The sequence below is a fragment of the Bombus vosnesenskii genome, unplaced genomic scaffold (genome assembly GCF_011952255.1).
Source record: "Bombus vosnesenskii isolate JDL3184/JDL3185 unplaced genomic scaffold, Bvos_JDL3184-5_v1.1 scf7180000013264, whole genome shotgun sequence".
NCBI classification, from domain to species: domain Eukaryota; kingdom Metazoa; phylum Arthropoda; class Insecta; order Hymenoptera; family Apidae; genus Bombus; species Bombus vosnesenskii.
This window is the reverse complement of record NW_022882924.1, coordinates 5,366,232-5,481,575: the sequence shown is the minus strand read 5'-3', so window position 1 is coordinate 5,481,575 and position 115,344 is coordinate 5,366,232. Positions and strand designations below refer to the sequence as shown.

Below are 115,344 nucleotides of genomic sequence, written 5' to 3'. Positions count from 1 at the left end.
GCGCCAATGAGCCGAAGAGAGGAGCGCGAGATAAGAAAGAAGCGATCTAAATTGAAGATTCGACGTAGACCGTGGTTTTGTCACCGAGAAGGAGATTCGAATTGTGCGATACGCTTTTTCTCTCGTTCGATTCCGATGATTATTCCGACGCCTGGATGAGTCATTTTCCTCCACTATTAAGTTGCTTCAGGTATAACTCCGAAATCTTGACTTCTCACGATCTAGCTAATACGCTGTTCGAGCATGGAATCAGGCTCATTAGTAAGCAGTTGCGCGGTGTAATAAATACCGACCGATGAAGAAGTTCGATCGAACCATCATCGACGCGTCTGAAACGCATTCGGCAGATTGGTTAGGCAAATCGGTAGCGGTGCCACGGTAATTTGTCCGATAAAGCGTATGTGAATCTGCGTTTCGGAAGAATCAGATCTTCGTACAGCGGTCCAGACTTTCGATCAAAATTTCGTCGAAACGAACGGCGCGCCCGAGCTTTGGAATGTCGAAGACCGTGGAATCGAAGTCGCGCGATATCGATGACGCGGCGAAACGAGTTGCTTCGGAAAGATCATTGACCGTTCTTGTCTCGATAATTACGGGTACCCCATGCGGCGAGCTTATCTTCAGTTTCACGGAGCACCTCCTCCATCGAAGAAGGTCCGCTATCCTCCAGACTCATGTATCTGATCTCGATGATCGATTGCTGCTACCGACTCTCGAAATTACATACGGTTAACCGCGGCTACAAATAATTATCCCCGAGCTACTTTCGTTCCTTCTGGCGATTCACGTGATCCATCCAAGCCCGGAGATTATTGAACGTATTATCACTTAATCTCCCGTTACAAACAATAAATTATCGCGGTTATTTGGCGAAAGAAAACAGGAAATTGAGATTCGGATCTGCCGATTCGACCAGATATCGCGCTTCTCGCTCAGGTTTAACGATATTTTAATTAAAACGAGTGCGATCGTTTTGCAATTTTGACAACTATGCTCGATCGTCGTTGCTTTTTTCAAGATGTAACCGAGTCGTTGTAAATTACACCATCGCGAGAACCGGCATTGATCGATGCCATTGACATGCGGCACAACTACGCGCACCACCGTGTCTTTCTCTCGATTGAACTGACACTCGGTTCGTAACTTCAACTACCAAAACTTTCAAGTTTCGCTGATCGATTGCTTACCGTATTTAATTTATCGTTAGAAGGAAGATAAAATGAATAATATTCGGGACGATCGACGAGCAACTTCCAATATGTCGTCGTCGGACGAACGTCCAACTAATTGTAAATCTTCGAAGTGAAAACTTAAAATCGAATCTTGGAACGTGGCTCGGCTCGTCGTACGAACGAACTACGTAACGTGATTTATAGTCGAAAGGAAGGTATTTGGGATTATATTTGTTGGACAGTCGTCTCACGGGTATCGTGCCGGCGTCGACGGACGATCATCGCCCATTGTGATCATGTTTTCACGGTGTTGTTCTTGCCGTGTCTGTATACACAATGACTGAAAGGAAACGATTACGTCACGATGATGTCATTAGCAGGGGCCACGCCCCCTACGGCGCTACCCCATTACGCCGAATCATCGACCGGATGAGTTCTCCAGGTTGCCACAGCCTCTCCGTTCCCCCGTCGTCGTCCCCTTTCCACGACTCGTCTGCCCAGGAATCGTTTCGAGGTGTAAGAAACTCCGAAGTTAATTCGAACTCGTGGACCTCCGAGCGCGTACGCGTGGAACACCCGCCATTAACAGTGCTTAATTAAATAAGACTTTTTGTGTTAGACGGCCGACCAATAACTGACTATTTCTTTCTCCTACCTTTGTGTAAAAACTTGATAACCTTCGAGTTACTTTGGAATTTTACATATAATTTATGGATGTATACTGGTCGCAGGTGTTTTTCTACTTCTTCGTATCAAAGCAACGTGCTTCGTATCGGGATTTTACCGAAAGAGAGCAGCTCGTTGTCGACGAGAAAGCAACGGAATCGTTTCGGTATATGCCTCGACAGGATCGAAAGCTGATATAGATATCGAGCTACCAAAAGAGAAACCTCGGTACCTCGATACGACGAAAAAGAAACAAAGTTAGTAGCAAAAGAAGAAGCCGAGGATGACGTAGAAAATGAAAGAAAGGGGATCATTGATCAGATCGGACGATCGATAAAGGGTCCGACTAACAGTCATTAAGTCGACTATTGTGAGGTAGCAACACCCGTTTGATTGGTTAATCTACACCTTCGTCCTTTCTGAAACACCATCGATAAAGGACAAAAGCGTCTGGATCTCGATTTAGTCGTTTCGGAGCACAACTAATAATGACTCATTGTTGATGCGTTCTAACATCCAACAAACCGTTCGTTTCGAATTTAGTTCTCCGCGCCGAAATATCTTCGCTCCTCCAGCCGCTCTTCCGTCTCGATTGAACGCGTATCCTGCATCTCCATATTTTCACTGAAACTAAGGGACGAATGTTTTAACCTGTAGTAACTTCCGATCCATCGACAGATATCATCGAAAGTTGCAACGAGATTTTAATCCCGAACGCTGCCAGTTCTACATGGCTGGGTCTCGGTGGCGGATCAAATACGCAATGACGCGAAACGAAGGAGCAGCCAGAGAATTATTATACAATGTTACATCGAACGAGTAACTTTCGTAATCGCGCGTTTTCCGCCAGTTTCTCTCGATCTCGAATAATCTTCCTCTTTTCTACCTCTTCTCTCGCTTCTTCGTTGTGTATTCTCGAGTAGTTCATTGGTTTTATTTTTCTGGCAAATTGCTGGCTGATTTACTTCGAATCACCGATCGAACGAAGGACTTGCGGTCGGGATTCGGCGAAAAAATCGACGGGGAATCGGCGCGAACTTGCCCGATCGAGCACCGAGGATCTCGTTAAACAGCCGAAGGAAGTGCTCTGCGGTTTGCCAAAGAACGCGCCTCGCGTTCAAGCCTGTTTGTTTAACAGGAAGAAGCGAGCAGCTGCCTCTTCTCTTCTCTTCGTTTTTCTTTCTCGTCCTTCCTTTCCATCTGTATTCCCTGTCTTTCCGTTGGTGGTAAGGTCGTAGCGACGATTTGCTCGATGAAAAATTTGATCGTTCGCGCACAGGTCGAGGACGAACGATCGAAGAAGCTCGGCAAAGACTCGAAATCGCGACTCGAGACTGAAATGCCACTTCGATGATTTGCCACTGAAACGGTTAGAAGAATCGGCAGGCGAGATGGTACGAGGCTCGTTGCCAGCAGGGAGACGCGGTTAATAGAGATAAACGTAGCGTTGAACCGGCGGTCGATTGTCAAATTATCGATGATATTGCTAAACCAACAAGATCATGCGGCTGATGTCCGCGAGACCGATGCGAATCGACGAACGAAACCGCAGAGTGCAGATTACGCGGACCGAATCACGCGTCCGTACCAAGAAAATACAACGACGAACCTTCCACACGCGCTCCTTTGAACTTTTATTGCCCCAACAGCCTACCTGCATGATCTTTATGCACGCCACTCTCTCTCTTTCTCTCTCTCTCTCTTTCTTTCTTTCTCTCTCTCTCCCCATCTTTTTCTCTCTCTCTCTTGTTCCCGGTGCAGAACGTGCAATCCTCTATTTAACCGTATCGTTGCGCGTTCAATCCGCGATATAATACTCGGCTGGTCGATAGAACTGTCTGGTTGTGGTCAAACCGTTTCTAGAGGCGCAAGATGCGATTACGCACGATTTCCGACGATCATCGCGTCCCGGCGTCGGATATGATAACGTAGCGAGCTGTCGAATGGAAATGCAAATTGATGGGCGTGTTCCCGATCCCATGGATAATAACGATACCAGGGATGTGCGTGGCAGGCTAATATCGCCTATATCTTCTCGAAATGCGTGTTACAAAGTGTCGATAACGCCTCGCGTAATGCGGAGAAATGATACGCTGGACAAGGAATTTCTTACGTTTTTACCACTATCGTTTCTCATGCCATTATACATTGGAAAGGACGATTCGAAGGAAGATTCAATAAGACGGTGAACGTAGTACGATTTTTTCGTTTACGTTCGAACGAAAATTATCGCAACGTATGAAAAAGTGGATGGTCCACCAAGGCGATTAGATCGGAGGCATAAGCGTAGTATCTGAAAGGGCGACCCAATCCTATTCTTTCGTTCCCTTTCCGTTCTTCCTTTTGCCGTGTGCTTCGGCTGGATTACCCAACCTCGAATAACCTCGTCGATTTCCGACTTCTTCCTCGGCCGGTTCTGATTGCTCGATCAAACCAACTTCTTTCCTCTAGACCCCTTTCTACCGCGTCAAGATATCAGCTTGCAAGCCGAATTAATTTCCACGTTTCCGATTCCGCGAATCGACGTAACCGGTAACACGTGACTAGCACGCACAGACGTCGGTCAACGATCTGTTCCAACGAACAGCAACTTTTCGCTGTTTCGTCGAATTTTTCCAACCATAGAAAGTGCGACGTCCATTGACGACTAAACGAACGAAACAGTATGGAAACTCGGGCTGGATTTTTGGTAGAGACCAAGATTCGCGGTTCGTTTGTATCTCTGAGAAATGGATGTGGTCGGTGACGCGACAGGAAGACGCGTAAGGCGTACGTTTAGCTGTTCTTGTCAGTTTCTGACCAGTCAGCTTGTTTCTCGAAAAAGTAATTAAGCCGATTAAAAAGCATTGTTGCTACGTACATTGTGTCCTGGATCATTATCGCGGGCGGGTATCGTCAAATACTTATTAATCGGTGCCACACACCGAAAGGGGTTGAAAACAATTTCAGCACTTTTGTTTTTTCGACGCGCCGTGTTTGGTTGTGCCGGGATGGATTATAATTCAACCGATAAAGAACGACAGTGGCTGCTTGGAAAAAATGCCACGTCGTTTTAAGGATAATTCAGTTGAAAAGAATCTTGATTGCGATCTAATTTTGTAGATGGGAAAAAGGGAAGAGGTAGAACGGTACGGTTCTTAAACAAACACGGAGGTTCTACGTGTCGGATCCTTTGGCGTTTTAGCCTGTGTCGTATAGGTGTGCAGGTCGGAAGACGAGCCAATGGTGACTCTGCGAATTCGCTCGGCGTCAGTACGACTCCTAGCAATTTCACGGCAGGTTAACCGCCACCGCGATGGGACAGTGTTTTTTATCCACTTTATAGAAGGCTGATTGCGCGCGATGCGTGTCTCGTTCTCGATTGGTCAGCGGCCACGCTTATTTCCATTTTTAATAAGATCATATCGTTCGAATTCCCTCGCCCTCGTCCTCATCGTTCGAACTCCCTCGCCCTCGTCCTCGTCGTTCACACTGCAACTTTCGAATTTTCCTCGAAAGGAGATCGAGCGAAATTCGCCCGACAAACAATGAACAAACGAGGTGATTAGCGAACGAGTATTTTTAAATCGAGAGATAAAATTACTTCGCGATAACTATAGGCAGTAATTTGTACCTCGAGTCGATTATTTGACCTTTGGAGTAAAATATGTTCGATAAGAACCGCGGTTGAACGCGATAAGAAGGCGCTAAACTATTTCCTTGGCCGTTTCGCGCCGCCGCGAATTCGAACGTTGTCCGTTCGATGGCAACATTAGCCGTATCGCCAACCGATAACGTTAATTATATTTTACGATACGAGCATTACGAACGAGGCAGACTGCGCGTTCAAAAGCTGCCGCCCCAAAAGTCACCTCTGCATGTCTACGTATGCAGAAATATTTCCTGCTTTCTGTTAAAGGCACGCATTTAAACGCGAGGATACGACAACGAAAGCGAGCACGAGTCACGATTGGGAATCGACGGCCACGAAGACCACGGACCAGGGCAAACGAAAACGAGAGACGGAACGGAAGAAATCACGATCCCGGGGTTGATTTTGTTCCTCGAATCGGTTCCCTCTCGACGTCTAATTCCCCAATTTGAATTTGCACGCGCATGCGCTCGAAATCAGCCGGATTCCCCGGCGCACACATCCCCGGCAATCAAACGGAAATGGAGGGCCGATCGTCGGCCCGTCTTTCTCCCAAACCTCGTCTCGACTCCTTCTTCGTTCGGTCCTAACCGAGGGACGATCATTTACCAAGACGTATATAAGCTAGTGTACGACTCTGTAGACAAAAATAATCAAGTGTGATTGCTCGTAATGACGGGGCTAAGCTGTCCAGCTTAACAAATGATAGTCCTCCGAGCAGAGGGAACGAGAAAAGTAGGAATAAAGGGTGGACAGAGGAGATGAGAGTCTGGTATCCAACCCGGGGCCAGATCGGTAATCGATCCGATCCGCATGGAAAACACCGCAACGATGCGCGGCCGTTTCTTATTAATAGGCAGCCTCTTCTTTCTCTCTTCTTTTCGTTCTCCTCTCCTCTTTCGTCTCCTCCGAAATTTACCGGTTCGCTTTCGAACCTTTCCGAATAGAATTCGCGCCGTACAAGCTAGCTACGCGCGCTCGTAGCTGTCCGCGTCTCTCGAGTCTAACTTTTAACTACTCTCGTGGACTTAAACTTGCTCGTTCCGTAAGAGAACGTGTCTCGAATACGTCTAGGTGTCGCTGTCCTTGTTTGGCGAGCGACGATGTTACGGCATCGATGCTTTACCTGCTTGTTTCATAACGCGGTAAAAGTTTCCAGTAAACGGTGCGGTATTTACGCGCGACCGATCTTTAACGTCGAAATTAGAGACACTCTCGTCCGTGTTTAAACTTTCGCCAGTGGCCGATTTTTCACCTAGAGATTCGCGCTGTTCTTTCGCTAGAAATATACCGGCTACCATCGAGCACGCGAAACTTCAGCGTTTTGCACGTTTTACCGTCGTTATCCTTTCTGCACGGATTACATATTTTTCGTGGTCGCGAGTAACCCATCGAACGAATGGAATTCGTGTGATCGTCGAGCGGCACTCGAACGAACGATGTCTTTTTGTTCGAACGAATTACACGCAGCTTGATCATGGAAATTTTCTAAACGCGCGAGGAGAGACGAGTTCCTCTGACGTACGAATCGTTCGTAGCTTGTAGTAGACGAAGAAAGAGACGAAGATAAAGAAGAAGCTAAAGAGAAAGAGAGAAAGAAAGAGAGAGAGAGAGAGAGAGAGAGGTGGATGAAACTGAAGGAGTAACAGGCGGCTACCGTCCTCGGCAGCCTTAATGAAGGAGAACAGAGGGCGTGCTCGGGTGCACCGGCCAGTAAGCAATGTATCCAAACCTGTAATTATGTAGCTTGCTATACATCTCATCCATAACGGTTATTAACAGGAACCTGACGTCTCTTGCTGCTTCCTCTCTTCCCCCCTCGATCGTTCTATTTCATTCTCGCGCTCGGACCTCACGCTCCAACAAATTTTTCTCGTTCTACTTGGTTGACTCGGCGACACATTGGCATGGGCTCGCATTAAAAATAATTTATCTCTTCTAACTCGCACCCGGCACCGAATTAGAAAATTACACCGTTTGGTTTCGCCGTAACGCGTGGACGTATCGCGAAACGATCGTTCGATCGATCAACAAAATTAACTCCTCGTGATCGTAAGTATCGGTGTTGGTATCAGGCGAGAAAATAGCAAACGTATCGCGTCAGTTGGTCAGTGTTCGTGTTACATATCAAGTTCAGAGCGGAATAGAAAGAACGAAACGAGTTAGCGTTCGTGGTACCAGAGGCGACAAGGGTAGCGATAAAAGCGACTATGATTTACTATGATTGACGAAATACTCGGTAGGAGCGGGCCGTGCGCGTGAAATACGAAGCTGATAGGCCGAATAAATTCAAAGATTGCAACGACACGTTGCTGGCACCTTCGCGGTACCGAGAATCATGCCCGATGTTGCGGTATCGAGCGGCTGACGAGCAGAAGGCGCTCATCGGCCAACGTAATTTCCTCTCTTCGGTAATGATCGTTTATAGCCAATCAAGATCGCGTTAAGTTCAGTTACGAGCACCGTGTCAACCGGTGACAGCGATCCTAGAAAATTACAAGACCGGGACGTTGTATCTATCCGTGAAATACGATCCACCGGGCCCCGAGGCAATTAATTCGCGCACCTTCCACGGGAACAAACTTTGCTTTTCGATGGTAATCGACCTTTGGGGCACGGATTATTATACGCCACGTGATCGGTAGTCTCGCAGTATATACGGCATGTACGACTTTTTGTCGATATTATCATCGACGATCGTTGTTACGAGCTGGAAAAGTTACACGACCAGCTTTCAGCGTAGCTTAGAAAATACCATCGAGATCGTTTATCCGATATTAATATTTTCGATAATGAGTCTATCGAGAGGATCTCGATACTTTCCTCCACAGTCGGCGTACGAAGCGCTTTCCTATTTTTCTTCTGTCGTATGTTTCCACGCAGGAATGCCAAGGCGTCGCTGAGACTTTCGTTCCGCGAATCGATTCCACAAGTTCCGGTGTTCTCCGTAAAAGTGGCAAATCGTCCTTTAGCCGCGGAGTTAGGAACGGGGACACAGAATCAACGGGGAAGAGGAATCAGAGACCGGAAACCGCGGCCAACTAATTTTACGATATAAAAAGAGGGCCGGAGCAACTATAGTCTTCGAAGGTAGACAAAGAACTGCCAACCTGTCATCTACCGGCAATCTAACCTCGTCTTGGTGTGGGTGAGTGCTCGTAGCGAGACAGGAAAGATCAACGAAGGACGTTCCGTCCCCTTTCGCTTCTTCCACCGCGTGTTCGCCGAATGGTAGGAAAATTTCGAATCCCTCGCGATATTCCATGAACTCTCGCTCGACGTTTCAAGAACGACCGGATAGTAGGAGCGATTTATACGGATCGGTACACGAGAGAAGTGTCTTATTACGAAGCAAGGGTAGAGGGACGACAGAGGTCAGCGGGAAAGGGGATAAATTTCTTTTTTTTTTTTTTAGCCGGAGCTTCATTGCTGGTCGTAGTCACAGTCGGTGCAAAAAACGGGCAGTTACCTAATGAGCGGCAATTGAGTGGCGACCAATTACAGGAGAGGCCGGTCCAGCGCATAAAATGCAACCGTCCAATGAGCACTGTTCAGCATCTCTACCCTTTCCTACTCCTCTCGTTCTCTCTGTCCGCTTCTTCGCCTTATCCTTTTCCCTTTCTTCCACCTCTGCTGTCGTAGCGATCGTTCCTGTTCGCTAGCCGCGATCTCTCTGCCAGAACCGCCGATGGAAAAGCGATGAGAAACGAAGGAAGAGCGTACCAGCCGGAAACGAGGTGGTGGGGGGTAGCAAAAGAGGGAAGAAAAGAGACGAGAAGAAAGAAAGAGTGGCGAAGAAGGAAAGAGGACTCGTGTCGTTTTCGTTTCGTTCCTCGCGCGCGGTTAACATTTGAGCAGAGCGGTACCGGAAATTGGCGTACGTCACGGAATCGAAGGCTCGGTGGTCTCTAATATGGTGAAGCGAATGAACGAGGTGGTGGTTCGTCTCGACCACCTCGCCGGCTACGGAAATAATACACGCCTCTCTCGGTTTCGTGAATTTCCTCGTGTTCGATCACCGTGGATGATAAAGTCAGCGTTGGTTTATGGCTCGATGCTCGAATCGTTTTTTTACACGAAAAACCCCAATCAAGCGTAGTTTCGTTATTGGATTATGATCGTTATTCCGTGGTTGGTATACGATCAAGGACGATGGTTGGTATCGTTCGACGAAGGCCGGTGTCGGCAGCAACGGTTTCATTAAAACGCGTTCTTAAGCTATTCTTCGAGGCGATAAATCTCCTCCGATATTTAATCGATCTCACCGAAAAGACATCGGTGACAGGTAAAAAAAAAAAAAGGAGAAGACTATGGCACGATGATAGCGTGAATTTTCGAGCCAGTTACAGGTCCATAGATAACCGGTCGCATCAACGATAGCGTGCCCCGATCACGAAAACGATCGAAAACGATTATTATCCGAGTTGCCACGGTCTCCTACGGTTACGGGGAACAAAAGTGAAGACGTCAACGCGACCAGTGACGTCGATTCGACACGCCACCGTGTGTTCGTTACGTCGTTTCGTAAATATCTTTGTACAGAATGTGGGAAAGAAAGCGTAACGCTCAGCCACTTTTATTCCCTTCTTTTTGCCTCCTTCAAATACCACGATCTCGTGAATCAAGCGAGGTACACGCTTTACGAAGCCGTTCGGAAACTTAATCTCCAGTTCGAGCGGCTTTATTGTTGGAATTTTTGAAAACTCGAACCGTCCCTGACAATTAGTCGCATGGCGACAACGCGCTACGCTTCACGCTTCCTCGCTAGATCATCGCCGGCCGCAACTTCCACTTTTCTCTCCTCTTCCTTCTCGTCCTCGCCCATTATACGTCTCTGTCGCTGTTAAAGAAGATTGCGAAAGAAACTGTTTCCTTTCGGTGGAGACGGCGGCGAGCGCGGAAGGACGACGCGCTTGTATTAGTCGAACGGTAAACAACGACGACCTCCTTAGAAAATACCAATTGAGACCAGCGTCGTGTTTAGCGAATCCTCGTTGCCGCGCGTTAATGGATTATTAATAAGAATTTATACGCCAGCGTACGTCGATACGTTCGAGAAAATGTACGGCTTGCGCTCACGGTCGCGGTAACCATTAGAGGAAAGGTAATAATATTTAATTGCATTTTACGACATCCCCGGTTTGCTGTTAATTGTAATTACCATCAAAGATGGCCGCACGGTTAGCATACAGCGTTGCCACGATAAGCACATCTTCGGTACACTGTCACGCCAACTAACTATGCCTTATCCGTCTTTAGCTTTCCCCGCGTCGTCCTCCGTACGGGGCTACGCGTATTATTTACCCTTTCTTCTTCGTACGGAGATTAGGAAGAAATAATCCCGGACTCGAAGGCAAAAGCGACAACGTTACTGACCCCGTAAACGTCACCCGCCACGTTTTACGCTGTGCACGCAAATTTTCTACGCTGTAGCCCGCGCAATGTCGCGCTAATCAACTCGCCCTGCTATAAAATTCGTTCTACGTCTCTGTGGTTTTACAGCTCGCGCTAATTCCAGTGACAAGCGTCGTCACTTTTCAACGACATCGTCCGCTCGACGTTTAACACTCGCGCCGCGACCTTTCGCTGCACGAGTGACGCCAGGAAATTTCTTTCCACTTTCCTAACGAGTGTTTCGCTTATCCTCAAAGATTCCGTTTGGCTTCGCTCGCCGCCCTGTACGGATGGAAATAATAGCACAGGATAGAACGTTCGTTTCTCGCGCACCCCGTAAAAAGTCGTTATCGCGAGCAACGCGCATCGCAAATTGCAGTCGATAAGGAACAACGAGATAGTATCGGATAAGGGACGCGCGATGTGGCACGACACACGCGCACCTAGCGCTACTGTGTACGTAACCGACGAAGAATGGAATGGTCGAATCTAGGGGAAACGAAAGGAGACGAGCGAACGACCCTGGCTCGATGCCGTTTAAGTAAGAGGTAGCAACAAGGCTATGCATACAGGAAATGAGAAAAATTTATTATCGCGTTATTAATGTGTTTAAAAAGTACCTCGCAAACCCCCAACCGAAATTAATCATCCAGCGTTTGCACCTATGTAAATGCACATGTATGTTATCAGCGATCTCAACGATACCACTGATATTTGCTATTTATATATATCATAATTTCGTTTTATTTATCGAGTATAATAAACAAGCAAAGCCTTTTTTGGAACAATAACGTAGAATAGTAGGAAAAATATGCGATACATAATCCTGCGGTCGTTGAACAGCGTGAGCAGATAATGTCGCGTTACCTTTTTATTGCACTTATTATCCGCGAAAGATGCATAAATAAATTATTCAACGGTCGCGTAAATTAACGCGATGATACGATAATCATCTCGCCTTAGTCGCATGCAGGGGAAACGTTTCCTGCTCTACGCTGAGATCGTTCTCCTTATCTACTTAGCGTGCTGCTCGTGTTTAGAAACGAATTAATAATCGAGAGAGAAAGGATCGTATCGAAAGCTCGGGCGGAGCTCCAACGGCGTCCGTTTTACTCCACTTTTGCAACATGTGCTCGGATCTCGGCGAAGACATTTGACCAGGCTGTATCAACCGATCTAAACATCTTACTTTACGGTACACTTAACCCGTTAATGCCCGTTAATTAAGGGCCGTTCTTTCGTCTAACGATTAACCTATTCCCTTGCTACATTACATTCGTCAAGCCTCGTCGACAACGGTATTCGTTTAACCCGCGACTGTGTAGCGAGAAAACGTAACATAATTTGTGTAATGCGATACGGTATATCCGATCAAGCTATTTTTTTTTCCTTTTTTATAATTCTCTACTCCAAACAAGTTTTACCCGAGCCAGTGTCAAACATTGACCACCGCTTTTATAACATCAACTGCACGATAAAAGAGCAGCGTACAGAATGGAGATTCTAAAGATCTGCAGCGCGGAACATATATTTAATTACGAAAGAAAAGCACTAATTTAATAACTATCGGAATACGCAATACTCTTAGCGCGTCGCCGCATCGCTGAGTTAAACACGTTGGTCCCTGTGCGAAACGATGGATGGATACGCCAGTGGTGGCTCGCGTGAGTTCGCCTTCTTTGGCCAAACTACGCCAATGTGATATATGCTAATTGCAATTACACCGCGTGTACGGTATCGCTGACTGCTCGGTGCTCGGTGCACGGTGCACGGTGCACGGTGTTCCCTATTCTCGGTGCCCCGCGTGACGGACCACAGAGTTCCGCCAACTTTGCGCTAACTTACTAAACTCAAATTTAACCGGATCTCATTTACCTCCACTTGTTCGACCGTATACCTTATACTCTCTACACCCTGTGTAATTCGTCCAGACCAGTCTGTTTTGCCACGAATTGAATTATATCGCCGTCCCGAGACATTATCTTCGCCTGGTCTCCACGACTCTTCCGTGCTTTTTCACCCCGGAGCTATCGTGGCTCCTACGAAGTCACGAAGAAGGAAATCGCGAAGCTCGATAGAAGGTTGGAGGATCTTTCTTCGCGGACAGAACGCTCGTAGTTTCGAAATCGACGGCGAACGAAGACAAAGATGGCAAGGAATTTCACACGAGGGCAGGCGGTCTGGCGTTTTCTTACACGGTCCGATTAATTATCCGAAAGGTATAGCAAGTTCGTTTCACCATTAGCGTACACTATGGAAAGATTTATAATAATATCCTTAATTGCTGTTACCGGCACGATTAAATTTATTCGCTCGCTGCCAGTCATTAGGGAGCGCTTTATCGTGCAAAACGATCGGCATTTTTGCGCGAGACGTTCGTGCCCCGAGTGCATTAGAAAAACACACAATGGGATCGTACCAAGCGGCATTATATTGACGTTAAATGATACGAAACAAAGCACGCGACTCGATACAAGATACGCGGGCTAGCTTCGTTTACCTTTTGCCGATACCATTTTGTCGAATCCATCGTTCTCGTATCGAACGTTCCTGTCTGCAATTTCCGGATGTCGTTTCCGATCGTCTCATAATTCCTTACAGAGGATCAAACGACAACATATTGAAACTACAACGTACAAGCTACAGACGATAAACTTTATCGCTGATGAACGCTTGGCATAGTTTAATTCCTTCTGTCATCCTGTAGCAGCCTAACTTTCAGCTTTTTCACATAGGTAAGACGCGACGATAACGTCGCATAAATCGAGCTTAAGTAGGTAATCGAAGGCAATAACGAAGAATGACGGTAAGTAGGCGAGACACGATACAACGATCGTGTGGCGATTTTTCGCGTTATCGAAGCGGCAAATTAAGGAAAAACGTCGGATTTGACGAATCGATCGAGACAAACGACAAAAGCGAGAGATCTCGCGTCGATAACGACGGTTGGGTAGGCAGTTAGTAGAATGGTAGTAGGATTATCGGTGTTCGTGGAGGCACGCTCGCCAATGGATTATATCGGTAGGGACACGCAACCGTAATAGATTTGCCACGGTTTAGCACGGTTTATCGAGTCTACCTTGCGTTTCGTCATGTACGGTTGGTTTGACGGTCTCACGATCGGCCGCGGTCTGCATTTTCGCGGCTACTTTTTTCATTCCGAAGGAAGGGGAAACGGTAATTGAGTCGTCGAGCATTTAGTTGTGCGAGACGTGCACGGTATACGGAGTCACGATATACGATCGATTCATTTTTCATCGATTTTAGGCACCGTCGTCGCTCGTTTTATACGTTTCGCGGGCAACCTTGATATTCGAGCAGTTTAATTAACTCGTTTATTCGAGGAAAATAGATACGAAAACGTCCGGTTTATATTATCCGGTGAAGCGATGGCAGACAGGGCGCGTAATAAACTTAACTGAAAAAAAGAGGAGTACTCACGAGTCCGGATCGTAAACACATTAGTATTTACGCGACGATTCGGAAAACGCAGCTGCGGCTAATAAAAATCCAGATCCGATGGGTAGGATTCGCGTGGTTAAAAAACGAGCGAAAGAGACGACGGTTGAACGGCTCGTTTCACCGTGCAATATCTGAATTATATATGCACTCGTAAAACTTGTAATACTTCCTAATTGTGCGTCGTTCTTTCTTGGTCGCGCGTTTTGTAATTATTAGCCGGCGTGTATATCGGCGTAATTATGCGACACTTTGATTTGCCCGAGCATTCATCGATTTACACGCGTTTATATACGCGCCCCTCTCGGCCGCTCCGCCCATTCGCCGAGCTACCACATTTTATCTACGCCTTTCGTTAATCGAAACGCCGAGTATTTCATGGCCTTTTACTTTTATCTATGGCTTCGAAGAAACACGTGTAATCGAACCTGCAGTTTGCTTTTAACGATTCTACGACGACTGCGGACGACTACAACTCCTAACGCACCTCATCGATAACGAATCTCGGAGAATTCGATAGAAAATATTATTTTCCGATTATTATAATCATTTCCGCTGTCTGTAGCGATCAGATCGAAACGCCGCTGATCAGGCCGTTCGCCTTCGTACGTCGCTTACGATCGATAGCGATTTTCGTACGAAGAAGTTTCTGTTCGTCCATCCGTAACGACCTCTTATCCTATTCGTTGTCGTTCACCGTGTACGACTCATTCTCTGCTTCGCGATAAGGTCGCTCGAAGGACCCTGGATCCAGTTATTCTCTTCTCGGAGACCACTTAAACACCCAAATGGACTCGATAATTTCATATTGATTTACCGTTCTTCCCCTCGACACGCCCATCTTTCTCTCCTCTTTTTCTCTTGCTTTTTGCCCTTTTCTTTTTTAAATCGTGCACGTTTTTCGCGAAGCAACAACTAGCGACACGAAGTCTGACCCGAATACGAGAAAATTTGCCCGACGAGTCTCAACGGAGCAATGGCGACAATTATCGTGCCAATGATCGAGAAAAAGTAGAGATCCGGCCAGGTCGGATCGAGTCGAACGGTATGCGAACTCGTAACGCAGGAATTCTGGAATATCTATTCGATGGCCGATCGCTGGCCGGCGTAATTGCTCGTAATTGATCGTCCGGCCGAATTCTCGATGCTTCGGTCAGCGTATCGTTCGTTAAAGTCGAAACGAACGATCGTCACGTAGCAACGTGCCGGGCAAAAAGCCATCGTTCGCGAATAAACTTCTCATTTTTAGCTCGCCGCGTGGCCAAACTGATTTATCGATGTTAAAGGCAAGGATCTCGACTCGCGGCCAATTATCCGGACTCGATCGTCCCGCGGATATCCACGCGACGTTTTTTGCCCGGCTATCTTTCAATGGCTACGCAACGCGACCCGATTCTCACAGAAATCTCTCATCTAAACAACGCATTGCACGCGAACGAACTGTGCAAGTCGGTGCGTAGCGGCAGAACAGAATTTTAGTTATCTCGTTTACACGCGTTCCGTGATACCTTCGCGAAACACGCGAAACGCTAAAAACGAATTCAAAAATATACATCTCTTCTTTATTAAGCGGGTATATCACCTTGTAGGGATTGCACGATAATTAGGAATTTTATCGGACGAATGGATTTCTCTCTCAGGGACGAGGCTAATCAACGCGACGAATCTTTAATTCTCCCTACGTCCGACGTACCTATTGATACTTAGTTTTTAATTATCCTATACATTGCTATCCATCCCTACGTCCTGTCAGGAGTCACGAGAAAATATTCAGCAAATAGACTCGTAAAAGCATACCGGGCGCGGAACGACGCTTCGCGTATTATTTTATATTACTTTACGCGCTTCATAAAAAAAGAAATTAGAAAAAATTCCTACGATCGTTCAATATTTTACTCGGTTCGTTTTACGTGTCTAGTCGTTATCGTGGAACCGGGACCGCAAGGCATCTACGTTGTCGCAGCAGCCGAAAAGATAAACGAAAGACGAACCCTCGTCGATCGAACAGCGAAGTGAAACGGCGAAGGAAAGCGAAAGACCAGCGCTAATTACGGTCAATGAAAAGAAGCGGAGGAAGGAAAGTATCTTAACCGAAAATAAAACTATAGAGAATAGAGGGAATCTGTGATCGGCTTTTCTTTCAGACTATCCAAGCACAATGTCTACTTGTACGTACGAAACTTGCCTCTAGCTCGGTGAAGCAGGGCAAAGGTTCGCGACACCGTGTGGATTAGGCACGCGAAGAAGGGTAGCCGGTCCCTTTGAACCTGGCTCGGGACTCGCGACTGCGTAACTCACGCGGCCTCTAGCCTCGCGCACACGCTCGGTTTGCGTTCTCTCGTTCGTCGACGCTTCAGACCGAGGATTGTGATAACGATAATTAATGTTGCCCGACGTTGATTATCCCGCACGCGATACCCGTGCCTACCCTTCCGCCACGTCTGGCTCTCGTTCCGTCTTTCTCTCCTTGACTAACCACACCTTCGTTTCCACTCTTACCCTCTTTCGGTTCGCTTCGTTCGCACGTACACCCGAGCGAGATCGCTTTACCATCGTGTCGTCGTTGAGATTACGATCGCAAGGTCTCTTTTAGAAGAAATTATCGTCCCTGGTCTGCGGAGCTGCGCAGTTATCGGAAATCCCGACGGGATTTGGAACTTTATCTCGGATCGATATTAACGCACGTGACCGATATTATTTGGGGAACGACCCGGAAACACTCGTACAAGGTACGAGGAGTAAGGATTGTTTCTCGATTTCTTGGCGGTCCATCGATGCGAAATTAATCATGCGAGCTAACAAGTAAGTTCTGAGAATCCATTAAGCGGCGTGCCAGGGACCACGACCGTATTAACCGGCTTCCACGATATCGTCATTAGGAATCTTAATATACGGGCCAAACAACCAAGGTGATCCATGATTCTCGACAAGTGCGATTGTCCGCTAAAATGAATATAAATCAAACCTTCCGTGTTCGAGCGAGAGAGTGCCGTAATGGCCTCGCGACCAATTCGCAGGTAAACGACCCTTGTTTGTTTTGTAACAACCAACATGGTCGAGCGCCGATGTAAACTGTGGAATCGGGTCGCTCCGATCCTGCCGTTTCGTATCTCGTTCGCATCTTCGATCTCCTTCTTCGCGATCGTAACCGAAAAAACGAATTTCGTGAAAAGTTCCGAGCAAAGTGGGCGAAGAGACGCTGGCTCGAGTGAATTCGACGATAGGGAATCCGGTCGTTGCGAAGACGAAGCTGTTTATCTCGTCGCTGTCGGTGAAGCGTCTAGACGGGCCGACAGAAAAATTCTCCGGGCAAATGCTCGCGTTCGGGTCGATTTACGAGCAACGCCAACTTTTAGTGGACCATGGCGTAGTGGACTTTCGAGAGGTCTAATCGTAAGTGCCTCTTCATTGCTGGTGCGTGCACCCGTCCGGTAGATAGCGGAATACCTCGGTAGAAAAAAGAAGGAGAAGAAAGGAGGAACGAGTGGCTACTCTTAACCGATCAGGACCGTGGCATCTAATGGCTTTGCCACGCCACGTGACCCTCGAACGCTTAATGCGGGTCCGCAGGTGATCGCGGCCACTCGCTGCACGACTCATCGCGAGTACAAAAATTCGAAGCAAATCGCTCGTGAACGCGTGCATCCTCGTCTTGTCGTCAGCCGTGGCGCCTTTAATGCGCCCAGAATCCTCGCGTTCTTACCCCGCCAACTAATTAAGCCAGATAAAACGAAGAAGCGGAAGATGCACGCGATTTCGGAATAGACTCTCGACTTTCGTAGACGTGGCGTAATCGCAATTACCTAGCGCCTAATTGAGACGATCTACGGGGATCTCGAGTGTGGATCGATGCAAGTAGAATGTTCGCGGTGTCGCGTATATTCGAACGAGCCCGTTGGAAGGACGAGACGAGACGTTATCGGGCTGGAATAGCGGGACGACTTCATGGTGGGCCTGCTATCTTAACCGAATTTACGGAAAACACTTTGCTCGCTGGCCACCGTCACCAGGAATGCTTGTCCTGCCACCGACGAACGGCCGGTATTTCTGGCATGCTCGTCCGGTCTCGACCGGTGCGCTTCCAAATCGACAATCGTGTTAAACCCGTGTTTCCTAATGGATTCTCGGAATCGTCATTCGCTCCTCGAATCACTCAAAACGATCGCTGGTACGAGGCTCATCTCGGTTCACCGGCGATTCGATAAATCTTGCGCCGAGAAGAGGCGACCGATCAGGAAGCGAAAACGTCACGCGGTTCTACCGTCGCCGAACCATAGTTGCGGATAATTCGATTCTGGAGCGAACTGTCGGTCGACTCGTTGCCGTCTCTCTATCTAGTCGAGACGAGGCAACGCGAAGCAAAGCGAAATCCCGTAGCCTGTTCGTTCTCCGTGAAGAACGAGAACGGAGAACGAGAGCTGATCGTGGAATGACGACGGGCGACGGACGATGGTTCGTTCGTGGCGCGGAACTAATGACGAGCACGGTGACGAACGACGACAAAGAACTGTTAGTGGCAGGTACGAGAAGGGAGATTGGCAACGCGGCGAACAGGAGAACGGAGATCCGATAAAACGGCGCGTTTTGCTACGCTGGCTTTCGTCCGGGCAACACCTGCGCGCCGTGCCGTGTTACGGCCGTGCTACATCGCGCCTCTATTGTGCACGATTAAAGGACAAATCGAATTTAGCTCGTAACGCGATACAAAAAAAAAAAAAAAAAAAGAAAAGAGCCGTCGCTCTTTCGAGATCGACTCGTCTCTATTAGCTCTTCTCGAGATTGGCAAGCAGATCGACGAGACCCGTTCGTGGCGATCGCGACAGCAGGATAAACTCGGGCGTTTCGTTTCATGCGCAATCAGATACCAGACGAATTAACCGACCACTCGGACAACATATGTCAGCAACGTTGTAGCGAACTTATCGAGATCGCGGTAACGACCACTTACGTTCTTAAGACCATAAATTAGGATATTTCTTTAGTTCAATTTATCTACGCGGTAAAGCGAGTCTAATGGGTCGCCGAGTCGAAGAAGTCGTCGTTGTTGTCTTTGTTGGTATCGAGAGAGAGGGAGGGAGAGAGAGAGAGAGACAGAGAGAGAAGAGAGAGAATACGTTCCGGTGTGTCCCGTCAAGCACGACCATTAAAAAACTTTTTTCCTCGGGGCTCCAGAGAAAAATTTAGTCGTAGAGGCTGTCGAAAAAATGCAAACAGTGCCCGTCCAACCGGATGAGAGGAGATTGAATCGAAGGAAAGAAGCGATCAGACGCGCCACGAGTCCGTCCAATTCTCGACTCGCGAACGCGGAAAAAGAAGCACAATCTCTCCGGTCTGCCGAAGCGTGTCCAGCATGGCGACAAAAAACTGCCCCCAGAAAATCGATCGACACGCGCTTTCCGTGTTCTTTAATTGACTCTGGAATATTAACGAGAATTCCACCGCGAGATCTAAAATCCGCGCTCCATAGAGCCAGGCGTCGAGCAGCCAGACCGAGTAAAAAGTTGCTTCTTACAACTGTCTTAAAGTAGCGACTTCGCTTTATCCGTTTATCGAACGCGTGGCACGTAATCGACAGCCCTTAATATCGTCGCGAAGTAACGTCGCATTTCGGAAACGTCGTTTTTCGCCCTATCTTTACAAGGGATCTCGAAAGTCTTGCGCGTATTTTTAGGACGTCCGTAATTACGGGTATAATTTTACCGGTCATTAAGGCACGCACCTGCCGATAATCTAAACAATCTCGTCCTACGGCGAGATCTGATAACAGCATTGACGTACCTACTTCTCGCGGTATACCTTCGTTGCGCCAGCCTTGCGTTACTCTGACTCCACTGTGCGATACTCGCTTGCAACGGAGGTACGAGTTCGATCGTCGTGGTTAACCCCTTGTCGCCTTACCGTCGTATTTCATTAAGGCGGACATCGTAATTTATTATTCGATCGCATGGCACCGAGTCACATTACGCGCATAGGGAGCAAAAAACGTATCGAATATTCAAACGTGATTAAACTCCTATCCGTTGGTAATTGAAAGATTCAGGACACGCATAATATTCTTTCCTCTTGCTGTTTTTTCGTTCGTCGAGAGGATAGATAGGAATTTATTAAATTGGAAGAAGTCAAAGTATTTATAACCGTACGATAAGCCACTGATTTTTTTCAATCGTGCAAACTCTTTTAGTCTCGCTCGTTCGTCGTACATTTTCTTTTCTTTTTTCTTTTTTCTTTTTTCACTTTGACAAAAACATCAATCTATGATTTTCAATGACGTTGCATCAACACCGACTGCAAAGTTCTCGAAGGCTAATAAAACTTTCAAACAGACGTCGCTTGTTCCGCGAGTGTCCGCTCGCACCACGATGTCGCTCAGCTTTTCCCATCTTCGTCCAACTCGGATCTTTTTCTTCCTCGAGCGTCGACGCGTTCTCTGCGAGCGAGGAACAAGTTAACGAGGTGAACGCTTTCCGTCCGATATTTAACCGGGGGCTCGCCTTGGGTCTCGTTTTATCGGGTCATATATCAAAACTCGGCGGCCGAAAACGTCAGAAACAGAAAGGGAAAGCGGCGACGTGGTGCCTTTCTGACCGATTCACGAAATTCCACCGAAGAACGCGAGACATCGTTTCGATCGACGATCGTGGCACCGATCTGTACGGGACGTGAATCGATCGTATCGCGTTCGCAATACGCGAGCTAAAGCAGAATCGAATTACCATAGTATGCGTCCAGCTAATGGGCCAATGGGAAAGATTAAATAGAATTCAGCAGGATTCGCATGATTATTCGGATTTTAATTGGCGGTGGCCTGCGGACACGCGGTCCTCGTGGACACAAGATACCGATACCCTACCACCTCGAATAGATTGAAACGTTCGGGAAGGCAGGGTCGAAGGCAAAAGAGGAGTACGGTTGCTCGAGCACGGTGGAGCGCATAAGCGTGGGTTTCTCGCAGCCATGGCCCACATTCCAATAAATAACGAAACAAAGGAGCTGGATATTCACCCCTCCCATCTGCTGTTTCGGCCTGCCGCCATATTTACATCCGATAACGAGCCGCCGGCAGATATTTACATTTTTAATAGCATAAACCCACAGACCTGACGGCCCGTTCGAATAATATTTCCCTCCTTCCTCCGTTCCCTTCTTCCATCGTCATCAACGACCCCACCGTGGACGCCATTTATTAGCCCTAATTGATCGAAAGGGGTACGTAAACCTTTTCCCCGTCTCTCGCCTCCAACTTTTTTCTCTCGTTTCTGTCGGTCGACGAGCAAAGCCAGCGCGCATATGGGGCTGTTTACGCTTACGTTCCTTCCAGAGAGGAAGATTCGTCGAACGAAACTGGAGAAGGATAACGTTCGTTAACGGCGGCAGAGAGGCTCGGAAATCGCGCCCTCGTTTACCGCACGGCACATGACGCCGGTATTTCGGTAACGATTAGCCCCGAGTTCGACGAGTTAACAGGTGATCGCTATTAAAAACCAGGAGAACTATACTTTCGAAATCGACTCGTTCCCCACCCTTCGTTCGGAGAGAAAAGCGGGCCGAGAGGAACCGCGAGGCAGACCCGGAGAATTCCCTAATGGACTCGTCACGCTGGAAAAGTTGGTAATTTACGATCGACGGGTCTGGGTTAAAGCAGGAGGGTTGAAACGCAGGGTGAAACGCAGGGTGAAACGAAGCAGGACGGATAGAAAGAGAGAACGTTGGACGCGTAGTGAAACATCGGGGCGTCGAGAGTCGAGTCTAATCCCGTAGTAGGAGGGTTAATTGGATGGAGTGTTTGAGCTCGCAATTAGCGATTAGCAATTACTCGGTATCGAAATGGATGGAAAGGGTGGGGGAACAGGGTGGTTCGGCCGTCTCGGGCCGACGGAGCGATTAATGAGCCAATCGGCTAATAACGCGTCACGCAACAATACGCGGTAACCGTTTCGCTTCGCGACGCGTTGCCGTTCGTTCGATATTGTTGCCGTTATTAGGCCCGAACCTAGAAAACACTGCCGTTGCCACATCCTCACTCCCACGAGGATCGTGGCTCGTTACCCGATTACACCGGTCTTACCGCACGGGCGGAACGCTTTCGCGAGCTCTTGAAGCGAGCCGCGCAAAGATCGATGCTCCGCGATAGATAGGCTTGCCCGTCTCCCTCCCACTTCGATCTTTCCCTTCGTGTTCCTCTTCTTTCCGCTCGTTCTATTTTGCAATCGAGTATTAGCCGAGTAATGCGCTTTAATGGGCCGCGCTCGGAGAATGGATGGACTCCGCGTTCGTGTTCGCGCGCGGTCGAACTCGTTCGATTAACCCCTTCGTGAGCGCAGCATCCGCTCCGGTCGTCTCCGCGCCGATGGATAAATGACGTCGTTTCGCCGCTCCGGGGAAACGTACAACGGTACGGTATTTTCCAGCGTTCCTTCCACTTAAGTAGCCATCGATCGCCTCGAAAGATCGAGAAAATTTTAACACCGTTTTCGGTCAGCTTTTGCACGGTGAACGACAGCTGAAGACGAAGTTCGAAGACGATGCGACAGATGGAACGGGACGAAGATCGGGCGAAGCAGGGTGCAACGCGCGAATCGCCGAGCTCGAGGGAAGCGACGGCGGTTTGGAGAGACGCGACGAATTTCTTGGAAAACGATACGTAACTGGCCCGGGTGAAATATGCTCGAGGCTTCGAGCGGGATAAAGCTCTGCTAATTGGTGGCGAGGACGAGTGGTGCGCGCCTACACTAGCATCGGTTCGCGAGTCGCGTAATTCCGGCTAATTTATTTGATTGCACCGGCATGCCCGACTCTGCTCGCCGTAATAAGACTTGCCCTCGCCCCTTTTACGCTCCTTCTCCTCCTCATCCTCCTCCTGCTCCGTCTGTTTTTTCTTCTTCTCCTCTTTCAGAACGTCGGGCCCCCTCGCTAGTCTCTCGAACAGACGAGAACGAAATCGGTAAGCTGGTTGCCGCCTTCTCTTTCGAATTCGATGTTACCTCGTCCAAGACCATAGAGAATCATAGAAAATTATCTCTTCTCTCTCTCTCTCCCCCTCTTTCTCTCTCTCGCGCGCGCGCGCGCGATAAAAAGAAAATAGTCGAACGAGACTGGGAAAACGATCGCCAAGGTTTCGTGCGTCAAACGGTCGGGCGTGGACGACGAAAGCAGCGATTCTCGGAGGCCGTAGCTCCTTAACAGCCCCTAACGAGGCAACGGAGAAGTAGCAGCCGTGTGTCCACGCGTTTTATACGCACGCGAGCGACTGTGTGGCCCTTTGATACAGCGTAAGGACTCTTAATAACAATGTCGTTTATAGTTAGTACATGGGCGGAGGTTAGTTAGCGAGCATCGTGGATGTTCGGCGGCGAGGGGAAAGAGAACGCTAATAAAACACAATTAGCGGCTCTACCGAGCCGACCAATCACCGGGTTCCGCGCGCTCTATCGTGTACGCACGCGTAAAACTCCGGCACTGGTTATTTATGGCTTTCCTGGCGCGCATTATTGAGAGAAGGGTATCCTTATTTTTCGCAATCAGCTCGCTCGTTGTTACCGGTCGTCGTTTTCGTCGTCGTTTTCGTCGTCGTCGAAACTATTCGCTTCCTATCTGTATTATCACCACATCTAAGTTCCATGAGGCGTCATCGCGATCTTACGGCGATCGTACGATTCGATAAAAGTGTATTATCGATGGTAAGCAATACGCCTAATCGAGAAAGAAATATCTTTTCGCTATCGAAGATGCGGAAACGCAATGCCATCGCTGCGAAATCGCAACGATCTCGTGTCCCTGGTGTACGCCAGGACCCATCCTCGCGAATCGTCGCCATTTCTTTCACGAGGGTGGTCGAATTAGAACGAGGAGAACCCTCGTTGAACGACGACCCTTCTGCCTCGAAACCAATCGACCGCGAACTACCCCCTCGTTCGTCGAGTCTTATTGGCGAGAGTTAACCCACGATTCGGCCACCATTTCCGGCCAACGATGAAAGAGCGCATGGCGGTCAATTAATCGGTGCAGACGGTATTTTCGAAACGTTTGGGAAACATCGAGGCAGAAAACCGATCGCGTTACGCCATATTTGTGCCGAACCGGCTGTTAATCGTTCGACGATTAACTATAGAAGCTTGTTAGTGGAACTGTTAGCTGCTAAGTTACACCGTGTTTTACGAATATTCGAATGACTCATTCGAATGGCTAATGGCATCGAGGCTATTTTGACGCATAAGTTCTATCTTCTAAATATTAAAATTTTGATATTCATATTAGCGATCGTTGTCTGACAAGGACAGGCGATCGTTGGTCGGAGAACGCGTTCTCGCAGGGTCTGCATACGCAACATTGTCTCTTTGGAAGACTCGACGTTCGTAATTTGTTAATCGGCGCGCTATCTTGTTAATTACCCGATAACAGAGCGATACGGTATACCCGCAGAATGAGATTCCGTTATCGCGCGAGCTCGTTTCGGTTTATCGCCAACGGTTAAATGGTAATTTGCTATTTATTTTCCGAGGGAGAAAAGTCGAGTAACGCGAGTTATCGCGGTCGCCGGCTATTTTGCATATCGACCAGCTAGAAACTCGGACTGGCGGAGTCGCGCCAAACGCGTTTCCGCGCCATTTCAAAATCCAGTCGTCGACGATTTTCCATTTCGCAGATATCCATCTCGCTCGAGTAGGATTGCCGGTCCCAAGGGAGCGGATAAACAGCGGCGTAACGTCATTGAAATCTCCGACCACCGAACGCTGCCTGGGACGAAGACGCGCGACCGCTGCAATCCGTCGTTCCGACCAAAGAAAGCCACCTCGTTTCGTGTAACGTTTAATTGGAGCGGTCGGAAACGAGTATTAATTTACCTTCGATACGTGTCGGCAATAACGACATTGATACACTTTTTGCCGATGGCCACGGGGAGGGGCAAGCAACTAATTTCAACTTAATCGTCGTCTTATCGCAATTTACCGAGTATAAGTGAGCCTTAATTGACTCGAGTGCTGTACAAGGACTGGTTGTTCCCGGCGAAGCAGTAAGCACAAAAGGCGCTCGCCTGCAAAAAGTTCGCTTCAACGAGCATTTCTCGGTCGTGGAATGTCGAACGGCTCGCGGTTCCTAGAACGTTCGTCTCCTCGATCGTCCCGATCTCTTTCCGATCGTCGCGTCGCGAGGGAAAATGGTCATGGCCAGCACCGAGCCGGCTACGAAACCCTGGAATTCTGACACTCAACGTTTACGCGATTTCAATGGAATCGTCCGCGAGCGTGCAGACGACACGAGCTTACGGAATCCGCCGGTTCTTTCCAACGAGCCACGTTATCGCGAAACGCGTTTACGCGATTCCGTTCCGTAGGCGAATAAACTTTCGCTCGACCGTGCAGTACCAACCGGTCGATCGCCGGTAATAAAGCCATCTTTCTGTGTAAACAGTATAGAAAGAAGAAATTGATATCGTTACATGGCGAAACTCACTTTGCGTCTTTTCCATATCGTCGGCAAGTTCCGTTTCCCCGACGTCCACCAAACTCCGGATGCTGAATACGCTCTTGGCGACCCGGGTTTTCTGAAGCTCGGATACACCCTCGGGTATTCTTCTCGGGGTCGTGCTCAGATCCATCGTTGTTCTCGATACGGACGATTCACTTGTCGAACGTTAATCGAGGGAAAAGAGGAGGCGCGTATACACGTCCTCTCACAGTACACGCGAATATCGTATCGTCCTTTCGTCGATTCGCATGGTATACAGCACGCAACTGCTATCTCGTACGATTCGTGCCGTATAATCGATGATTCGAACCGTTATCGTTCATGAATTCAATACGAACGTCGCGGAAATTTGACGATTCGTTTCCCCTAATCAAAGACTCGTCGATCGAAACGTACGATACGTTTCGTTTGCGGATATGGCCACAATTTTCGTTCGCGATACTCGATCTCGTTGTCGAGCGATACGGATCGGGCCGCTTACTCCTCTTATCTTTTTCAATGAAATATCAGATCCTTATCCGATGGATCGGCAACGAGCCGGTAATTTGATGTTTGTCCCTCGATTGCGCGACCACCTGACGCGATGCGATTCAGCGTCTCTTTTCAAGGTGTCCAACAATTCCATCCAGATGGGTTTCGCGATCTTTCGAACGCGTAGGTCTCGATTTCAATTTTCGCAAACCTGGTGCACTCGATTCCAAAGACGATAGGATCGTTGGCGGCGATTAAATCGACTCGATGCGCTCTAACAGTACGAATAATCTGGCCGCGGAAAGCAGAATATCGGACGATGCTCGCTCGTAATCGATCCGATCGTTAAGTGTTGCGCGTATCATTGCAAACTAAAACGATCAACGAGCTATGTTGTCTCCTGCAGCTATGTTTGTATACCAACGTTCACGACGTTCGCTTTACCTGGAATCGTGAATGGTCTAAACCGAGTCTATCGAGCTGTTGCTGATGCCTCGATCTTTCTCTCGATCGTGCTTATCGTTCGCTCGGAGTCTTCGTCGGCGGCGAATTTACCGCAACCACTCTGCTTCCATCAATTGATCGAATTAACAGCTCGATCATCGATCGTTCCTTGTCTGGTACGCTCGATCACTACACACCGTCCCCTGCCCGCCCATTCGATCTCTCTACGGTTTCTCGAGTCGGCCTCGATCTCGCGATTAAACTCGCCGAGAAAGCGTACGTACGAACGATCCAACGAAACGTCACTTGTTCGCGTTCGAACGTTCGATTTCAGGATAGAATCCGCGAAAGAGTTACGATCACCAGTTGCACGAATCTCTTGCCTCAAGGACGATCGATGGTCGTTCGTCCGGTCGTTGAAGGAATCAAAGTTGACAGGTGACAGTTAATGGAGGGGAACAGGCGAGAATGTCGGGCGCGCGGTTCTACGCAGCCACGCGACGAGCGAACACGAGAAAGCAGAACCGGCCAGCACCGAGCACACGCGTATCGCGAACTCCTGTTCGGCAATGTTCGCGTTCGAGTTCCCTCCACCTCGAGGAGGTCGATCGTGTCCCAAGGTGGTACCACCTGGTAGAGGGGAAGGTGGAACACCGAGACCGCCCTTCTCGAACAAAATGGAGTTTTCTCGAGCTTTCAGCTCCGCCTATCGTGATCCACCCACGTCGTTTACCGCCTCGAACGACCTACGAGTCGCACCACGGATCGTCTTTCTCTTGTCTTAGGTTCGCTCGAATCCCTCCTCGAGCCCTGAGCGCGACACGACCGATCCAGATCGAGAGGCTGTTACTAAAAACCCTCGCAGGTTTCTGACGCTCGCCGTCAGTTTCGGTGGTTAACGGAGGCGAAAGGAGCGGATTTTCCAGGGAGGGAAGAAACGCCGACAGTTGGACATACGTAGACTTTTTTCGATTTATTTTTTATACACTGTATCCGTTAATCTTTAAATATATTACGTGCGGTGTATTTAGGTATCAATCGCAGGGCAAACGTTTGGTACGAATCGATCGACTCGGTGAACGCGATTATCACAACGGTGGGAGATTTTTCTAAAACACGTTTGGAGGAGTCTTCTATCGGTGGGATGATCGGTAATACTGTTGGCGATATGGCCTGCCCGATCGAGACGTCCCAAACGATGGCCAGTCGCGTCACGACGGCGCGTCCGTTTCTGAGAAACGCAAACGCCGTTCCAGCGAACGATACAATTCCGCAGCGATGCGTCGTTTGACGAATTCGCATATACCTATAAACGAGAGGTGCTGATCGAACGAATTAAACGTAAGGGTGAAATCGGGCTAAAGAGCGAGAAGAGGTAAGAGACAGAGGGGAAAATCGAAAGAAGATTAGTAGAAAGTCCGGTACGGTGACGCAGCTGCGGTCCACGTACGTACTTTCGTATAGACGAGAGCGAATCGCGTCTAATTCCACTTGCAAGTTGACGCAGGAGATACGGACGTTCGATCAGACAGACAGAGCGGCGCGCGATCGTCGTGTCGTTTCGACCACGCATCGTACATCCAACGTACCTCGTCGAAGGATCTTCGACGTTTCGGTAGCGTTCTTCGAAGTTATTTCAGAAACGTTGTTTCTTTCCTGCAGAGATTCGTCCTCGATGAGAAATAGAAAGAAAAATTAACGTATATAACGTAGGGTATATCTTTGGCACAATAAATACGAATACACGGTACAATCTTCTACGGTAGATGTCTCGCCGATGAGTTCGGGAACGTTAACGAGCATTGAAACACCTCGACGAGACACCGAGGCGTAATCGCTTGACTCCTTACCAATCACGACGCATGAGATCCTTCGTATTCCTCTTACGCGATCATTTCTAAATAAAACGAAATAAAAAAAAAAAAAAAAAAAAGAAAAGAAGATTCTGAACGAACCTTGCGACGATATAGGAAATTACAGCTAACGATATTACGCTTAGCACCTAATGGGGTTTTATCGTTTCGGGAATTGTTATCAAATCGTGGCAGTATCCGAAATCGTTACTCCGACGATAAAGACAGCTCGATATCGAATACGCGCCGAAGATATATAAAAAAAAGAGAAAGGGAAAGAAACGGTTAAGTGTCTCGCACTAGATAAAAGAAGGTTGCAACGCTTACGCTACACGTTGCCGTGAACACCTAGGCCTTAATTTTACATAAACGAACCAATTATATTTAATATACCAACGACCTGTTTAGTACTCGTTGCCGACAATCTATCTCGATCAGCCGACCGAGCTCGTTATCGATCGTCGATAGTATTGAGAACGCCCTAACTAACTTACCGCTCACGCAGAAACCTACTTAATCCGCAGTAGATCGCATATGTATCGTTTCGAGACTAAAGACCATGACCAAAAGCCCAGCTTTCTAGTATTCTGTTAGGTGGTGAAACGAAATCGTTAATGTGTCGCGGAACAAACGAACCGAGTATCGCTCGATAAATAAAAATATATCGAATCTCTTGGAACGAGACGATTCGCGTAAATTTCTGTCGGTTTAACTCCGTTCTAAGCTACGCGAATTCATCCTCTGTTGCAAGTATATATATATATATATATACATACTTGGATTAATTGCGGAATAATTCGAATATCGATAGAATATCGACGGGTTCGTTTCGATCGAGTAGAAAACCGCGTTATCGTTCGTCGTGCGCTTTGATTTGATTGTTCCACGTTACGATATCGAAATGCCTCGTAATTACCAGCTATTTAGAAAGCACGGATATACAAACTCTGTTAATAGATATAGGAGACATTTTATTGGGAGTGAACCTGAACTGTGGAACAACGAAAAAAGTTCGCGCAACTGCGATCCTCTTCTGATAATCGTTGAAAAACAATCGTCTCGATCTAGATAATGCTTGGGCTGATATTAACGTATGATAAGTACGAAATATGAAAGCGCATTAGTTACACGCGCCTAGGAACTTTTTTCATTGCTTCGTGGCTTCGGAAAATCGAGCCCGAAAAAAGTGTCTCCGATATTTACTAACTCTTCGTATGACTGTTGCATTCGCGCGTCGTAGCCTATTCTTCGTGTAAAACTCCACTACGATTTTATATCCTAGTTTCCTGCTACTTTTTCGCTCTCTGGTACAAAGATACTTGTCTTGTCTTTCACATATAAAAGTTTCATAGTACAACTATATAATCGAGTGTCATGATTAATCGCAGTCTACCAGTTGCGTCCAATAGCCGCGTCATTGCATTTTTCTTTTGATTTGGAAAAAGTCGCTGGGTCGCGATCAGACGCGCGATTACCTGACGCGTACAATACGAGTATAAAAGTCTGGAGATTATCGGTCCCCTATGGCATTATTGTTCGATCGAGAAGTCGGACCAAGAAGCGCGGCGTTTCCTTCGGTTTTGTACGCGCTATGAAATCGCGTGCCTCGAGTATATAGAAACGCAGCACGATGCTGCTGTTGCTGCTGCTGCTGGGTCCATCCTTCCTTGATATACGTGCGGTAGATTGGAAAACGTGGCCGCCAGTCCGTTCCCGCTGTGGTCGACGATCTTTTTTCTTTTTTTCCTCGCCATATCGACTTTATATAGTCTGGCGCTAAGCGGATACGTGGTTCGGCACGTTCGACGATGACGTGGTCTGCAACGGGGACCGTGACTGATGGAACCTGAGCAATTCCGAGACCGTGACAGCCACGCGAACCACACCTCGACCTCCTTCCAGAACGTCGCTAGCGCAGCACACGAGATTCTGAAAATGACAAGCACGCGTGCGTTCTTCGTTAATCCAAGTCTATCGAGAGCCGGCATGAAATCGTCGCGTCTGAGGATAGTAGTTCAGGTGACGACCGTTCGTCATCATGCTCAAGCGATTATACCAAAAGAATATTTTATTATCAGTGGAAATAGTATTACAATCGTTATGATAGTCGTACAATCGGTGTTACAGAGTACGTCTCTCGAAAGTAAAACCGAGTATCGTTAGTAGCACTGTTGTTCGAGTGGCGAGACAAAGAGTTTCCCAACGATTGTTCTCCGGCACGCGAACTATGCGACACTGGGAAGCATAGAGACGCCGCGACTCGTGCTCGATTGTTCCAGGCCATCCAACCGATCGAGCTCGCACGAGCGCGCGCGTTTCATTCGCTTTCGCTCTATACAAATTATTCGAACGGAGAATCGAGCCAAATCCAGAGTCGTGTAAAAATTTGAACCGATAAGCAGAAAGTGATATTTGTTCGAATCGACTCGATTTCGCTGCGGCAACGTAGCCGCCTTTTCTTAGCGCGTGTGGCATAGAAACGAAACACGAGACACGCCGCCCACGTTCACCGTTCACGCGGCGAGGAGTGATCGTCGTTATCGCCCGACTATGCCCCATTGTGCGAGTAGAGTCGGAAAAGTAAAGAAGACACGAGCAGTGGTCGTTTCGACGATTGTCCTTGTATCGCTGTGATCGTGAAATCGTTGGACGAACGTGCTGCTGGCAGTTCAATCAGATTCGATCGTACAAAAGTGGAAAAGTATAGAGAGAGAGAGAGAGAGAGAGAGACAGAGAGAGTTAGAGAAAACGAACGCGTACCGTCTATCGATCATGCTGTGTATCGTCCAACGAGCACGAAGGGATTGTTCAAGCGTTCGACTCGATGGATGGACGCGATCGTTCGAAGGAACATGAATTAAATAATAAGAGAGGCCTTTCTTCCCTTTCCGATAATCGTACAAAAAAGCTTAAGCTTAAAAAACAACAAGATAAAAAATGAAGCACCGAGTTTTAAAGAGCGATCGTGATCTAAGCTCGTAATTTGCGACGAATTAGCTTACGTAGTACAATTTGAGAAACAAAAAAACGACCAAAGAGAAAAATAGTATCAACGTACCATATATCTGTGTCCATACAATACAGTATGATATAATATAATATAATAATAATAATATATATATATAATATATAATATAATATAATATAATTTATCTCTATATGTATATATACGCTCTCTTATTCTTTCTCTCTGTTCTTTACATAAATTATACAATTATACAAGCTAATGCAACGGAATGATCTTGTGTTCGGTCTCCTCATCGCTCGTCTTTTCTACTTGCGCCCATTTGCGAGCAGATAGAAGGACGCAGCCTCTTGTGGAAGCGACAACTAATCGTAAAAGAAGAAAACCACTGCGTCAGAGCGCAGAAGACGTCGTACAGAATAAAAGGTAAATTAAAGTGAAATAAACAGTCTTACGGTTGCGATTAATTCGATGTAATTACGTCCTGTCCGATCGTTACAAAAAAAAAAAAAAAAAATAAGAAGAATATAATACTGATGAGATCGTCGCCGTTCAACTCGATATCGTCGCGACTCTTCTTTAAGCTAGCTTCGTCGAAACGATTCCTATTTTCAAGCGATAAGATCTTTGGATGCATCTGGGAATTTTTGTTTAGCGAGCCTCACGGACAATTAACGCCCAAGCAGTCTACGAACGACAACGAAATCGATCGGAAGAGTAGTAGTGGAAGAGACAGCAGGAACGAAGAAAATTAAGTAACGAATTAAACGTTAAGTCACCCAGTGAGTACGAGACTTGTTGCGTATAACTTAGATGGGAACGAAGATTAAACTAAAAAAAAAAAAGAACAAGTCGAGCTGACTAGAACCGGAGATGAACTTAACGAACGATTAGAAGTACGTAATACCAGAGACTAGAAAATTCATAAACGTTCTACCGCCGACCGATGCTAGTTGCCCGAATTGAAACGAAATGAAACTTTACGATCAAAGTAACGCGGTATTCTGGAAGATGCAGCTCGCCTTGCGTTCTCAAAACTTAGCAACTCGTGTGTTCGTTCGTCGTGTCATAGAAACATCTCGCGAACACGCGATCTACGGTCAGTTGGAAACGCAGAAATTCCATACAAGAAGAGCCAACGCGTTATATCTAAAAAGAAGAAGAATTAGACCGTATTAGACCGTAGTAGAAACGATTGATTTCTCGTAAAAATTCCTTTGTGCGTTCTCGATCAGATAATCCTCGATACGTGTTTGAGGCCACGTGTTCATTCGTACCGTTTTATTCGACGTACTAGCAGCGATATAAAAGCATCTCGGAGAAACAGAGTCGCGCGACGCGTACTACACGGTTCGAGTGTCTGACGCGTTTGGCACTAATCTACCGCAATGTATTCGATTCGACGCGTCTGCGGAGCGACAACCGGAAGCAAAGACCTCCGGCAATCCGAAGACTCGATCTAAGCGACCCGCTCCTCCTTAAGTTCCTTAACGTAGACAATATAATACTTATCGTACGAATATATGTAGAATAAGTTAGACGCGTGTATATTCTAGACGATATACGTATTGTACGTCCGCTACGATACTTTTGTTTTCTTGTTACGTTAAACGCGTTTATATGAAAATATGGAGATTATCTTAGGTCTACGACCGAATTGCTTGGTCGGTGAGGTGTAAGTGCTCTCGTTTGCACGTCCCTCCCTCAACGAAAAGCCATGTTTACTTGCCTCGGTCGAGACGAAGAGAAAGAGAAAGAAGATTTATCGTTGCCGCGATCTCGTTGGGGAGGGACGCAATACTGCCCGTAACTCGTAAACGATAAAACAATGATCGAATGAGAAATTCCTTTCGAGTTCGAATGTGCGTTAAACCTACGTACCAAAATAGGAAATCTTTGAACTTAAAGAGATTTCTAGCACCTTGTTGCGAATCCTGTAGTACTCGAAGGCTACCTATCACAGACCCATCAATCCTGAAAGAGCCGTAGGCGATTTGTATTGGTCGAACGTTAAAAAAATACTACCATCCGAGGTATACACGAAAGTTCCTTCCTTCTTTCTTCTCTTTGAACTTTGCCATTCTGGCGTGATTCTAGACACGTCACGGGTTCCAGACGATGCCGCAATACCAGTTGGGAGAATTCGATTCGCTTATTTCTCTGTTTTCCTTTGATTCGTTGATTCCGTCATCGAGAGAAATTATTTCGAACCCGAAGCTACCGACACCGATGGAAGATTTCTCGAACGAGTATTGCACACTGACACGCCGCTTCGAACACCGTCCCTTCGCGTAGCAAAATACTATTTTCTCAACAGATCCTGCTCGACGATAAATCTCATCGGTCGTTATGATCCAGCCATTCCAACGAACGATTCGTCTGTTCAAGGTACATACATACAAGGTACATACAGGCGATTCCATCTGATATGCGAGCGTCCAACAGCTTTGATTGCGCTCTTTGATTTTTTTTTTCTTTGTTTTTTTCATTTTTTACGTTCTATTCCATCGTAAAATGTTCGCGTTCAACGATCGGAACTCGAGAACAACGTTCTACGCTCGAGTCCCCGTCAAAGGCCTTATACCAAAACAGAAACGGTTAACTAACTTGCGCACTACGTAGCCGCTTCTACAACTAGGCGGACTAAATGTACGATCAAGCTGCCTTTCGATACTTAAGGGGCTACCGAATACTATTTCGTCGAAAGTTTTAAGCGTCTCTCTCGAGCCACAACGACGAAGGCAAACAAACGAACAACCTTGTCCAAGCTACAGCTGTGACGTAGTCGATGTAAATTAAATCCAATATACAAGCGAAAGCGCTCAGTTGCTTCTTAATTAGACCAACGATCGATCGCACACTGATTAAACGTCTCTACGCGGATAAAAAGTTTCGAGTGTCTCGATTCGATGGCGTTTCGTTTAAAACGAAGGCGATGAAAAACGAGAAGGAAAGTTAGAAGTAGCGAAACTACGTCGAGTTGGGGTAACGAGACATTTCTGACAACGGTAAATAGCTCTCGATACGTTTCTTTCGGGTATCGTACGTATCGTGCTTAAAATAAAATCGCAATTAAGATCGATGTCGGAAGGGGTGTGATGACTCTGCGCGACACTCGACCCCGTTCTTCGCCCGACAAAGCAAACGAAGGATAAAGAAAATAAAATTAGAAAAATATCATGCCGCTCTATGAGTACTAATTGGGGTAGAAGAAGTGGATAGAAGAGTGTCGTGCAGTAACTCGATCGAGCGACTCGACGGCTCGGCGAACGAACCGAAAAATTGCCGACAGAACGTTAACCAGAAAACTATAAGAAACCGTGTGTTTCCCGAGTCGCTGCACCGAACCAAGTCGCGTCGCGTGTCGATATATCGGAGTAATCCCAGAGTAATCTTCGATTGTGCTTTTCTCTTGCGAGCGTCGTTCGTTCCATCGTTTTGCACTCTGGCGTTCTCGTCTTGGTCGCTCTTTTTCTTTTTCTCTTTTTGTTTTGCGTTTAATCGGGAATGGGAAAGAGATAGAGCAGAACGAAGGTGGATAGGAATGTGGCAAAAAGCATCGCGGATAGAACGCGATCCTGAATCGTATGGGATGAACCTGCGGCCGATTCTTCGGTATCGTTCTCTCCTTCGTCACGGAAAAGGAGAAGAGCGGAGACGAGACGCGCCAGAGCCTCCAGCCCGTACGCGTCCATGTAACCCACGTCCATGATTGCGTCCGCGTCCATTAACACCTCCTGCAACACCAACAACGATACTACTCAGTCCCAGTCTCTACTACGTCGCTGGTCGTTCTGAACGTTCTCGTTTTGATACAGAACCCTGTCCACTTATCACTCTTACTTCTTCGAAGCGACACCTTCCTCGAAATCAACGATTCGAACCTTTTGCGAAAACTTGCCTCTTTCGGACGAACATTGCACGAAAATCGTTCGATTTAGGTGCTTCATCGAGAAAGTGAGCAATGCCAGACTTGGGTATCGTTTCATACGTATCGTTGCTACGACGAACGTACCCAATTCTGGTTCCTATCTCAAAAAGATACAAATGCGAATAGCTAGTTTGGAAGATAGTCGAAGAGCGCGGGCATAGTTCGGAATTTATACCAGTCGAAGTGGTATCGTGGTTGTCGTTAAATCGTATCGAGAAGTGAAGATACTAAGACGAGACGCGTTCAAAGCGTTTTCCGATGAAGCGACGAGCGACACAAAAGCGAATACGAGTCTAGGCACATGCAACTAAAGCTTCTTTCTTGGTTTCTCTCCACTTCCTTCTTCCAACTCTTGCATTTTTTTTTTTTGTACTTTTGTGCTTTTGCGATTTGTGGAACGAGAAAGATTTTGAAAAAAGGACGAATCGTATACCCTCGTGACTGAATGAAAATCGGGGACTGACTAGTAGTTGTTGGAAATATCATGGACAAACGTACCGGCTGTTGTCGAAGCGTTAGTTACGACCTTGCCAAGAGGCGTTCGATCGACGATAGTACGGATGCCTATATTTCTTTCGATTTTGCGCTCGAACCGTTTCTCTTGTAACACTTTGGCCGTGCTTTCACGATAATAAGACACGAACGTGTTTGCAGGGCGTGTCGAGTACAATCGTCACGGAAAAAAATCGTTAGGTAATAAAAGAGGGAAACAAAAAATGATTTTGTTCCACGTAGAAGCATACAGTGGTTTAACGTGCGTTATACATGCCGCGGGACCATTAGCGAGAGATAAAGCGCGAGAATTCTCGAGAAGTTGTTTAATAAGAGGTATCGAGTGAGTAGCTTACCTCATCGACGCCTATCTTTCGACACGCCTCAAGAAAATTGTCGACGTTACGCCTGCATCTTGCCATTGTCAACTTGGGCTGCAAATTACGATACAATCGTTATTTTTCGATAATCTGAAAATCGTCGCGTCGATTAGACAGCCCGAGAACGCTTACCACAGCTGGCGAAGGAACGTGAATACTGGCAACAGACCGTGGTCTTACGTGATTTGCCAAGTGACAGAGAACAACTCCGTCTGTTAACGCCGGAGCAAGATCTTCCGGTAGAGCCATCTTCAACCGCGTTTCAATATGCTAAAAGGAAACTCAAACATTAGCCACTTGTTTGCTACAACAAATGACAAACGCGTGAAAGTCGATCCTTTCCGATACTCACGTTTCGGAGCTGCTCGATCAAGTCAGCTTCTTCCTTGGCACGTTCAAACTCCCTTCTCATGGTGAACGAATACTTCTCTGGCACGTTGCTGTTCCACGTAACCGATCGGGGAGACTTTGGACTTCCACCGTTTCTGCTGGGACTTTTGTTACCTAACAGACATTATCCATATTCCATTTAATTGTGCATGACACCAGTCGTTTATCTACTTGTCTCATTGCCTTTGTTCAATGGTTTTTTACCTTCTACGTAACCAACAGCTGTTTTGACTAGCCTAGGAGTGTGCCCCGGGCTGGTGTTGGAAGATAAAATGCTCGAAGATGTTTTAATTGGCGAATTAGGCTTCTTATACGGCTGCTCGAGGTACTTTCCGTTCTTATTGTTGTATTCGTTATTGCTACCGTTGATAATTGGCGTGTTCTGATAGTTGATGCGTGACGGAGTTACCTTCTGTACTGGTCTCTTGGTCGCGTTTTCCTCGTTGAAGATCTGTTTACCGACCATACCAAGTGCGTCTTTACTGCTAGCCAAGTCTGTCTCGTTGCACTGCGATTCGTTGTCTGGCGGAGTGACTTGTTCCCGTGGCCTGTACACGCTAGGCCCTTCGTTTGCCCTTTGTTGTCTCAACGCCTCTTTATACTCTCTATAAATTCATCACGCGATATCATCGTGTGTCGTTGCTTCTTGACATCTGTTAGACGGTACAAACGCATACCTGTAAGTTTGAATGTGATTCAGCGGCCTTTTCTCATCTCCGTTCATTAAAGAGGTAGTAGCGTTCGAGATCGACGTTTGCAGCGGTTGCACGGATTGCGTGTTCGTTGAGACTGGCACCGCTTGATTCAGATGAGCGGATTCGAGGGGACTAAAAAAGACGCGGGAAGGCATCTGATGCTTCAGCTCGTCTATTAACCGGTAAAAATCACTACGCAACCACGTGATGCACAGTGGCAGTAACGGTGATTGGCTTATTAACAGCTGGCTTACCCGGGTGGCGTAATCGACGCGTGGTAGAGGCCAGAGGTCATCGGTCTTCTGACATCGGCTCCATTCTCCGAGGTGCTCCTCTCCAGTTTTCTCTTTTCCAACTGATCGTGCAGTATCATAGCCTGTAAATACGGTTTCGTGGAGAGAGAGAGAGAGAGAGAGAGAGAGAGAGAAAGAAAGAGAAGATAAATCTAAGTAGAGAGATTTGAGAAGGTAAGGTGAGCGCATTCCTAGCGCGCCACCTTGGATGCTACGCGCGTTAATCGCGAGCGACGCTGACGGCGAGTTCTTTCAATGGGTTAAGGTCATTCAACGAGGCTTGAACGACGGCCAAGCTCAGCTTGACAACACAGATATCATTTTCAAGGGGCGCGCGAATTCTATTCACTCGCTAAATATAGACGTTGTATCATACGCGCTCACACTTGGAGTAAGCCTAAACCCATTAGAAAAGCTTGGTCAAACAGGATACCGCACGGAAGCGACTGACGAAAGCGGTTCGAAACCTACCTTGCCGAGCTCATCCTCGAGAGACGTGTGCTCACCAGGCGAGATGGTACTAGGAGTCGAGGTTCCGCTGCAGGATCCATTCACACCCGTCTCGTGCGGCAACGTGATCGAAAGGGGCGAGCATTCTTGACGCCACAGCCCTCGAATCTCGCCATCATGCACCTGCGCGCAAAAAGGTGTCCAGCAGGAGGTACTACGAGAAATCGTCGACCGTGTATACGTGCTTGCGTGCGTTTCAAAGTTTATTGTTTGCGTTCTTTCTACATGTTTGGACCAGTCAGAGTACAGGAGTGTGTGTATGTTCAGGAAGGTTTCTACGCTGAATCCAGATTGTTATCTACAGCGGGATTTACAAAGTTTCGTAGCCGAAAAACTTGTTATAGAGCCAGGCGAAGAAGAAGAACCGTAGAAATAGGAAGAGGGTGAGAAGAAGGACGAGGAAACTAACCGCGCTGTGAATTTCTTGAGACCAACGTTTGTCGACGCCGTCGCTGGTGCTATAGCCACTGTCGACGTTGTGCCGCCTGTGAGTTCTCGTGTCTAGAGTCGCGTGACCTCTAACATCCAAGGGTGTCCTTCTCGCGCGGCCGCCTCTGGCTCTCTCGTGTTTCGCCGCCTGTCTCTCCAAATATTTGAAGATGTGCGTTCGCCCGCGAATGCATAGCTGCGAAAACAAACGAAAATAGTCGGCTGGATAATTGGCCGATCTATAATTAGACGGCTCCATCTCGTTTGATTCAGAAGCTTATGCTCACCGAGGCAGGCGGCGAGGTCAAAGGATTATCGGACAGCCGGAAGTCGACCAGGCTCTTCATCTTTCTCATCTCGTTTGGAAGCACGGATATTCGATTGCCACTGATATCCAGCTTTACGAGTCTCAGGTACGTCAGTTCTGCGCAGAACGTTCGATTTCACGATCGTCAATTGCATCGGATGCAAGGTGAGACATGGCGAGTGGGGAATCGATAGAAGGGAAGAATTTTGACGCGCGCATTAAAGGGACGTTAGCCCGGTTCCCTCGGATAACTCGACAAAGCTCCTATCTGCGACGTGACGCGGGCGGAAGCATCCGTAAACAGGCGTTACCTACCTATAGGCAGGTGCACGATCATGTTACTCCTCAAATCTAAGGACCTAAGTCGCGCTAGATCACCCATCCTAGGGGGCAGGTTCGTGATTTCGTTGCAGCCGGCGTCGAGCTCCGCCAACGCCGACATTCTGCCCAATTCGTCCGGCAGAGACGCCAGTCTGTTGTGAGCGACCAATAACGTTTGCAGCGGTAGCCTGCATATCTCCCGAGGTAGAGACGTCAATTGATTGCGACTGCGAACAAAAACATCTCCGCTCGTTAATTCTAAGCCCGCATCACGGAGAATCAGAGGCCTCGTGACTTCCTGTCCTTACTGACCTAAGATCGAGGTAGTTGAGGGACTGCAGCATCACCACAGTCTCCGGTATTATTCTTATCGCATTGTGGTAGAGATGCAGCTTTTCGAGGAACAGAAATTCCGTCACTTCTTCCGGCAATTCGGCGAAACGGTTCTTCGAGAGATCTGTAACAGGAACGAAACAACGATATATTCGTCGCGTAACGCCTTCCGAATGATGTTCGCTACAGGGAAAGCATAATACTTCTTGAAGAGGCCTGTTTAATTGAGAGACATCGTCAGGATTCCCCGTAGCAACAGCTGTGCTCCGGTTAGGGTGATGCTTGGGTTCGTGGGGGGGTTCTTATGAATGGGGTGCGACGGTCACGTGCGTGTACAGTCTCGAAACGTAGGAAAAGGATAAGGGTGGCTCAGCTGCTGTTGGCTTCGAGCCTCCTTTCTGATCAATAACCACGGCCTGTGTGTGTGCCTCCGTTTCCTCCGGGAGTTGGTTAGCCAACGGTTCGACTCGTCATTTTCCTTCGCGCCAGCTTTTCAAACCCTCTGGCTATCGATCGGACGCTTCATAGCGTCCGACGGCACTACCGGCATCTGATAATTTTCCCGAATCCTCGACACGAACCACGGTCCCTAGCCGTGGTGTCGAAAGTGGCCCGAGCGCGAGTGCTGAAACGTTAATTCGAGGAAATTTCATTCCGCTTTCTCGGAAATTCGATTTCGGCTATCCAGTTTACGCGATCGGAACGGAAATTGCCAATCGATCGTCAACAGGATACCCCAGTTCTCTTGCAAATACTCAGTTCGTTATCTTCTCATTTGCACGATTTGCAAGTCTTATTGCACGACGACTTATTACTTATCGAGGAACAGCCGCGTTTCCCTCGTGCACGCCCACGACCGTAATAGGAACGAGTCCATGGGGTGAAAAGCAAAGCCTGGAACCATTGGTGCACGGTCGATCGCATAATCGTCGAGCAAGGGCGTCGGCCCGTTGGTGTTGGTGCGATGCAGACGAAAATAGCAAACCCCTATTCTGTCTCTGTGCCATCGCCATAACTCTCTGCCAATGAAACTAAACAATTTTTAGCAGAGCGTCGTCTGCATGATTCTATTTACTTTCCACGAGGAATGACAGAAACCGTTCTCGCCTAACGTTTGATAAGAAATCGATTCCTAAACGAATCCTCTACAACCGGCTTCGTAACGAGCGCGAACGATTCGTCGAAAGTTAATTGCTATAGAAGTAGTAATAGGGAACATATAGTGGCACATATAGGGTGTTTCACGAAGGGGTCGATGCACCAGGCGATTCCAAGGGCCAAGGTCGAGGTCCGGCCAACCCAGGGATCGATACCACGCACATAGATTTGCGTGACGCTGTACAAAGTTGCTAGACTGTCATTCGCCAACGGATGGGCGTGGTCCTGTTGTCCATGTTGCTTGTTTTTACGATAAAAACAATTACGCGGATAAGCGGCGTTTAACCAGGCTGCCAAGTCTGCCTCTTCCGACCTGCTAATAATACGACACCGACGCGGCGGAATATGAAGTCCGAGCGATCGAAGTGTTTGCATTTTTATCGCACGACTCGCTTGCTTATGCATACGCACAAGACAATAACGCCGGAAAGACGGTTCACGCAATCGTAAAGGGTTGGACGTATATGCGACGTAACGTACGAGTAGAAAGCGTCCGCCAAGTAATTTCTACGATAATCCGCGTGCTAAGACGAGAGACGCTGACGACCGATGATAAAAATAATTTTCCTAGGAAAAAATGGAACGCTTATCTTCGTGCAATTAGAGCTATCGCATTTTTATAGATTAATACACTTTTTTAAACGATTAAAATACTTAATAATTAAGAACGCTATATATGGTTGATTAACTTAATAATTGCAAAGATAAAAATTCCGAAATCGCAACGAGTTTACTCGTTCCAGCCTTGATTAATCGTTCGAACATGTTATCGGAGCGAAAAACTTTCGCGTGTCACGAACGAGATAACTCCTCGCAAAACGTTCAATGTTTTAAGAATTTTTGCCTTCTTGGCTCAAAACCACCGCAATCATTGTACGTTTTACATAAATTTACGAGAGCGGAGAGCGAGTGGCGGCGTTGCTTGGGCGTGCCGCGTCACGAAACGCCGGCTCCTATCGCCGATACAAAACACAGGGTCAACGACCATAGGCAAAAATTGCCTCGTGCGTTAATTAAACTACGGAACAGCTGGAGACGCAGAGAAAATAGTAAATCGTTCGGTAATGGCAACCTTGAACGATTCCTTCGCTATTCAGCGAGAGATCGACAATATAATATGCACGAAGGCCAATATGGTCGACGTACAACAAGCTAGCGTGTTCGTGGGAAGAGACGCGGATAAAACGCAGGAGAAAATACTCTAACGACGTTAAGTTATCCTTCTCGGAGTATATGGGGTTATAAGAGCTAGCATAAGGGCTGCCGTGAAACCGTGGAAACAGAGGGTTGCCGGATCGATAACGCCCCCATAGCAGATATCGTCCAGGGGGTTGGCTGTACGAAGAGCGCAAGGTGTCCCATGAGCGGCATGCTACCCTCTTTCCGAGCTTTTCTGCTGGAAAATAAAATCATTCGAGGCGAGGCGAACTCCTCGCGAACCAATGATCGGTAACGACGTTAGAAGTTCGCTAACGAGCCACATGGTCCGAGGGCTCGAAACCGATTTAATTCCACTCCAGATACATTATTAAACGGTAACGCGCTTAACGATCAATTCTACGTAAAAGCGTGATTAACGCTCAACGCGGAACGTACCATTGCTTCTTCGCGACGATTCGAGAGATAGCGCGTTCTCGATCGATCGATTCGAGAGTTGTCGATCGCAGCATGCGCCAGGTAATTGCTTTCCAGCGTAATTCCTGAAGTGTCACGTCGAGGACACGGGAAGAGAAAAAGGCAAGAGAAGGACGAAGAGGAACACCAAGAGCGAAGGGAAAGGGAGGAAATTCTGGTGGCGAAGTCGTGCATAGACTGGGAACGCTCGCTCGGTGCTCCCTTCGCCCTTGAACCATCGTCGTTGCTGAAGAGATCGCGTCAAAAGCGAAAAGAGAAAAGCGCGGAGAAGCCACGGAGGAAGCAGGCGAGAAAGGACGTATGCCTCCGTTGCTTTTGTAAGAGACCGACACGCCACTTCCGGCGACGAGGACGCGAGTGCGAACACGACTCGCATACTCGATCAAACTCAAAGCGGACGGAACCGAACAACTTCGAGCACACTGGATGGAACACGGGTGAAACATCGATAGACGTGAAACGATCGATCGCTCGAAATTTATTGTCCGATCGGTCAGTCAGTGACAGTAACCAATGCGCTATCTCGAGAAGTCTCATAGAATTTAGATGAACTTTTGATGGTCGGTCGCCGCGACGCGACGCAAGGTCCCACGTTGCGAGGACCGGACTTTTGCATTTAAACTAGTAGGACGAGTCCGTCGAGCATCTGGTAGTTGGTGATTCGACGTTGCATGAATTATACTCGGACGTGGGGAAAGATCCGAGAGAGAGAAGGTAAAATAAAGAAGGTAGTATCGCGCAGCCGGTTTCCATACTCCTGCCGACTGACCGTGGCAGGCAATGCGTGCCGAACAGTGCGTCGCATTGTGTATGCTACGTGTTCGAGCGTGCCGGTACGCGTGCACGCCTTCGTGTACACGCGTGTACGCTAAAGCGAGCCGTATGCGACGAATCATGCTGCGCGAACGGAATACGCGCCTCTTACCATCCATTGCTACTGATATTTATTTATTCATTTATATACGCATAGGCGGAGATGCGAGAGAATGACGAGAACAAATATCAGGCGCGTTAATTTAACATTTTTCTATGCGTGTAATTCAAGGCGAGAGCGTGAACAATTGATTCGTCGTTGCGCGCTTTCACGAGGGTGTAAAAACTTCTTTCGCCCGTCGAAACGAGAGTTCGCTTCCCTTTCTTCATCGGCAACGGCGGCGCTTCAATTATTGCAGCATCGTGGAAGAGCAGCAACAGCACCAGCATCGCCCCTAAAGCACCGTTCGCTTTCTTTCTCGCTGCCTACGAAAAGCTTCGCTCTTCTCGTGGGTTTCTCTTCGTTCCTTTTCTCGTTTACCCAACCTCTTTTACCTCGTTTTCAGTGCAACGAGCGCGAACCGAGTTTTCAGGTTGCACCGACTCCGCCATCCTTGACCTAAAAACTAATACCCGAGATGAAAAGAACCGAGAGCGACCTGGAACACAGGGAAAACTAGTCGAAAGCTGCACGGGGTGTAACAAGACCACGCTCGATAACGCGTCGAAATATCGCGTTACACCGGTACGACCAACGTTTCGTTCGAACGGAGCATTTTTTTTCAATGACCTCTCGCTGCTATCGGATGGCAGTTTGCCGTCTCTCTATCGTATTGAGAGAACGCGATATCTTTACCAACGATTCGAGGCTGTTTAGCATTTGCGATCACGAGCCGTTGGTTGAAAACGCTAAACTTAGGCTGCGATCATCCGTAGACGGCAACGCGGTGGCACGGAAATCCAAAGCGTTCGAAAAATCTACGGTTGTTCGCGATGACTGGAAAGGGCCCGGTTCGATCGTACCGCAAGTCCCTTTGTTCGTAACCATGCTGCGTAACCACAAAACAAAGCCCTCCACGCAGGTACGTCGTTATCCCCCCAGAAACTAAACCGAAGGACGCACTCTCGTCGAGGTATCCTTTGTTCGATGTCATCGCTGATAAATCAACGGCACTTTCTCCGTTGGCGACGTATCAGCGACGGTAAATATCGCGGCGATCGCGATGGAACGTTCGAGCAAAGGGCCAAGGTTTAAGTCTCTCTGATGACTCGGAGCAAAACAAGCCGCGTTTGGGACTGCTCGTTAACGACGAGTCGGTTAATTTAACCTCGGATAACGAGATCGAGGAGAAACGCCAGCCTTGTAGATTTGTTTCCACGCGAATTATTCGGCCGGCTCTGAACCCGGTATCTCCTAATTGAAGCCACGGACGATGCTGCATGGATACAGATTCGGTTAGCCTTAATCGCGTGACGACCTACTAATTATCCACGCCCGCGATTCCCCAGCTCCGTGCGTCGCTTGCCCGGAACCAGAGAAAGGTACGCTCTTCTATGGCCAGAGATCTATCGCGCTTTATCGTTTCGATCTTCGATACGCATTCGCGTTTCGAGTCCACCGACAACGTTATCCCATACGATAATTCACTTGAAAAATATTTTGTAAAGCGCATACCAGCGTGCATTTTGGAGCGTTGAGTAATCGGCCAAATCTACCCACTTATCTTTGTTCGATGGCCTGATTGTACGTCGTAAACGTCACGCTGTTTACCCTTGAATACATTTTAACGACCAGCTCATCGGGAATGAAACGACTTAATGGGAACCGAAGTGTTCTTAGCTACGAGCATCGACTTTCCTCGAGGTTCTTCCAAACGGAAATGAGGAAAAGCGAACAGAGGTCGAGCGTTATTTGAAGAAGCGAATTCTACGAATAGCCGAAAGCAGCGCGTTTGTGGTCGAAACGATAGAAAAAAGTAGCTTTGATCTTTGGAACGGTAGTTTTCGGGTTACCGCGAGTTTAGAGCCGATGGTTGGCATTAGTGGAATCGGTAACGAACGCTACCCTATCTGTTCTCCACCTTTTGCCCGCCAGCGGAGCGGAAGGCTGCGAAAGCGATGAAAAAGCGATGAAAATCCGATGCATTAGCAAAATCAAAGAGATTAAAGCAGTTGGCGAGCGACAGACAAACTCTCGGGGTTCGCCGTGCCGCGAGCGAGCGAATAGACGGTAAGGAAAAATTCAGGAGAGGAGCAGGAATGGATTAGGGTTGCGTCGAGGGATTCAAGGCTGTGCGACAGGTACAAAAAGCGATCGTACAGAGCCGGTTCAAAGATTCGGGTTTAAAGAGAAAAGAGACAGTCTCTTGTCACGTTGGCGGCCAGAGAGCCGGCAAAAAACTCGTGATATGCAAACAAAGCCGTGCGCGAGATTTACTCGCTCGTTCAACGGTGGAAAATCGTTTCGCGAACAAAGCGCGGGAAGTAAAAAAATTCCAGTCGTCTGGCGCAGATATAAAGTGTCGCGAGAAGAGAACCGCGTAAACGTTGTCGCGTCTTTCATGAAAAAAATATAAAACGCTGTTCCGACGATCGTTTGCAAAGCGCGACGCGACGCAACGCGACTCCGCTGCAGAAATTCGCGCGTTTTCACGAAGGATGGTGCAATGCGAAATAAAGGAGCGAGTCGGAATGTAGGACACTCGCGAATAGAAGTGACACGGAAGAAAAATTTCAAACAGACGAACCGTGTCATTTTCATTAAATCGCTCGACTGGAGGTGGATTTCGCTACAGACCGCGTTTACACGCCTCGTTCAATAATCGTAGCGTCATTCTCGTTAAAAAATTAACGCCGAGCCACGAGACAAATTGCGTGTCGCGTCGAACGATGTCGTATCGACGCATGCTCGATTCGATCGATATCGACCCTCTACGTGGAAGAAGAGATTCGACGCCTCGACCTCGTCGGATCATCTTGTACCGAAGCTTCGGGCGGCAGCTTATCGTACGACGACCCAAGAATAACATGATTACATTCATTAGCCATCTATAACGTTAGCCCGAGCAATACAACAGAGTCCGAACCATAACCATAACAGTATTTCATACCGTTTCATTTCAACCCGTGCCACGTAAGAAGCGTGTATGGACTGACAAACGAGATTACCTAGAACGATAATTAGAGGCCGTCCCTTTCTTCTACCTGTCTTGACTATCGATACCTGCGCCGCGACGAATTGCTTTCCAAGAAGGTACGTGTTCTTCGTACCGAATCGTGGTCTGTACAAAAATTTTGCGTAAACGCAACGGTTTCGTTCGTCACGCTTCCTGGCAAAGGATCGAGGGAGAAGGGTTTCCTCTTATCCGCAATGCGGCTAGAATTTATCGACGGACAAAACGCGAGTAGACACAACCACGCCAAGTTAAGTTGGCGGCCGGTCGATCGACCCGCCTATCTTCCTTTCTCATCGAAACGGACTTAAGCGTTTTACCGCGTTTGCGGTTGTTGCACCAGGCCAGGAAACGCTTCCGTCTCTTGCCAACGTCGAGACGAGGATTTCTGGATAGTTTAAAATTCTAGAGAATCCACGAGGCAAACGAGGCCGTCTTCGTATTTTAAAGAGCGAGGAGATGAACGATTGTGACCCGGTTTTTTAAAGCAGCTTTGAGTCGGATGTGCATTCGTGTTTAGAAATCATGGATGCAGGGATCGGGCAAACACGGTACGGCAAACATCTTTCACTCGAGTTACCCGATACAGCGAGCTCTTCAGCGGTATATACTAGCAGTTCCTGGGCATTTTCTAATATCGCTTCGCCCTTGTATCGTGAAAGTTTGCAGGGCACTCGTCGGTGCTCGTCTCGACGCCGATTATCTTTTGTAACCGACGCTGGCGAGGGCTGCTACTACCGTGATATCTCGCGCGTATCAGCGAATTTCGACCCGTTTCAGGGTTGACCCAGTTCGAGAACTCGCGGAACGCGAAACGCAACGGCGGCAACCCGATCGCACAGTTGCAGAGGTCATGACCGTGAATATCTCTCTCGAATTTCAACGCTTGTAGAACGGGATGGAGAATCGTGTTGTAACGCAGAGTCGGGTAACAATTTACACGTTTTGATTGAAAACGATACCTCGTACCACTGTCATTTATAATAAAAATCTCTTCGTTGCGTAGACTAAATAGAAACATAGAAAGAGACAATAATATCCAATACTCGACTCAAAATACCAAAGTTTTAAAGTCTAAACGTCGCTTTTACGAAGATTCTTTTAAGGAACGGCGCGGATAACGACAGTCAAGTAACAAGGTACTACTGTAATTGATTAAAAATACGGAGTGGGTTCGCAAGTACGCTAGGACGGCCCTGCGATACTGCTAATTATAACTCGGCAGCGAAACCACCGCGTTGGCTTGCACGCGCGATACGCGCGAGATCGGTGCATATACCGTAGATATACCGTAAGCCGGTGCATATTAGCAACGGGTCGCAAAATGGGCAAAGCGCCGCTGAAAACGCCGGGTTTTCAAAGACACTGCTACCGCTCTTGACTAGCGGCGGTTTCACGCGCGACTACTTTCGTCCGCCCCTTTCTTCTATACCCGCGAACCACGTTCGTCGACGCTAATTAGCGAGCCGGCTTCTAACTCAAGGTGTTTAATTAATGTGTCTTTTAACGACGAGCCGTTGCTCGAAAGTTAACGCGAAAGCTATTGCCTAGCCGTGACACACATCGATTGCCCGTTTAAACGGTATTCGACGAGCGCTGAGAAATGTCGCCGCTCGTTGGCTCGCGGAAGAACGACGAACCAGGAAGCAGTAGTTTGCGGTATTTATTAAGAGCGTGCTGGCACTCGGGCGAAAGACAAACAGGGCGTATCTCGGGGGCACACGAGATACAAGACACCCGGTATCGGAAACATTCATCGCGTACTCTCGAAACGTGCGCGATATCATGGATAGGTGTGAGTACCGGCGCGGGCGTGTAATGTGCCGACACGCTCCTTCTACACAGTACTTAGAAGTTGAGCTCAAACTTCAGCAGCATGTAGTACTCGTTGAAACGCACAAGACAGCCTCGATAAACGTGGATCCAAATATCGTTAGTTTCAGAGTTTCAATAGATATGCCGCGTGCAAACACGTATTAAGTGTGTTTCGCGTTTGCCAAAAGATCGTCGGCGCTCTCGTTCGCGTCCGACATTCGTCAAGCGCCAAGTAGATGTTTGCCGCGCTTTGGATAAACGAATAAAGTCGTGTGCAACGTCGAAACGCGCGAACATTATGCGTTCGAGCACTTGAAGCGCGTGCGCTCGGAACGCGTACTCGACTTGTTTGAAAAAAAACGCTGGCAGCACTTTGTCTTTACTACTGCTCGCTGCGTGAACTGTAGATCTAAAGTTTCGAGGTCCTCTTGAGACGCGTGCCAGCCCATTCTCGGAAAGCTTCGGTTGCGAAATAGTCGTTCTCCGGTGATCGTTCGCCAGTAGTGCTACTGTTAGGTAGTGGTTCGACGAAAAGGGACGGGGAACGAAGCGACTTCTCCGCCCTTAGATGGTTGGCGAGAACTCAAGAGACTTCGTCTTCGAGGAGTGCTCCTTTGGCAAAGAGACAAGAGCGCGAGATAACCGAGCACCCCGATGCTATATGGCGATGCAAACGATGTAACGCGTTATGGAGTATCGACCTGTTGGCACCCCTGCCTCTGCAGCTGCGGTGCGTCTCTATCTTTAGCTCGGACCGGCCCATCGTATGGGACTCTTCCATAACCATGGTGGCTGCTCCTTTTCCCTTTCTCTCTCTCACTCTCTCACTCTCTCTCTCTCTCTTTCTCTTTCCTAACGTGCTTGTCTGCATACAGCGCGCGCATCATTCTTTGCTCCTGTAAAGACGCCACTCCGCACCCTGCTGTCCTTCCATCGTGAAAGACCGGGCGAGAAATACGTTTGACAAAGAGGAAGGAACTAGTGTCTCGTCCCTCTTTGAAGTGCTGGTTGCAACGAATCAATCGAAATCTCTGTCTCGAGTCATCGTGACGTCTCCGAGACTAAATTAGCCTGGAGCGATTCGAGAAGAAAACGCTTTCGATTCGCTAGACCGGTTCTCGCCGAGAGACACCTGTCGCGAACTCGACCGCGCTCGAAGAGAGACGAGCGGCTCGGCACAAAATGGGAAACAGAGAAGGGAAACGGTAAGAAGCCAGGTAAGAGAAAGACAAGAAATAATCGTGCCACCATTCGATCGGTGCAGTTATCCCGAATTCCTTCCTTTCTTTTCGTTAATCACGGTGCACCTCCATCCATTCGAGCACCTGCTCTCCCTGAAAATCATCGGCCGAGAGATACGCGTCCAGGACGATGAAAAATAATTAGATGTAATTGCATGTTACATGCGCGTTGCAGCTCCGTTCGGGCTCTTACGGTGAGGGTTAAGAAATCGACGATGCGAAACGCAGCGAATATCTCGGGGAGTATTATTTCGAAAGTACCCACACGCGAAGTAGCGCCGACTCGGAGAGTATACGGTTGAGTTAACGCATTGGAATGTCGAACAGAGAGGCAAGGGTTCGCGGGAATAAAAAAAAGGATCCCGCCCTTTTTCTTCCTTTTCTATTCCTCGAAGAAAGCGCGCAGTGCACCGTGACATAATCGATAAGAAGCTTTTTCCGCAGCGAGACTGTATCGCGATCTCTCTATTTGCCTATCCGCCTGGTCTCGTCGTTGATACGACAACCGGTTTCCGTGTTTTCGCCGTTTCGTCTCAACGAAGCTGAACACGCCGGAATCCATGATTACGCGGCAAGTAAAGTCATTAACGGAGTCGATGTTGAATCGACCGCGAGGAAACAATTTGTTCGAAGTAGTAATCACCTTGCTGGCTCTCTCTATGGCTGTCTGTTCGCGCATCCAACTCGTTTCCTTTTGCTCTTTTCTCCTAGAGCGGAGCACCGTGTGCAGCGTGTGCTGTGTTTGCTTTTACTGGTTCGCGTATGCCCCACGGACAATGGATCGGCTTTTCCTTCGATAGCCGGCGACATATCAAACCCACGGGTTTCTCCGGTGAATGGGGACCGCAGGGCCTACCGTTTGTGATACTCCGTTCTAGAAATCGTTGTAACATATAGCCGGAGGCTGTGCGTAATTTTCCTTGCCGTCGGATGCATTTATATTAGTTTTAGCAATGGCTGACATAGATTCGAACAACGTAGGACACGGTTCATCGAATCCCTCGTCGCGACACGGACTGACCTGGGGTCCTTAATGAAGTTACGTCCCCTTCTGTCATCGTACGGAATATCTCGTCGTAAGACGGCCTCGACACGAACCGTTCGGTTCGATAATACCTCGGTGAAACTGTAACGGGTATGAAAGTTCCCTTCCATTGGACGATCGTCCCTCGAGCATCAAAGAACACCGAACGAAATTGCCTCGTTCCCTTCGTTCGGTGAAAAATTACCATCGAAAACCGATAAGCCCCACTCGGTGCTACTGGCAAAGCCCGTGCAACGACGAGGCGCCACGATTATCATTTGTTCCTTCGCAACAGCAGAATAATCACGACACGGTCTTGATTAAAACACGCATCAGTGACGCCAGGCGAATTTTCCTTTTGCGAAACTCATCGTTTGCATCCCAATGGGTTTGGAAACTAATGAGAACGCTTTTCTTAGAGAAGCAATTTTTCACCCGAAGGAATTTCGTAAACGAATATTAAACTCTGTTGACTGTCGCCAAGAAATAATTTGGGTCGATGCTACATCGATGGAAATGAAATACGTTTATATCAAAGTAGTATATGCGAAAAGTATGAACGATTGAAATCCACGTCGAATTTCATTTTCTTGCAAGTTGGTAAATTTTGTAATCTGTATCGTCGTTGATTCGCGATCGTCTCGCGTGATTGTATATACATATTTCTATATATACTTTCTATTTGTTGCCATTGTCGTCGAATGTAATATACGCGTACGACGAACGATATGATGAAGCTGACTTACCCTCGAAAGGTGTAATCCTCGCTGATAAGGATATCTCTGTGTCGCATATTTTTTCCACACCGAATACCTGTATCGGTCGTGGAAACATTATCACGGTTAAACGCAAACATTCCTAGCGGCGAGTAATCGTGTTATCTTCCGATTTACGTCGCGAGTCATATTTAGAATCGAATCGGGGTCAGGGGGATCGATCGATTTCTATATTTGCAAAAGTATCCTCCAGGCGACGCGAAACTCACGATCCTTGGTCGTTAACAACAATATTGATAGTCTGAAAAGTTGGAGTATATACTCTTATGCTTCTGCGCACGTAACTCCTCGTGGTGTGCCGGTGATATCAACGAATATCGAATGCACGATTATCGCGGTAACAGGAAACATCGGGTGTGTCGCGATAACGTCTCATCGCGAACTTTTTACTTATGCACAATCTTGTACGATGCATTTGTTTAATCGGTTGTTTTCTAAAAGGAATATCAGGATTTATGGAAACTTGTCATTCACAGGAGCTGTCGGCGTCCAAAAACGACGTCTGATATAAATCATAACCTACCGCGGTGATGCATTTATATTAGATAAAGCTACATGTGTCTCTTCAGCAAGTAAGATGAAATGAATTTACCTGAATGAATGAATATGCAGATACCTCGCCCCTTTTTCGTGTTTCTAACTTGTACACAAACTTCTTTTATCAGTCGAAGATTAAAACGATGATATCAACGCTACGAAATCGTAATCACGGTGCATTGCACCGTCAATAAAGATGCATTTGTATTATGTAACACTATTTCACGTTAGTCATTAGACTAGAGAATTACGAAAAGACTACTATATCGTTCTCCAAAAGACGCTGTCTATGCGCGTTCTTCTGTTTTCTCTTTCCAAGCTAATATGTAGGATTAAATTGTTTCAAGCCTGTTTTCTGAGAAATAACGAATGAAAAATGATACATAAAGCTCTGCAGTTGAATAAAACATCCAATTGTAATGTGGAAAGTGTATGCGTTGGCAGGGTAACATTCGGCGACACATACGTGCCGGAGTGTGATATAAACACGAGAGTTCGAGGTTAACTCTGGCGGAATGTACAACTTTTATCGAATCAGACGCAAAACATTTACTAATATGTCTTCATCTTCTTTCTAGTTGTTATAAACCAGAACAACATTAGGAAACAAATTTTTTCAAGATAGTTCCTACAACATAGTAAAAACACTTCGGTTCGAAAATATTTGTAGCATCTTTTCATAGAGCGTACATTTTATTTTTGGGTTTATATTTATCTTCGTGCAAACGTCAGTTACAATAAAGAAAGGAAAATTGATGATAGAGCAAAATGCTGAAAAAAACTCACCGGCAATAACCGTATCCTGAAGATTATACTTGCTAGAACCCGTTTTCCCAACTTTTGGAAAGTCCTTAAGTTTTCGTCCGCTAAGCTTGAGTTCACCGCTCAAGTGTGCTTCCTCCAGGATTCGCTCGAGACTTCTGGTGAGCTGCTTTTGTATGTGGCCGCTCATGTTCGACGCGACCATCGCCATATTACATTTTTCGGGCACGTATACGCGAAAGCACGGTAGTGAATATCTTCTCTGGCGTACCAGCCACTCGTCTTTTAAACGGCGAGGCAAGATGGTCCAAAAACTCGACACCCACCAACTTCTCCCGATACTTGCTCCTGCACTACTGATCACAGCTTAGCAAAGCGCATGGATGCAAACGATTCAAGCGCCCTCGTTTAGACGCCATCTTAAGAGGAACATTCAAGATACACCATTCGATTTCGTTCGAGAATCGCAATTGCAATCGATTTTTTAAACTTTGATAATTTATTCAATAGTTGATAGTTTATTTTCGCATTGCGTTTAATCGTATTGTAATTATTTAATTTGTATAACGCTTTAATTTAAGATATTTGTCGTGATAAATACGAAGTGTACAAAGTGTGCAAAAAGTGAGAAAATGAAATATTTGGGACCCAACATAAGCAATGACCTGAAAATTAGTGTTCAATGTACTTACTGTTGAAAGAAACAGGCAAAATGAAACAAGTGTTCAGGTATATTTTGATATTTTCTAATAAAATCATTTTAATTCTAAAATTTTTCAAGATTGTTTAAGCATAATTCCTTACATTCCAATTAAATGTACATAACATCTGTGCAGATTTATAAATATATCTTACATTCATTCATTTTCTTGTACATACGTCAACGTATGTTACATGTCTTATATAGACAATCGAAAATGATTCCTAATATGATGAAATTAGACTATTTGTGACTAATTTTGTTTTCGCTGCGTTTCTGGAATTAAATTATTTGCTATTTGATATTCTCTTATTAGTCGTTCTTCCACTTCTTGTAGACAAGGTGTGTATCTTGCATATTCCATGGTAAACTCTCCTTTTCCTTGAGTATTAGATCGTAATTCCCCAATATATCCAAACATATCATTTAATGGAACTTCTGCTTTTAATACAGACCATCCCTCATTGTTGTCCGTATTAATCAGGATACCATGCCGTTTAATTATTTGTGCCATAACCATTCCCTTCAAACATAACAAAGTTTAAGTTAACATAAAATATAATTTATTATCCCGTAACAAAGGTGTATTTTTACCTGATATTCTATAGGAACCGTTATTTCCACCGACATAATTGGTTCTAAAACTTGCCATGATCCGTTGAAATATGAATCTTTTATTGCACCTTGTCCAGCAAGGAAAAATGCAAGTTCGGAAGAATCCACGCAATGATGCATACCATCTATTAGCCGAAATTTAACACCCGCTACTTTATGACCTGTGAGAAATCCCTTTTCACACATAGTTCTAAATCCTCTTTCTACACCCGGAATAAATTGTTTTGGAACATTTGTCCCAATCGTTTCATCACAAAATAAAAGTTCGGTATTTTTTTCTGGCGGTAGTGGCTAGGAAAATATTATTACAATGCAAATTATCGTAGGATATGATTCAGATAAATGAAATTGTTACCTCTAATACACCAATTACTCGAGCGTATTGACCAGCTCCTCCTGATTGCTTTTTATGAAGATAATCGAATTCGATGGGCGCACGTAATGTCTCACGAAACGAAACTTTTGGCTTTCCAAGTATAACAGGACAGTTAAATTCACGTTCGAGTCTTTGAGAATAGATTTCTAGATGTAACTCGCCCATTCCAGAAACCAAAGATTCCTACGACATAGTGTACATTTTAGATTCCCTGAATTCATTTGTAGCAGAATTCTTATGTCTATTTTGTAAATGTATTGCGTAATTTTTAATATTTTACCTTGTTGTCTGGATCATAGTGATACCTTAAAGTAGGATCTTCTTTTGTGAAGCGTGAGATGCCTTTTGCAAAATTTTCTCTATCTTTTGAATTTTTTACTTGAATAGACATAGATACCACAGGCTCAGGTACATAAATAGATTCCATTGACAATTGCAGATCAGGATCATTAACAAATGTATCACCTGACGCACAATCTATTCCGAATAAAGCAAAAATGTCACCTGCATAAACTGTGGTCACATCTTCCATCTGATTTGCGTGAAGTCTTACTAACCTTTGAATTCGAACCTGAAAAATAGTATTTTTATACAAAAGTTTCACAATTTAAATACTGTCATACTACAAATGAACGAACTTTTTTTTTTGTTCTTGTATTATATAAAGTATCTCCTTTTTTTACCATCCCTTGGTAACAGCGAAAATAAGTTAATTGACCAAATTTACCAGCTTCCAATTTAAATGCTAATCCAATAAAAGGACGCTCATCACTCCTTTCTGAATTCAATAGAATTCGACTAGCTTCCTTTCTATAAGTGACAAATTAATTGTTCCATATCAAAAGAAAACACTTTAAAAAGCGAAAACTAATATGTGAGAAAATTTACTCATGCTCAAATGCATAGTTTTCTACTTCTCCAGGATTCGGTAAATAGTCCACAATTGCATCTAGTAATGGTTGAACACCTCTATTTTTTAAAGCAGTCCCAACCAGTACTGGCACAAAAGTTCTTTGTATACAACTTCTTCTGATAGCATCTGTTATGTCTTTTTCAAGTATTTGCATTTCGTTTAAATACATTTCTCCAAGTTTTTCATCAACATTGCTCAAGTGTTCAATTAACTCTTGTCTTTTATCTCGTACCTCTGTAGATATGAAATATATGTTTAGTTGATTTAATTAGAATAAATAATGTTCTTATCTGCATTAAAATATCAGTAAATGGGATACCTATGTTTATATAAATATACCTGTTCTCATGTCTGATGGAATTTCATCTTCTCTTATAACTTCACCAAAGTCTCCTTCAAAGTATAAAGCTTTTTGATGAATTAAATCTACTATTCCTCTATTTTTGCTTTCTAAACCAATAGGTAATTGCAGAAATGCAGCATTGAGATTTAATTTTCCTCTTAACTGTTCCAATGTTCTTTTATGATTAGCACCTAATCTGTCCAATTTATTAATAAATGCTAGACGAGGTACATTATACCTTCTCATTTGACGATCTACAGTTATAGTTTGTGATTGGACACCACCTACAGCACATAATACTAATATAGCTCCATCTAGAACACGTAAAGCTCGTTCTACTTCCACTGTAAAATCCACATGACCAGGAGTATCGATAATATTAATATTATGATCTTTCCACAAAGTATAAGTTGCAGCAGATTGAATTGTAATTCCCCTCTGTCTCTCTAATTCCATACTGTCCATTGTCGCTCCAACATTATCTTTACCTCTCACCTATTAAAAATATTTTATGCACTTAGATAGGAAAAAGGTCAAGATTAAAATCACTTGTAATTTACCTCATGCATTTTAGCTATTCTTCCAGTATAAAATAGTATACGTTCAGTCAAGGTGGTTTTTCCAGAATCAATGTGTGCTGAAATACCAATATTTCGAATTTTTTCCAAGGGTTTATGTTCTGCATATTTTGCAAATGAGGACAAACACTGCAAACTATTCTACTTAATAGAAAATAAAAGAGATTAATTATATAAATAATTTTGAAATGTTGTCTAACCTATTTTATATAAGATTGGACTTATTACCTTTAAAATATGAGAACGAGAACGCAATGATTTTAAATTCATGTCGTACCTTAGAACTGTTATAATAGACATGATAACTAGTTACTTTTCACACTTTAATAAATAAGAATAGTTTAGGATATGCGAAAAGTAGTAATAAATGTCTGTTGGAAAGTTAAATACTTAACATCCGAATATAGTCGAACATAACCGAACAAGTTCGAGAGAACCATGTTTTTATCACTTATTAAAATCACTATAAGCATATAATGTGAAATTAAATAAGAAATGAATCTAGGGAAAATCTTTTTTATTATCTTTCGTAAAATTATATATTCCATTTTTTCTTCACATTGCCATTGGAGTACAATTTATCTTAATATAAATAGTGCACACACACTATAAACGTATGATTGTAATTTTATTAAAAGAAAACATAACAAGCTTGTTTAATTCATATATTAAAATGTTTATATGCTACAAATATTTACATTGAGCTTACGGAAAGTACGAATTTTGTGCTTAGACAATTGTAATTTCCATTTGAATGTAAAGTACATTTTTACATTGCTTTTATTTTATGTAATTATATGCTGTAATGCGCACTTTTATGTATTAACTATAATCTTCCTTTTGTGAAAAACATAAAGGTGTTTAAGGAAAAAAACACGTTGTGCATTAGAATTTATAACATTTTTTCTAATCCTCAGAAATATATGTCATTAAACTTTAAAGATTATATGGATAAGATTTAAATTTAGAAAAAAAGTTCTATATTAAGAACAATTGTCTTATATTGTATATTTTTATAAACAATTGACACCGATTTTCTTGGAATAATTGTGTATAATTCATAAAAATTATAAACATTTAAGATAGCTATGTGCTGACAATGGGGATTATAATGTACACTCACTATGTGTATCAAAATACATTTCTAATGAACTTTTTGCTGCTACTTTGAATGTATGGAACATTAATATTAACATTGATATAAGATTTATGAATAGATATTTGTTATGCAAGAAAAAGATCCTTTAAGCACAAAATATACTTATAAGGACTAAGTAATTAATGTAAATTATTCAATAGCTCCTTTAATGTCTTAATATTATTCGAGTATATTTTGTTGTCTTTTTTTTATTTGTTTTTCCTTCTTTTCTTTAATATTTGAATTTTCATAATGCATTTCCATTAAGAGTATAAAATTTGACTTATCATTACATATATTTTTCTGTACATACACATATTGAAGCTGAAGTTATAATACAGCCCTGTTTATGCTTATTTCTAAAATCTTTACAAATATGTTAGTACTATATTAGATTAAAAGCAAGTAACATTTTTGGTACTAAATTTAGTCGACGAATGTTTGTCATCGCTGTCGCCAAGATCCATGCCAAATGGTACTGAATTCCAAATAGCTTTATCACTTCGGTCGTCTTCCTCGCTTAAAATATTGCACATCATACGATCATCATAAAGAGAAAATCTAGCACTTGATTGTCCACGACCACGTATTTTTCTTACAGAAGGCGGCAAATCTCCCGGCGTTTTTATTCTCATATGAGGATCCTTTAATACGTTTACATTAGATCCCACGTTAAAAACTTCGTTGAATTTATCGATGCTTTCCTGTCTACTGATATTTTCACTTTTTTTATTTCTTAGATTTACGAGGGGCAAGGTAGATGGTCGGGTGTTTGTATTATCATTATCAAATTTCTGTTTACCAATTTGTATAGCATTCTTATCATTCTTATCTAGCGTAGGGCTAAAAGTAGGTGTTTTTGTAATAATACCATTTACATATTTCCCTGCTGGAGATATCGTTACATTAGTCTCTACAGTTTTGATCTGTACGTTCTGTTTTGACAATAAGTTAGATTTAGAATCCTCTCGATCTATTTGATACTTATTATATGGATACATCTTTTTATTAACAAGTAGTTTTTTAAAATTTGACCATCCAAACAACTTTTTTCTGGGGCTATCTTGCGGACAAATTTCATGTACGTTTGTCTGTTTTCTTTTACCATATGATGATGCACCATCATCCGAAATAACATTTTGAACATATGGTATAGGTGTAGCTGGTCTTAGCTGGGTTAGTTGCGTCGTGTGTTGACTCAAATAATCATGGGAAACAAGTCCTTGTGCTTCTGATACAATTCTGTACTGATCATTACACGCATGTTTCATCGATTTATCAACGAGTACATTACCATTGCACCCTAAATCTTCAAGTGAATCTGACTGTAACATTAAATTTCGTTCCATACAAGGGTTTCGCCCTTGATAAGGTTGAAGTGTTTGAGTATGATTATATATTGCTACTTCATTTGAATTTTTAACTAAAATATAATAAAGTTCTGTATATAATATCGGATTCAATAAATTCTTAAATCTACAGTGCAATAGTAATAAAATACTTACAGCTATGTTCATGGACAATGCTTTCAGAAGGCGATAATGTTACCAAATTTTCAACAATGCCACCTTCGTTACTCGAACTGTCTTGTACTGTGTGCGATGCAAGTTGAGTGACATGAACATTATCATGATACGAAGATTCGCTATAAAGGCTGTTTGTGGTTGAAGGCACTAGAGTACAATGAGAGTTTACCATTGGACTTCCATCGGTGAAATGCATTGTTACTGAAGATTTACCAATCATTTCTTTCTTATTTTATTTATTTTTTTGTACATATGTATATTATAATATAACAAAATTTACCTCGATGAGATTGTAATTCCGAAAGACGCTCTTCTATACATAAAGCAGTTAATCGAGCTTCTGCGTCTGCATCCCAACAATCTTCCATTGTTTCCTTAATTAAACGTACTCCGGGCCTGTCCACTAAATTACCCTCCAATAAAGGTCTTGCTTTATTACGAGAAACTAGAACTTGCATTTGTTCAAATGTTGGATGTAGACCAATTTCTTTCTCATATGGTTGTCTATAAGGAGGTATTTCTGATCCTAATACATAAATATCTGAGCATCTTGAAACTAATTCCCATAAGACTAAACCCATTGCATAAACATCTATTTGTTTTAAAGAGCTTTCACAATCTCTTAAATTTACAGCCCCTTCTAATATTTCTGGCGCCATATATCTCAAAGTACCGACCTAATTTACAAATTAGAGGTGTAATTATAAATTATTTAAATTGTTTTATATTTTTTATGCTTAAGTTATCATCTTACATCGTTGATTGATTTTATCTCAGCATGTTGTGCTTCTCCATTTGAATAGTATTTAGAACCAGAAATTTGAACTGCTAATCCTAAATCGCATATACAACAAGTACCATCGGCTTTGATCAATATATTTCTTGAATTAATGTCTCTGTGTGCAATGCACGGTTTAAATTTATCTGTAAATTTCATTATTTTTTAAAGAATATTCTTCATTATATTCTAAAACATCCTGTTTCTTTTGACTTACCACTTTTATGTATATCAGTGTGTAAGTAAGCAAGTCCTTTCACCATAGAAAGACCCATTTTGCAAAATGTGGTCCAATCAATTGTATGCGTTCTTAAAAAATCTGTTAAAGTACCACCTGGTGCAAAGCTAAGTACTAAAAGATATTCAACACTACCTTCCATACTGATTCTTTCATCAACACCTAAATAAAAATTAAGTATAGTTTTCAATGTTATGTTTAAATAAGTAATACAATATCATTTAAGAATAAAATATTATCAACCATAATAACTTAGAAGAGATGGGTGTTCCATAAAAGGAAGACAATAAGTATCTCTCTCATTTTGGAAATAATTACGATAATGGGAAGGAAATATTTTTACAGCAACATCTTGATCTCCCATGCTGCCTTGCCATACCGATCCATAGCGTCCTTGTCCTGAAATTATACATTGTATAACAGACAAAAATATTTATTTTTATCGTAAATTAATGGTTTAATTAACAAAGAACATACCTACAATTGTTGTAAGTTTCAAATGATCTACTGTATAAGTACCAGTTCTTAGTGCCGTGCTATCCATAAACTGATCTGTATAGGAAAGTGGTTTTCCCAATCTTGCTATCATATTACTATGATATACACGATATACCATTATAGCCACAATATATATTACTAATAATATGCATAGTAGAACACTTGTTATGATAACAATCCATTTCCCAGAATCTGATTGTTCCAAATATTCAGTTGCTACAAGATTTCGTAAAAGACATTATAATGAAACTATAAATTAATATAGAACATTCTTTGTATCATTGAAATTTACTTGGTTGATTATCTTCTGCAGGAATAGAACTATGTGCATTATTTTCAGAGTATAAGATATTAGTACTATTGATATTAAGATTACAATAATCTCCATGACAGCAACAAAATTTTGTATTATTCAGTGCTTTAGTAGAACGTTGAAGGGCAATGCATTCTGTTGTTTCACATTTTTGTTCACCAGATTGTTTCCAACAACCTAAATCGTTAAACATAAAAAGATATAATAATCATACATTGTACATTATTGAATGAAAAAACACTTCATCCATACCTTGAGATAAAATGATAATTTTGGTTCCATTTACAGTCTTTTCTTCTTGCCACAATGCATGGCAAAAATTAGTACATTTTTCAAAATTAATATTATCATCCTTCTATAAAAATTTTAACTCAATTTATTTACTAACCAAATTATTTATAAGAATAATAATACAATATAAAATGCAATATATTTCAGAACTTACTCCAGTATGAATTACATTACTGTCATTGAGTAAATCTTCAGGTACACTGGGTGTATTTTGTTTTAAGAGAAAATTTTCATTATTTTTTTTTCTGCTGGCACATATTCTAATGGCACTGATGGGTATTGAGTTTATCCCATATAACAGCACGATCAATGTAATTGATACAATGGCTTTCATTGTGCCTTAGCAGGCCTCTTGAACTTGAACACTTCAAAGGAAGCGTTGCTTCTCAAGAACTGACATCTTTGATTACAACATCATATATTGCTGCCATGTGCATAATGTATTCATCTGTTTGTTATATACGATGCAAATATATTTATTGTAATAGACATATTATGAGAATTTTGTACATATAAAGTAGAAAATATAAAGAGTTATTTTAATAAAAAAGAATTACTGGATTTATTAAAAAATTGCTTCAATATTTCGAATCTATATAATTTATATACATGCTAATAAGTAGGAGAAAAGAGATGCACATGTGAAATATTAATATACTACATATTTCTATTCTGTAGGAAAAAGAAGTTTATTAGTAGAGTAAATATTAGTGATTGCTACAAATTATGGTATCCATGTGTGAATTAGGTCTTTATATAAAAAATAATTACAGCAGTAAGAAAGTACAATAGGAAAAAGAAGTAATCGCGAAAATATAGTTCTATATAATAATACAAGAAACGTTAAATTTTTCGCACAATTGCATATGCTGTGCATGTAGATCTGTATAAAAAGAATCGTAATACATGCTGTAAAAAAAATGAAGAATTACAAAATGAAAAAGAAAAATTTCGCAGAATGCATTACAAGCAAATTAAAAGAAATATACTTACATTTTAAGGAATAGATTTTTTAAGTATTTTAGTTGAGAATTTTGGAAAAATATATTTGATACCAACAAAAACATTGCACATATCCGCGAAGTCGTATTAAATTTTTTTTACAATGAATCTTGAATCAACATTAATACATTTGACAGACAACCCGTATCCATTAAATTGTATTTCATTTATGTGTTCGCAAAGGCAACGTAAAACATCAGATCTGTAATGTAGACTGTAGGTAATATGCGACTGACACTTACTATTTGCACTGATGATATTATATGTCACGTAAAATCTTTGTCTAAATTGATTTATAAAACTGCATTTAAAATTTGTCCTTTATTGATGTTAGATATAAAAAATATTTCTTCGTTTAGAAATTCAGTAATCAATAAATATAGAACACTTCACAAGGAATATGGAAAAAGGTATTTTTGTAATCTTCTTATGTATAAAATCAATTATCTTTCTTCATATGCTAAATGATTTAAAAAAGCAATATAATGAATTTTTAAGGGAGAAATAATTTATTTGTGTACCATCGATACTGTCGAGGGCAACCAATGAGAGATTCAACTTTACTTTAGGAGTTTTCAATCTACATTGTCCAGCTTCGTTAGTATTCGTAACTAGAGACTCGTGAATTGGCGCGCAGCGTCTTATTCTGCGTGTTTTCTATATTATATTGTGCAAATGGTGGCTTTAGCGATGTTTTGTTCAATGTTTCTTAAAAATTAATCAGTCTTATTGTACGTCGTGTATAGTAGGAACAGAGATAATATTTGCTGTTTAACATTCAACTTGGAAAAGCTTGCGGACAACATGGTGAAGCTCCACAAGAAATTTTTCGCGGGTGACAAAGTTTTTGCTAAAGTTCGAGGTTATCCACCGTGGCCAGCAAAAGTAAGTTCAGCTATACAGTTTACAATTACTTTTTAATAATTTTGTTGAAATTCGTAATGACAAGGACTTATATCATGAATACTAGTGATAATAACATTTTTAACCTGAAACTCATTATCGTTTGGATATTGTTGCGTATTGAGACATAATATTGATATCAATACATTACTCTCAAATTATGTTGTGAAAGAAATTATTTAGTCGTATATAGTCTTCTTCGAAATACATATGTAAATATATCTTACAATTTTTTTGTTAGAAAGAACATATTATAACATGGTATTATCATTAATCTCCATTTTTTTAGGTTGAAAAAGTTGTTGATGCCAATTCAAAAAATTCAAAGTATAGTGTTTATTTTTATGGTACAGGAGAAACGTAAGTAGCAATTTTTATAATGTCTTATTGTATTTAATAATGTAAAGTATATATATATACGTATATAAAATTATACAAATATAATATATAACTATATATAAGATTTAAAAAAGCATTAAGATTTTTAAATACTTAATTTTAGAGCTGTATGCAAAGTAGAAGAGTTGTATAGCTATTTAGAGAATAAAGCAAGATTTGGTAAACCAATTAGAAGAAAGTTTTTTCATGAAGGTTTATTGCAATTAGAACAAGAACTTAAAAATGACAAAAATAAAGCATCGGACCTTGCTGATCTTAAAGGTAAATATAGTATTATATGATATGCAACTTAAATATATATAAGATATTAATTTTTATCCATAACTGAAGAAGTTGGAATTGGCGAAGGAGCAGGAAAAGAAGGTGATACAAATTTACCAACAGTTAGTGCCGCAGATAGTGATATGGAAACAGGACTTGTTATTGATGAGGAGGAGAAAAAGAAATCCATGAAAAGGAAGTCCGTTTCAGCTGCTGTAATATATTTTTGTATTTAATTATTTATATACCTAATCTTGCATATGATATTTTATTCGGAGTTTTTACTCATTATTACAATATTGTATAAGAAAACAATTATTGAATTGAGTACTCCAATAATAATTTAGGAACTGCCGACAAGTATTTATTAAGGCTGAATAGTTTGTGCGATTTTTCCTTACATTTATATACAATTTTTATTCTAAGAATAAAATTCGCAGCATTGCATTATGTTATATAGTATAAACAAATTCTGAAAAATTAGGATACACCTGAGGTTAAAAAGAGACGTGGGAAAGCGAAGTCTTTATCTGCATCTACAAGTGATTCAGTGAAACAAGAAGCATTGGATTCTCAAGGAGAGGAATCACCAAAAGAAGTTGTAAGCCGCAGCGGTAGGAAAATTAAGCCCAAACGGTTTGCTGACTTTTCAAGTTCAGAAGAGACAGATGCTATAACAGATAAAAGTGGTACATATCAATACCTTTGTTTAGACATAGCGTTTTGTTACAATTTTTGTTAATAAGTATTTTACACGTTGTAGATCATGGAAGAGGTCGTACTAAAGTTAAAACTGAAGATTCTAACGACCAAGTAACACCTAGTGCAGTGAATAAAAAAAGAGCTACTGTGGAAAGTAAGTATAGAGAAATCACATATATGGTTAATATTAAATTATTGACATTTAAACGTTATATATTTTATACACAGAAAAAAATAATTTAGGTGAAGCACCTATATTAGAAGGTACTGTGGTTTCTGGTACCGCATCGTCGGATGCCCCGGGACGACTTCTATTGGCATTAACATTTGCTGGCGAATATGTAGGAATCAAATTAGACATGGATAAGCCAAAATCTTTTGAAAGTGATAAGGCTCAAAAACAATGGGACTGGTCTACTGCTAGAAATGCCATGAAATTAAAAGCACAATTGGAAAGCGGCGAAATTTTACCAGAACAAGTGAAAGATTGTTTGGATTTCAATGTACATGTCCCAGATGAAGAAAAGCGATTATTAGCAAAAGATGGAGCACTTCATCGTAAAACAAATAAACTGAGGTAGTAAAAATAATATGAATTTGACAAAATTTGTAGACCTTTAATATGGATGTATTAATTTCAGATGGCTTCGTATAGAAGCACAACTTCTACAGTTGGATGCTCAAATTAAATCCAATCTCGGATTAGATCGAGCATATCCGGATAAGTGTTTGCAGGCAATGGATGATATGTTATCTCTTTCAATTGATCCTTTGATGTTGAAAAAACATCCACATATTGTGGGAACTGTTAAAAGGGTAAAAAAAATACCAGTTATCATTCTAGTGTTAATTAATTCACTGTAATCCTAATTGAACTACTGACAATTTTCAGTTGAGACGATATATTGGCAATTTAGCCGATTGGAAATTAAGCGACGAAGAGGAGGTATTATACTTTTTCCTTTTGGTTTTTGAAGAATAAAATACAATCTTTAGTATATGATCTTTTTATATTTTATCTAAAAATTTATTTGTAGGGTGTTTTCAAACAAAAGGCAGAACAAATTAGACAAAAGTCTGAACATATATACAACAAGTTTAAGGTAATCATATTTAGCCAGATGCGTATGTAATTTATACACGACTTGTACATGCATAAAATATCTGTCATATGATTATGTTTGAGATTTATGTTAAAATCTATTTGTTTCTTTTTTGTATATTTTCAATATGTAAATATAATTATTTCTTATCTTTCACTAAACGATATACAGGCTATGTTTACCATACCCGAAGGGCAATCGTTTTGGCAATCATTTTCCGACCAAGTGGTTCATTTTAAAGAATTAACAAAGGATATGTCTGAAGAAAAAGTATTTTCTCTAATGTCTGATCCTGCTTGTCCAGGTAAATATATAAATTCGTAATTATGTCTAACATATTGATTACTGCGTCAGTTTCGATTATTAAATAAGTTAGTTATTTGATATGTAAAAATTCTATTAATATATTTACACAACAGCGCAGTAATCAGTATGTTAAGTTAATGTAGAAAATAAAGTTGTTTGTTAAAAGAGGGCTTGCATTTTTATGAATGCAAAAATAAAATTTATAGATGCAGTCATATCAGGAGATTTACCTGCTGATGAGAGCGGTAGTCAACCAGATACAGATGCACCTGTTGAAGTTAAATCGGAAGAAGTGCCTACATGGAATGAAATTACAAAAGAGTCAGAGGCCAAGTAACATAGTGACATTTTGTATCTGACAATGTGAAAATTATAATTAATTTTTTTTTGTACTAATTTAGTGCACTACACGACATGAGTGTCTTAAAGTTGAAAAAAAATTCGCTCTTTTCCGCTAGAATAGCACTTTCGGATAAATTTTGACCATATTTTATTTAATGGGTCTTCTTTAGTAAATTTGTTATCATAACTCATGTCCCTGGCAATAACTATAATCAGAAAGCCCACTATAGTGATGAACACTCTCGAATCTGTTAAAAATGTTAAAAAGATTGTTTAATTATAAAGCATTTTAGAGTAGACATAATTATTTACTCTATCTGATGAAACATTTCTTTAATAATTACAATTCCGTTTTCGTCGTTAAGTAATACCAAAAAAGAAAAAAATATTTCTGAAGGTAATACTATCTTCATTCTTTAACGTTTCGCTAATGTTGTGCTAATGTTGTCTATTTACGTAACATCAAATACCAATGTATATATAAAAGAAGGAAAAAATGGAAATTGCAATACTCCTCTATATGCAAAAATCAGAGACGTAATATGTTGTAGAGATTTACAATTGATTGCATGATTTATTAGTTTCAAACCAAAATTTCAATAACACTTATTAAAATTAATGCTTCACATTTTTAATTGCGTTTTCATGGCACTTTAAAGGCATAATTTGAACAATCATTTGAATAAAACGAAGATGCACGTTATTTCACTTATACAAATTGTTGGTGTATATGAGTTAAACATTTCCTAAAAATTCAAATGTGTTCACAAAGCTGCTACTATTACTGAATTGTACAAATTAGAAAAATAGTAATTTTTAAATTTCTGGAGAAAAAGATTTCTAGGCAATTTGAAGCGGGTGAATATTCATTTTGAGTAAAATTTTGCAGAGTAAAAGTTCTTTGAACTAATGTAGCTTATTGTTACAATTGCTTAATGTTACAATGAAAATTATAAATTACACTTTTATACAAGCTGAAGATAGAAAAAAATAGATATATTTATTTGCATTCAGTACTTTTTATAATTCAAGACACAATAATAGTTTAATCTCGTTCATTGTTTCATTGTAATGATATTATATCTAAATTAAGCACAGTATCTATCTTAATAACATAAATGTACTTTTGTAAACATTTGTCGAAAAAGAATGCTGTAAAGGTGATATTGTTAATAAAAACAAATTGGTGTATTCTTTTTTGTCGAATGACGAAGAAACCATTCTTACTTTTGTTCATTTATTTTTTATGTACACTTTATTTATTCTTACGTTAATTCGAAGAAATGCCTTTGAAGTGTATTGAAAACGAAAAAGGTAAATGAATATTTTCTGTTCAAAGTTTTACCCTATATCTTTAGTTAGTTAATATGTTCTTTTTTAATAAGTATGTTAAGGTTTATTGCGTATCCTTTGAAAAAGTAAACGGATAAGTATGTTGCATAATTAAGGAAATATCATAGTTACTAAAGAGATAAATATTTCTTTCAAATGTCAAGAAGCAAATATTTTGAATAAAAAACTTACTGTAGATTTGTATGGCTCTTCTAGAGCTTTTATAAATTTTTTCATATGATTTCTATCATCGTAATCTTTATATTTATAAGTGCTAGAAATTTGTTCAATTAGTATCGATCGTGTACGCAGTACTAGTAATAAATAGCATATCAAGTTTATTGCATGCAAAGTAATCGCATGTACTTGCGATACAATTTAATATTTAATGTTGTTTTTCATACAGAGCTATGAAACCAGACGGTAATCGTAAAATTGTTGCACTTACGTTTTATGTCACTAGAAATGGAACAATTATTTTTTGGAAAAAATGAAAGTGTTGGAACACAGAAGTAATGAATTTAAAATAAAGCGATATTTAGTTGTTGCATACACAAAAGAAGAAGATAAAGTGTGTTGTCTACAAATTCCATGTTTGTTTACGAATAAGTGAAAATGTATATTGTTGAGAGTATTTAAAATTCATTTTTCGAGCATAAAAGGATGCCAAACAAACCCTTTTAGCCGCAAAATAGGTATCGAGTGACTCTGTTATTTTTACCTTTCTTCAAATTCGTCGGACTTGCAACGATTTCTTTGAAAAACCGAAGGGCTTTGAAGAAAAACTGCTCGGAAAACCTCGTATTTTTCACTGACTCTAAACTTGGAGTATTTTATAATTTATTTTCAGCTGTCTAATAATCGCATCGAATTTCATATTCCTACCAACCATATACAATGCAGAATATGCGTTCACGACAATTGTAACACGAATCATTGAAATTTCTCAAGCGGTGCTGGGTAGCTTTGCAATTTTTTCGATTTTACTCTATTATTGTATAAATGAATCAACTTTTCTAAAAATTGGAAATTATTTGATCCATCTTGAGGGTGCTTTATGCCGGTTAAAACAACCACTGAATTGGAAACACATCTCTTACGTCTTGTCCTTTGTGTATTTGTTTAATTTCAGTTTATTTGTTTCTGTTTTTGTTACCGATATCATATCCTTTAACAGTTCTGTTTCATCCTTCAATTCTTGTGAGTTTTTGTTTTATTCAATATTTTTCCGCGCTTAGTTTGACGAATGCAATTTCTATAAACATAAATTGCGCTATACAAGATTTTTATCGATCTAAGTTTGGTGATATTACACTTAACACTTTATTTGAGACTCGACATGTGTTTGTTAGCTATTCAAAGATTCATCTTGTTGTTCGAATTCGAGACGTTCACGGTCAGCTTTGTGACATTACCAATGAAATTTCACGATTTTATTCTTTGCCCATCCTGATTACACTCTCTCTTATATTCTACATATTATTGTACAACGTTTACTACCTTTTTGAACCAATCACGGTTCGGAATGTAGGCGTGGATTATGTGATTATAGTAAATACCTTGCTCTAGATAATTTCTATGCTGTATCCTCTTGGTTTATTAACTTCCAAAGCGGCCAAAGTTACGAACGAGGTAGGAATTTGAATTTCCTCCCTTAAAAATGAATGTTCTAGGTTCTAGATAATTTTGTAAACTCTTTTGCAGATCGAAAAAGCTGAGAATCTCGTACACGCGTTGTTGAATTGCACGATTGACCGACAAATAAAAGTCGAGGTAAATGATAATTATACAATGTGATCGTTGTCTAACATTACATTATCTTCTAGCTCGAACAATTTTCACTTCAGCTGTTGCATCGGGAAATAAAGTTTGCAGCGAACCAATATTTCACATTAAACAATACGCTTTTTCAATCAATGAGCAAAGAATACTTAATTGATTTAATTTCTGCTAGAATATAGTAAGTAGTCACCTGTTTTGATATTTGTTTCTTGTGATTAGATATCGAGTACAGTGACTACGTGTATGGTAATTCTGATTCAATTTCAAGTGGCGACTTCGGTTGCAAATGCTTACGCCTGCAATTGCACGCAATGATCATCGTAAGAATAACGTCATTTCGAACGTCGTCGTTGAAAACCTAGAAATAATAGAAAAGGGAGGATGCTTAGGAAATTGATGTAGGACGTGAATAAGAGCTCACTTCTGCATTTTATGATCGAAGCTTACAAGCATTGGGTAAACATGTAAAATGAAAATAAATCGAGAAAAAATGAGCTTTGTGGGTAATCAATATTGTATTTGTTTCTTTTTCTTTTTTCATCAGGATTTATCAGCAATTCCGTTAAGGAGGACTAATAATACATCGATTGCATGCATGGCAGCGAATTATATGATTGCAACTGATTATATACATTGTTGCTCGCAATGAGTTTCCTCGTTTGTTCGTATATATACACACATTTATGACCACCGAAGTAAGTGTCCAAAGTGTGTATATTCTTTATACGAACTACAGTTAATCATTAAGGAAGTTATTTGTTACGTACACTTTTATTCATGATGAAAATTGAATGATGTTCGATGCGATGTTATGCGAGGATAAACAACTCCGCGTATATACGCTGAACTTATTGCTTGTAACAAAATTCTATTTCAGTACCTAAAATAAATTTCTACGCTTTCAACTTCGGTATCCATCTTTATCATTAACGGTATTCCGTTGCAAATAGATACGTTGGATAGGAAACTAGGTCTTCTAAACACGGCACGGCACACTCTCGTGATATCTTTGTAAAAAGTTGCAGCAAATGTGTTCGCGATTTTTAAAAAATATGTAAATTGAAAATATAGCGGAATACCGTATCACGCGCATTCACTGCTCTGTTATTATAATTTGTTACGCGAACCTTTTAAAGCAGAATTTCGTTTACGTCGCGTAAGATTTACAAAATTATTGAAATCACTGTTCTTTCACTAGGAAGTACTTACACATCATCCATAAAATGTTCAAAATTCTAATCACAACCATTTAAAATACTATAATGACGATCGTAGCCCGTTAGCTTATGGCAAACATGTGTCTGAAACGGGATCGAGAACGCTCGCATGCGCTTCTATAATATCTTTCCCATTGCGAGCGTGTATAGATCTGCGAGCGGATTTCTTTCTTAAATTTATACAAACACACGTAACATCAAGACGAACGGCTGCTTCGTATCGTACTTTGCTGTATGTATAATACATATATCGATAGAGATGTTCCAATATATGTTGTATATACAGGTGGAGGCCTATTAATGCCTCTTACCTCTCTTTATTATTAATCTATAGTGCTACTATCTCATCTTCTCACTAAATACGAAGACCTAATCTCATTTATCGACGAACTTATCACGCAGTTCTCGAGCGGACTTGCAAATCCTCGGAGGTTTATTCCAACGTGTAATAATCTGATAACGTGTCGCTTGAAAAATATCGTATGAAATTATTCTCTTCTAATATTCTCGCACCAATCGGTTCGTTTCCGTGTCTGTGTCGGTTGAAAACCGGCGAAGAAGGAGAAATAACAGCCTATTCGTGTAACGATCCGCGCAATGTTCTGAAAGACTGCAGTACGTTAAAAATCTCATTATTCCTTTTTTCGAACGAAAAGGACATCCTTCAAGGGACGGCGTTACGCATGGAAATTCAGTCGTGCTAAAATTTCGATAAAAAACATGGAAAACTCTTCTCTAATATCCTTGCGTACGAATTTTTTCTTCCACGCAATCGAATTTTCCTATTCTCAGCGTAAAAAAGATGCTGTACATTTACCGTATAATGAATATATTGTCGCTGTTGGCCGGTATCTGACGTGTATTGGAAACTCGAACAATTTTAATAAAATCCAATCGTGCTAAAGGAATGTTGTTAATGTTGCATGAGCGTTGGTGAAGAATGAGTCTCGTCACTGGGGGTAATACCGACCTTTTCGGCGCTTTCTCTACGATCGACGACGCGTATCGGTCAAGCTCCTCTGCGAGACATCCCTCGAAGGAAACGTCGATATATCCAAAGGGGTTTTCTTGGCGTACTTTCTATGGGCACAAACTACTTAATCCATATAATCGCTAGATTACAAGTATACGTTATTGCGCACTGACAAGAATAGATTCGAGATCCAGCGATGACAATTCACGCGTCGATTTATCAACAAATCCAATCTTAAATCTAGATCGCTCTACTTTAAGTTTCAATGATGTGTGCGTTTCTTTTTTCTTCCTTTTTTTACGAATAAAAGGTTCACGACAGCTACATCTAGGTATCCGTCAATGGCGTTTGTTAATTGTACTCGTCCAAGCTACAACGCGATGAAATTAGATAATCTCGCGTGCAATTCCATTTCCTATAAAATATTGTCCTTGTAATAACTTTTCTCGACTGTTCCTGACCACTATGATCGCGTTTACCATGACTGGACGATAACGCGTACGAGGAAAATCAAAACGTGCTTTGTACCGTTTAAATTGGAACTAAAGGAAAACAGAATCTTCGGAATCGTTCAAAGATCGAGTGATCGTTCAAAGATGATCGCGAGCGTTCGTTCCCAATGTAGCGTTGTTTTTGTTAGACAGAAGTCTCGGCCGAAGTAGTGCCGTTAATCGTTAACGGGCTGATGCTTTCCTTCGATCGTATCAAGTCTACCTGAAACGATTAAATCAAACATTCCGCATAATTTCGCGAAGCGCATTAACGAGAAGCCAATCGTTTCAAACAAGCATCTACGTACATAGAAATCTTTGAATGAGCCGCGATGACAATTATTCGTTCCGACGATCGAACTCAACCACTCGTTACGGTTGTAAAAACTATATGTCACGGTAATTACGTTATCGCAACGGATAATATCGCTCCGCAATTTCTCTTATCCATGGATGGATACGAAAAATTACACTCGACTATCGATAAATGCGTGCAAATGATAGATCAAATATGAAAGTGCGAACAATAAAATTCAACACATGCAAAAATGAAATTTTGCTCGATTTCATCTTGATAATTGGACATATAGAAAGAAAATCAAGTCCACTGATATCTTTTCTGTTGCTTTCTATTTTGATACTTATTGGCGAACACTGCATGCTGCAACTTAACTATGCATCGGATACAATCGAGAATGGATGCGAAAGTAGGTCTTCTTCTCTATCAGAGTCGTCGTTGTTCCTAAGGACGGATCTATCTAAGACGACTCCGAGGGTTCCGTGCAGCCCCCTTTTATATTCTTACTCACAGTAGCGTACAGGGGGTATGTTGCATGCCGGTGTATTGGTGCTCTTGCTGTGTGACTTGCCATGTGATTTATCAGTTTGGTGATCGTGGTGGTAGTTAGAATTTAGAGTCATTTACGTTTGTCACCTTGATAGAGATTCCACTGTCATCTTCGTCCTCTTCGGTCATCGTAGTCAGCCTCGTAGTCTCGTCAGCCATCAACAGGTTTTCCTTCTTCGAGTGCTTCTTCTGCTTTCCCGCGCTAAATTCCAGCCAAGTTAACAACGTCGTTTTCACGTCGTTACTCTATCTACATCCTAATCGACTACACGTACTTGATAAGTTTCACTTGTTTCGTTTTCTCGTTGCCTTCGTTCACTTGTTGCCAAATCCCGGTTTTATTCACCTCTTCGCTGATATTGATGCTCGCCATTGGGATCTTCATAATGTTGCCGTTCGCTAACGAAATCTGTATGTTTCCCGACGGTCCGTATGCCATAGGCTCGTTCTGTTCCTAAGGGACAAATCGTAAACTCAGCTTTGCGCTTGATTCTCGTTGGTCTCGGAAAAGAAAATAAACCAAGCCATGCATTGAACTCGGCAAAACTCTCGGCACTACCGTACTCCACAGACCTCGAAGAACGGTGGATTTGGGTATAAAAGGAAAGCGATATTTCGGTTAGCATCGTCCGAGCTGGAAAAGGAAAAAAAAAAAGACAGAAAATGAAACTTGCATTCGGCTGAGAACGAGCAGGTATCGCGTGGGAAAGTAGCCTTCGTGACTCGTGCAGAGCCGAATCACCTCAATTGTTTTGTTGCTTATTAATGATACCAGAATGACAGTATCGATAGAACGAATCGCTGGAACGATGGACGGAGTCTATGCCATCGTTGCCGCGATCGCGATCGTGATCAAATTTGTTATATCGCAGTGCACGACGTCTGAAGTTCAGCGTAATAAAGGTGTGATCTTCAGCAGGAAGGTAGATACAAATGTAACAATTATTCTCGAGGCCGAGGAACTATGGACGTGCGCTTATGGTCACGTACCGATGACAGCCGCAGGATTCGACGACCACTGGTACCTTTATGTCTCTGGCATTCTTTCATTTCCACATCGACTTTCCCCTGATTGTCCGATTTTCTGAGAGAACTTTATCTTTTTACCTTTTCCTCTCCCTCTTTTTTCCCCACAAAAAAACGCGCGTGTCTCCTTAACTGCGTATTTAAGTTATGGTGTTTGGATCTTGTGCTTGGAAATAATATATATCTGATAAAAAGACGGATACTATACGCGAGAACAGCGAGGAAAGGTTTCTGTTCGATGCTGAAGGTCCATCTGATCTGATGTGTAGTCTGGTATCCTACACGTGTCGGGAACTTAGGATTGCATGCAAACGAGGCGTGTTTGACTCGTGTGCTATGTGTCAAACGTGTCGGTAAATGCTTCGTAAGGGAGAGTTAGGATTACATAGAGATTTGTGTGTGTTCTTAAACAATAATGTATTTTCATATGTTAAGGTAGGCAATCTGTGTTCGACGATACATCGAGCGGATACATGTGTGTCAAATGCTTGTCGAAACATTGGCATCGTTATAGTTTTGCGTGTGTTGTCACGAACTGGTAACGACGTTTCGTAAATTCAATTAAAAAAACAAAAAGAAGATTCGTCCGCGTTTTAATAAAATCTCGTAGGCCGACAAAAGGTAAGCAATGTTACTATTATCGTGTTTACGAATCTTTCGATGGTATACTTTTAGTAAATATGCAATTACCTACAAATCTATGTAATTCAACTACGATAACAAATTTATCTATGTTTTAAAACAGTCGTGTCCAAAATGCTAGGTATTATTCGAAGAAACAACTATTACATGTAATTAATACTGGTCGGAGTATTTTGGCACGCATAGTTGTGCGAAAATTATTTTGGTCGAAAACGTTTACGAAACCACCGAATATATTTTTTGTTTTCTTCAATTTTGGTGCGAGCCATTCTCGTTGTTCAGGCACGTTGTTTAATGGCAAATTATTATTATTATTATTATTATTATTATTATTATTAATAATATTATTATTATTGCTTCGATCGGATAGATATTAACGAAAACAGCGATAAAACGACGTCGAGGAGGACCGTCTGCTAGAACACGTGCAGCAAAATTTAGACCACGTGCAAATGATCGTTCGTTAATATATCGCGCCGTTCGCTGCGTTTCCGGCAAAACACGGGTTCATCGTAATCGCCGACAGTTACCGTGACCACGGGGCAAATATTCGCCACGCGATCACTTTTTTTGTGCTATTTACGACCAATGATGATATTTAGTACTCGTCTCACGGTGCTAACCTCGCCGCTCTCCAGTTGTCGTAGATCTTCGGCGTGTTTCCTGCTTGGTTCCGGCATTACATCGTCCAAGATCTTTAACTCGCGTTGAGTGAACAACAAGTCTAAGGACTTTCGTATCCCAATCATCACCACCAACTGTATAAAATATCGTTTGTTTGAGAAACGATGTTATCTTAATTTATTATCATTTGATAAACGACTAACCATCAAAGGAAAAAGGATGGAGGTGCTGCTGAAAGATTTGATGATCCACAAGCAGGCTAAACAAGTCAACTGTATCGTTGTAAACAGATGAACGCGTTTCAGTGGTACCTACGACAGTTTACGATTAGTGGATTATGAAAGATCTGATCGTTTCTGAGCAACGCACGAACCATTAGCTGTTAATTATTTTACCTGCCGAAGGAACATATAGTCAGGTTGGTATTTAACCGGCATCAGCATGATTAAAATTCTGTCGAAAAATTGAAGTCCCTTTAACGAAGCAACTCCCATGTAGAGGAAAACTCCAAACAGCACCGGCATCGGTATGTGTCTCAGCATTGGCGTGAGCAGAACCGAGCAGCCGATCATCAAAAAAATTAAAATGTGTGTAACACGCTGTTCGCGGACACCGAGGAACTGCGGTTTTTCACCTGGCGCGGCACATTCCGATTCCAGCTTCAACGAATTCACGTGATTGATCGAGAGCACCGTTGCCGCGACGAACCAGGGCAGTCCCATCACCGAGCAAATTTCTATCAGGATCGCAAGGACGAACAGATCCAAATGATAGCCGCATCCTTTCTAAACACCAACGATACACTTTATCGATGCCTTTCGGGCAACTTTTCGATCGCTTTTCAAACGAGGAATAGACACTTGCCTTTAATTTGTTCTCTTTCCTATTGACTATCACGGCCGTAATTTGTTGATCCATAAAAATCAGTATAGTGCCTAAGAGAGCTGGCAGACACGCGACGATGGCGCTCCACCATGGATTGCTTTGGAAAGGCCAGATCATCCATCCCCGACCGGCCAACGTCGGCTTGAATTCCTCCGGTACTTCGAGCTTGGGCGTTGGAATATTCACGAAATGGTCGAGCGTGCTCATCGAAAATATCGCGATGATCACCGCAAAATCACTGACCACCTGTCTGACCTGTATGGTACGCGCGACCAATGAGACTTTGATCGCTAGCTTTTACCGATTTTTACGCTGATTTCCACGCGGCTAACGACGATCGATGTAATACTACCTTTGATGGAAAGAAGAGAGCGTTCTTGAAATCTTTGAGCTCGACGGATAGCAAGAATGTGCCCATGAATAGTATAATTGACATGAGGAACACATCGGGTATGTAGTGCGGTAGGTTGCAACCATCGCCCACCAGCGTGCCGTTGTAACTCTGAAAGAAAGTTAACGACATTCTCATCAGTGATATAACGCTGTATCGAGTCAGCCTTAAGATCAAGGTGCCGCTGCAGTTTGTAATTTCGGCTAACGAGTAGTTCGACGCTGACGTTAAACTAACCTGGCATGTTTTTTGATCGAGCGCCGTCCAATTAATGTTGTCGTAGCTAGACGGTAGGCTGCCATTCGGCGGCTTGCACCAACACTCGTAGTTGAACGGTTCGTTCGCATGAGTATTTATAGGATACTTTTTGCCGATGGACAATACGTTTTCGATGGCCTGAAACGCGTGAATCTTTAGTCGATTTCCTCTCCGAATACTCTCGATTAAAAGCTGACGAATTAAATTAAAGCTTAAGAACGTTCGATTGTTGTTGCCACTCTCTAGTCAAGATCGAGGTCGATCGAACTTTCGGCTCACGGTTTCGAAGCCCGCTTAAAACGCTTCGATTAGACGCGTACACTGCGATTCGTGACCCAGATGTCGGCGATTTCGCTGATTGTGCGATTCGCGAAGCACACACAGTTACACCATATCCAATTAACCCGTATCGCAGCAGAAGGACACTGTTGCGCAATTAAGATTCACGTAGGTAACGAAAACGGATTCTTTGCGAGTGAAACTTACTTTTCCTGTTGTTCGAGATGAGAATATCGGTCACGTACCTTGTAAATGAAGATAAACGCGATCAGAGTGGCGAAGTTTTCCTCCGTGAACCGCGTGATGTAGCACACGAAAGCGCTAGCGTCGATGGCCACGAGGATTACCAGAATCAGTGTTATCCACGAGCCGATCCAGAAGCGGAATGACATGTAGTTCCAATCTGATTTCCTAGGAACATAACGATATACTTTTACGTTATCCACGAAACCTCTTACGTCGTAAGAATCTACTCACTTGCAAAATTCGTAGACTATCGTCTCGAAGACTAAGACCGGGCCGGTGGAACCGAGAATGGTGAGAGGTTGGCCAGAGAAAAATCCATATCCGATGCCGCAAACGAAACCGGAAACGAGCGACTCCATGGCGGCCATATTTTTGCCTGTGGCTTCGCTCAGCAAACCACCGAATGTAATTATAGGCGAGAGGCAGGCAAAATACAGGAAGATAAAAGAGGCTACGCATTGAAGAGCTAACGCGTCCTTGAAGTCGGAAAAATAAAACGGAACTTTTCTCTTTATGTCGTTTACCAAGCCACCGAAAAGCCTGCCAGTTCTCGAGAGACCGGATTCTTCCCTCAACTTTTGCTCGTCTGCTTCGTCGTCTAGGTCTTCCTTCGGTTTCTCTTCTTTTGGCCGCTTCCTTACATCCTGAGCAGATCGATCGATATGCTTGATTACGAAAATATAAAATTCTCGATTTGCGAATGATTTCTCATGTATATTTTACCTGCGAAGGAATAGCAGCAGGCGGTTCTATTCTGATCGCAGGGTCCCATTCTCCTGGCGGTAGAACCGTAACAGCGTCTAAAAACTCGTCGATTCCTGCAAGTAGATGATTTCTGTTCTTGGCCTTGTACGCCACGTCGTGGAAGACCTCGTCGGACATCAGCGTAGCCATGGCACGGCCAATCTCGTGGAAACCTGTGATTCCACCCTACGATGCAAACAAAGTGTATGTTATGGTTAAAGGAAATTGTGAATGTTCAGGATAGATAGAGAAGGAATGCCAGATATCAATAAACGAACTTATTACGCACGAAACAACTAAGAATCGAGAGAAAGAGGAAGTTGTCGGAAGTTCTCGTTCACGTGCGATGTGTTAAGAACAACGTTATGTGTTAAGAAAATTTAGTTATCATTAGCGAATTTAGTTATCATTAGGTAGTTAGTCATTTAGCGAACTTAGAACTCCTCCTATTCCTTCTTTTTTATCAAATAGGGGTGACATGTTCCATAAATATAGAGCACGATTATACATTCAATGCGGCATTTAAATATGCACATTTCATACGTTGCGCAATTCTATTATATGGAATTGAAAGTAAACTTTACCATTGATAAAATGAAACTGGAACTATGGAAGATACTTATTGCTTACTGTAGAAAACACGATTGTAAGTTAATAATATTTTAATAATATTTTATTTAACGGTTGCAATTTTTTGTAAATAGGTTTGAAGACACTTTTAACGATAACTCAAATAAGATGATTTGTATCATAAAACGCTGGACTTTGGAAACGTTACAAACTTCAAACCTTCGAGCAAATGTATATTTATCATCGCCAGTTGCTGCAACATTCGAGCGAAGAAATAGATAATATTGTTTACCGTTTTGAAGCAGCAAGGTTTCAGAGTTTTGAAAATTGACATATACCATACATTGGACCGAAAAAATTTGCAGCTGTAGGATTCTATTACATAAGCGAAGGTGATAAAGTGACATGTTTCGAATGTCAAGCAAAGGTATGGTATTGGATAGAAGGACTTTATTCGCAAATTTAATTGTGCTAATGTACTAATTGGAGTGGATCCAGCAGTTATACCGCCATTACCAAGAAGTACAGACATACGTATAATTGTAGAAATGTATTTATAAATAATTACCTACATCTAGTCCTGATAACCATAACTTCTCAATGAAATTAGAACCATCAATCACAGCTAAACTTTGCTGTTTAAGTCTGGGAAGGACTAAGGAACTAGTATATCCTGGTTATGCTGGTTACAATGCTAGACCACATGCATTTGCAACATGGCCAAAATCTATGCCACAAACGAAAGAACACTTAGCAGATGCAGATTTTAGAAGAGATAGTTTACAAGATTGGGAAACACAAGATGATCTTTGTAAAGAACAAACCAAGTGGTAACTGGGAATAAATGTTAAGAAAAAAAAACAGAATAGATTCAAAGTTAGAAACTACTTGGCATGTTTCTCAATAAAAAATAAAAATCAAATAAAATAGGGTAAATTCATGTGCATTGTTTTCTGACATAAATCTTATAAGTATGTGTAGTTAAAACTTCTTCAGAAGATGAAGAGATACCAATTGGTAGTAGCGTGTTCTTTTGAAAAATGGGAGAAAAGACACAATGCACATGAATCACCCAATTTTGTTTGCTCTTTTACTTTTCATTAATGTTAAACAGCTGGAGGAGATATGCGGAGAGACCCTAACATCAAACACCCACCACAAGTGGATGATCATCCTGAGCATCCTGAGTATTCCGAATCATTAGAGGACTGCACACTGCAATAAACACAGTGTACCAACTACGAATAGATTGCGAAGAGCTGCAGAAGATGCTGAAAATTAATTGAAAGTCGAGGATTCGAAACTTTCGGTTAGGAATCCAAGCCTCGACCAACTTAGCTATCGCTGTTTTATTTACAAACATTCTTTAAGAAAGTATAATGAGTTGAGAAGTTGATTGTCAGAATGTTACGGGAAGAAGGGGGCAAGAGATAACTCAGTTTGCTCCGTCTGTCCCCACTTCTGACACTGTCACAATGTTTAGATAAGGTGCATGGTGTCAGATGTAGTAGTAGGATTTAAATATCAGCGAGAGGTTATAATCACCTATATACATACATACAGTCTACAAACGTAGAAACAGAGGGAAAGAAAGAAACAGAAAACAATCTACAATCGAGTTCTCGAGATAATGACATTCAGAGTATTGCAAGCAACAGAATCCGTGAAAGAAAGTGTAGAAAATTTATGAATATAAAATCACAAAACATTAAACCTACAGACAGTGCAAGAATGTGTAAAATATGTTATAACGTAGAATTAGAAGTAACATTTTTAGTATATAGACATTTGGACGTACGATTGTTTATGTAAAACGTGATCCTGGCATGATAACTTGTATAGCGTGAACCTATTACGATGAGTGCACGAGATTTCTTCTCGCTATATTTCATACGTATTTATAATATTTCAACAATTATACATAAAAATACATTGCACATACATGGATAATATATTTATGGTGATTCTGTACTTTGAATTTTATTTTTAAATATTTTTGACAGACCGTTTCAGTATGAGCGACTGTATCTCCTATAGACCATCTAACGAATCGAATCAGTATCGATGAACGAAACACTTGTATGTAAAAAATGATTTTATTATTGATTGGCTAATACTAGTTAATTGTCAATGTTCATGAATCTATATCAGAATAAAAAAGTATTAATTATTTCGAGCTTGTTTTGTAGCTGTATTTATTCCGTTATTTATATTTGTTGTCATAGTATTTGTACACATGCTAACAATGAATAATCTCACAGTGTAGCGAATAAATTAATATTCTGAGAAGTTTTATAATGTTTTGGTATTATGAATTCGATTCTAATCAATCATTCCCATCTAAATGAACCCATTCCCATTATGTTTATAAATATTGGCTTGACCTGTTTGATGATCGGTAGATGTCAACACGTTTACCACCCCTTTGAGATCATTATATAAATAAAAATATTATTAGAAAATAACCATTAGTTATACCTTATTTCAAAGATTTCAATTCGAGCAGAATGCCTTCCTAAAATAGATTTAAAATGAAACATCGGTGAGTGATCGATTAAAGAAATGAATCCGTTCATTATGTCGAGATTAAACAGATTAATTTACTGATTCTGTAGCAAAGATTGGTGAAAGCTTACAACACAAAGAAAAATATATTGAAGATAAAGGATTAGAATTGTGCACAATGCAAAAATGCTTCGAAGTCGTTTCATCTAGTCTAGTGGATTGAAATGGATCGCTTCAGTCATCTGAAGATTCATTGTGGTCGATAAACTAAAGATAAAACGTTCGCTGATGAAAAAGAAACGCGACAAATCATTGGAAAAATCAAGCTCTCACCGAAGCTAGGTAAAAATCGGTTTGTATATCGCTCTCTCGAGATCGAGAATAGTCCAGGCAATCAGAGTAGACAATTGCTTCGTTAAAACGTTAATTACGCGAAAGGAGCTTTTCATCGAGTTACCCGAGAATCCACATCTGCCCGATAGGTATACACAATCGATGCTCTGTTAGCGATGCACGCTACAATTGATATTCCAACTGAAATCGCTTTACTCATCGACAAAGTGCTTTCGTCTAGATTTCAAACGAATCTTACCGTAGGTCCGAGCAGGACAAATATAAATCTTGTTGGCACAGGAACTTCCGTTAAGTCACCCATTATTCCCGCCTGGCTTAGCCGAATAAAGGCTGACAGCGTTTTATCTAAAAAATCGACTTCTCCTACGAGAATGTTGCTCGCCTCGGCTCCAGCTGGTATTTTCCGCATAAAATGAGTATTACCCTGGTGAAAAGACCATAAAGAAACATTTCTGCGCACAGTCTGATTATGATGGATGAGATCGTTAAAGTCTACGAACCTTGTGATTTGCGTCTCCGTTTTCTAAGGCGGACGAACTGTGATTTCGGCTAATTGACACGCTGCTTGGACTTCGATCCATCCCGTTGGTGCCTGGTTCTTGGCCTGAAAGAAATCTAGCTTACCGCCTACTGCGTCTTCCCAAGGTAAATTACAACGAGAAGTCGCGTGGGCAATGTAATCGAGGAGCTACATATTTTTCCGTTTCCTCTCAATTACCACCTCTATCCAGCACCGCTAAAAGTTAGATAGTTGCGGCCCACGTTCACGTGTCGAAAGCGTTTCCGAGTTGCGGGAATCTGATAATAGAGACTTCGCGGGTCAACGAAGAACGAAGAGATTACGTCGTAGATCGGAATTACTTCTGCTTTTCCTTTTTTAACGCGAACGTTAATTTTCAATTCGAAGATTCCCCGTGCAGAAGCACGTAGAACTTTCGTTAAATATCAGGAACACGTAACTCAATCCTTTCGAACGGTAACCAATACGGTAAACTTTTCCGATAAATTGACCACATAGCTGCGGCCACTCGAGGACGGAGTCGATTTTGTTTTCCGTGTTCCCACTTGCCCTCAATAATCGTTTGCCGATAGAGGTGTTATTTTAAACATCGTCGTTTCAACCTCGATGATCGCGGAGCGTTCGTTCGACTCGGGATTCCGACAACTCGTGATACTCTCTCGTCGTTCAGACTTTCGTGTTGAGAGAGTACGTGATATGATTATAGCGTTGTATAGTTTGCTACGGGAAATTTACGGCGACGAGAGGATTCTCTAATATGTTAAAAAATAAGAAAAGTGCCAAGCACAGTAAAGCAGTTTACCGGGATTACCGGGTATGGCAAGGAAGCGGCTACCGGCATTCAGCGCTGGCCCACTGCCGTGACTTGTAGCGCCGGCGATCGCCGGGGCAGAATTCGATTCCTCCACTAAAAATGAGCATGAAACACACACCAGGATCGTTCTTTATTTACAGAGGAAGGATCCAAGGAGGAAGGAAATCCCATTTTCATTCAGTGCACTACGTTTCGCCAACGGTTGCCTATCGAGCGAAACTCGCTCCAACTCGCAACTCGTTCGCGAGATCGTAATCGTTTATCGTTTAGGGGAAATAATAAAAGATCGCAAAGACAGGAGAGGAAGATTAGTTGGAACGCTGAAAAGGCAGACGTTAGTCGATTATAAGTATGACAGTTACTAGTACAAAGTATATCGAGTAATTAAAGTATACATTGAGTCACGTGCATATTATACAATTAGAGAGATCATGCCTCCTGATTAGTACTGTGAAGGTTCACCTATGCGTTCCCGCGATCGTGCACTTCCTTCGAATCGCTTCTATCTCAGGAGAACGTGAAAAGAATTGCTTGGAATCTCGTGTATCTGTGTCGCGTCACGGTCGCAGTAGTAACGGCCGACACTCGCCAGACACGAGCGTCCTTCCGAGCCGCTTTTGCGAGACCGACCGATAATGAACGCGCTCTGTGCAATATTTAATTACTGTAGAACACCGAGAGGTCCACGGGAAAACGAATAGTGGGAGACGATGCACAATCGATACGGAAATATATGTCAGGAAATATTACATTATTGCGGTTCTAGAATATATACGAGAACGTGAAAAAAAAAGAGAGAGAGAGAGGGGGGAAAAGAGACAACGAAATGCAGAAAATTACCAAGTAGACGAGAGTACGAAAGACACTGATTTGTGCTCTATCGATAAAAATTTATAAGAACAATAACCACCTGACAGTCTAACCTTTTAGTTGACACATCGCGAACCATGCTGTGAATCCGACCACGTGGGGAATGCCGAATTCGTCTGATTGAAAAATAAGAAACAAGTGTAAATATTCGTACCACGATCGATTCAGGCGAAGTCGATGGACTTATTATCCATGTAGCCACATGTAGCCACTGTACACCATATTGACGAATTTTTACGCAAAATGAAAACGAATCGAATCTTGCGTGCACGTTCATACAAATTATTCGTGAATAAAGGTTAATGTTTAATAGCGGGTTAAAACGTTATTCGTAGAGAAAGGTTGAATACTGTTGGACAATGAGAACAAAGGGATGTAGAAAGCTGCGAAAGCACCGTAACCCAAGGCAATCGAGGCTGCTTAGCCTTAGTCTGGCCTACGTTATACCTGGAACTAGAAGGTACGGTCCTTTCAGATCTTTCGCTTCTTTCGAAAGCAGAGCCGTATTCGAATTCGGGCAACTGCTACTGCGAGCGACGGAGGGAGCGTAGGCGTCCCTAGCGTCGCGACGCTCCTGTAAATCTGACGTCAACAACGCATGCAAACCACAAGTACAGTCGGAATCTGAAAATGTCGAGCGTGTTGCACGCGTTTAGTGTGAGGAAATTTTGAAAGGTCTAAAGTGCTGTCGGATATTTTCGACCCCACTCACATACCATTTACATTTCTCCAATTTCTCGTTCAACATGTTTGGCATAATGTCGAGTAAACAAATAATATAACAGATAAATATCTTAAATAAATTAAATTTTTCGCAAAAGGGAAAAGAAATAAAGTGCAGAAAATATTTAGAGCTTAAAAAGAGGTATACGCTTGATCGAATCGGGATAATCGAAGGAACGCGTTTTGTTTCAAATGACCGCACGCGCGATAGCTAAGTATTAATACCCTTTTTCTCAGGTAACATCGAATGATCTAATCGAAAATGCATGATGGCGAACTTACTCTTCGAAGAGGAATGATTTCGACCTATTTCGGCCAAGGATCTGATAATTGGTAGCCTGGACATGTTGTTATCCTTGCGTCTCTCGTGTTGATGCCGATGCCTCACCAGAAGAGCTTCCCTGACCTGTATTCCAAATAGCTTCCTCGTTAAAACTTGCGCTTCAACATTTCATAAGCCAGAGAGAGAGAGAGAGAGTCTGGTCACGAGCCTCTATCCATACCTTTTCTCTCGCCTCGATCGGTAAGGAGCCCTTGTTGATCATGTTATCGAGTACCAAATCGGCGATTTGTTCCAAACTCGCCGCCTCCATGTCCAACATCACAGTTCCATTTAACAGCAGGCTCCTCAGCTCGAAGAGAGCGTGCAGCGAGAGCGTCGCTACGTGAGGTTTGCTCCACCTATTTCCACCCTCCTCCACGTCTTCCTCGAACTTAATCCACCTGAATGGAAAATGTCAAGATAAATATTATATTTGTCCGATATCGGGAAAGAATTTCGTCATTGCCGAGAATAAAAGGTTCTAAGGAGCTGCGACTACCTGGCCGTTTCCTTCCATTCCATCTCGTCACCATCCTTGACGAGCTCCTCCATCTCGGAGAAGAGGGGGTGGGACTCGTGTGCATCGTCGCCGACTTCCTCGCCCAGAATAAACTGCACCCTCTGGGCTGGCGGTGTAACTGTAATTTCAGACGTGCTTCGTGAACCATCAGGCTTCTTGTCGTTTGGTAAAAGAACAAACGGAACAACGGAACATTTTATGTATACATTATATAAAACAGAGAAAGAGAACACGTCTGATAAAACACCATATCGAGATATTTCAACTACTTGTAACTTTTTAAAGTTGATTGAAATGACATCGGGTGAACTGCGAATAACCTTACGATGATCTGAAACAAATAGGTGATCGCTATATGATATGATCTTGAGCGGTTTCGAAACCATCTCCGTCAAATGACTTTCACATGACGCCTCGAATGATCTTTATACGGCTTTCGAATGACAAAACGACCTTGAAATGAAAGATCTTGTAATGACATTGATATGATGGAACGACCTTTGGATGATATCGATATGACCTCCAACCACCTTCAAATGAATATCGAATGACTTCTGGTACGTATGTATCTTATAACTGTGTTTCTCAGTGCAATAAACGATGTTTTCAGCCAGTTCAAGTGCATTGTTTGTAGGAACAACGAAAGAATGTTGTGCGTACATCGTTAAATAGTAGGGAAGAAACGTGGAGTTTGCGAAAAGAGAGCTGACAAGTTCACCTTCGAAAATGCGAGGCACTCTGAGAGCAAAAGTATGCTAGTATCAGATCGAGCAGTGCAGAATGATCAACGCAAATATTGCGTGCATAATGACAAACGACACATGCACACGCTTAAGAAAAGTGTTAGAAATGTATTTTTTTTTTTTTCGAATTATCGCAAGCTGTTCTATAGTGATGCATGTAATCGCAAGTAGAGTCGAGTGTCATATCGGAAAATATCTAACGAGACCATTCGTATGGTTGTATCCGATTAGGATTATTATAAATTATTGTTTCGTTTCGCTGGCCGTAAGAAAATTCAATCTTTTTGGTTCGCGGAATATCTACGCAAAGATAATCTACATTAACGCAATCGCGTCACGCAAACGAATGCAGCACTCTTTATGTAACAGCAATAAATAGTGGAACAAGTCGTGAGTCATTATATCGTACACATAACGATTTGATCTGATAAATATTAATCTTCTTCGAGCTGGATCATGCTACAACGTGAGTACAAATTACGAATCTAATCGAACGTAATAACTCGCCAAATTGCCGGAGCGATTACGGCAGCCTTGACAAGATCCTCAGGTATAATTGCTCTTCGTTGTTTCTTTAAATCGTCGACTCTTTCTCTTACATTTTTTAAATGCGCCTGAACGATTAAGCGAACACTGAAAGTTCAGGGAAATGGAATTTTCGAGCCATCTTCATCTTCACGTACGAATGATCTCTTTGGTAAGTGTGTCCGAGAATACATAGAATTCAGTTACGTGTATTTTAGCTTACGTATCATCTCGCCGTCGGGATCGCAGATATTAGATAGTCGACTCCTTCGAGTCATCAGCAATTGTCCTGAAACGTCAACGATACAACAAACATTGACGCCAGTTCGCCGATCAACTACGAATTTCTCCCAATTACTCTTTCATAGTTTCGTTTTTCACGGTGACTCGACACGTCGTACAAGAGTGTTTCCGCGTGGCTTCTCAACCTCGAAACGTGGCCATCTCGTCGAATCAACGAGAAATTACCTGGAGCCAGGTGGCTGATATTCGCCAGAAGGTTTGCGACATAAATAGCTTCTCTTGGACGAAATTAAAAATGTCGCTTGCAGGTGACACGGGTGACGGGGCGAAGGGAAGAAAATGCGAGTCATAGCTTCGATATACATTCAAATAACGTCGATAGAGATTAAACGACTGTGCTCAGCATAGAATCATAGGTTTATCAAATGAATATATATATAAATCTGTTTTATCGGGACGAAGAAATTAAACGTTGATCGAGGAACTGCGGTCAGCATTTTTAGGAGGATGACACGTTTCCAGACCAACGATCTAGTATTACTCAAACGCGAATCATACTTATACGTGAACGCGTTTCTATAAGAATTTGTTACCAATATTTTTTCCCAGCTTCTTGTAAGAAGAACAAGGAATGGACGCGAAGTATCTCGCGAGACAAGGGCTGGAAACCCTTGTCAGAACCCGATATCGGTCACCCTCTTATATTCAGTGTGCCAAAGATAGGGTGAACAGCCAGAGAAGTCGTGACAAGTGGTTGGCTGGTTGCCACATATCGTTCAATAATGCCGCAAAGTGCAACATACCATGTAACGTTTAGCCGCGCGTTCTGCGGTAGTTACTTGAACGACACGACACCGCTAATGGATATGAACCAACCGTCGGAGTAGTTTTCAAAGTGTTACGGTCCGTATGAACGCGCGCGTACATCAGACGAAAGAACCGTTTCAGCATCCGCTAGTAGCGACGCTGTTTCGTTTTTTTATTTCCGACAATAGCCGTGCGAAAGCACGCGAACGGCTTTTCTCGCGATGCTCCGCGATCTTAACGACGTGGCACAACGTCAGAAACTTTTCGCGGCTCGTTCGTCGGAACCTCCACGGATCGGTGAAAATCAAGCGAACCAAGAAGTTGGTGAGAATTTCCAGCCTTTCGTATCTTGACTTCAAGTGCCTTTCTTCAGCCAACTATAATAGTAGATCTTTTTGAAGCCGCACGAGAGCGATTAACTAAGTTCGATGTAGTAGCATCGAGGCTACTTTAGTCTCGAAAACTCGTGACCTACAAGAGACATTTGTCTCCCGTTTCTATTCGCGGTGGTTATCGATTACGTCGGAGAGCGTCAGTCGTCCTTTACCGAAAGGGAAACACATGATACGGATTCGGAGGAGACGAGATTAGGTTGGTTCTCTCAGTTTGGGACGGCGCGGTGCGGCACGGCGCGTTAACCGATCGATCGTTTTACCGAAACGATGGGCGTGGATCCGTCGCGGTTTTAATTTTATGGATTAACCAACGGTGTAGGGAAATGTTAGTTGCGAGGAAAAAAACACGGGTAACCCTTTAGCTGGAACGCGGTCCGATAAGTAGCCGATTTAGAACAATTGGGGCTGCAACGCGACACAGGGAAAGATCCAACGGAGGGTAGAAAGCGAACGAGGGTGCGTACGAAGCAGAAACGCAAACGAGGAGAAAACTTACTGGGCCTATCGTTGTCGACATTCTCCTTATCGGCACTGCTTGTTCCCAACTGACGTTGAGAATGATGGTGCTTGTGATGACGACGATGTCTCCTTTCGCCTGGTAGATGCACGCCCACATATACCGTGTGCGCTCTGTGACCTGGAAGCAGATGAAAGAGAACTCGCGTCAGTGGCTCTCGAGTCGACGTTCCACGACATTCCTACGATTATCGATAATAAAAATCCTATCGAGCACAACAGAAAGAGAAATTCACCGCGATCTTTTCTCTATCGGTCGAGGACACTCGGTGTCTCCCCTATCTTTGACCGACGACCGACAGACCTTTATAATCCCGTTGCCTCTTTCCATCTCCACGTTTCTTAAACCTTTTACACCCGCTCTATTACCGTGGCTAGATCAATTTACGTCGGTCGATGCGAATAGTTACGAGTCAGCCGGATAATCCGAATCGATTTGTTCGTCTGTGGAATGTCGACGGTTCAAGATCGCAAGGGGACAGGTGACCTCGAGCCCGACGTTCAACGCAGACGAGAAGATCGCGACATTGCTAAACGGAATAACGATTTTCGAAGCACCGGCAACGCGTTCTATGAGCAAACACCGAAGCCAGATTCGTGTATCCAGCTGACCTACGCTGGAACGGTAGACATCGACGGCCCGATTAAATCGCAAAGAAACATAAAGGTGCGAAAGCTGCTTTCGATAATCGGTGGGAATCTTTTAAGAAGATCAGAATATAAATGGAAGAAATTTCGATACCTTCGAAGTCTTTCTCGGTGTAAGATTGATGAGTGATCCGAACACCGGGATCTTTCGGAGCCTCGTCGTCACCTGTCCCACCTACGTGGGCCGCGCCACCTCCGCCTCCGATACCTGGCTGCATCCACGGTCTAAAAAATAAATCAAACGCACACGTGTAATCATCGAATGGTTAGGATAATTTTTCTGATTCTTTGTGAAATCACAAAAACTTTTAACAAAGTGATTCTACGAAGGTTGGAAGGTTGTTTCGTTTCAATTCGACAGCCTCGATACACCGCGAACGATTTACCTTCGTTCGCCGCAGTAGCAGCGACGCGTTCAAAGATGTGTATTTCGTAAGCTCGTTATCGAAGTGAACAGATGTTCGCACGAATACGATAGCGACTCGTCCGCTGCGGTAGCGACGCGTGAATATATCCGACTCTCGACAAAAGTACCGATAACGTGTAAATCGTTCCCCCGAATTCTCGTCTTTCAACGACGCTTATGAAGGAAAAACGCGCGTGGGATTGCGAAGTAACGCGGGGACGGTCGTCTGCTCGCGGTTACTGGCGATGCACACGCGATTTTATAATAATTAAACTTCCTCGACAGGAAGTACTTTGTTCGTGTTGCAGCGCGAGCACGCACGCGTTCTCTTATTTCCCTCTTCTCGCTTACTTGCTATCGAATCTTTACGCGTAGCGATTTGCAGCAAATTTGGTCGCCTATTTTTCAAATACGAGCACTCACGATGAATCATAGCTGACAGATATTTCCTCAGGGTCCATACTTCGTTGCATTTTTAATTACGCACGACGAGAACTCTAATCGTGATAAACGTCGACAATGCTGGACGATGTATTCGCGAAACAATGGCAGGAGTTCTGAGTGTTTGTGCTGCACGCGATTGACTTTGTATCTCTCGTGTTTCGTTTCTCGTAGACGCGTCAGCTTCGTGGTAGATAGATGAAAACGTGTGACATCCGTCAGTTTGAAGCAACTCTTGTTTTTCCATCGACGATACTAACGAGCGAAATTCTAACGTAGGTAATAGTTGCACGAAGATCGCGAATGGCTGTCACGCGATACGCGCAATCGGTTGACACGTGCGATTATAGACACAACCTGATCGCTATGTCGAAGCAGATTAGCTCGGAGTATATCGCATATGTATCTCGTGTAATAAAGCATCGTAAAAACGCGGCTTTTTCGCCGATACGATGCCGTCTACTACGTGAAACCAGCACGTTCGCTAAGGGTAATAATTGCAACGAACATGATGACAACGTTCCGAACGACATTGACCAGGAGACAAGAATTTACGAGCGGATCGTGAATGTTTCGCGCTACATAAGAAACTTAACGATCTATCCGATTTCATATGGTGCTACACGATCTCATTTCGCGATCAGAAGACGCGTAATAACTTATTTTCTGTTTTTTATAGTAACTTACGTGTAATCATAAATAATAATAAATTACATCTACATCGCTGTAAAAACAAGCGATGAACGCGACGATTAATAAAGGGCCATTGAAAAACACATAAAGATGTACATATATGACAGTAGTTAATCGTGAAAGAGAATTTGTTACCGGAAGAACTATATGTACAAATGCAATCGATTATTCCGTTTTTACCATACGTTTGCCTTCGTATTTTCTCTTTGCTTTGGACGAGTAAACGACGTTCTCAAACGGGAAAGTCGGAGAGTATAGATCGAGGGAAGGAGATTGAAGTGTATTGTTAACAATATAGGACAAATAATATTTTTTATATTAACAATGTACGTTCAAGATGCGGTTGTTCGGGTCCGTTGCACCGTATTTTTAATTGTGCAAATTGCTTTGCCGACTGCTTCGACTTTTTTGCCGGAAATATCTCTTCGTTGCAATGCAGCTTGTGTAATCTTCAAGTGTAGATAGCGGTTTGATATCGCTTTTGTATTTTCAAGCTATGTTTATATGATTGTCGTGTTATGTACACATATAATTGGTTTATGGTCTGTTAATATATGATATATTTTATGATATAATTATGATCTATTTTACTATTACTATCATTATATCGCGAGAAATCCTTTGAATCACTGCGTAGCATCGGTAGCACTCGATCCTAGCGAATATTCATAATATCTTTGACTACGAATACAATAAACGTATTATCACGGATGCAAGTTGCATTTTGATACAATCGTAAAACGAAGATGCGCAATTCGTAACCGGTTTCTCTGCTCCTTCGTCTGATTAAATTTCCACGAAGCACGAACGTTCGTGGAAGTTTCGTATCGTGGGATGCGGGGAAACGCGTTCACCAAATAGGTGAGATAGTAGGGCCGCGAGAATCGATCAGATTTTCGGTGTAACGAAGCCAAAGCATTCGAAGAAGCTTCCTCTAATCGAGGCCGATTGCCGGAATGTCAAGATCGCGACAAACGTCAAACAGTCAGCCGAGGATTACCAGCCGTCAAGTGGATAATTACCGGGTTATGATTATCTACGTCCCACCTATGTGTATACATACATATACATGTAGTTTTACATAATAGACGATCTCGTCTGCCGCTTCGACGAAGGGAGAGTGGCATAATAAACGAGGGCAGCACACGATAATTGTTTAATTGTTGGAGGTCAATCTGGTGTTCGTCGATACGAAAAGACGGGAAATACGACGATTCATACCGATTCTCTGGCTTCCAAAATTTCTCGTACTTTCGAAGTTCCACCGAAGCCAAGCGTCAATTGATCGATGCACGCGACAAATTCGAAATGCCGGCGAATGAAACGCGTGCGATGGACGATGCTAAAAGCGCACGAAATCCACGATTACTAAGCAACGGAAAGGTCCATCAGACCGGTCAATGAAATGCATTAACGAGCGATAACAACGTCAAATGAAAAAGTCCTTGCGATACGCTATTTTTTGTAATTCGACCAACGGCTATCGTCTGGGACAAAGCTGTGCCGCTCGCGCGGATACCGGTCTGTATAATTGAAACGTAAAAGTATAACGATCGAAATAATCGTCAGTTACGGGCAGTCGTCGCCAAAACAATCGACGACCAAGTCGGCTATGAGTCGCTCGATTCGTAAGATCCGAGGAGAATCGCGATCGATGCAGGCTCTCTGCCAAGAGACGACGCGATCGGTTGAATTTCGATCAATTTCTAAACCGAGATCCAAACAGACGTATACATGTATATGTAGACGCGGTGAACAAGTCATCGGAGTCTCTTCGTCGTATATAGTGCTCATTGTAATGACTGTAGTTGGACTACCAGATCGTTAGAATGACATTGTTCCGGAAAAGCAGCGATGCGCTTTAACATTGAAATTATTCTCGCGCGTTGGCGAGCTGCGAAGAAAATTTCGCAATGTAGCGTATTACGCGTATCACTTGCAAGAGCATAGTAACATGCAAGGTGGTACCGACTACCATGTTAAACTTGGAAAACTACGGCGGAACTAATAGAAAATAATAGGCATATACAGTGACGCGATACATGTACATGTTTAGCGCTTCGTATTCGACTATCGCGAACTACGGCTCGGAATCACCTCGTTCTCGATATCAACGATGTAGCGTGACTTATCGCCTGGACAATTAGTTTCTTCAAGTTCTTTCGTATGTACTTTCGTCTGCTTTTTCCGTTCGCTGTTTGCTTTATTTTATATCGATATGCTTGCCGGTGTGAAATTGCATAAAACGCAAAGTTCAGGAGATTTTGTTTAACGTGCAATTTGTTAATCGCGTCTGAACGAAAATAGACGAATAGATATTGAAGTGTATTGTTTTTATATAATTTTGCAGACCAATATCCATGAAAAATCCAATGACGACGTACAGCGATACAAAGTCGAGTAAAATGAAAAATTGACCGTGATAACACCGATAACAGATAAATCAAAGCTTCTAAAGTATAGTCACTTCACTTAACGCGCTAACAAATGGAAAAGTGTTTGAGGCTGGTATCATTTGAGTTTACGGAAACGAGTGCAAATATGCTAGGGAATGTGGAAAGAACGCTATCGACAAACGCTAATAGATATGACGAGGAATTCTCATTTACGGAACGACGATAAAGGGGCAGCGTCTAATGCTTTCGGTATTTAAACGAGCCGATAAAAATAATCTATGTACCTAAAAATTCAGCCTTGCACAATCCATCGATAAAGATCCTATCTATCGTATTGAGTAACGTCGAGGTTAAAGTGCACCTCCGTGCCATCATTTTTGTTCCTTTAATCAAGAAGTTACGTTCGAGAGAACAACACTGTTCTTTCATTATGCGAATCAATGTGTTCGCGTTTTCTGTTTCCAAAGTCAAACAACTCGAATATAATGCTTCTTGATCGTTTTCATTATGTCACAAATTGGCGAGAAAGGCGCGAGTTGTTGCATGTTCAAGGTCGTTGGAAATTTACATCGTACTTATATACGCGCCTCCAATTCCTTGTAAATCGAACCAAGGATAAATGTGGTTACCTCGAATCGTACTCGAAGGCGTTACAGTTCATGATCCGGCGTTTCTTCCTCCGATACTCGAGCGAGGAAGCTGCGATGATACGATGGCTACGATCGGAGCGGATGAACGACGATGGGGTTAAGTAGTTGGATGGCGATCGGTCAGACGGTCTTCATGGCCGAATTCGAATAACGTGGAAACAGAAACGCCAATGTGGGCGTGATACACTCTCGATGAGACACTTTCTGGTACGGTAGCACGGTGCTGGCACGAAGGCACGTTGGTACGGCAGGCTGCTAGACAGACAGCGGAATCGCGGTCTGCACCGGTTGATCACACTCGCGCGCCCACTCTCACACTCGTTACGTAGCTTATACGCACGTTTACGTATGTCCAAGCAGCGCGATGATCGCCGATCGACTGTTTACGACCAGCTGACGCCGATGTGTGTTTGTGTTCCAAGGGCTTACCGTCGACGATGGTCAGTGGCAGTCGAGGAACGTTAGTCAGCCAGTCATCGCATAGTTTGATAGTAGTCATCGGTCATTTGCTGTTTCGTATACGCACAGCTAACGCTGATAAGTCAACTCCACTCAGATAATACTTCAATATCGTGCTCTCCGAAAGATCGTTCGAACGTGTGCAACTTTGTTTCACGACTCACAAATTTTACCAATTCCGTCTCGTGACGCAAATGACCCGGTGGAGTTTTCGCGTGAACGATGCGGGAGAATCGACTTACGAGTTTCTCGACTTCCCAGATGTCCCAAGTAATTCCTTTTCCCCCTCGCGAACGACCAACTTTCCCTCTTTTCATATTCTCGTGACGTCTTTTCCACTTTCGAGATAGATAGGTGATATTTGAAAAGAAAATGGAGCGTGTGAGCGTGGCCACGCGTGCCGATTAAATAGACGCAATCAATTCTCGCGTAATTCACAAACGTTTGCATTGAGAAATTGATACCGCGTTGTCTGTTTGCTCGCTCTTTGCAGCGCTTCGCTAATTTTTGTCCAAACAGCTAGTTTTCGAGGCAGGTTTTTCCGTTTTAGCTGACAGGTTCGGAGCAGCCGTGCTCCGCGTCCCTAACGTACCGTCGTTTTTACGATCATAGGTCAGGTCGCGCGTCGAAACTATTTATGCTACGATTGCAAAAACTAACTGACTTGTCGTGTGGATCTCGCGATCAACAAATACCAAGGAATCGATGAAAACCGCTCGAAACCAGTGTCAACTAGTTAGAAGTCGAGATATTCGTGTGATTGAATGCAGGTGAGATTGCAAGAAATTGTGACCAAGGTGGGGTATGCAATCGCGGCGCGTCAACAACGATGAGCAAACTGTTTAACCTTTCACTCATCATCATTATCATTTTGATAATCATCGATAAAAATAACACGGTTCGGTGACTGACAGTTCATGAAAAAACATAAAGCATTTGTATCAGGTTTATACGTATCAAGAATTATATATATACATATTATCGTCGAATTATTGCACTCTTGTGCGTTGCGCGGGTAGTTCGGATCAGTTTACGGAAAACGAACGTCAGTGGACACGCGCTCACTGTGTGTTAAGTTATTCTTTATTAGCGTTCGTTCGAGCATCGCCTATCTTTCCAGTGTCAATCAAGAAGGAATCTTTCACAAGGAAACAACGATTGTCCGCTTCGCCTATCGTTATCGCTTGGTTAGATCCAAGTCGTTTAACGACTAATCTTCAAAGAAGTGCGTTAATCATACTTAAGTAAAATATAATTACAAATAAAGCTTAGAGTTCCGATAAGCAGACACTTCACGGAGCGCTTATCAGCCTAATGGCCTGATTACATTTACCCGTTGTTCATTCGTTTTTCATTACGAGTAGCTCTATCGTGTATCGATGAAAATCGTTTCTTCACGATGCACAACCTTTCCAGGTATTTGTAGGTTTCCACTGACACGATCCAAGGTACGCGAAGAATTCTCTCGGGTAATTCAGGTACCGATACGAGAAAGAGGATATTAAAATATTTGCTTACCTTCTAATTTGCTGGAAGACTCGAACGTCGTTTGATCGCGAGTGTTTTTCTTTGGAACGCGATCGCGTTATATCAGGCAGCCTGCATCACCGCGCGAAAACTCGCACGTCGGCGCACCGATCGGTACACTTTCACGATTTTGATCGCTACCCACCGGATCCACCGATATCCACGATTAGGATGTCATTTTACGTTCTCCACGAATACAGAGCTGCACGCTAAAAGCAGAAAAGGCGAAGATGTGGACGTTCGAGCGGAGAGAAAACGCGAACGAGTTGTCACGAGATAAAAGATTATAGCGAGCTGAACGACGCGTTATATTTTTCGAAAACGGAGACTCGTTACATCGACGCCCCTCCCTTGCTTTTCCAATTTAACACCATCTTGCCATTTGGGAATCGAAATACAAAGCGATCGACTGCCTCGCCCATTCTCTCTCTATCTAAATAGATATTATTCTTTCAGTGCTGTGCTTGCAATTGTACTTATGTAACTTTACCTCTGAGATAAGCGAAATCTAGAAACGTGCTCGAGCATTTGCAGATTTTTTTTGAACGTTCATGTTCTTGTTATCGATTTAAAAACTAAGAATCGCGTAATGTAATGGAAACATTGTCGATAGTTGCGTGTCGATCAGATTAGTTAAAAAAGAAACCAAGTTATTCCTTTAATTTTTCAATCATTACCACGGATAATGATGCAAACATCGCGCGTTCAGACGCACCAAAGTTTTCTATTTCCATATTGTTTGTACGAAGAGGTATAAAACGATAATTTTGTCCGTTCTTTCGTTTACAAGTATTTCGTTCTTCGAGCTAACTTTTCATTTTAGCGAGTTAAATGGATAGAACGAGGTAAACGAGTAAATGCAGTGGCAAGTCGTTGGGCGAGAGTCGGTCATGACAGGTGTCAGGTCGCGAAACGATTAGAAGGAGAGGCAAGGGTCAACCACCGAGCAAGTTTAACGCGCGAGACCTCACAATCAGAGTTTCCCTTGAGATAGCAGTGGAATGTCATGTTCCTACGGCCGCGGCCAAACGGAGTGAATCAAAATCCTTTTGGGCTGGGTTCGGATCGGTGACAAATCGGAAGCAATAGGAAGATCGAGTGGCTCGAGTACGCGAGTACGTCGCTAACGTAGTCGTTGAACCCCTGTGCTGTGTGCTTGCTCACTGTGTGCAAGGACTCGAGCGAGGAACGTGCGGCGCGTATCCGCGGCGCGAGCATACTGCTACTCGTGAACAGTGGAGGCAGCTTCACCCTCTTCGGTATTGATCCACGTGGCCAGCTCGACTCTTTCCGCCACCAGCCCCACTGCCTCTTCGCGACCATCCACCGACCGATGGCTACCGATCCATCCACTCCAAACTGTTCATCCCCTTTGCATTCTCCCCTTTTCCCTTCTTTCTCGTCGTTCCATCGGTTCATTTTTCTTCTTCCCATCAACGACCTCGAATCGACGTTGTTTCCAACGAGTAAGTAACTTAAAAATCGATCGATCGCGATTGAATACCAACTAACTTAAACTATATCGGCGTTTTGGTATTTGGAATGAAATCAACTTTACCTGGTCACATTTAGATCAGAGCGCAGAGAAGGACAAACAAATTTATTTAAAAGGTTCTTCGTCGACGAGACCTTTTTGTAGCCGATAGAAAGATTTCGTGCACGAAGGGGAAAAATAAATACTTAGAATGTTCGACCTTAAATTCGTGCTGCTAACGTAGCCGCGGGAGCAGAGTCGTAAAAGTACGATCGTTCCCTTGGCGTAGGGTCGGAAGCTGGAGACGGAGAGTTCATCCGTTTGGATGTAGGTCGTTGCCCCATCTTCCTCTGTGAAAACATCTCGCAGGCAATGCCGTGATACGTTTTATTTCAGACAAATAAAAAGCTTTTTCAGTATTCGTGCTTAGTGCGACCGACAGTATGTTGGTCAACGCTGTTCTAGGAATATTTTTCATTTAATAAAACATAACTCTCAGAAAATATAGACGAATTCGTCATTCTTGTAATAATTAGCAAACGAATATTCGTTGATGGAAACAAAATTTTAACAAGAGCTTAAATGTATCTAGCTAGTAGGAGACTTTTTGTATAGAAGGGTTTCTATAAGGTAACTATATTTCGTTTCGTGTATTTTCATATAACTGCTAACGTCTTACCCATTTCGCAATACGTAAAAGAGTAATCGTTTAAAATTTAGATAGTAGATTTTTTAATGATCCATGCAGTGTCGGTAAAATAGCCAAATGCAAACTGTTGTTATCGTTGGTTGGTAACTGATAGTTTACTTTTACCTTTGTCGATAACATCGAATTATACATATATACATCGACGAAGTACAGAATAAACGTAAATTTTACTACAGATTAGGTACAGAGTAGACGTGACGCTCAATGCCTTGTCGAGATTCACGTTTTGGGAATCGCCTGACTGCCCGTACCATTTTATGTCGCATGCGACGTTACCGATTCAGTATAGTACTGTTTTGAATTGAAATCATTTACCAAGGACAGGATAGACAGTAAATGGAACCTCGTGTCTAAGATTCTGAAATACCGACTTGCCAAAATATCGGACTGTTTCTTGTGCCTCTGTGATTTCCTACGACGATCTATCGGAATTATTACCGACGAGGTACAGAATAATGATACTTGCCGAGTCACCGAAGTCTTGCTGTTTTACTGATATAATTTCTACAAACTTTTCTATCTACCTCTGCTCCGCCTTCGACACCCGAGGTCTAGGTATGCAAACGTGAGCCATACATACTGTTATCCCTGATATCAGTAACCATTAAAGGGATAGTTATACCTAATGCTTCATGCCTATTACCAAGCAAGGACCAGAATGCCCGAGCTGTATGATCGACGTACAAACATCTTATCGCGTGTCCAACTAGACGTAGGACGAAAGCGCCTCATGATCAAAAAATGCATTACGGTGTCCAAAGGTGTCCAACGGTGCAGTCCAATCTAGATCCTATCAAAATTCTCTTAGAGGCTTTTGGTGATCCAAACTGGACTGTTGCGTAGTTCTTGGCTTGGTATCGTTTTCCAAAGATTAATACACTGATTAATTTTTGAAAAAGGATGCCAATTACCAGGTCTCACCACGAGGAGGTGACTACGCACGAGACCCGCCCATGAGTTATTCAATATTATGCATCGGTCTCGACATTCAACCTATTGGCCAGAATGTCGAGTTCTGACTCTACTTGATCATGGGCCTGCGTAAAGAGATAGTTGTTTCGTAGCCTAACTGCGAAACACATATCTCCAACGCAGCGCTTACATGAATCTTTACAAACGTAGAACAAAGCCTACGTAACGCAACATCCATCTCCCACACAACGATTACATCGATCAGTACAAATATCGTACAATAATTCGCATCCCTACTGGCATCATTCGGTATCAAACACACATTTATCTAACTTGGAATGAAAGGAAGAAAATGTAGCTACTGACACTGTATATACCATTTCGTGTCTCGCAGAAGGGACATACGAGTCGCTGTACTAAACTAGTTATCGTTCTATTTTTGCGACACTGTAAGATATTGAAGATACTGAAAAGTTATAAACTCTAACGTGATCTCAATAAGTATCCCTTAAAAATGGGAAAACAAGAGAATGTCCGATGAATCAGATGATAAGGGAAAAAATCGCGGCGCGCCCGAAACGAACGAGATCGCGATCTCTCGAAAGAACTAACAAACCTACGCGACGTACCCCCGTACACGAGAAAACCCCGAGGTTCAGCGGAAAGCCCAAGAATTGACCGTAACTCGATTCCTGTTTCGCCGTTCGAAACTTACACGAGTCGCGGTCGATGCCGCCGACCGATGATGCTAGTGATCCACGGGTAATTCAGCCGCGGATCCAGCACATAGGCCAGCAACTTAACACACTCCAACTGAACATGTGGAACCCGGGGATGGATCGCTGAACAGGATTACGAAGGCAAGAGGCCTCAACTGAACAGTGGGGTCCACTCACGGGGAGGGACCGCTGAACAGGATTACGAAGGCATTGACCTCAACTGCACAATGGGGTCCACTCCCGCGGGCCCGAACAGAATTACGGAGGACGTGAAATTGCAAGTCCCTGACCGAGTACCGAAGTACCAATCGGACAGGACTGCAGATCCACGACTGAATCCCCAACAGATTCGCTAGCATCACCGACGCGACGACAACTCCCGCGATCCGATGCGAACGTCGAGCAGTAGTCGAGCAGTCACCCAGACAGAGGTGTCCTTGGGGCGACTAACGAATCCAAAGAGTTGTCCAGTGCACGTTGACCCGCACGTACGCGGAATGCGCGCGAGCGAGTATGTCACGCTACGGCTTGAAAGAACTGAGTGATCGCGAACCGATAAATCGCGAGTACAATAAGTACTGTGTGGTAAGCGAGTGAAGGGAGACGAGATCTTTCTTTTTTTCGTTCTAAGGTGGATAAATGTCGTTGTACAGAATGAGCTCACAATGCACTTAACATAGGTATCTACCTTACGATTAATTAATTAAGACTAAGACGCACGCATCCCACGGTGTCCCACGATGTCCCACGGCGTCCCACGATGTCCAACGTTGTCCAACGGCGTCCAACGGCGTCCAACGTTGTCCAACGGTGTCCAACGACGTCCAACGACGTCCAACGACGTCCAACGATGTCCAACGATGTCCAACGGTGTCCAACGATGTCCAACGACGTCCAACGGTGTCCAACGGTGTCCAACGTTGTCCAACGGTGTCCAACGATGTCCAACGGTGTCCAACGATGTCCCAAGTTGCAGTCCAGTCTAGATCATCCAAAATTCTGTTGGAGGCTTTTGGAGACCCAAACTGGACCGACGGTATCCCACGGTGTCCCAAGTTGCAGTCCAGTCTAGATCATCCAAAATTCTGTTGGAGGCTTTTGGAGACCCAAACTGGGCCGACGGTTTCCCACGGTGTCCCACGTTGCAGTCCAGTCTAGATCATCCAAAATTCTTTTCGCGGCATTTGGTGACCCACAATGGACCGACGGTTTCCCACGGTGTCCCACGTTGCAGTCCAGTCTAGATCATCCAAAATTCTGTTGGAGGCTTTTGGAGACCCAAACTGGACCGACGGTTTCCCACGGTGTCCCACGTTGCAGTCCAGTCTAGATCATCCAAAATTCTGTTGGAGGCTTTTGGAGACCCAAACTGGACCGACGGTATCCCACGGTGTCCCACGGTGCAGTCCAGTCTAGATCATCCAAAATTCTGTTGGAGGCTTTTGGAGACCCAAACTGGACCGACGGTATCCCACGGTGTCCCACGGTGCAGTCCAGTCTAGATCATCCAAAATTCTGTTCGCGGCATTTGGTGACCCAAACTGGACCGACGGTATCCCACGGTGTCCCACGGTGCAGTCCAGTCTAGATCATCCAAAATTCTTTTGGCGGCATTTGGAGATCCAAACTGGACCGAAGGTATCCCACGGTGTCCCACGGTGCAGTCCAGTCTAGATCATCCAAAATTCTTTTGGCGGCATTTGGAGATCCAAACTGGACCGACGGTATCCCACGGTGTCCCACGGTGCAGTCCAGTCTAGATCATCCAAAATTCTTTTTGCGGCATTTGGAGATCCAAACTGGACCGACGGCGTCCCACGGTGTCCAACGGCGTCCCACGTTGTCCAACGGCGTCCCACGGCGTCCCACGGTGTCCAACGTTGTCCAACGGTGTCCAACGGCGTCCCACGGTGTCCAACGTTGTCCAACAGTGTCCAACGGCGTCCCACGATGTCCCACGGCGTCCCACGGCGTCCCACGATGTCCAACGGCGTCCCTCGGCGTCCCACGGCGTCCCACGGCGTCCCACGGCGTCCCACGGCGTCCCACGGCGTCCCACGGCGTCCCACGGCGTCCCACGGCGTCCCACGGCGTCCAGCGGCGTCCCGCGATGTCCAACGGTGTCCAACGGCGTCCCACGGTGTCTAACGTTGTCCAACGGTGTCCAACGGCGTCCCACGGTGTCCAACGGCGTCCCACGGTGTCCAACGTTGTCCAACGGTGTCCAATGATGTCCAACGGTGTCCAACGATGTCCAACGGTGTCCAACGCTATCCAACGATGTCCCACGTTGCAGTCCAGTCTAGATCATCCAAAATTCTTTTGGCGGCACTTGGAGATCCAAACTGGACCGACGGCGTCCCACGTTGTCCAACGGCGTCCCACGATGTCCAACGGTGTCCAACGGCGTCCCACTGTGTCCAACGTTGTCCAACGGTGTCCAACGCCGTCCCACGCTGCCCAACGTTGTCCAACGGTGTCCAACGGCGTCCCACGATGTCCAACGGCGTCCCACGGTGTCCAACGGCGTCCCACGGTGTCCAACGGCGTCCCACGTTGTCCAACGGCTTCCCACGGTGTCCAACGGTGTCCCACGGTGTCCAACGGCGTCCCACGGTTTCCAACGTTGTCCAACGGTGTCCAACGATGTCCCACGGCGTCCAACGATGTCCCGCGGCGTCCAACGATGTCCCACGGCGTCCAACGGCGTCCCACGGCGTCCAACGATGTCCCACGGCGTCCAACGGTGTCCAACGCTATCCAACGATGCCCCACGTTGCAGTCCAGTCTAGATCATCCAAAATTCTGTTGGAGGCATTTGGAGACCCAAACTGGACCGACGGTATCCCACGGTGTCCCACGGTGCAGTCCAGTCTAGATCATCCAAAATTCTTTTGGCGGCATTTGGAGATCCAAACTGGACCGACGGTATCCCACGGTATCCCACGGTGCAGTCCAGTCTAGATCATCCAAAATTCTTTTGGCGGCATTTGGAGATCCAAACTGGACCGACGGTATCCCACGGTGTCCCACGGTGCAGTCCAGTCTAGATCATCCAAAATTCTTTTTGCGGCATTTGGAGATCCAAACCGGACCGACGGCGTCCCACGGCGTCCAACGATGTCCCACGGCGTCCAACGATGTCCCACGGCGTCCCACGGTGTCCAACGGCGTCCCACGGTGTCCAACGGCGTCCCACGTTGCAGTCCAGTTTAGATTATCCAAAATTCTCTTCGTGTCTTTTCGTAATCCAAACTGGACTGTATTAGCGTGGTTCTTATCTTGGTATCGAATTATTGTGCAATGTTTGTACTTATCGATATAGTGGTTTTCCGAAAGTTAATCAACTGATGAATCTGCGAAAACGATTACATCGATCAGTACATACATTGCACAATAATTCGCAACCGTACTGGCAACATTCAGTATCAATGATACATTTGTCTAACTTGGAACGAAAGAATGGAAATAAAACTATTGACACTGCATATACAATTTAGAATCTTGCGGAAGAGACATACGACTCATTGTACTAAACTTATGAAAATATCGAAAAGTTATATACTCCAACGTTACTGCAATATGCTTCTTTTAAAAATGGGGAAACGGGAAGAAGCCTGAACAATCAGACAATGGAAGAAAAATCATTTCGGTATCTAGCATACATATTTGATATGCTATGAAATGTCCATGTATGTAATTGAAATCTACTTTCTGCTAATTGATAAATTTGAAGCAATCTCATTTACTTGATGTGGTATATGAAAGAAACAGGTATCTTTAAGACGAGAACATTTTATACATGAAAAATAAACTACTAATAATGGTTAATTATAGATAAAATTACTATTGATTAAATTTTAGCAAATATAGAGAATCATTTGTATCTTTTTAATCGAAACTAGGGTTACGTTGAAAACAAGTATTTTAAGTAATTGTATTTAATCTGAATAAAAAATTCAATATGAAATTCGAATATTTATAAAATTCTACATTACTGTTAAAAGATTGAAAATATCGCGGTCGAAAAATGTAAAAGTTATGGTTCTAAGAACGAACAATCACCAGCACTAGTTCCAATTGCGATGAATTAAATTTTAAAAAATATTTTAAGCCTTCATAGCAACATTAAGATATTTCATTATAATACTTTGTTACGCATGAAATCGCTCACAGATTCATATATGTAAATATATATATATATATATATATATATATATATACATTATACATTCGTAATAAAGTTCTGTATTTTAGCAATCATGATAACGTTAACACTGACAATGAAATATGTCTTATAGCAGTATTTTCAGTAATAAACGTGGTAATAAGGGGCGCTGAAAAGGAAACAAAGCAGTAGCCAGAAGGGCTACTAAAATTCAATCGTCTTCCACTCTATATAAACCCGATCAACACGCCGAGAGTGGAACTGAATATTCTTATTTCGCAACACTAATTTACTACTAATATTTATGAAACAGAAAATTCTCAAAATCAAACGCGATGAGTGCTTCGTTATATCTAATCTACCATTAAAAAAAAAAGGAAAAGTCTGAAAATTCCCGATATTTGATACGCAACGCTAATAAGTATAAATCTACGCACTCGTATTTAAGCAATACGCAACACTAATAGCGAGAGATAGAAGTGCAACCATTTAAGAGGTTGCCGATGAACGATCACACTTGCACAGCTCTTGCAGCTGTACGTGTGATCCAGGAGCAGTGTCCGACAAATGCAGTCGGAGGGTTTGGGCATTTTGTAAACGCAACTCTAGTGAACAAAACGCGATCATTCATTATCGCAACGCTAAAGGGAAAAATTAATAGAACTCGCGATGGAACAATATCGCAACGCTAACTCTTATAGTGAATTTAATAAAAATTACTATTTACTATATAAAAAAGCTACTTTAAATATTCTGGTATTGCTACTTGCAATACTATAAAATTAATTGAAAACTAACACTTTTATAATCTAATTTTAAACAATAGAAAACAGGAAAAATTCTAAAAATTGCAAAAGACAATCGCGATATCGTAATTCGCAACTCTAAAGCAAACACGATTATCATTTTATCGCAACTCTAATTCAAACCGTAATCATTTTCTCGCCACACTAATGAAAAGCCGCGATGTTATTTCGCAACTCTAATACAACCCGTAATTAATTTGTCGCAACACTAATAAAAAAAATCGCGAGTGGAGGGCTGACATATCGCAGTGCAACCATGTAGGAGGTTGCCGATGAATGATCACACTTGTACAGCTCTTGCAGCTGTACGTGTGATCCAGGAACAGTGTCCGACAATTGCAGTCGGAGGGTTTGGGCAGTTTATGAACGCAACTCTACTCAACAAAACGCGATCATTCATTATCGCAACGCTAACAGGAAAAATTAACAGAACTCGCGATGGAACATTATCGCAACGCTAACTCTTATAGTGAATTTAATAAAAATTACTATTTACTATATAAAAAAGCTACTTTAAATATTCTGGTATTGCTACTTGCAATACTATAAAATTAATTGAAAGCTAACACTTTTATAATCTAATTTTAAACAGTAGAAAACAGGAAAAATTCTAAAAATTGCAAAAGACAATCGCGATATCGTAATTCGCAACTCTAAAGCATACGCGGTTATCATTTTATCGCAACTCTAATTCAAACCGTAATCATTTTTTCGCCACACTAATGAAAAGCCGCGATGTTATTTCGCAACTCTAATACAACCCGTAATTAATTTGTCGCAACACTAATAAGAAAAATCGCGATTTGCCCAATGGGACGATGGACCGATATATACATCGGCCAAAAAAGCAAACTACTACTACTACTACTACAAATACTAAAATCGAGCATAGTGACAAAGTAGTAACAATAATGACTTCCCATGCTCTGGATGACCCAGAAGATGGGGAGCCATTAGTAGTTGCCCTCTTGAGTGGCAGTTTGCCGGGCCTCTTCGGCTTATAGCCTCTTCTTTCTTCGGGCGCAATGCCCGCTGAAACTTAAATCTAAGCTCGAGACTTCTAAATCGCAAACAAAAAAAAAACTTACCAAGGTAAAATAAAAATATAAACCGCGGAAGCTGATTGAAGTGCACATGGACTGACCAACGATCACAGCAGTGATCGTTGCTCACTCGCATGTGCGTGCTCGAGCAATAAACGTTCGTTTCGACCCATTCGCGACCGCGACCGCGAAATTCGAAAAATCGAAAGGCAAAACCAGAGACGAGTGCATGCTCTACTCGTGCCAGTTTCACCGTCGATTTTTCAAATTAGATTTCCAGAAACAGGTTGGTCACACGAAAACGTGCCTACCCGACCAGAGACTGTGCCAACCTGCCCGGCCCTACCTACTTATAATTAACAGACATACCAGAAAGTATACTACCTATCCTACCTAGCGCTATATTTAAAAATGGCAAAACAGGCACACCAACACACTCGCTCCACGGTTCTCACACAAACGCTCGGGCGCAAAGGTCCTACACTAGAGAGGACGTCCCGGGACGCCTCCGACACCCGAGCTTAACACACACCATGCACACTCTAAGGTACGTACCGTTTTCCTGAAATCGACTGACGAAGGCTAGTGACCATTGCGTAAAACGTGATAAAACACGTCTGAGGAAATGATATCGTTAAAATAAATGTAAGTAAACTTGGAATTATAATTGTAATTTACGGCAATATTACATGCGTGGTTACATTTAATCGCGTGGATGATATTATCGCAAATTGTGATTGTATCGAGACGTAAATTGAATCGATATATGTCTCGACATTTTTAATATTTGAAGTTTTAACGAATGAGAGAAAGCGACGCAGTTCCACGGCCTAACAACACACACACACATAATGTGGAAAATACGTCGTGCACGATACACTAACACATCGTCAGTCGCTGATCAATTATTACATTACTTAATTCTAGATCATCATGCCCAATGTCTCTCTCCCATTCAAGTAGCACCTGGGCACGTGAATGAGATCCTGACAATGGGCACGGAAAGGGTTAAACCTGAAAATCCTGATCTAAAAGGATGATTAGTTTGTGTAATTTTTATTTAACGGACTAACGTTCTTTGATTTTATACTTTATTACTTCGTTTCTGATTAAATCTACTTTATTAATTTAATAGTAACTAAGTAACTCTACTTTATTAATTTAATAAATTAGAACAAAATTTTAATATTGCAAAAAAGGTAGCGTTAATTGAAAAAGACTGAGATTCGATCAAATGGAATAATTGACTCTAAATATATTACTAAGAAAGAAATAATCTCAGGCGATCTCTTTATCAAAGCATATACTCGAAAGTGCAGAAGCAGTGTTCAAAATTATTGCTTTGATTCAAAAATCTGCCTGTCGCGAAGTGTCTTCTTGCACGTAAAATTTCACATATTCTTGTACGGGAAAAAATGAATTTTAACTCATATTTTAAATTCTAGCCAAAGTAAAATAAACGAACGTGACTTAATATTGTCACGATTAATTCATTGCTTAGGATCAAGTATATTTATGTCAAACAGATATATTCGTGTAGATATTTATCATTTGCAAATATTCATACGGAATGTTAACATGCATATTTATAAATAACACGAATATATTCTCAAGTGTATATGTTTAAACTAATTATTAAAAAATTAATTATTATAATCGCGCTGTGCAAGAAGACCTATCCTAAACTAATAAATTAAAAAAAAGAATGTTACTACTCACGGGTATAAAAAATACCCGTGGTCACTATGCTCGCAAAAAATTCTACGTAATACAACCAGTCACCCGTGCCGATTCGGACCTTTCATCCTACGACATGATTGGGTGACCGGAGGAACAGAAATGCATGCGACTCACCGTTCGAAGCTAAGAAACAGAGGACGTACCATGGATGCTGCGCCAACCCAGCGAATATCATCAGGGAGACTAACATCAGTCAGGAACCGTTGAAAGAAAGGCCACTGGTGGAAATGGACACTAACTCTACAACCGCATTGAGCGCGGTCACAAATATTCCGTGAAAATGAAGTTGTTTAAGGGCGGGGGGGGTAAAGAAAGGAAACGTCGTTTCGACAATTTTCTTCTTTTTCCTATCGAACGTTTATTTAGAAAATACTGCTATTTTTTTAAGCTCAAAAATTATTATTAAGAAATTGGAACAAGTTTGAAAAATATTATTTAGTTGAAAATTGTGAGATATTTCTCGATAGCAAACAAATGCGCATGAACACCGTGAATGCAATGCAATCGTTTGCAAGAATTATACTGTTCGCAATTAGAATATATACTGTGAATTTTCGTTATTAGAGCACGAAATATACATTCCAATAATACACTACAGTCGCGTGTTTTAAATAATGGAAAATATTTGCAAGAATTCAAAAGTTCACCACTAAATATATTTAAAGAATACTGCTCAAACGCGCGCGAAACCTTGTTTCGAGATATTTGAATCTACCTATTACGAATTTGCAAGTTTATGACGTTATAACTCAATTTGAAACAATAAGATAATTCGTTAAAAATTGGCTTGCAATAAGAGAATGATTTCATACATCGGGATCTTTCAAAAGAATCAATAGACTCACGCGACGCACTCCAATGCACAAAATAACCGCAAGATTCAGTGGAAAAAAAGAATAGATTTTTATATCTCGTTCCAAGTCAGATAAGTATCATTGTACAGAATGGGCTCAGAATGGAATCGACTTAGTCAAGACACATCCCACGGAGTCCCACAGTGTCCAACGTTGTCCAACGGTGTCCAACGGTGTCCAACGATGTCCAACGATGTCCAACGATGTCCAACGATGTCCCACGGTGTCCCACGGTGTCCCACGGTGTCCAACGTTGCAGTCCAGTGTAGATCATCCAAAATTCTTTTCGCGGCATTTGGTGACCCACACTGGACCGACGATGTCCCACGTTGCAGTCCAGTCTAGATCATCCAAAATTCTGTTGGAGGCTTTTGGAGACCCAAACTGGACCGATGGTATCCCACGGTGTCCCACGTTGCAGTCCAGTCTAGATCATCCAAAATTCTGTTGGAGGCTTTTGGAGACCCAAACTGGACCGACGGTATCCCACGGTGTCCCACGGTGCAGTCCAGTCTAGATCATCCAAAATTCTTTTGGCGGCATTTGGAGACCCAAACTGGACCGACGGTATCCCACGGTGTCCCACGGTGCAGTCCAGTCTAGATCATCCAAAATTCTTTTGGCGGCATTTGGAGATCCAAACTGGACCGACGGTATCCCACGGCGTCCCACGGTGCAGTCCAGTCTAGATCATCCAAAATTCTTTTGGCGGCATTTGGAGATCCAAACTGGACTGGTGCGTAGTTCTTGGCTTGGCATCGTTTTCCAAAGATTAATCAACTGATTAATTTTTGGAAAAGGATGCCAATTACCAGGTCTCACCACGAGGAGGTGACTACGCACGAGACCCGCCCATGAGTTATTCAACATTATGCATCGGTCTCGACATTCAACCTATTGGCAAGAATGTCGAGTTCTGACTCTACTTGATCATGGGCCTGCGTAAAGAGATAGTTGTTTCGTAGCTACGAAACACATATTTCCAACGCAGCGCTTACATGAATCTTTACAAACGTAGAACGAAGCGTACGTAACGCAACATCCATCTCCCACACAACGATTACATCGATCAGTACAAATATCATACAATAACTCGCATCCCTACTGGCAGCATTCGGTATCAAAGATACATTTGTCTAACTTGGAACGAAAGAGACAATATGAGGCTACTACGGAAAAGGAGCCCCAACAATCAGACGATGAAAGAAAAACCGCGGGGCGCCCGGAACGAACGAAATCACGATCTCTCGAAAGAACTAACAAACCTACATAACGTACCCCCGTGCACCAGATAACCCTAAGGTTCAGCGGAAAGTCCAAGCATTGACCTTCGCCCGATTCCTGTCACGTCGTCTGGATCTTATCACGGTCGATGGCACCGACCGATGATACTAGTAATCCAGCAAATAGGCCTGCAATTTAACACACTCCAACTGAACAAATGAAGGCCCGGGGAGGGACCGCTGAACAGGATTACGAAGGCAAGGCCCCAACTGAACAGTGGGGTCCACCCCCGCGGGTTCGTCACTTGAATAGGATTACGGAGGACGTGGAATGCAGGTCTCTGCCCGAGTACCGAAGTACCAATCGGACAGTATTGGGGATCGCAGGCATCACCAGTGCGATGACAACTCCCGCGATTCGAGGCAAACGACGAGCAGTCGTCGAGTAGTCATCAAGACAGAGGTGTGCTTGGGGCGACTTACGAATCCAAAGAGTTGTTCAGTGCACGTTGACCCGCACGTACCCGGAATACGCGCGAGCGAGTACGTCACGCTACGGTTTGAAAGAACTGAGCGACCGCGAACCGATAAATCGCGGGAACAATTTTTCCAGTGTGGTAAGCGAGGGGATCACGAGAGACGAGATTTTTATTTTTCGTTCCAAGATAGATAAGTGTTTTTGTACAGAATGAGCTCACAATGCACTTAACATAGGTATCTACCTTATGATTAATTAAGGCTAAAACGCTCGCATCCCACGGTGTCCCACGATGTCCCACGGTGTCCCACGGTGTCCCACGGTGTCCCACGGTGTCCCACGGCGCCCCCGCGGGGGGGTCTTAGTCCGGTCTAGATCACCAAAACTATTTTGGATGATCAAGACCAGACTATATTGAAGTAGTTTTTAGCTTGATATCGTTTCTCAAATACTAATACTAATATTCAAAATAGTACTTGGTGTATTATTATTTGGGAAACGATACCAATTACCGGGACCCACCACGAGGAGGTAACTACGCTCGGGTCCCATTTACATACAGACTTTTTAAGCATTAATAGTTTAAATGTTAGAAATTAATGGTATAATTGTATAAAATAACAGTTTAAATGTTAAAAATTAATAGTTTAAATGTTATAAATTAATGGCTTAAATATATAGAATAACAGTTGAAATATTGTAAGTTAGTCGCTTAGATGTTGTAAATTAATAGCCTAAATGTTATGAATTAATAGCCTAAATGTTATAAATTAATAGCTTAAGTGTATAAAATAACAGTTCAAATGTTGTAAATTAATGGCTTAGATGTTGTAAATTAATAGCTTAAATGTTATAAACTAATAGTTTAGACGTTATAAATTAATTGCTTAAGTGTTATAAATTAATGCCTTAAATGTTTAAATAATGTAAAATTGTAATAATGTAATGTAATAATGTAAAAATGTAAAATAACAGTTTAAAAATTACAAATTAATAGCTTAAGTGTTGTAAATTAATGGTTTAGACGTTATAAATTACTGGTTGCAATGTTGTTATTTGATTTTTTTTTTATTTACCTTATATTTAAATTCTTCTTCGATGTTCACTCTCCGGAATTTCAGGCACAAAAGAGCTCGCGCGCGACTTCCGTGTTCCTTATATACCTTGACAAGGTGCCGGTTTGTCAATCAAACGGTAACGATTTTTTGACATAGCAGGAGACGGTTTTTCCATTATAATAAAAGCAAATTGAACGATTTATTAATTTTTACCATTTTAATAGTTTCTACAAGCTGAAACTATATTCACGCTTCTTTAATACTAGTTTTCGACTATCAATTAGTTTGAACAAAAAGGGGAAAAAAGGCTAACGGCAATCGATGACGTTGCTGTGAAATAAGTTAAGGTATTAAATAATCAGACAGATAAAATTCATATTAAGCATTATATTATATTATCGATATTCGTTCATTTACTCGTTCTAATTACAAAATAAAATGTTCCTTTTTCTTGAATAACACCTACATCGCTGTTTGCGATATTCAAAATTCTTATTTAATACTTACTTAAAAGTCAGGTACATAAAAGGTAACATAAAATGGCTTTATTTCTTCAATACCGCCTGCATCGCTGTACGTGATACAGTTATTAATTATGTAGCGAACAATATGATCTAATTGACTGTAATCACTGTTAGGTATTTCTTCGTTAAATCTGACGATCTATTCGGCTATTAGCGAGAGACTTATTGATTCCTTGAAGAATGGTTTAATTCTTATAAATTAATGTTTTAAATGTTGTCAATTAATGTTTCAATTATTATAAATGAACAGTTTAATCGTTGTTAATTATTTGCTTAAATGCTACAAATTAATGGCTTAGACGTTATAAATTAATAGCTTAAATGTTATAAATTGGTAGTTTAAATGTTATAAACTAACAATTTGAGTGTTATAAATTAATGGCTTAAATGTTATAAATTAATAGCTTAACTGTTATAAATTAACAGTTTAAAAATATAAATTAATGGCTTAAATGTTATAAATTAATGGCTTAAACGTTATGAATTAATGGCTTAAACGTTACAAATTAATTGCTTAAACGTTAGAAATTAATTGTTTACCTCGTAAAAGTTTTTCTCCGATCTTCGCTGTTCGAGATTTCAAACACAAACGAGCACCCGCGCGAGTCGTGCTTTTGTGGTCAAATCTAATAATTTTTTATTTCTAACTGTGAATTGACAGTGTCAGCAATTATTAACAATAACCATTTTTATAATTGTAATACTTTTTACAAATTAAAACAAAATTCTCACTTCTGTAGTACTAGTTTTCGATTTAGAACTGCGTTAATTTATGTTGAATACCAGTACATGATGAAAATATTTGTATAGTTACAGTCAAACAGTTTAACTATTGTAAATAAAGAGCATAATTATTTTCAATCAATGGGAGCATATTGTTATAAGCTACAAGCATAATTGTTAAAAATTAATCGGGTAACTGTTTTAGATTGGTAATAAATTGTTATAAATGAATAGCGTAATTATTATAAATTATTAGTATATTTGTTATAAATTAGTGGTTTAAATGTTGTAAATTAATTGCATAAATGTTATCAATTAATAAATTAAATGTTATAGATTAATGACTTAAATGTTATAAATTAATAATTTAGATGCAATGTAGTAATGGTCTAAATGTTATAAATTAATAATTTAACTATTATAGATTAGTAGTTTAAATGTAATAAATTAATGGTTTAAATGCTATAAGTTAATAGTTTAGATGCAATGAAGTAATGATTTAAATATTATAAAATAATATCTTAAATGTTATAGATTAATACCTCAAATGTCATAATTGAATAGCTTAAACATTATAAATTAATAGCTTAAATGTTATAAATTAATAGTTTAAATGCAATGCACTAATGGTTTAAATGTTATAAATTAATAGGTTAAACGTTGTAAATTAATAGCTGAAATGTTATAAATTAATAGTTTAAATGCAATGAATAAATGATTTAAATGTACAAATTAATAATTTAACTGTTATAGATTAGTGGTCTAAATGTTGTAAATTAATAGCTTAAACGTTATATATTAGTGGATTAAGTGTAATAAATTAATGGTTTGAATGTTATAAATTAATATCTCAAATGTCATAAATTAATAGCTTAAACGTTATAAATTAATAGCTTCATTGTTATAGATTAGTTGTTTAAATGTAATAAATTAATGGTTTAAATGTTATAAATTATTACCTTAATTCGTAGAAGTTATTCTTCGATCTTCACTGCAGGGGGTTCCAGACACAAAAGAGCTCGCGCGCGAGGCGTGTGTTTCTTATATACCTGATGACATGCATATGTCAAGGTGTCGGAAAGTCAATCAAACAGTAACGGTTTGTGATATCATAAGAAGTGGTTTTTCCACTCGAATGCAATCAAATTTAATCATTTGTCCATTTTTATTGTAAATTAATGCCTTTACCAATTTATTACAGTAATAATTTTTATAATTTTAATAGTTTTTACGAGCGAAAACTAAACTCATACTTCCGTGATACTAGTTTTCGATTTAAAACTGTGTTAACTCATATTGATTGCCAGTTTATGATGAAAATAATTGTACCGTTGCAGTCAAACAGTTTAACTATTATAAATAAATAGCATAATTATTTTCAATCAGTGGGAGCATATTGTTATAAGTTACATGCATAATTGTTAAAAATTAATCGAGTAACTGTTTTAGATTAATAATAAATTGTTATAAATGAATAGCGTAATTGCTATAAATAATTAATTTAATTACTATGAACTAACGATTTAAATGTTATACAATAATAGTTTACATGTTGTAAATTAAGAGCTTGAATGTTATAAATGAATAACTTAAATGTTATAAAGCAGTAGTTTAATTTTATTCTGGATATTTTGGTCGATTTTTAATTGTCAATAACTAAAAGACAAAAGCGGAAACGTGATCTTTTTACTCTTGATTCTCGTTTTATACCAACTTCAAGAATCAGCCATTAAGTTTCCTGACATCTGCAGTCGGACACTCTGTATTTTATTTATGACCCGTTACCATTTTTGCATCACATGCGACGTTATCGATTCAATGTAGTATCACCGACAGACATTGGTGTCAACCTCGTCCGATCACTTTTACTCTGTATCTCATGCGTGATTTTATCGATGATTTCGACGTCAGTCGTTGCATCGTATTTGTGATTCTACATCTTTCTCGGAGATGGTACAGCGCGGACTCACGCTGTATAGACAGAGCGTTATTTTATTAACTGTCGGTAAGACAGCGCGGACTAATCTGCATTTATCTAAACTGAAATATACAGATGTCTATTCATGTTGGAATACTTCGATCAAGTGTACAAAACGTCGTTTGTCGCTCAAAGTTTCATCGCTTAAGTTTGATTTCAATCATATTCAATTCGCAACTCTCTATTCTTGAACATCTATTAAAAATGAAAAGGAACGTTTAATCTCATTATTTTAAATTCGGCGTCGCGTAACAGTGCATATGTTTATCACGATAAGAAATCTGATCGTCGATAAAATTCGTATGAATATAATCCTGACGGTAAAACTGCGATTATAAGACGGAAGCGAAAGGATGGCGAGTGAACACTGGCTAAGACGTGACAAGAAGATCAGATAACGAATCGTGTCTCTCTTGCCGTTTCCTTTGTTCGAGAATTAAGATAAGGAAGCGAAGAGTGGAGATGTAAGGACCGTGGAAGCTTCACTGTTTGAGTCGCAGCAGGAACAAACCAGACGCACCTCCTTTTCCTTCGTTCAACTCAAATATTATCAAATATGTACGCTTTACTTCCAGCACTTGCGACGAACGGACGAAGTACACGCCCGTTACAGGTGTAACGTTCTTTTGTTTAACATTCTATGTGACTTTAAAATCGACGGATTTCAAATTACGCGGTTCTGCACGATCTATCGACGTTCGACGTAAGTACGAAGTATTCGTAGTAGAGCGAGATCGGCCCTGGCTGTTTTCAAATCGCTCGGATGAAAAACCGATTTCTTTCGCTCAAATCTTCTATTTGCCGTGCACTCACGAACGTCGACGGCCGAGAAACGACACCGGGAACAGCCGTGCGGTTTTTCCGGCCACGTTGCTAGCAAATATTTACCGGAAGGTGGTGGAGGTCCTCTTTAAATTCCACCGGCAATCGGCGCCTCGGTATACCGAAAATAACTTTAACGATCTTTCGGCTTAGTCTCGAATATCCATAAAGCTGGTAATGACTGGAAACGCGATGCAAGGCTGAGAGCCGGCTGCAACGAAAGAACGTACGGTCGCACGAAGCGCGATACGCGGTTCAAGCACGGGAATAGAAACGCGGATAAATTTCGGTGGCGACGGAACGGGGGAGGAAAGGATACGGAGAGGTGCGAGGAGGAAGGAAGGAAGACAGAAAGAGAGAGAGAGAGAGAGAGAAAAATAAAGAGAAAGAGAGAAAAATAAGGAGAGAGGGATGGAGAGGAAAAGGAGGAAGGGATAGAAGAGCAGCAACTGGAAAGCCCAGATTTCGTTCCCAGGACGAGCGCCCGACCGCGCTACGCAGGATTAAGCAATCACACAGGCCGATGGTTTCTCGATAGCGATGCTAATGTCGGGTCGAAAGGGCCAAGCACGCGTTTATGGCCCTTCCGTTTGCTTAGGCAAATCGAAGACATTCGCAGCAAAAGGGCCTGTGTATCTTCTTTCACTAATGGCCGAGACTGCAATAGAAACTACGATACTCGAGTCTCTAATCTCTTTAACGGTGAAAGCTACTCCACCGAAATACTCGAGCCACGAGTCTGGATATTGTTAGACATCGATCGTAAATACGCGCAAGTGGAACACAGCGCCACGACGCGACATGCCGGACCGTACGATAAATATCAAACGTTCTCCTTGTTCGTTTCCGCGGACGCGTCCGACAGGGGCGAAACACGGCGAGAAAAGACGTTCGTAGGATCGGTAGGCCGGATGATCGATGACGACCG

At 42.6% G+C, this 115,344-nt stretch overlaps 5 protein-coding genes and 1 pseudogene across 24 annotated transcripts; 2 read left to right on the top strand and 4 right to left on the bottom strand.

Moving 5' to 3' along the window:
• Positions 1 to 27,654: 27,654 nt before the first annotated feature.
• On the bottom strand, positions 27,655 to 52,687 carry LOC117236925 (leucine-rich repeat and calponin homology domain-containing protein). 2 transcript variants are annotated; one of them, XM_033500359.1, is made up of 13 exons: positions 52,501 to 52,687; positions 39,582 to 39,726; positions 39,264 to 39,496; positions 38,929 to 39,065; positions 38,622 to 38,837; positions 38,174 to 38,335; positions 37,664 to 37,785; positions 37,392 to 37,541; positions 36,919 to 37,319; positions 36,677 to 36,828; positions 36,457 to 36,594; positions 36,301 to 36,378; positions 27,655 to 30,485 (listed from the first exon to the last, which is right to left on the bottom strand). In XM_033500359.1, exons 1-13 carry the CDS (start codon positions 52,685 to 52,687, stop codon positions 30,333 to 30,335), a joined length of 2,274 nt encoding a protein of 757 aa, XP_033356250.1. In that variant the 3' UTR covers positions 27,655 to 30,332. The 2 variants fall into 2 exon arrangements, with proteins under 2 accessions (XP_033356250.1, XP_033356239.1); XM_033500348.1 differs by lacking the exon at positions 27,655 to 30,485 and adding an exon at positions 34,594 to 35,258.
• A 502-nt stretch (positions 52,688 to 53,189) lies between these two features.
• Positions 53,190 to 56,428, bottom strand: LOC117236931 (elongation factor G, mitochondrial). Its single transcript, XM_033500371.1, has 9 exons — positions 56,230 to 56,428; positions 55,984 to 56,142; positions 55,420 to 55,918; positions 55,056 to 55,314; positions 54,806 to 54,977; positions 54,448 to 54,738; positions 54,147 to 54,350; positions 53,771 to 54,082; positions 53,190 to 53,699 (listed from the first exon to the last, which is right to left on the bottom strand). Exons 1-9 carry the CDS (start codon positions 56,299 to 56,301, stop codon positions 53,430 to 53,432), a joined length of 2,238 nt encoding a protein of 745 aa, XP_033356262.1. The 5' UTR covers positions 56,302 to 56,428; the 3' UTR covers positions 53,190 to 53,429.
• Positions 56,429 to 57,092: 664 nt separating this feature from the next.
• LOC117236912 (bone morphogenetic protein receptor type-2) lies at positions 57,093 to 61,968 on the bottom strand. 2 transcript variants are annotated; one of them, XM_033500335.1, is made up of 11 exons: positions 61,777 to 61,968; positions 60,938 to 61,231; positions 60,745 to 60,847; positions 60,472 to 60,669; positions 60,159 to 60,395; positions 59,925 to 60,080; positions 59,661 to 59,843; positions 59,420 to 59,589; positions 58,946 to 59,342; positions 58,645 to 58,812; positions 57,093 to 58,562 (listed from the first exon to the last, which is right to left on the bottom strand). In XM_033500335.1, the coding sequence occupies exons 2-11, from the start codon at positions 61,115 to 61,117 to the stop codon at positions 57,535 to 57,537; spliced, it is 2,820 nt and encodes a 939-aa protein (XP_033356226.1). In that variant the 5' UTR covers positions 61,118 to 61,231; positions 61,777 to 61,968; the 3' UTR covers positions 57,093 to 57,534. The 2 variants fall into 2 exon arrangements, with proteins under 2 accessions (XP_033356226.1, XP_033356221.1); XM_033500330.1 differs by having other exon boundaries at positions 58,645 to 58,866; positions 61,777 to 61,967.
• A 419-nt stretch (positions 61,969 to 62,387) lies between these two features.
• LOC117236937 (PC4 and SFRS1-interacting protein) lies at positions 62,388 to 67,335 on the top strand. Of its 2 annotated transcripts, none has more exons than XM_033500392.1 (12): positions 62,388 to 62,670; positions 62,978 to 63,048; positions 63,191 to 63,348; positions 63,418 to 63,563; positions 63,833 to 64,037; positions 64,112 to 64,204; positions 64,294 to 64,627; positions 64,692 to 64,866; positions 64,943 to 64,996; positions 65,088 to 65,153; positions 65,325 to 65,457; positions 65,666 to 67,335. In XM_033500392.1, exons 1-12 carry the CDS (start codon positions 62,590 to 62,592, stop codon positions 65,794 to 65,796), a joined length of 1,647 nt encoding a protein of 548 aa, XP_033356283.1. In that variant the 5' UTR covers positions 62,388 to 62,589; the 3' UTR covers positions 65,797 to 67,335. The 2 variants fall into 2 exon arrangements, with proteins under 2 accessions (XP_033356283.1, XP_033356276.1); XM_033500385.1 differs by having other exon boundaries at positions 64,279 to 64,627.
• A 288-nt stretch (positions 67,336 to 67,623) lies between these two features.
• Positions 67,624 to 69,256, top strand: LOC117238662 (annotated as a pseudogene).
• A 150-nt stretch (positions 69,257 to 69,406) lies between these two features.
• LOC117236846 (sodium bicarbonate cotransporter 3) lies at positions 69,407 to 96,408 on the bottom strand. Of its 17 annotated transcripts, XM_033500316.1 has the most exons (24): positions 93,179 to 93,630; positions 88,708 to 88,838; positions 87,946 to 88,086; positions 86,228 to 86,293; positions 84,716 to 84,854; positions 84,398 to 84,617; positions 84,177 to 84,300; positions 83,619 to 83,795; positions 83,225 to 83,287; positions 82,290 to 82,394; positions 81,468 to 81,571; positions 81,206 to 81,391; positions 77,518 to 77,724; positions 77,026 to 77,438; positions 76,794 to 76,959; positions 76,249 to 76,407; positions 75,973 to 76,122; positions 75,600 to 75,875; positions 75,131 to 75,520; positions 74,939 to 75,046; positions 74,735 to 74,869; positions 72,719 to 72,897; positions 72,531 to 72,645; positions 69,407 to 71,819 (listed from the first exon to the last, which is right to left on the bottom strand). In XM_033500316.1, exons 1-24 carry the CDS (start codon positions 93,208 to 93,210, stop codon positions 71,742 to 71,744), a joined length of 3,864 nt encoding a protein of 1,287 aa, XP_033356207.1. In that variant the 5' UTR covers positions 93,211 to 93,630; the 3' UTR covers positions 69,407 to 71,741. The 17 variants fall into 17 exon arrangements, 16 of the variants coding, with proteins under 16 accessions (XP_033356207.1, XP_033356072.1, XP_033356152.1 ...); XR_004493912.1 differs by lacking the exon at positions 83,619 to 83,795 and having other exon boundaries at positions 72,406 to 72,645; positions 93,179 to 93,629; XM_033500209.1 differs by lacking the exons at positions 82,290 to 82,394; positions 83,225 to 83,287; positions 93,179 to 93,630 and adding exons at positions 95,177 to 95,394; positions 96,152 to 96,408 and having other exon boundaries at positions 71,681 to 71,819.
• Between the last annotated feature and the right edge of the window lie 18,936 nt (positions 96,409 to 115,344).

Bases quoted from the DNA above. Each gene is read 5' to 3' on its own strand.
- LOC117236925 (XM_033500348.1), bottom strand. From the start codon at position 52,687: ATGGCGATGGTCGCGTCGAACATGAGCGGCCACATACAAAAGCAGCTC. The intron at 39,727-52,500 runs GTGAGTTTTTTT...TTCCTGTTACAG, and splicing joins TCAGGATACGGTTATTGCCG to ATCTCTCGAAGAACCGTTTC. The intron at 38,336-38,621 runs GTTAGTTTCCTC...TTTTGCGCGCAG, and splicing joins CTCAAGAAATTCACAGCGCG to GTGCATGATGGCGAGATTCG.
- LOC117236931 (XM_033500371.1), bottom strand. From the start codon at position 56,301: ATGTCTATTATAACAGTTCTAAGGTACGACATGAATTTAAAATCATTG. The intron at 54,978-55,055 runs GTAAATTTTCTC...TGTCACTTATAG, and splicing joins AACTATGCATTTGAGCATGA to AAAGGAAGCTAGTCGAATTC. The intron at 53,700-53,770 runs GTAAAAATACAC...TTATGTTTGAAG, and splicing joins CGGTTCCTATAGAATATCAG to GGAATGGTTATGGCACAAAT.
- LOC117236912 (XM_033500330.1), bottom strand. From the start codon at position 61,117: ATGAAAGCCATTGTATCAATTACATTGATCGTGCTGTTATATGGGATA. The intron at 60,396-60,471 runs GTAAATTTCAAT...GAAATCTTGTAG, and splicing joins TGCAGAAGATAATCAACCAA to CAACTGAATATTTGGAACAA. The intron at 58,563-58,644 runs GTAAGTATTTTA...ATTATATTTTAG, and splicing joins CATTGTCCATGAACATAGCT to TTAAAAATTCAAATGAAGTA.
- LOC117236846 (XM_033500316.1), bottom strand. From the start codon at position 93,210: ATGAACTGTAACGCCTTCGAGTACGATTCGAG. The intron at 86,294-87,945 runs GTAAGTTTTCTC...TTGACGTTTCAG, and splicing joins TGTCGACAACGATAGGCCCA to GACAATTGCTGATGACTCGA. The intron at 77,725-81,205 runs GTAAGATTCGTT...TTTGCATCGTAG, and splicing joins TTGTCCTGCTCGGACCTACG to GGTGGAATCACAGGTTTCCA.
- LOC117236937 (XM_033500385.1), top strand. From the start codon at position 62,590: ATGGTGAAGCTCCACAAGAAATTTTTCGCGGGTGACAAAGTTTTTGCT. The intron at 63,349-63,417 runs GTAAATATAGTA...CCATAACTGAAG, and splicing joins GGACCTTGCTGATCTTAAAG to AAGTTGGAATTGGCGAAGGA. The intron at 63,564-63,832 runs GTAATATATTTT...CTGAAAAATTAG, and splicing joins GGAAGTCCGTTTCAGCTGCT to GATACACCTGAGGTTAAAAA.